The following is a 102,636-nucleotide window of genomic DNA, read 5'->3' on the forward strand; positions in this document are numbered from 1 at the left end:
GCGACAGATGGACACAGTGACACATGCATGTGCTAAAAGTGGGGCGGGCAGACAGGACGACACCTAGCTGCAGATCCGACGCCCTCGGAAGCCGGAGGGAGAGGACGAGCGTCGGATGTGTCCCTGTTTATTTGCGCGTTTCTCGTGATGTGTTGTGATTTGAGCAAGGATTTGATTTACAATCTTTAAGCTACTGAGCTTCGGATCAGCGTTTCTCTGTAACGTTAAATATTCAAGACAAAATAAGCAACAATCATAATAAGATGCATATCTTCTGCTTTTTTAAAAAGTCAGAGGAGCAGTTCAGCATTTAAGAAGGAAGGAACTGACCAATAACTGTGAATTTAAATGGACGACAGTTCACCTTTTACTCCCTCTGTCCAAAAATGGAGCCAAAATATCTCACTGAAGGGCGCGGCCATCTTGTGCTGATGATGTCATTCGGAGCCACAGTCTATGCAGCGGTGATTGACCAATCACAAGTCAGCCTCATCTGTCAATACATTTTTATGACATCAAATAACAATTTAATAACATGGAGGAGACAGGGTTAATGACGTGCACTACAACCAGCCACCAGGGGGCAATGGAGATGTTTTGGCTTCACTTTTGAGGAGCTGTCATGTCGTAATATCTTTATTTACAGTCTATAGTCAGGAAACACTCCAGGATATATACACGTCCCTGAGAAATGACAAATTAGTTGTTTTTGCACTTTTGGTTTTTGTTCGTATGAAACAGTCAGAATATTTTTATTAGCGAGCTTCAGAGGACGACTCATTGTTCCCGTCTGAGCGAGCAAAGTTTTTTTGGCAGCAGCTTCGTGAGCGGTATGAATCTTCTCATCTAATTCTCAGCGAGAAAATAAACTTTCCCGAATGTCAAACTTTTCCCTTTTTTAAAGCTCAGACACTTTTATTCTTCTGCTGTGGGACCGTGTGGGCGGCGCCACAACCCACCGACTGTGAACAAACTCCGATTCAACAACTGCCAAATCTTTCTGGTTGCACAGAAGAGCGGGACGCCACCTTCCTCCGGTGAAGTCTCAGATCAGATGAGAAATAACCACAACTCAGATTATACTGTTCATGTGTGGAACCCAAAGAGAAATTGGTTTTAATTGTGTTCAACACTCCAACGTTCAGTTATTGATCATTTTAGACTCAAGGTGAACTCTTCTCACAGATCTGGATATTAGAAATACTCTATCGATGCCCATGCTCCCGGAATGAGATGTTCAGCGTCACAGATTGGTTTTAATGTTCCGGCCGCTACACACTCTTTTCCATTTAGTTTGTTTTTTTTATCCCTTTTCGTGTATTTGTGTGTGGGCGTGACTTCAGCCTTTACCTGCAGTTCTCAGAAACTCGGCCTGAGACGAGACAGAGGCAGAGAAAGGGAGGGCGAGGAAAAGGCAAACGGAGGAGAAGGGGAGGAAGAGCGAGGGAAGGGGAGCGAGGGAAGGGGAGTGAGGGAAGGGGAGCGAGGGAAGGAGGGCGAGCCTCTAGAGGGGGTTTGAATTCCCTGCAATCACAAACAGAGATGGAACGAGGGAGCGACTGCTACTTACAATCACAGACTCCCCCACATTTCTCTCTCTGCCTGCTTCTGTTTTTCTTTTGTTTTTGCACTTATGCTTTTATGTGAAGTCAATCGATGTGTCTTTTCTTCTGGGGTTTTACTTTTTTTTAAAGTTTGAATATTGTTTGGTGGAAGTCTGAGGAACAGAGGGAGGAGCAATGAGCGTCTCTGTTTTTCTATTTAACTTTGTTTTGTACTTTTTTGTGTAACTTTATCCACTTGGCAGCTTGATAATTAATGTCTTTTTAAGGCGACGTGTGTGTGTGTGTGTGTGTGTGTGTGTGTGTGTGTGTGTGTGTGTGTGTGTGTGTGTGTGTGTGTGTAAGCTCATAAGCACTGTCTCAGCCTACTGCCACAGGAGACGTCCACTCCACCTCACAGATCTCTTACCTCCCTCGATGTCGTTGAAGGCGACTCCCGACCGCGGCGTCCGCCTTGTTTACGCTCTGTGATTCGTTTGTTGTTTTGATGACATCACCTTTTCCATGTGACCTTAACAGCATCACATAAATTCTTTTTTTTTTTTATTCATAAGTGATTTCAAGTGATTTTCACACATGGCAGACCCGTTCACAGATAACTACAAACACACACATTCAAAAACATAGGTGCACACTGCATAACACACACACACACACACACACACACACACACAGTACAGCCTCTGTGTTGTTGTGTTTAACTGTGGTGTGATTGTGGTGGTGTCAAACAGTCGGACACTGTAGCTGCTCTGTTTGTGGCCTCGCTGTTATGCGATGGCGATGAAGGCTCGCCATTGTGTGACCAAAAAACATTTTTGTCGTCGCCGGGCCATTCAGAACCGGTTTGGGCCAGAGCCCCGACCCGAGAGACAGAGAGAGAGAGAGAGAGAGAGAGAGAGAGAGAGACAGAGGAGAAAATTAAAATGCAGTTTTTGTCCTCATCTTTTGATTCGTGTTGTGTGTCTGTCACACGACAAACCTGAGCTGGTTTCATGCTTTTATTTTGTTTGTTTTTTTTCCTCCAAATCGACAAAGATGTCAAAACAAAAAAAATGTTAAAGAAAAGAAAAAGCTGATTCTTTTTCTTTTTCGGGGAGAAATTTGAGTTGCATGCTGAAAATCTGAAAGTTCTTCTGCCTGTAAAACTATGACTTGCACCTTATCGGGGGGGGGGGTGTGGTTTTGTTCTTTTGATTTTATGCGTAAATAAATCTATACGTGGGGGATATGTGATATTTCTGTTTGTTTTTTAATTGACGATGGAACTGTTTGCTTGTCAGACGACGCATGTATCTTAAACAGGGTTTACATTTATTTTGTTTTTCGTGCTTATTGACGCCGGGCTTCATCATATTTGTTTCAGGCACTGTTTGTTGCTGTGCGACCGCTTCATTAAGCAGCGTCAGGGACTGGAGAGTTTAAAAAAAAAAAAAAAAAAAGTAGACCATGACACTGAAAATGAAAAATTTGATTGATTCTAATAATAAAACTCAATAAAACACAACGGGCTAAAAAAGCTTCATTGACTCTCACATGTTTCTCTATAAAAACAGGTGGTTCAGACTGAAACCTTGTGAGATTTGACTCTGACAATCTGCTGCTGCTTAGTGAAGCGTGTTCGACAAACACACACACACACACACACACACACTGGCCAGTCAGACATCGACCACTAGGAGGCGTCCTGCTTATCCTCTCACATATCGCACATACCAAACAGCTCCTCCACCTAACGTCTGTCTAGTCCTTGAAAAAAGGACAAATGAGTAACAGACACAGGACGCCATGTTGCTCACAGACACACACAGACACACACACACTCACCAACAGATGACTGGCAGCACACACGGTGCTGCCACCCGGTCTCATGTCCCCGGGGCGGAGAGTGCTGTCTGCAGCCAATTAACCAGCAGGGCCGGTTGCCAGGTCCGTAGCCATCTAATCCCCTGCACCCTCCCACTGGGTTGCCAGATGTAAAGACCTCTCTACTTTTTATACACACTTTGTTGTGTTTTAAAACAAAAAGAAGAAAAGGTGGAGGAATGAAAGTACGTTAGAGGACTCGGGGGGTTTGGGGTCTATTTGATTCCTTTTTTGAAAGAGAGCGTGTTGCAGCACTTATTTAGTCGACCTCAGTGAGAGTTTGTGAGAAAGTGGTCCGTCGTTGTCGAGGCAAAGGCCCAACGCACACACACACACACACACACACACACACTGACACTCCTACCTGAGTAGCCACGTTCTGGTGTAGCCCGTAAAAAGGAAGCGTTTGTTTGTGAGAGCTGTCGGCGAAGGACAGAGGAAGGAAATCACACTTGTTCCTTTACTTATCGACTCAATGGCTTCATATGAGCGTAACACACGACTTGTTGTGACATCGAACATTAACACAACCTGTTTCCCCTGCCTCCCTCTGTCCCCGTGCACTGATAATGATTGTATACGGCCGCATAATTTTATTTTTTATGTCGTTGTTTAGGTTGTTTCCTGGGTTTGTTGATTATTTTGTGTTGGTGTCATTTTGAAATGGTTTTGTTGGGTCCTTGTTAAACAGTGTGAGAGAGTGTGTGAGTGTGCACTGTAGTGTGTGTGTGTGTGTGTGTGTGAGAGAGAGAGGAAGTGATGGGTTGTGTTGTTCAGTGGCTCAGCTCCCAATACACGTCAGCCCTTTGCTCGTGTTCATCATTGTGCCAGTGTGTTCAGGTGTTCCCTTACCTCCACATCTGTTCATCCAAATGAGAGAGAGAGAGAGAGAGCGGAGGAGGAGGAGGAGGAAGGCCTTTTCCCTCAGGGGAAAAAAAACACACTCATAAATGAGAAAAGATACTTTTGAAAAAAGGATATTTTTCTCCTGTTCGGTCACAGAGAAGAGTGTACATTTCTAAGTTAATTGAAAATGATGAATAAAAAAAACTTGTTCTCTATATGAATGGCTGTATGTTAACCAGGAACAAAAAGTAATGAGTTCTATGACAAAGACATATAATAAATTAATTTTAAAATTTTATCACCACTGTGTGTGTGTGTGTGTGTTTCTGTTTCAGCTGATGTGTGCAGATGTTACTCGATTGCGGTGATTTGCATCATCCATGCATCACCTCACTAGAGGGCAGCACTGCAGCGTTCATGATTGCAGCTCATTAGGACGCATCACTCGGCTTCACGTTGATCCAGATTGACGGCGTTCAGATGCTCCTGATGTACAGAGACGTGTTTTACACTGAATAATAAAATGCTCACTTACAAAACGCCAGCTTGAGTGTGAAACTCAAAGTTTGATTAAAAGCACGTGTTGTGTTTCAGCAGCTCTCTTTTAATCATAACCACGTTAACCTGTTAAGAGGAATGCTGGGTAAATGTGTGTTCGGCCTCCATTTAACCTTCAGGGGGTTTTTTTTAGTTCCCTGTTAACTTGACGTTCGCTGAAAAATCAACCACAATTCCTTTGTTGGAAAAAAGTGGTTGGACTCAAAGTGTGTCAGTAAATTTGAAGTCATTTTATAAAACCACATTGAAATTCACTCTGCTGCACGATGTAATGGGCTCTTTGTTCGTCCAGCCTCGACAGCCTCTTCACAATCAATCAAGCTGCACACTCGTAAATATCAGTCGCCTAAAATGAGCCAGATTCTTTTGTTGATTGTGATTATTCCCTGAGGGAAATCGTGCAGATCTCTGAAAGTGAAAGAAGATTCCTGTGTGGATCCATTAAATTTTAGTGTGGATGAGGATCAATAATCCGCTCAGTGGTTTTTGTGTAATCCTGCTGAAAATGAAACAAAGAAATGGACGTGGTGAAAACAACGTGTGGACGAAGTGACGACGACCTTGACAACAAGTCCACAAGTTAAATTATTAAAGCAGAACCTATTCAACTGTACTTAAAGTAATGATTTGACATTTTGGTGTTTTAGATTTGTTGATGAGAGTTGGACGATGTGCATCAATATCACATCTGTCTGTTAAACATTAAGCTCCTGAAGTTAGTTTGTTTTTTGCTTTGGAAAAAGACATGAAACTTCATGAGCCTTGAAAGTTTTTCTCACATTAAACCAAACCACAGCTTGTCAAGGATTCAAATTTATAAAACATCATCAAACTTCCCATCCAACATATTCCTTGATATTTTTCTGCAATTACCAGAACGACGTACATTTAATAAACTGGTGCAGCTGCCAGATGTTTTATAACCACTAAAGTGAACATGTTCAAATTGACCCGAGGAGACTGTTAAACTCCAGGAACACACGTGCACTATGACTGTGACTGTGCTGAAACCACGCAGAGTCACCAGAACGAACCTCGTTACAAGTAAAGTGTGAAACACTGAAACGCACTAACTTCAAATGGAGCCACACCGTCTTTCCACGACGCGTCTGATTCTCCACTTAAAGTCCGATTCAGGTGCCAGACGAGCCGCAGGCGACCAGGGTGTCGCAGCCCCGAGAGAATGTCATGCTCTTGTTTTTCTGAGTCTGAAGCTGAGACAATGAGTCAGAGACAAAAGCTCTTTAACTATCGGAGGACACGCCGAGGAAAGAGGCAAACAGCTGCGTGCACTGAAAATGAAATATACATGCAGCTGGAGAGGAGCATGAACATGCACGCCGGCAAAAGCAGATGTGAATATTAGAGCTGCAGGAAAAACCATGACAACTGTAATTCAGTGCAGGAGACTGGTTGTGTTCATGTCCCATTAGTGGAGAGCACTAAGAATAGTTCATATCCCAGCGACGCCTCAGCAGATGGTCACAAAATGTGCTGTGAATATTCACGACGGCCACAGGCTCGTTTTTAATCATTTTGTCGACCACGAAACAAAGATTTGTTCTTAAAAGACACTCGAGTCTGTACGAAGCCGAATCTCCAGGAATCTGCGGAGAAAAGGGCCGAACCCAGAATGTGTCCCCGACCACAGGCCGTAAATAAACATGGACAACACGGCAGCACTGAAAAAAAGTGAAGCCAAAGCGTCTCCATCACCAACCGGTCCCTGGCTGCGGTCGTGAACCCTGTCTCCTCCATGTTAGTGGAAGGGACAGGGACTAAATTGTCACTGATGTGTGTCCAAGTGTTAATTTCTCTGAGAAGTGCCTTCGGTCTCTGTAGGTTTCATGCAGCAGGTTGTTTACACATGATTACAGTTACTATGACAACGTAAATCACATGCTCGATTGAACGCGGGACAGATTAATGAAAATGAATTTACGCACAGGTGGAGAAATGAGACGAGGCACTTGTTGGATAAGTAAGCATTTGAAGAAACGCTCCCTGCATTTCATTTTTCACGTTTCACCTGCAGGTGAAGACCAGCGGACAGAAGGTGGACGACATCACCGCTCCTCTAAACTGAAGCCTTAAGCAGCTTGACCGCCACCTGGTGGCTGGCTGCGGTATAGATTACAAATCCTGCCTCTGTGTTAATGGATGGGACTTGGGCCAAAAAGTACACGTCAGATAAATATTTCTTAAAGATGGTTTCTGTACTTTCACTTTGCTCTTCTCACACTGATCTAACATTTCTGTTAAGTTTGGTTTCAATTATTTGATGCTATGAAAACAGGGTGAAACTTCATGATTGACAGCTGATGCCAACTCGTGATTGGTCGAGCATGTCTACCATATTTTAGCGCATATCTCAACACACTTCACTGTGCGTTTCTTCTTGAGTCCAGAGGCAACTTCTTCAGGTCCCACTGCTCCTCAGAAAATCACCGGGTTCCTTCAGACTCTGTAATTTTCAACCAAAAATAAATAAATAAGTGGAGGCCGGCAGCAGGTCACTGGGCAGTGTGGTGTGGCAGCTCTGACAGAGCAGCTCAGGATATGGAGCAGCCACTGGATTGTTTTAATTTCCAGAGGGACTTTCACTTGACAGATCATAAAATCGAAAACACAGCTGGATGATGTAAATAAAAACAGCAGCACCCTCCTGTGTTTTATATTTTTTTGTGTCAAACCACATCCTAATTTGTTGAAGCACAAATATCCTCCTCTGAGCCACACACTCTGCAGCACACACACACACACACACACACACACACACACATGTAGAGATGTTTCCATCGACCGGAAGAATCAGCTCACGCTCTCTCAGCTCCGCACCGACACCGTGCAGGGAGCAGATAAGAGCTCTGACTCGGGGCCAGTGTTCAGGCGTCGGCGTGTTGTTCTGCAGCCCAGAGAGAAGCATCAGGGATCAGAGGAGACGTCTCATCCGTCTCCTCGAGGATTCGTCCTGTCAGCTGCATTCTCTGGCTCAGAAAACCAAACGACTAAATCAGCCTCTGATGGGAAGGTAAGTCAAAGTGAAGGGGGGGTTGTTTTGTTTCTGGCGATACATCTGCCTGCGGAGACATCCTGCACAAGACCTTGGCCTTGTTTTTACTTTCCAGATATAATGACTGTGCAGTGTTGCTGAACAGACGCAGGTAAAATACTACGTCTTAATACTAATACTATATACTAATACTAAATACTAATATTCAGTGCTTCTCAGGAAAATGTTTACTGACGCTGTAAATTAAGTCATTTTCTCATCGGCTTCTACCAAAACTACTTTTATTACCGGTGGAGTCACCCTCTGCTGGTCAATTGAGAGAATACAGGTTCCAGGGGTGTTTTTATATCCGGGCTTTGTCTTTCTCATTGTTACCTTTCACGAATACTCAAAACTAATCAGGACAGATTGTTGTCATGTTGTGGATTTAATTCCTGAAGCCCCTCGTCGGTCAGGATGTTTTCGGGGCCGGTGCTGGTAGAAGCTGTTTGGATCCGACAGTCTGCACCGGTTTGGGATCTGGTTACGATTCGGCTCAGTGTCCAAGTTTGCTCAGGCTTTAAAAAATGTCTTCCAGCTCCAGTTTTTTTATTATTACCCCAAAGTGTAGCTTTTGTTTCAACAGCTTCTTCATTATCTCGCCTCTAAGACGTTCCTCTGGAGAAGAGAATAAACTAGAGTCTCATTAGAATCCAATAACTCCAGAGATCCCTGCCGGTCTTTATGTCAATAAAGTCCATAGTTAAGATGTGTATATAGTATAAAAGACTTAAACTATACATAGTTAAAATATATATACATATATATATATATATATATATGACTAGAAACAGGTTCCTCTTTAAAAGGCTCCGTTACTTTAAGAACATACTTTTTATAGTTTGGTTGAAGAGGAGGCGACACACACTAACTAACCCCAGGTGTGTCATTCATCTGATTGGTCCGTTCAGAGGGTGCTTTCATTTCTCACAACATGATTGGTTGAGGGGCGGGACTAACGGAGGAGAGGGAAAGTGTAAAGAACTTTCCTGATGTGTTCGAGTCCTGCTAACTGAGCTAACAGCTACTGCAGTTCACCGGACATGAAGATTTTCACTAAAATGATCTCATAGACTCATTTTGTAAAAACACGTGCCATGCGGCTGTGGAGCGCGTTTTGACTGTTTTACAGCTTTTAAGAAGCTAAACACAGTTAGCATCGCTGCTAGTGCGGTGCTACCGGTGCTATCATCTGGCTCCGAGGGACACCTCCAGATGTTCTTCTTCGTGGGGGACACAACTTTCTGCTGTCCAGTGTCTGAGACCACGTGGGGACAAAGTAAAGAGATGTGGGTGAGTCACACACACACACACACATTTATATTTACATTTAGATGACACAGATTCAGAACAACCACTCGACACGGTGTCTTAATATAAAGCATATCAGAAACTAAGAGATAATCAACGTCATCAACAGATAATCCTCGACTGACTGATACCAACAAATCTACTTGTCAGTTGTTGAGCGTGAGCAGATTTCTGTCCTCCACTGACCGGCCTTCTGGCCCCGAGACAATATTTCACCTCGCTTGCACGGACCTGAATCTGCTCGTCTTTGCTCGACCTTCACGGCGAGATGAAATAAAGCCAGCAGAGCGTGGAGCGGTGTCTGCCAGTGCCACGTACGTCCTCCCCCTCCATGAGGTTTGATTCCGCCTGCAGCAGCAGCAGCAGCAGCAGCAGCGCTCTCCTGAGGCCGTTACCCAATTATTAGGTGGTGAAGCTTTTACAGGGGAAACACAGAACAGTGAATGATGAAGGACAAACAGAGACACTTTAATATAAGAGTGAAAAAAGCAAAGAGAGGGAGTTGAAATGTGTCGTCCCTGTGATTGTTAAATTTCATCTACAGTAATTAAAATCCAAGTTGTAATTGTGGTTTAAATAGAAAAGTCAGAATTTTTGTGGCTGGAGGCATAATGTTTTCAGGTTGTCCGTCCGTCCCGTGAACACGAGATCTCAAGAATTCCTCAAGGGAATTTCTTTAAATTTGGCATCGGCTCTTATCCCCACTCTTTTCTTTTTCTTTAATCCTTTTTTTCGTCTGCTGCTGTCAGAAATGTCGTCAACATCAACACTGACTCACAGTCAGTCCTGCAGAGGCTCTCCTGCTGTGCTCTCACATCAGGGGGGCCAGCTGGAGAAAGTCGAGAACCCGCTGAGGGTCTCTGGAGCTCAGTGCGTGTCTGACGGCTGCTTGACTGATAAAAGAAGTCGCATCAAGGATAAACGATAACGTCACCTGCATCTGAGAACGAGCCTCTAATTATACGAGTCTCCACAAATCAGCTGGTGAATCAGACCATGCAAACGTGACTTCAGTTCTCCGACCGACCCAACGTTGTGTTTGATTTCCTTTAAGGACTCATGCACCTTTTTTTCGGTGCCTGCTGCGTCTTTTTCCGTCTTTGCTAACCTTGTGCACCGACACGCCAAGAAACAATCAGTGTCGACTACTGCAATGTGATGCCAACATAAATGACCTCAGTGTGTCTCCATTAGCTAACACACACACGCACACACACAGTCTGCAGCTGTAGAAATGCTGTTGCTTACATTGGAGGTTATATAAAAGCTTCATTGGCTCTCTCTCTCTCTCTCTCTCTCTGTCTCTCTCTCTCTCTCTGGTGCCGTCCCGTCGTCTCTGTTTATGCAGCAGTGCCAGGGTGCAGATCTGGAAACCGTAGATTTTAAACATTCATATCTTTGTGGATTCTCTGCTTTAAAGAAATGTTATTCTGTGAGTTGATGAAATTGTCAGGGATCAGTTTTTCTTTCACCATCTGTCAAGCACATTTTTTACATAACTTACGCTTTTCTTCTTTCCCTTAAACTTCCCTTCATCTGCTCCTACCTGTTTCCCTCCTCTCTGTGTCCTCCCCTCAGTGCTGTCTACCTCTGACGAGTGTGGTCAGAGGTCACGTGGACGTAATTAAGAGAGCGCTGCCTCAGAACTCAGCGCCGCTTCCTGTTTCTAATCTGCGAGAAAACAGGTTTCTGTTCAGTCGGCCCTCAGAACAACTGTCGGCCTCGAGGCTCGGCCTTCAAACTCCCCCCCAACCTAAATTAAACAACTTTTAAACTGTCTTCATAGTCTCGTAACATCCAGTTATCATTACCATCCCCCCGCCCCCGAATTTCCCCTCTGCATCAGTTACATAAGTGCAGAGCTGGAGTGCAGGAGGCCTCACAAAGCTGCGCTGATACTGTCTCTCTCTGCTGAGCTGTAAAGCTTGTGAACCCCCCCCCCGTCCGTTATTTTTTACAGACAAACCGTGTTAAGATGTTAGTTTTGGTTCTTTAACTTCTTCTGCTCTGTTTTCAACTTGCACCTCCTCCTGGCTCCTGTTAACCAGGTTTAGTCTCCAGGTTTCTCCTGTAGGTCTGTGAGTGTAAAGGGAGGTGGGCTTTAGTTTCGTGAGAACCACGTTCGAGAAGAAGACAAATGCACGACCCTTGAACTGTAGAGTAGAAAATGATCCGTCAGCGTCTACATCTGTATTTTTACTTCACGTATCTTTAAATGCTTCGTGTCAATAAGCTTTTATAGGTCAATAAAACAAAATAAAAGATAAAATTACTGAAATTGTATAAAATAAATTTGAAAAATTATGTTTTTTCAACATAGAGACTTTATCTTCCAGCGTTAAACAGTGTGTAACTGTCTGCTTGTTGGTTTTGTTTGTGTTTAACAGTGTGTAACTGTCTGCTTGTTGGTTTTGCTTGTGTTTAACAGTGTTTAACGCTCAGCGGGGATAATTACACGTGATTTTACACCACTTGATTGTTTATTGTTTATTTGGATGAAGTGAAACTGCCTCATCTGTCCACTGGTTTTCATCGTTCCTGTAAAAGTCAAATTAAATGAGCTGGTTGTTGCAACTGACTGTGAGGGTAAGTGTGTGCAGTTATTTTTAATGGGTAACAAAGTGAGCGTGAATACAGTTTGTGTAACGTGTATGAGCTGCAAACTTTCTGCGAGTGATTATTAATACGTTAAATTTTGATTTATTCATCACCCGGGTTTGGTCATAAAGCATTTTTACCTGTGAGGTTATGTCTTCACCTCTGGGTTGTGTGCAAGATTACACAAAAACAAGAAGACAGGTTTCCACAAAGGATGTGGTATGGGTCCGGAAAGGTACCATTAAAATGTGGTGACGCTTCCGAGCAGGGAGTGGATCCAGGAACGTTTTCCATGCTTTCAATTCTCAGGGAATAATTCATGGATCTTGATGAAACAGGGCACTGTTCTCTGCTGAGTGTGATTCTAGTTTTTAAATCAATGTTCAAATGACAAAACTAAGTCAGACTAACCTGAACTAGGCCAAACGAAAAGAATCATTTCATTTGACCTACTTGCGTATACATATTAAAGTGAACTAAATCAGCCAGTGCTCATTTTAACTAACATCTCGCCTACTGTGCATGTTGGAACAGCCTCCGCTAGCCTGAGCTGATGATCCAGGAAACTGTAGAAACTGGAGTTTCTCAGATCTCCACTCAGAGCTTAAAGTATTTATAACACTGCAGTCTGCTTTCCCTCCAGCACAAACTCCCCGAGGACAGTATTACAGCTAATGGGAGAGATATGGCCCAACAGATGGAGCTGGCTCTCTGCAGAGGCCCGTCCGCTGACTCCAAAAATTTGGGGATTTATTTTTCTCTGTTTGTATATTGCTGCCAGTTTTGAAGGTTAAATCACAAAAAAACATTTCCCGTCAGAGTGGCTCAATTGTGAGCCAACTCCTAAACTGTGTGGTGTGACAATAGTGACGCTTTAATGGCTCCTGGTTTCTTGAAAAATGATGAAAACCTTTTATTTCTGATAATCAAGTGTCTTTATGCTGTTGAGCGATGCAGAACAAAGACTCTGTGAAGCAGAAATACAAGCAAACACACAGTCCAGCCCCAGCAGCGTTAAGTGTTAGCACAGATATGAGCTATTATACAGCTATTTACATAAACTGCTCTGCAGTTCGACGTCTGTAACAATACATGACATCTCATCATTAAAACCCATAATGCATTCCTGCATCTGATAATAAAGCACCACAGTTTTTATTTTTTATCTTTGATATGTTCTGAAATGCTCACGTTTAAAGGGTCAGTTCAAGAAAAAGGCACAAATCGAAAATGTCGATGATTTTGTCGGAGATTCAGGATCAGCATAGTTGAGGATCTGACTGTAATTGTTTTGCCCTTGTTTGTGGGCGGAGAAAGAATCTGGTGTGTGGATCTGGACAAAAGGACGCATCCAGTTTTTTCTTTGTGCGGTTACATTTTTGAAAAGCGTAAGCTCGCCATTGCCTCCAATTACAGACAACAGAAATGTAGTGCTGCTTGTGTAAGCCACTTACATTAGATTCGACTTGGTGTCTCACCCAGATGATTTAACCGGCTCTCTTACCGATCACTTTAACCTCGGTTGTGCTTGGTTGCGCTAACGTTATTTGGTTGGTACCCAACCCTAATCAGTGGGTGGTGGTTGGTGGAGGATTCAGCACAAACTCACTCGACACTCACTTGATTGTGAGTTTAGAGGCATCGAGACCAACAGGACCCATCCCCATGTTAAAGATGAACAAATCACCGTCTGCTCATGGAACAGGAACATAATGACACCAAACCGGTTCTAGAGGTTTTCACTGTCAAGGACGACATAAGACGTAATAGAAATATCATAGGAAGAAATGAAAAGTCATTGAAACAACATTAATTGCAAATAAAATTGTCTTATATGTTTAAAATATGAATTTATAGGAATAATCATATTCCATCCAATTAGCTCATTTTAAAACCTCTGAGGCAAAGTTCTTAAAATCTCGTGCAGTGGCTGAATTCTTATGTCACATCAATTTAAACTATTTGCCTGGGCACACTGGATCAGGATAAGTGGGAGTTTTCTTGTTTATTCGGGGGGGGGGGGGGTGAACTGACCCTTTAAATTGTTCTTCTGAAAGGCACCAAGGAAACGTGTGCTGAATGTTTGAACAGCGGCCTGTGCAAATACATTTTAATCTCACTGCTCACATTAGCACAAATATACAAATGATTGCACAGATTTATGATTCCTGATAAGATAATTACAAGAACTTTTAAAAAGTCCCTGAAAGGAGCGAAGAGAAGTAGCATAGCACAGAAGAAGAAAATATGTTTAAAAAAAAAAAAAAGTATTTCTAGCACAAAGGAAGTTATTTAACATTCTTTCCTAATCGTGTGCTTCGTTACCTTTCTCTTTATTATTGCTCCTTTTGATTCTAATATGTTTTATGGGAAGTCCACTTTAAAGTTCTTTCCAGGCTGAGAGTGAAAATAGCACCAAACTTGTAAAGTCATATTTAGTTCTTCTGTCTTGGGAGAAAGTAGAATCCATGGCCAAAAAAAAACATCGAAATAATCCGACCCAGAGGTTATTGCCGATCCGCTCGTTATCTCCATGTTCTCACTGGATGCTCGGAGCCACCAGGTATCCGTTGAAGGTGATGTAAACATCCACGTCGTCGCTGTAGACGGCGTTCTCCCGCTCCCTCTTGTAGAGTCGTACCCACACCTCGTCGTTCAGCGCCAGGTCCAGCATCACGCTCTGACTCTGCATGATGGACCTCTCGCTGGGCTGCGCGTACAGGATCACCTGCTCCTTGTCGTTGTGCATCAGGTGGAGGTAGGTCTCCTTGAAGTTCCAGGTGTGGATGTTGATGTTGAAGAAGTAGATCCCTGGCACGTAGCAGTAGAACTTGCCCTTGAACATGTTGAAGTGCTCGTGCAGGTTGACGAACACCGTGTCGAACACCAGCGCCTGATAGTAGTCCACGCTGTGCAGGGACTTTCGACGTCCCACGGAGAAGGAGGAGTGAGGGATCTTGCAGGCGTCACCGGGGGAACCCGCCTGGCCTTTGCTGCCCTTAGGGCCCATGGGTCCTCGGTAACCGGGGGTGCCCTCCAGACCTGGTTTTCCAGGTGTACCTTTATCGCCTTTGTCTCCTTTGTCACCTGAGAAGAAAAGACGAAACACAGATGAGCGGTGCAGACAGAAACATCTGAGATTAATGCTTAATTTTTATTGATTATTTCCAAATAATGTCGTCGTTGCAAGATGGAAGTGTTAGTTTCTGTTAGTAGAAGAAGTGAAGACGCATCGTCTATGAAACCAGACACACGTCACCTGAAGAATTTGCTGGAAATGATTATTTGCTCGCTTCTTGTTTACAATATGTTTCCTTACAACAGCTCGACACTGTTTTTCTGTCTGGGTTTTAAATTCATATGACATGACAACATGCTCTGAAAAGGATTAATGAGCCAACATACACCCACTCAAGTGACGCTTCTTAAACTTCATCCTCATATCTCAATGAAGCAGCTGGAAATAAAAAATGCCTTGGAGCTATGAAAACATTCCCTCGACAATAAATTGAGAAACTTATTGGAATTGTTGGAGGTGACAATTTTATTTGAGGGATGACGTATTTCCAAGCATTCAGCGCTGAATAAATCTGTGTGAATCAACTATAAGCTTCAAAAATTCTAACATGGACCCAAAAGCAACTTATTTGTCAAATCTCTGTTGTTGTTTCTAGGTCGCAGTTTTGAATCCCGTTAGGCAGAACTTGAGTTAACCACAGGAGGAGGCCTGAGCGCTGCCCTCGCTCACCATTATCCACTCTTCCTGAAGACCAGAGGTAAAGATAGCTCGTCCCCCCGCCCCCCCCCGCCCCCCCACACATCCACAGTGATCTGTCTGCCTGTGACCAGCGTCCACACAGAAACCCAAGTAGACTCAGTATTTTCCACAAACAGCAGCTCAGCTGCCACCTCTGCTCTTACGTCCTTATATGGAGCTGATCCTTCATCCTGGAGTCAAACAACAACTGCACGCATGGCTGCTTGTTAACTCTGCAGGTCTCTGCCTTGTCCTGCTCACTCTTTGTGAAACTAAAACTCAAGTATCTGCTTTTAGAGAAGTTACGTCATGGTTCCTGCATTCACCCTCAACCTGGTCTCTGCCGCTTCTAACAGAGCCATGATGGAAAAGACTGGAGAGACAAAATCCCTGACATTTATCATGCATTCGTAGATATGATGCATATAATGTTGCCATTGGAGGGGATACGTGCATTTGTGCAAACAAGACACTGAAAAACTATAAAGTTGTCGCAAATATGGGAGTTATTGGTTAGTTTTAGAACTGTTCAAATGTTTCAAGCTGGACATTATCTGTAATAGATCCCTTATAATTAACATGAGTTAAACAAAGCCAGACTTCATGTCGCCCGATTTGTATCCGTCAACAAATAAATCGGTTTTCTATTAAATAAGTATCATGATTTCTCAACTGGTGGAGGCTGAGCTCACAGTGGACACATGCATCAACGAGTAAAAAATATCAACTGGGGCTTTAAACTCTTAAGAAATAAGAGGTTTTACAACAAACACATAGAATCAACTCAACTCAAGAAAAACTACATTGGAATGAAGAGTTTAAAGAATTGCACCAGCGCATAGATTCACAGTTCACAGAGTAAAACAAAGACTCTGGAGAGGCTGCAAACAGCAACTGACTGAAATTCAATACTCATTTTCTCACTACCCACTGAGAGTGAGCCGGCAGTCCACAACAGATGGGAACCATTGACTTATGAAGCAAACTGACATCTTACATTTGTCATTAAATATCATTTGAATGGCTAGAATGAGAAATTACGTAAAACTATAATGTGCCAAACAATATTTTAAGATGACATCTGAAGGTCCCGAACAGATCTTGTCAGTACAGGTGATTATGCGATTTGTATTTTAACTGAACTTAATCAAGGCTGAATATCTTAACTCGGTGTGAGAGGAAAGTAAATCCTTTAAATGTTGATGTACAGTTTAAAACGCATCGCTGCAGAATCGTCTGACCTTGACTGAAGCTTCTGGTTTCTTTTGAGCTGGGTGAGATCTTAGATGTGATCACTGTGGCTTTGTGGGAGCAGAACCAGATGCACACAGTAGTGCTCAGACACACACACACACACACACACACGCATGCAGGAACTCAGTAGCTGTTAATGTTTTCCAGTGAGTCATTGAAACACTCAGTTGAAAATGTAGTGAGGGTTTGTGTGTAACATTTGTGTTTAGCCAACTGTTTATCCTTAACTTCGTCTTTGTGCATAGTTGTGCGCCTGTGTGTGTGTTTGTATGTATGAATGCAAATCAGTGACACTGTGAACCATTTCATCATCCCATTTTGCAAGGAAGCACCAGATTTAATTTTCCGAAATAACAGCCCTTCCCTGTAAAAGCATTATGTAATTCCTACATTCATAAAGTCAAAGACATGATCCCCTCACCGGCTTCTCGCCAACAATCATGGATTATATTTAAATCATTTGGTTTTCAATAAAGTTGATAACAGAGTTTTGGAGTGTTTGTCTTTTCTTCAACTTTAACATCGTCCCAACAAACGATTTTTATTTCACAGTGGAAAGTAAGTAAAACCTGCAGACACGTCTGATTTGTTTCATCACAAGGTCCGTGAATTATTCTCTGAGATTTTAACAGAATGTTGAAAAACGCATCAGTTAATCTCAAAATGTAAAAGAAAGTGAGTGATCTGCACAAGTATATTTGGTTTCTTCCATCTCATGCCACATTAGTGACAGAGTTTAAACAAATTGGACATGATGTACAAATCGTCCAGCCCTAAGTTTCAGGGTGTTTCCTCAGTGGATGTAATAAAGGTGGAGTTAATCCTTCTTCAAGTTTATCAGGACTTTATATGCGTTGGTCCAATTTTTTTGTCCGACAGTGCAGTGAGTTTGTGGCCCAGTGGAAAGTATTTTGTCCAGGAAATTAAAATATCTTTTGTAGAAAACTTTCAACAAAGCCTTAATTAAGTGTGTGTGTGTACAGAAGGATATTTCTTTTGTATGTGGTTCAGCAGTTGGACCGGGTCGGGGGTTGCTGGTGGGTCAGAACACACTTGGCATGTTCAGTTACCAAAGAACCAGCAGATTAAACAACAGAGTGATGACTCATCAGATGGAAACTGGCTGCGACGTCTCTGAAAATTAAAAACATGTGTTCTCACAACTCTCCAACTCCGACTGTAGCTGTCAAAACTATTGTAAATGTAATCTCTTTTCACACTTATCGGCCTCTTTCTCTTTTCCCCGAGGTTTTAATCCAAACTTAATCCAAATAAATAATCACACAGACACGCACATCTTCACAGTCGGCAGTCCCAAAACTTATCGGAAAAATTATGACTTGAACAAATTCCAGTTTGATAAGAACTAGAACCATCTTTGGGGGAAAAAAAGATTTGGACATAAGTTTGGTACATGTCCTGTCTGCTCACATGGAGGAGGTGGGCTTTATAACCTGTGCTGCCTTTGTGGCGTCTGTAAAAAGCAGTGATCTCACAGAGGAGCAGACGCAATCAGCTGCTGAAGGTGATTCCTTTGTTAATTAGTACCTTTGAGGATGGTCATGTTGATGACTGTGCGGACCTCCGGCATCTGGTACTGGGCTGTGGCCGGCGACGGCTCGGGGTGGTCGCAGCACCGTCTGCAGAGTCTGGACGGAGGTCGAGAGGGGGAGGGGACACAGCAAACCAGGGGGAGGAGCAGAAGCAGCCTCATGCACAAAACTAACATGGTTGAAACAACCTGCGAGTGAGAGGAGAGAAAGGAAAGTGTAAAAACGCTTTTCAAACTGTTGGAAACCATCTTATAATACGTGATTCATTTGATCTATCTTTGTTTTTGTGGCTCGCATATCTCGAGAACCATTCATCTCATTGGCTTCACCTTTGGCAAGTGAAACATTAGGAGCTCGAGAAAGTGCAGAGTTGAATTTGGACCAATTCTGTTCAGTGTTAATAAACTTTGAAAAGATAAGTGACCGTCCGACAAGCTAGAGAAAGAAAAAGCCACGAAACCAAAACCAACATTTTTCTGTCGATTTTTTAAATTTGTGTTGTTGTATTTTATTACATTCCTGTGGAAAATTGGTCAAGTGTCAAGATGTTTCCATAATAAATATATTTGGTTTCGAGCGTTATCTCAACTCAAGAGTTTAAAACACTGACAGTAAATCTCAGGACAAAAATCCATCGTGAAAGTAGCAGAGATACAAGTTCCTGCAGCAGCAGCTGTCTCAGTGCAACAGAGTGCAGTGCAGCCAAGACATGTTAGCCAGCTATCGTCACATTCGTTCTTAATAAGCATAAGTACATCAGATTTATTATCTGGCAGCTGTTGAAAGGTTTCTAGCAAATGTGGGAAATCCTTCATTCCACAAGTCGGATTAAGAGAAAGCTCACATTCCAAAAAAGTAAATTACAACAAACAGACTGAAACACCTCAGAATGTAATACACTTCATCTGAGGGATTTCCCCTGAGTTTCCTCTCATTTTCAACTGAAGGTCAAAGCCAGACAGTTTACACTTGTGTGTCTCGTGGGATCCAGAGGTTTCGAATAGAGCGACATAAAAAATGTGTTTATGACCTTCCCCACTCACACACACACACACACACACACACACACACACACACACACACACCTGGAGTGAATTGGATATAAAAAACATCAGCAGTGTTTTGATACTCTCTGAATCTCTCTCACGGATATTTAACAGTCACACACTTTTCCAAGGACGATATGTGCTGCTGATGTTCCCGTTGAATGCCTCATCTACACACACACAAACACACACACACACACACACACTATCCCAGTGGGAAACAACTCATTGACATAATGATTTCCTTAGGAAGTTTATGAGAGCATGCACATCCTAACTCAAAAAACCAGGAAGAAAACCAGGCGATAACAAATGTCCGCTCACCAGTTGATGCTGTTTTGGGAGCTGGCTCTTCTCCAGATGTGGCTTCTCTACAGATGTCTGAAGAAGGGCCCCTGCCAGAAACTTTACTTTGGATGTAATTACAAGTTTTTGAGAGTGTCAACTGGTGTGGGGACATTTCTTGTCTTCTGATAATACTTTCTTTATCCTAACCTAACCTTAACCATCACCACATCCCTACCCTCAACCATTTGTTACCCGAATTCCAAAACCAAGACCTTGACCCTTAAAAAAAACAGCCTCTACCCATGAGAGACTCAATTTAGTCCCAGTAAGTTTCCTTTAGCCTCCACCAGAAAAAAAACAAAACACACCCACACTTGTGTTTCAGTTACTTAGGAGGACATAACACGGGCCTAGAATAATTTCCAGGAGACTTACTCTGACCTTAACCATAATCACTGTTTGCTTCATTTCTATAAACAGATTCTACATGTGAACCTGCAGAATCTTGTAAGATTCTTGTAAGACTAATGTCTCAAGTCTCACTTTGCCAGTCAGAAGGAACAGAAGGAGTCGTGGACCAAATTTCCACTGTTTACACTGGAAGCCCCAAAATACATTGGACATTGTCCCCAGAGGGTGATTTGTCATCAGGCGATAGCCAGGGTTTGTTATTAGCCAAATCTTGAACCACTGACCCCAAATATCAAGCCATCCTCAGTTGACTCTGTCTCCTCAGTTTGCCCATGACACAGACACACAAGCCCCAGTTTCTCTTGCCTCTCTGAATTTATTGTGCTCGTTATAAGAGTTTAAAAAGTGAGTATTACTAACAAAACAACACAAAAACACGACTTTGAGATCAACTTTTCTTGTCTTCCTCAGCTTCCTGTCATCAATCCCCACATTAAGCGTCTGACTTCCAATTCCACACGTGCTAACATAAATCATCTGAGAGACGATATGCAGTGAAGAGAAAACAAAAACAAAAGGCGGATAAGAAAGCTGAAGTTAAAAAATAAACAGCGGAGAGAAAGCTGGGAGAGATAACGGAGAGAGAGTCCCTGAAGCTTTTACAGTGATGGATGAACGTTAACACGATGTGAGATGATGGATGGAGTTTGACTCTGGGAAAATGAAACCGCTTCAGCTCTGCCTTCATGTTTCTCTCCAACTACGGATGATAGAACATTAGCATACCCAACTTCTTCACCGCCACAGTCAGAGGATACATTTCAACTCACCAATTTCTTTACTTGATCCTCATATCGCTGTTCATTTGCAATGACTACAACAACAGAATGTAGTTGCAGATAGTTCTTATCGCACTGTTTGTTCAAGTGTTTCTGATAAATGTGATGTTTAATAGTTATTTTAATTATTTGATGTTATAATAACTAAAGACAGCTAAGACTGACGATTGGTTGATCGCCACGGCACAGAATCTACAGCTCCACATGTCCGTGTACAAGCCGTGTTAATATCCAGGATATTTGAGCTTGATTTCTGGATAGTGGGAGGAAGTGGAGATGCGTCGTCCATCTTTACTGTCTGTGTTGTGACTACGTTAGCTGATAGACCCAGAATCTGATTTATTGTGACCTCCATAATAAAAACCGGAAGAAAAATGACGCCTCCCGAGATCAGTCATAAACAGAGACACGCTAAAGACATATTTAAAAACAACAGACAAGTTTAAAAAGAAGCTGATGATACGTTTATTATAATAACTTTCAAACATTCGATGACGAAAGCCTAACAAGGCTGGACTTAGAATAGAAAAGTGCTGATGTAATTGTGCTCCCATTAGATGCAAACATTAACAGAGTCAAAACAAAGTGATCACTACACACTGCTGAGCTCCGCTATCCTGCCCAAGTCTCAATGATATATATTTCATCCATTTGACACTGAGGATCGAGAACATTAGACAATAGAAATGGTTGTTTGACTCCAAAAGCCGTCCACAGCTGTAATATAATTTTCATTGGGTGTTTCAGCTTTGTCAGAAACTTAAATACATTATAAAGGGAAGGGACAGTTATACTATCTGGTGTTTCTTGCCAAAAGAACTCAAACATAAAACATCTGCTGATTCTCCACGTTATGAAACATTTGGCATGAAGCTTTTTTCCCTTATCAACTCCTAATGCAGCATGCTGACACGCGGATTTCTGTGACATCTGTCAAACATGCTTGGACACAGCGTGTTCGCTGCTTCAACACAAGGTGGATGTGCAACATAGGGCTCAGTTTGTTTGTTTCCCACACTGTCCCGCATGCACCAGGAGGAAAATAATGAAGTTGAATGTATATAGCACCTTTCAAAACACAGTTACACTTGGCTTGTGTTGTCAAAAGACCAAAGAAGTGCAGTGTCGTATTTGGACATGCAATAAGTTTAATATTAACAAACGTATCTTTATATCGCTAAAGTTGAGTCTTATTATATGTCCTTGGATAAACTGCAGCAGCGTTTGGTAACTAATTGCCACCAGATCATTTTTAAACTTGATCATTTTTATTTCCCCATATCAAACTGATCTCTGCCAACAACATTCATAGAACCACTTCCTCTTTAGCAATTTGTCTACAAAGTAAAAGCACAATGTTTGTTCTGTTGTTCTAATGCTTTATATGCAGCTACATTACAGAGCTTTTATTTTGAGAAGTTGTGAACTTGGGATTTGACGCAGGGTTCGTCACGGGTGGTCTCATGCACGGTGAGAGGATCTAAAACTGTATCTGGCAAAGATTTGGACCGTTGGGCATTGGTGGAGGTGTAGGTAGATTATCAGACTCATTGAAACATTGACTTTAAAATCTTCACTTCAGATAAACCAGGTAGGATGAACACAAAGTTTTCTAACTTCACTCTGCAACACTGACTGTTTCTAAAAGTCTCTGCACACACACAATACAAAGTGACAGTGTGTTGTTGAGGTGTTTGAGGACGACTCAATAATTCTGAAGTCGCAGCATATCATAGAAGCATCGTTCTCACAATTATAATATATACTCACAATATGGGAAGAAGAAATGAAACAGATCGTTAAGAGCATTTCATCGGGCTAATATCTCCAGATATCTCTGTCTGGATGTGGCTCACATCTGGAAAACTCTACATCTTCCCCTCCACACTTCTCAGGTGTATTGTAGCACAATATGTTCAATAGTACCAATGTTAACCAACTGCAGTGTAACTACTAACTGTTCATTTTACTGGAGGTTAAATTCATTTTCACCACATCAACCAACCCCCACAAACCTCAGCAACAAGCACAATCTGCAGCATGATCCTGATGACAACACACCGAGAATGAACTGAACACACGCGCACACACACACACGCACACACACACACACACACACACACACACACGTGCAACAGTCATAATGAAATCATTGAGGGAGCCACGTCTACAACAGAGCCAGAGCATCAGATTGGCACGCGCCTGCAGTCCGCATAAACAACGCGCGCACTACTGAAAACACACAACATGCACACACACAACACAACACACACGTACACAAACGATACGTGCACGAAACCCCAAGCACATGCACACACACACACACACAGCTGCTGCAGCTGCTGCTGAGTTGGCGACTTGTGAATAACTTCTTGAATCCTGCACGTCTGTGCACGCACGCAAACGCGCCGCCGGGTGTTTCCTCTTCTTCTTCTCCTTCTTCTTCTTCTCCTCCTCCCTCTCTTTCTATTCCCTTCTTTCCTCGGGGGGGTTTATTCTCATGCAGGCAGTGAGACAAGTTGTCGTAAAGTCGCTGTCACAGGGTCGCAGTGTGTGGAGACTTCTTACCTGCTGGAGTCTCTGCAGCGGAGGAAGAGGAGGACAGACTGAGGGTGTCAGACTCAGAGGAGGAACTAAACCTCTCTCTCTCTCTCTCTCTCTCTATCCCTCTCTTCCATACACTCACTCACTCCCTCCCTCTCTGTCTTTACACACACACACACACACACACCAAAAAGTTGGACTTTCTCCCCATACTCCCTCCATAATGTCCTTCATCTCCACACTCACTACCTGTCTTCTCCTCTTGTCTCTTTTCCTCCTCCATCCATCCATCCTTCCCCAAACTCCACATCCATCACTGCTCCTGCAGAGTCCAGACTAATGGGAGTTTTATTTCATCCTATCACAGACAGAAGTTTCCTCTCTCTGACCCTTTTCTTCTTCTTCTTCTTTAATCAGCCCCATATTTTTCACTTCTGCACATTATACGTCACCTCCCATAAACCCCCAGTAAAGTCCTTAAATCACACCGTGCTGCACGTCTTCCTTTATATCCGTCATCTGCATAAACCTGTCATCTTCTCCTCACTCCTCTCATCCTCTCTGGCTGTATAGAAACATCTTATTGCAGTGAGAAGAATGAAAAAGAAAAAAGACACATCTGCTTGTTAAAGTTAATGTTTTACACGCTCCACATAAATGTCTCATCTGTAAATACAGGGTAACATCACTCGGACTTGTGAATGCTCCTCAGCAGATGTTACTGCGGTGAATTCAGCAAACAGGGATCTGACGCAAGGGTGTCACGGGTGGTCTCGTGCACGGTGAGAGGATCTAAAAGTGTATCCGGCAAAGATTTGGACCGTTGGGCATTGGTAGAGGATTACGTTTTAACAGCAATGATAAGATAAGATAAGTCAGGACAAGATAACATAAGATAAGTAAGAATCAGATAAGGTAAAATGTTATCGAAGAGAATCAAAAAAAAAAGACCATAGAATAAATAAAAACTACAGAATATATACATAATATACAGCTTTCACAACCGAAGATGTTAGTACAGAAATATTCTTGAGTAAAGTGCAGTGGCACAGGATGATTGTACAAGTAGAAAACTGAAAGCACAGTACATTTTATATAGTACGACTCGTTGAAAGGTAATCTGGGAAATGTTCGGTTAAATAAACCACAGTAGAGAAGAATCGTCAGTAAAGTCAAATCCCCCAGGTAATACAGAACTTTAAAACATGAACTGAGGGGGGATTTCCCTTTGACAAGCAGACCTCTGTGATCTGGATCAAAGTCACTCGCTCCCTCAGCGGCCGGGCCCGGAGCCAGCTCGTGCTCATCACTCATTGGTTTAAACCCACGAGGAAGAGAGGCTGTGATGGTTGAAAGTGTCCGATGAAGATTATTTGTTCCCAGCTGCACTTTAGCTGCCTCGGTAAATTCCTGCAACATGTTTCAGTCCGGGGTCGTTAATAAATTACTGGAAACACAATCCAACAAATGGACTCAGGGATGATTTCATGAGTTGACCTGACCATGTTACTGTCGTCGTCTTATCTCTTTTCTTTGGTTAAACTCTCTGTATCTGCGAATATATTTTCAGCGATCTCTTTTTGCGCTGCTTTTAAATCCCTCCCTGTCCCCGGTCTCCGTTACCTTGGCTGCCCTCCTCTCACTCAGGGCTGCGTCCTGGTCGTGTTCTGTTTCCTGTCGGCTCGCTCTGCACGGCGAGGCAGCCGTACGCCACAGAAGTGAAATGACAAAGTGGAGCAAACACACAAAGAATAAAAATGAAGACTCTATGTGAGGTAAAGGAGCTTGTATTTCTGTGGTGAGGACAAAATGTTCTGACAGATTAGTCTGTGAGAAGCTGCCCCGAGGCCCCATAGACATCAAGACTCCTACAAGTTCTGTAAATTACCTCTGCACGGATGCAGGGACGCAGCAATCTAGCTGTTTTCAGACATGCACTGAACGCAAGATTTTCTCCTGAAATGCTCCAGAGGGGCTGCATGTGAGAAGGCAACTGCCTGAGTCAGTAGATTCGGATATAGATTTTTTCCTGCAAGCACCTTAGTAAGAAGTGCGGAGAAAGTACGACTGAGCCCAGAGAATTCACTGCAAGCGAGTAAATTTTAGAAATGTCATCAACGCGCCCACTTGCTCAACACTGCCCCAGAACTAATATGTCAGGATGAAACAGAGGAACCGTACACGCAGAAAAAGCCAACGAAGACTTTGAGTTGGGACGATGACGAGATTTGGGAGCTTTTGATGATAATGGTCGATGCCAGTGTTGATAAACAAAGCGACGCAATTTCAAACAACAGATGCAGATTAATTGGACTCCATGCACGGACCATGTGAACTTTTCTGAAACGGAGAATCTACTCCTGCGTTCTTGGCAGACTCATGTCTAGATCCTGTTTTTCAGACATTGTCCGGTTTCGTGTATGAAAATGTTTTATGACTGACCTATGCAACGAATATATTGACTTGTGACCTGTGTGTTGGTCTGTGAGTGCAGCAGAAATAGCAGCAGTTTGCATTCCTCTATTCCCTTAAATAAAATAAAAGCCCTGTCTTAACAGGATTTTGCTGTATTTGCTCATCATCAGTCACTAAATGCAAAACAGCAGCTGCAACCTCAGTAAAATTTTAAGTGTTCACCTTCATGGAGACATCGTTCTTCTGTTTGCTTTGCTCAGCACACAAGTTCAAGAGTTCAACACCTGATTTGTGCCAAACAGGAAGCTTGATTGCAGAAAGAAGTAAAACAAAAAAAACTAGATAAATCAAACACTTCATGTAAAGTGCAAAGTGAGGGCATGGAGTTTCTTTTAGATTTTAACAGTTTGTTTGAGTTTGTGGTTGCCTGAAGCTGAGATGTTCAGGGAGTGGCTCGTGTTTTTACCACAAAAGGTGACCAGGGAGACACAGTGTTCTTCTGAAATACACAGTTTCTGATTCAGTCACTCTCATGCTTGAGCTGCAGGACACTGAGCAGCTGCACTGGTGCAGAAAAAGACATTCATCAAAGTAGAATATGTTGTAACTGGAATCTTCAACTCAGCATGGAATGATAATCTCAATTTTCTGTTATTAAAGATGCATTAAATCAAATGTAGACATTTTGACATTTTTATATTTCTTATAGTGAAAAAAATAATTGAACCATGAGCTGTTTCTAAGTTCAGGGTGGCATTCTTCAGAGGCTTCATCTGAAGACGTCACAGCAGAGCGACCATTTCCAAAGGCTCCTTCATTATCTGGCCGACAAATGTGTCTTCTCATCCCTGAGAAACTAAGTCTCTGAGGCTGGACCCTCTCTGGCCCAACCTATCCCAGGATTCATTGCAGTTCAGTGACGAACCACTTTTCCGAAAAGGAAATGGGGCCAGCGAGCGACAAGACGTTCCAATACTTGAGAGTCACGTTTCAACTCAACCGAACGGCTAACAGTACACATGTTCAAAAACCAGGGGGTATTAAAACTTTCTCATTGTGCTCAACTTCAGCTCTGTTACTAGGCAACAGCAATAAGGCTGGGACGAACTGGTGAAGCTGCCATCTTGCACTTTTGGAGCAAGAGTCCTTGCAGCAGTGATTGTGGAGATTGTGAACACTTTTCACTGAATTCTGATATTAATTAGGAAGATTCACGTCAGGAACTTAGAAGTTTCTCTGTGAATTTTTAAAGATTTTTGCTTGTAAAGATTTAAGACTTTTTATTTCATGCTACGATTCCTCTGAGGAAGATTCAGAATGACAGGAGATGGGAACACATCAGAAAGAAGAGAACACAGTGTGGAGTGCATTTGTTAAAAGCAGCTCAGGGCTGTTCGTCAGGGGGAAGGCAGACAGGTATCACTCACTCCATCTTTGTCCTGATTCAACCAGGACGCCTGTGATCTTCAAAGCAGATCAGTACAGAACATATTCCAAACGCAAAACGACTGTTTGGCATGAACTGCACTTCAGTTTCCTTTAAGTCTGCAATCAGAGTTCCCTGCTTCCTGCGGCCTCCATATGTTCTAGGTTAATCCACTCTCTCTCCAAGGCTCCGTTTTCATTCCTCTTGGCTCCCAGTGTATGAATGCATGTCATCAACAGCAGGCCAAGCAGCACCAGAGTCCTGCAGGACTTGGCTGCAGATGTGAATTTCATGTCTTCGCTCATCTGATGTGGAGATTGTTGAACTCTTCAGTTCATGGAGAGAGGGGGAGGCTTTACAGAGAGAGGAGAAGTCTTCCGAATAGTATTCTGTAAAGTGAGGTTTTGAGGTTTTCCTTCCACATTTCATCAGTGTTGCATGAATGTAAAACTTTTGCAAAACTGCCAGTCTCTCTGTTGCACCGTGTCGTCTCTCAGCTCAGTGTGAAGAAGAGACACATGGTGGGAAGGCCAGGGAGTGTGTGTGTGTGTGTGTGTGTGTGTGTGTGTAATGAATACAAGTCAGAAGTACTTTCTGCAGTTTCTCTCTCTCTCACTTTGAAACGTCTGTCTTTAATATCTGTGTGTGAGAGTGTGTGCATGAGAGCAGTAAGCCAGTTAAAAGCTACCTCTGTGAACTTGAAAGCCAATTACTGAGGAGCAGTGCATGTGAAAGAGTTCTGTAGTTACAGGACAAACTTAAATACAAACACACACACATAGAAATACCTGTAGTTTTCTGTAAATCTCTCATGCAGCATCAGTACATGAAAATATAAAGTGTTGACTATGTTTGATTTGTGCAACCTGCACTTTCTCCTGATATAGCTACAGGACAAGAAACTTAAGAATTACCGCTAAATAATATCCCTTAAAATCACACCTTATTTACCTTTATCTAACATCTGTGGGTCCTATCTAGAGAGGAGCTAGTTTTAGACCAATGCAGTTGTAATTTTCGACCAACACTTCAAACTTATTTTCAATTAACTTCACACCATTAAAGAACAGATTGTAAATTTAGATTACACCTTGCCCAGAGCAAAAAAAGACCCACCTTTGTTTTGGGATGCTTGGGCCACCGTTGCTATTTGACGACTGAACCACATTAGGCTCACATCTATTTCATTTGAGCTACAAGAAGGTCAGGAGTTTTGCATCATTGCCTGAAGTGGCCCACATCTGTGTGTTAGGTCGGCAGGTGCACAAAGAAAGGAAGATGATTGGTTTGGTACTTGTTGTGTCAAGAATGCACCAATTAGGAGTTCGTATAACACTTTTGACCCATGTCTGGTGCAGTCACTTTTTGTTTTGGTGTTAAACCAGCAAACATGTATTTGGACACTTCCTGAATGCACTTGAGCCAAGTACTTTGGACCATGTGCTTAGTTTGTATGAATAGAAGCCTGTGTCTCTCCTTGTCTTTTGCATAAAAACTCTAATTTTGACTAGTTTCCATTGCATTTGGAGAAAAGGAAAATGTTTTGTTGCCCCCTTGCCTCCAATAACTCTCCATTTATGAGTCAGACACTCAAACCTTGGATCAACCCTCTGTGAACTGCTCGGCTGAAACTCCATCACACCGGGCCAGCTTTGGATTTTCATGGAATAAAGTTAGATTTTTCACTTAATTGTAATTCAATGAAAAAGCTCCCGGACACGACATGTTTGACTATTTATAACCCGTTGACTTGAATTATGACTGAAACTTTGAGAAGAAGCTGTGGTTGCAAAAAGAAACAGATTTTATTTATTTACTTTTATCTGACTTTTGCAGATTTTTAGCACCTTCTCGCTCAGTCTCTCTTTCTATTTTTCTTTTCCTTCATCTCTTTCTCGCTCTAATATCTTCCTCGCTCCCTCAATCCAATTTTCTCCTCTTCTGTCCGCCTGTCATCTCCTGCTCTCCTCCCCCCTGCTCCCTCACATCACTGGGGTCTTTTTCATGTCTGTCATGCTGTCTATTCAGCTGAAGCTTGACATGATGGAGTTTTCCATCATGTGGCTTAACGGGTCATTTGGGGTCTGTGTGATTCATCCCCATATCCTCCTCTCATATTGCTTATTCATCTTTTTAAGTATCTCTGAATCCTATTTCCTCTCGCTCACCCTCTGCCTCGTCTTTCTCTCTGCTTGATCCTCTCTCCTTTACTGTGCTGACATCTTCCTTTTTGTCTTTTTCAGAATCATTTTCTTTCCCCTCTAACGTTTTTTTTGTTGTTGCATGTTCTGCCTTATATTACTCAGCCTCCCACGGTGGTTCTCACCTATCCCCCAGTTCCAGTAAGGGAACGGTCAGTCAGCCTCAGCTGTTTAACGAAAGTGACATCATCAGTAAATGTCAATTGCAGATTTCGGATAAATTTGCAAGAATAGGTGGTTTCACAGCAGCTTTGATTAGAGAAGCATGTTCAAATATTAGAGAAGAAATGGTCTCGTGTTGCAGTGAGACCTCTGTCTGTTGGTCTAACACCTGATACACACATTGAATCCAACGCTGCTGCAGTCGATTGAAGGAACATCAGAGTCCATTAACAACTTACACTTCCCACGATTGAAGATGACAGAGAGACATTACAAACTATGAGTGACACTAAAAGATTTCTCGAAAAAGAAAAAGGTTTTAAAGCAAAATGGTGTATTGCATTAAATGAACAAAATCAATTCCTACCTGAGTTAATAGCAGAAGCCTTGTGTTAGGTAGAATGCAGGTATTCAGATTTACTCCTCTCTCTCTCCTTTATTTTCCTTTATTTTCTCTGCTGCCACATCCACTGCCGGTGATAAACCTGACCACCACATTCACACCAATGGTTCATTTAGAGTCTTCAGTTAAAGCTGCTTGTTTCTGGGCTGTGGGACAAATGTGGAGAACTGGGAGTAAAACAACACCTCCCTTGATTATCATGTTATTCAGAATCAAATGATTTCTGTGCAAAGTAAACCTTTTAAAAAATGCTTAAAATCCTCTGGTCGATTAAAAACACTTGACTTGTAAACTTCTCTTTCTAACTGATGCATATTAGCGTGTCTGGCTGGAAGTCTTTTTCCTTTTCCCCCTCCCCTAACTTCCTCTTTACAGTGTTAAACTGCATTCAGTGGCGATGAGCCGCAGCTCTTCAAAGCCTTGATTAAACACGAGTTTCAGAGGGAGTGAATGTGGGTCAGGCTAATCAGCGCTCCTCATGCGTTCGCTCACAAACTGAGAAATCTAATGAGGCGTCTCCATCTTTGTCTGTCTCCTATTATCTCTTTCTTCAGCCAGCATTTCTTTCTTCTGATCTCTCTTTTCTCTCTTCATCGAGTGGTATATGTTTACTTCAACGTTCTAAAACTACAATACTCGACAGTGCTTCTTTTTTTGATGAAACACCCCGTGGCTCCGAGTGTGATTTTCCATATGGTTATGTACTTCATTTTGTGTGTCGTGCTTTTCTCAGAACCAAACCCACACATGTACTTCAAAGCTCTCAAGCAAAGTATCCACTCCTTCTTGTCTGTTGTCATTTTTCTCTCTGCTTGCTTTCTTTTCCCTCTTATACATGAAAAGTATACATCCTTAAACTCCCCCATTATCCTCTTTCTTTTACAAGTGCACCAAAATAAATAGCATCATGGCATCGGGGGAACTGGTCCCCGTAAAGCTACGAGCATCACAGCTGGAAAACAAGAAACACATGATCCCTATTAACCTGAGTATAAATACACAAGTGGTTTCACATTACAGGGGGAAGGCCACCTCCTTCCCAGTCTTTATTTCAAGGCCGACAAACAAAGTTGTCCCATAACAAAGGATCCTCAGTTTGAGCCAAAAAAAACTCATCAGCAAACGATTCCCAAAATGATTCAGGGTGTTCTCGTGGCTTAAGGTTCAAGGTTTCATTTGACTTCCCTACATTCCTACGTGAAACGACGCAACCCCCTCAATGTGAAGGGGGTTCCTGCAGAGCAGTTCAAGGTCGTCTGGCAAAGAAAGTTTCAATCTTGTGCCAGCCGGACTTCGTGGATCATATTTAACGTCCCTGCATCTCTTAAGCAACAGACTCCCTCCAACGCAGCCTGTCTCTCTGGTGTATCTTGATGCTACATGAACCAGCTGATCCATTTTTAGTGTCGCTCATGTCCATGTTGTTGATGTAACGCACACTCGGGTTAGACGATATGCTCAAATCTTCAAGGACGTGTCTGATGACACTGTGGTATTGTTTGTGTGTGCCTGCGTGTGTCTGCGTGTCAGCACGAGAAAACCATGATGCACATTCACAAATCCACCTTTGGGCATTGTCACATTTAGAAGGCCTCATGGGAATTATAGTTATTCAATATCAACAAAATTATCTTTGTTAAATGGCAACTGGTTTTTCTACATACTTACTTTACTTTACAATGTTTAAGTAAATAAATAAAGGTCCTTGGATTTTCAGAAAGATTGAAATAAGAAACTTTCTGCCAAAACATCAACTGAGTTGCAGAAGGACATAAGCTCTGTGTTAACTTAGAAATTGTACATGGCCTCTAGAAAATATGTGCTTTAAAGAGTTGCCTTTTTCTTCATTCTTTTCTGTCTCTCTCACTTATTTCCTTCTGGACCTCTGCACACCCTCCTCCTCCTCTCCTCCCACATCCTCCCTCTCTCCCTGTGTAACCGCTTCTCTCAAGATACATCTCGACCGCAATGAAAACACACAGCCGTCAGCTGTTTAACCCATCACTGCAGAGACGGAGAGGGGGAGAGGCCCAGGGGAGCAGTGGAGCGACGGGGGAGGAAGCGAAAGGAGGAAAAACTAAGCAGAGTTTTTCTTTTAGCTTTTGAAAATGTACATGAATCAAAAAGTTTAGGCAGGAACACAAATGAGTCAAAGGCAGTGTGATTGAAGAACGATTTTAATTCAGTGGTCCGAATCATAACATGGAGGCTGCAGCAGCTACTGAATTAGAAATATCTTGAAAATAAATGTGTTTTGCTCTGATTTCACAACACAGAGCATTAGAAGATGATTTCATTGATTAAGATAAAATACATCTCATACTGTAGATAAGTTAAAAGTCATTAAAGCCCAGTGTTTATCTCCAATATTAAACAACAAGACTTTTCAAATATCAAGTATAAGAATAGAGGTTGGTGTAGTTCAGGCCATCAGAATTATTTTCTACTTGTGGCTGCAGAGGGCGCTGTTGCTCAGTTAAATTGATACAGTGTTGCTTTAAACGCCACATTTCAAAATAAAATACTGGCCGGGAGCTTCTCAAGTGAATTTGAGGACCACCGGGGGGGGGGGGGACCTAAATCAAACTATTTAAAATTTTCAAACAATTTTTTAAATGTCAAAATTGTGAACAAAGTGCATAAATAAATAATATTTAAGTGTCATCTCCCGACACCATCCCAGACACCTCATACACCCAAACACAGCACAACACAGCTGCTGGTTTCGGAGAACATTAACCTTAATCAGTCCAGAGAAAGTTAAATGCGCAGGCAGCTGTTTTTGTCCACCCCATCGCTCTGGCTCCACGGTTGGCAACGTCAGTTAATTGCTTTGTTTTTCCATAGCTGTTGTCCAGAGTGTTACGTCTTCACAAGTGTTGGATTGATCGCTGTGACGTTTGGCTCACACATTGTTCCCGGGGGAAATAGGTCCAAATGACTTTTGTTGACCTCCTGTCTTTTCTTCCCGGTCCACCCAGAGGTCTACATCCAGTCGTTGAAAACTCAAGTTCATAAAAGAAAACCTCGACCTCAGATGCACTGGATTGATATGGATGTAGCGTAATAACGTTGTTTCATTGATACGTCTTGTGTCGTTACTTGAAAAGTAATGTTCACTTTCCTCAAACTGTCCATCGCTGCTGCTCCTCTTTTCAGCCTCTGTCTCTAACACTTGTTTTTAGCTCCTCTCTCTTTAAGCCTCCTCCTAATAAATTAAAGTCTGCTCTGATTGGCCAGCTGGCCCACTCTGTTGCGATTGGTCAACCACTTCCAGCATGTTTAGGAAATATCGGTCTCCGCTTTCACTTTACCTGGCTTTGTTGGGGGGCATACCGTTGAGATTTCAACTACTAGTCTCTTTTTCATCCACAAACATGTACAACACATTTGATGAAAGCAAAACTGAAACAGCATCATATGTCTCATACTTTCTCTGACTATGGTGAGCAAACAGTCATTTCTTTGAAAACGACCACTAACAGCATCACAAAGCGCAAATTGCAAAAAGTAAAAAAAAATAGAGCTTTTGAAATGTAGGCCATAGACGAGTGAGAGTGAGAGTGAGAAAGGTAAATGTGACCGTCACCACTTCAGCAGCACTGGAAAAGGCGACGGCAGCCAAATAAATGATGCTTGTAAAGTGCATTTTACAGCAGTTCTCTGTTCAACACCACAAATCCAAAATACAGCAGCAGCCATACAACAACAGAGCTTTTCAACAGTGTTAGAGAGGAGCATGAGGCTGACAGCAAAACTGAACCAACTACTTTCCACTGGTAGTTTTAAGGGTTCAATACAAATCAAGGGAAATATTCGTACATATAAGTTCACACTTTTAGTCTAATATGACAAAAGCTCTTGTCTTCTCCCTCTTACTCTCTATTATGTCACCAGACTAACTACCATTCTTATTAATAGAAGCATATTGAATCTTTAATAATGGAAACTCAGTTGAGTTCTGTGATATATGATCAGTCTCAAGCAGCACAGCTGGCTGACATGTTATTCCCTGTAGCTGTGTATGCTCTCATTCAGTTCTACTCCACTTGACTGTTGCTGATATCGTTTGTCAGCCCCAGTAAGGTCCCCCTGAAGAGTATTGTTTGGGTTTTGTCTGATACTTGTGCTAAATCCATATTTTTAAAACAGTTCTGGAGCCTAAATGTTGCCAGAGCACCACGATTGCTTGGGGAAAGGGGAAGTTCAAAATAGAATTTAGGGACATCTAGTGGTGAAGTGTGATGTTGCAGCTGAGAACCTGTGGTAGCTTCAGATGTCATAAAAACTCAAACGGTTTAGTTTGTCCAGTCTGTGCTACTGTAAAAAAACATGGCAGCTTCCGTAGAGAGCACCAGCGCCTGATGTAAAATAAAGTATTTAAATATAAACTACAAACTTTTTTACTGAGCCAGTCATGAGCCTGATCATGCTATAGACCCTATTTTTTAGGGTAGTAAGTTACTTGATAATTAAAAACGATTTCCAAATAGTTTAGGAACGAATGCAACTCGTGCCACTTTGTCTCTTTGCTTGTGGCTTCACTTCAAGCGCATGTGTCTTTGAGTCTTTGAGTTATGAAGATAAATACGACACATCTGAGCCCACATGCATGGTGTGTACTCAGTTGTTCCCAAACTGTGAAGAATTGGTTTGTAAATCTCATTGCGCACGAGGACACTGCTTACACTGCAAGGCCAGTCTCCACGGTTCAGCGAGTGCAGTGAAGATGTTTTAATCTAGCAGCTCCGGGGAGAGCAAGTAAACTACTGGATGGAGATTAAATGGATTTCATGTTGCTGTGGACAGTTATTACCACACATACACACACACACACACACACACATACACACTCAGACATCCTTAAAGGCCATAGCTGCAGTGTTAATGCAAAGACGGAGCAGAATGTATTTTTACTGTTTGACACTGTTTATGAAGACGTGATGTCGGCCAAGTCAAGGTCAACGTATTCTCTGTTTCACCGAGCTTTTTCTTTATGTGTTGTATTATTTTATTGTCTATTTTTATTCATTCAAAACATTCACTAAAACAACAGATTAGCACTTAAGTGTGTTTGTGTAGTTTGAGCAGCTGTGAAGAGTGTGATACGCCTGTTCAGCAATGTGAAATATGTTCCAGTGAATGAGACCTAGTGGAGGCTTTGAGGTCAGAGAGGCTGTTTGGAACCGCTGAATACTTTAATTTCATCTCAGGGCGTTTCACTTGGCCTTAAACCTTGAATCATTTCTTTCTTATGAGTGGTTTTTGCTCTCGGTGCAGAGGTTCAGCCGTTGGCTGATGATTCATGCTGACACATTCAAACAATCATTTTGCACCGCTATGAAGTGGATGGATTGTTTTCAAATCAGCAGTTTGATATTAGACAAAAGGTCTCATTTTCTGAACTGCACCCACATCTGACAGCCAATTTCACACATAGAATGAACCAAGATGATGTGCTGAGCCCTGTTTGTCGAGAGCTCTGCGCAGGCGACTCCAGCAAAACATCTGGTTCCTTCTGTGTTTCATGTTTACATTGACAATGTTGGCCAGTTCATTCAAAATACGAAAGACAAATCTCGTCTAGGTTCTTCGTCAAGACTCGCTCTAACTACGTTGGAAGAAGATGTGAAAGGCTTGTTAAGAGAGATGAGACAGTCTGGTCTGCAGAAGGTTTTCTAATTGTCTCACTCACTTGTATTGTTGTTTACTTTTGAGCCACCCAGATAGCAATCTGTTATTGGTCCCCAGTTCGCACTGATTGCTGGGACTGGTTGACCCATGAAGGATCCACCCCTTGGATCCCTCGAGCTGTCAAAATGGGACGACCTGGTCGTGAAGCTGTGACATCAGTGTTAAAATGCAGTCTCCAAGGGACGCAGCCCCGGAATTTAGACACAGCAAAGGTGTTTGAGAGCTTTTTTGTCATTTTCATTTAATATGGCTGGCTTCAGGTTACGTCACAGACTGTTGTTGTCTCATAAAAGGTCGTAGCTCCAGTTTCATCGAACATTATTCACAAAATCCTCCTCCTCACCTTTAAAAGCCTCCATGACCTAACCACACAGCACCTGTCTGACCTCTTCCACCCCTGTACCACATCCCAGAATCAATGGTGCTCTGACACATCTGCTCTCCATCCATCAGCATTGACCTGAGAACCTATGTAGTGTGGCAGCCCGGACCCTCTAACCCAAACCCCAAATCATCTGCACAGTATCAAGCATGTGACAAAGAGAGGAGCTTTGACACCAGACCGAAGCTGCAACCAGCCACCAGATGACTGACCAGAGAAAAACAGAGCATCTGCAGCCAAGAGAAGTCATCATCTTTTTATTTTCCCCCCATTCATCAACCTTCAGCTTCACCTGGCAACCACTCCTCTGTCTAGTTCTGCCAGTTGAAAATGGAAGAGAAGCAGATTCTGGTCATTCAAAGGTTCCAGGGTTTCCTCAGCTTTTATTTTACTTCCCAGTCATAAGAAGAAGGTTGTATTCTGTACCTCGGCTATGGCTAATTCCCTATCTCACAATCCAAAACTCCTGGATCCACCCCTTTAATCAAACCCGGTCCAAAAGTTCTTTTTCGGCCTGTGTCCCACCCATCCACTGAATTTCAGCAAAACTAGTTCTGCAGTTTTTGAGTAATCTTACTGACAAACAGACAAACAGCAATGAAACATAACTTTTATTGGTGGAGGTAAAAATATGAAAAACAACAGATGGAGATTTGAATTCCTTTTTAAAGAATTTATCCTTAGTTTAGCTCATTGTGGCTCGATGTATGAGCTACTAGACTCTAACTTTAGATATTCATGTGAACAAAACAATGAAATACTGTGACATTCAAAGCAAAAGTCCCTCCAGCGTATGAGTTTTGTTGTTATTTGATTTTAACTTGTTTCACTCACGCAAACAAACAGTGTTTGGGGAAATATGGCTCTGGAAAGGCTCTACCTTTCTAAAAATAGATCTCCATGTGGATGATGATGTTCCAGTGTAGCATGTTTGTTCATGAATGTAAATAAGATTTGAGTAAAGATGGCACATACTGTATTACTGTGTTGTGCTGGAAATAGGTCTGCTCCGTCTTTTGTTTTACAGGCAAAGCCAAACAAAGGAGCAGTAAAATGGCCGATGTCCATCATTTAATCAATGTCCCACACCGCCGGCCTCTTCCCTCTGGCTCTTCTTTGATAATCACTCTTCTACTTTGGACCACACTCATGTTCCTGATAAATATACTGACTGATGTCTCGGCTGATTTGTTCGTTATATGGATGAGCTGCCAAATCGTCTGAAAGCGTAGCTGATTAGCTGTCTGAAGAATAACAGATTGAAGGGCCTGCAGACGTAATTCAATCAACGTCCGCAGACATCTTCTGTCTGCTGCTCTCCTCGTGATGCAGGAAAACAAACACAGTTTCCTTTTACCTCCCAGAGAAATGATTGTGATCTCACACAGTTGATAGAGACACATCATTTTTTTAAAAAGCATCTTATTTTTAGTGGTTTGAGAAACATGAGAAGTTTTCATTGCGACGGAGAATATTCAGGATGTGTGTGTGATATGTTTTTCTCTAAAAGAAGCATCAACAATAGACGATGAGCCATAGATGAAAGCAATGTTCGCTCATCTCAGGGGACTGGGTTAGGGTCAGCGTTCACAAACATCCGAGTAGGGCAGTACTGTACCACTGTGGATTTCTGACATATAATTGAAGAAAAGTGTCAACCCAGTGGCCTAATGGATAAGGCATCAGCCTCCGGAGCTGGGGATTGTGGGTTCAAGTCCCACCTGGGTTGATAGGGAGAGCCCTCAAGCTTTGAGATTCATGTACTGATAGTTGATGCTGGTTTCTGGAGGAGGTGTCTGAATTTTAAGTCCTTCACTGAGCACCGTGGATCTGATTCTGAGAGAGACATATACTGTGATTACCATGCATGCCTTCACGTCAATAAGGTAATTCCTGGAATAAACCACGTTACATGCGATTAATGCAAATAAACACAGATCATCCGAGCAGTATTCACCCGTCCCCCGGAGGAGAGGAGGCCGATTGGCGAGTACAGTTGCCTCGTTGTACATGTTGTGGAAACTCCAGGGGAAGCTGAAGAGAGGTGTGTAGTAGTACTGGCTGAAGTAAGTACAACTACTGAGGTTTGTGTTGTGGAAACACTGGAGAAGCCAGCACTGTCTTTTTTTTTTTACAATAAAGACACACGACTGATTCCAGCTGCTCGATGATGCCGGGGTTCATCAGTAAACAAGTAGTATGATGTAATGTTGACATGAGTTATAATGAGACGATGCTCTGTAACATAAACAGGAATAATAATCGAATATTCTACGAGCTCGTGTAAACATCATAATCAGTGTAAAATTTCTTCCGGAATCAGGTCAAAAGTCAGAATATTGCTGTTCATACAGTCACTTTCTTTCCCAACTGAAAACTGAAGGTCATTTCAAACACTGAACAATTACTGTGGAGACAACTGGGATGACGGATGGTCTCCGTGGCCCCCAGGGGCCAGTTTGAGCAGTGATGATACGCTTCACAGGGCACGAGTGTCGTTATGGTTTACAGCTTAATAAAATAGTAATTACACTGAAAATAATGGGAACTTCCAAATATTGACACATCTCCAGGGGACTGGGCTCATTTCCAGAGAGGAGAGGGGAGGACAGGAGATGGATGGATGGATAGATAGATGGATGGATGGATGGATGGATGGATGGATAGATAGATAGATAGATAGATAAATAGATTGATACAGTTCTAAAATGAACATTATTTACATCATCACTTGATGACTCTAACACTTGCCTGAGCTCTCAAATCATCTGACAGTTCATCCTCATGTATAATGTTTTATTTTGCACTGGGGTCCTGATGATAATGATCCTCAGTGACTCAGGGGGGGCTGATGACCTTCCTGATCCAGTCAGTGAGTCTGGTGATACGAGTGTAGACGCCATAGTAGCCTGGACGCCCGCAGCCCACGCCCCAGCTCACCACTCCGGCCAGGAACCAGCGACCTGACGGCCCCTCACAAACCAAGGGACCACCGGAGTCCCCCTGACAAGAGACACGAGGGTCAGGAAGTGAGATTTGAATGGCTCTATATTCAATAATGACCATAATACTAAAAGCTGAGCCATTAAATCAGTTGGTGCATGGATGCCTGGCTTTAAATATAATTTATGGGCGATCAATAAAAAAAAAAAAAACAATCTGCACATTATCTCCAGATCATTGAAATTAGTCAACAGACTGAGAACATCATAAATTCCTTAAATTAATTCTAAATAACACAGGCAATTATTCAACCCATGAGATTTAAGATTTTAAGATTTTTAATTTAATCAGTTTGTTCTGCCGTCTTGCATATCTAGATAAAGAGGGACACTAAACACATCCAGAGTGGATCTTTCTATCGACATATCATTTTCAATGTTTTTTACGTCAAATTTAAAATATTATAGGAACCTTACTGAATGTTAAGAAGCTGTTTGTAGTTCACAATTAAATACTTTGATTTCAGCCTGCATTCAGCTTGTAGGACACTTGGGGGCAGCACAGCAACCTTTAAACAACACTTTGACAGAGTGGGATCACACTGTGGAGGTGACTGTGCTGACAAACTGCTGCCGTTTCACACCCCCAGCAGATGAAGAGCAACGTTAGCATGTGGAGGTGTGTTTCTGTCCACTCGACAAATATAGATTCACTCTGTTCAGCTCTATTCTCCTGCTCAGCTGTCTGCATACTCAAGTCTGTCAGGACCAAAGTTGGGTTGTGTTTGGCCAAAAATCTGGAAATTATATTTGGGTTTGATCACATTGGCGGAGCTATTTACTTGATTTTTTTATATTGCATGTGCCTGTAATCAGAGAAAACATCAGGTTTGGGTTGAGCTCGGCTAATTTTCTCTCTGGCTCATTCGGCTTCAGACAGAAAATGATGGACTCGTAGTTTTAAAGCTTTTACAATGCAGCTGAGGGGAACGATGAGACTTAACCGGAGCAACAATGACGTAAAATAAAGGAGAAAACCTTAAGATGCTGAATAAACTTCTCTGTGAACTGCTTAGTGTCAGATTTTATTTCACATAGTAATTTAATCCATCGTTGTGTGAGTTCCTACCTGACAGGCATCTTTCTCTCCACCACTATAACCAGCACAAAGCATTCTGGGAGTGAGCAGGTTGCCGTAGGAGCGAACACAGGCTTCCTCACTCACCAGACGAACATCCACCTTCTGAAGCACATTACTGGCTTTGCCTGGAGGAGGTCAAGGGTCGAAAGGTCAGTGAGTAAAGATTTTTCCTCTTTTTAGTAAAGACAATTCATAAACTATATTTTCTAGATGAAGCCGGAAGTCTTCATCTCATCTTCTCCCTCAAGTTACCGAGCTGACACTGCTCTGACAGTGAAATATGTCCGACTGCAGTGACCCCTCAACTTTAATAGAACTCATTAAATGCACTAATGTTTGACCAATTCTCAGTAAACGTTAAGCGTCACCTTCACAGTGCTACTGACTTCACAGTCAGATAAGAACTTCCTGTGAAAACAATTCGTTATATTGCTTAACACAGAAAGTCAGTAGAAAAGTTTCATGTTCATCCTGTAACAGGAATAAAACGACTTTATAGAAAAACAAAAAATACTGTGTTTGGACACGATTCCTCATAAATTCAACCTACAGGTCAAGTGCACCAAATAAAAGTCCACTTTAAGCTCGTTAATGTTTATAAAGCTGCATAGTTATTTCAAAAGTGTCTTTTTACAAGGTTCAGTCTTAAAACTATTCATATACGTTCCTTCACCTTCTGTCCTCTGGAAAACATTTTTAAAGATTAAAGGTTTGCAGTCCTTGCAAGAAATGTTTACTGAATTTATTATGGTGATCATGAAAATATAATTTATCAGGATGTAATCATTAGCTTTTGGACAACTTCAAGCAAAACCTCTTTCCAGAAGAAAACACATCACTTAATCTTTAAACTGCAGCTCTGCTTTTCAGCCTCCGTCTGAAACACTTGGTTTTAGCTCCTGTCCCGATAAAGTCCAGTCTGCTCTGATTGGTCAACTGCTCCTATGGTAACAACTAGGCGTGTATTATGCAAATATGACTCGTGATTGGTTAAGCATGATCACTTCGGACATCACGCACAGACTCTGGCTCCGAATGTGAGAGATGTGAGTGTTTGCATCTGGGATATTTTAGCTGTGGTTCTGGATAGTGAAGATGAAGTTGTCCATCTTTATATGTACTAACCGCAACTATTAGCTGTTTTAATACTAAAATCCACCGTCTACCAACACTTCACCCTCACATTCCCTTCTCACCCCCCTCGCTGAGAGCCCCCCAGCCGGTGACCCAGCAGAGCAGGCCCGGCTCCAGCTGGTGGGTCGGTGGGGGCAGGCAGACGGGTCGGGCCGGTCCAGCCTGCAGAGGGGAGGCGGGTCGGTCCAGCTTCAGGAGGGCTAGGTCGTAGTCGTTGGACTTGTTGTTGTAGTATTGGTGGCGATGGATCTCCTGAACTCGCGCCACCTCCTCTGTGGGGCTGCTGGGACTGAGGAGGTGTTTACCCAGGTAGACTGTCCACATGGAGGCGGAGTAGAGCCTTAAGGAGGAGGAGGAGGAGGAGGAGGAGAAAATCTCTTGTCATGTGTTACAGGAGCTTTATCTTACACTACTTCTTTCCCTATCGATTCAAATAAAATATCTCAAAATTCAGTATCTCAATAATTTTACTTCCTTTATGTCTTTGGAAACTTATTTTATTTTACAAACACAAGTCTCCTCACCCGCTGAAGTTTTAAGATTCAGAAAATGCAAATTAATAATCACAGCTTTTAATCACAGGACAAATAACAAGCAGTTTTTAATTCTCTACAGGATGTAGCAGCTATAAGTTCGGAAGGTTCTGGCTGTTCGAAGACACAAGTGTATATAAATACAGAAATAAGCAGGTTTTGAGTCAGACCGGCTGATACAGTTAAAGCCTGGACAGCACAGACACAAACAAAAGCACGGAAAATAAAGGGATTTCAAAGAAAACAGAGAAATAATAATAATAATGAAGAGAATTAGTGCCTCAGGTTGTGTTTGTTCATGAAGCACTTTACAGCACCTCCGTAATCAGACCACTTCCTCCTCTCTCTCTTCCTGTACATACCGGTCGTCATAGAAACAGTGGGCTGCGGACACCACCCACTGGCTGGAGATAAGAGCCCCCCCACAGATGTGGGTACCCTTCACCTGAAGGCTGGCCTGCCAGGGCCACTCCCCCTCTGAGGCGTTGGTGCCCCCGACAATACGACTGGACACCTGCCTCAGGCCGCAGTCTGAACACACACACACACACACACACACACACACACATTTAGCATGTACTTGCTGTCTTTATTTGCAAAGTGCGTGCGTGTGTGTGTTTCCTGACCACACTGTTTTTCATCCGAGGCGTCCGGGCAGTCAACAACAGAGTCGCACTCTGGGTTTGGTTTATTCAGACACGTTCCATCAGCGCACACATAGGTCATAACTGTGCACCGTACACCTGGACACACACACACACGGATACATTTATATTTAATGTTTTGTTGCCGTTGTCACTGATTTTGTTTGTCAGAAAATGCACCGTAGGATTTTACGTGTTACACAGTTCATGTTTATTGCTTCATCGTTTGGTTTGTTAATATATTTTGGTGTGAAATGTTTATCATGGGTGTTAAACCATCAGACAGTGTGGTTAGTGTGTGCGGCTGCTGCAGCTGTAGCACATATTCTGTGTGTGTCCCTGTGTCACATTACCCATGACCACCAGTAAATATTCTACACAACAGAATGTAAAGAAGCATTTATTACGTGTGTGTGTGTTACCATTAGTACAATTCATCTCATCTGTGGCTTCTGGGCAGTCTGGCTGCTGGTCACACACCTTGGTGTAGTCCACACATCGACTGTCATCCTCTGGACACTGGTACTGAGCCACACACACTGACACACACACACACACACACACACAATATGAGAATATATGCAATTTAAATACAATTGACCAAAGCAAACAATGCACTTTTAATAGTATTTTGTGGCTACTTCATGACCCAGCTGTATCAATACTTAAAGAACAGAACTAATAATTGCATTGTAGTTTAATGAGCAGCCAAATACCACATGTTTTTATGCTGTGAGGAACTATCTGACATCACAGTGGAGAAAAACATTTAAGGGGAAAAAACAGCCCCATCAAATCAGATTAGCATCACTCTGACTTTAAGCCAGCTTGCTTTCATACGCAGCGGCACATCGACGAAGCTCATGTTTCAAATGTTTCTGCCGTCAGCTCGTTCTGTTATATAAAACTGGCTCATCTGTCACAAGAGGCTTGTGGTTTATTTGAATACCCAATGCTGTTGTTTCCCAGTGTGTCCCATCCAATCTGAAAATTGTGTTATAATATCAGTGTTCATTTGGCTGTAAATTGCTCAATCATGTAAATGCTTTGGACTTTACTCTCAGCTTTGAGCTCCAACTCATCTGTTGTTGTCCTTCCTGTGTCTCAATCTCCTGTTAAAAGGGAAAATACATTGTGTGTAAATGAGCATTAAAGAAATACCACAGTTCCTCTCATCAAGTCCACTGGGACAGTCCTTGATTCCATCACAGGCAGGAACACACAGGCCATTAACGGTGCACAGAAACTGGCCTGGGCAAGCTACACAACACACACAGACACGCAATTAAATGATATTAACACAAGTGAAGCAAAGTCGAATCGTCTCTCTCTCATCTAAATGTCTTGTCTGTGTCTCTCCAGCTTACGATCTGACAGGTTGAAGACGCTGTAGTGCAGCTGAAGGCCCGGCCCTGTGAGCGACACCTGGGACGTCATGACGACAGTTACCACCGTGGACAGCAGGTGGAGTCGTTCGCTGTATGGCTGCAGAATCCTGGTACCGCACAGTCTGAGCACAACACATTTACATGTTTAATTCCATTTATTCTTTGTGTTTTTAATTAAGGGCCTTCTTGCACTGGTGTTCTGATGAGTAGTCTTCTGTTTCTGTGTGTTTATGACTGTGAAGCAGCTGTTAATGACACCATCTGAAAGGTCTGCACATCATGACCTATATGGAAACATGTTTCCCGTCACACCTCAAACCACAGACAGATGTATAAATACATTTCTTTGGTATTTTGTCTTTTTATTGCTGCCTCCAGTTTGACATAAAAAAAAACTATTTTAGCTTAGTTTGTAGTTTACAGACCTTTTGAGTCATTCTCATTGTGGTACTCCAAATTTACAGTCTATTTTTTTATTTTAAGTACTCAGTTCATAGTGTAAAACCCCCATAGATGAAGTTTTCCAATAATTGGACACACTGGACCAATCGAAGACTTTGGACAGTTCCCACACACCAGCAGGACTCACCATGTCTGAGCTCACCTGCGGTTCTGGACGATCCACTGTCCCTGGGTACAGGCTTGATTGTTGCCAGCTCTGTCCAACTTGTAGCCCTCGAACTCCAGAGTCAGGCCCATCCATAAACTTGGCATCTAAAGTAAATTAAAAAATACAATTAAGAACAAACACACACAAAGTAAAAGTCATGCATCATTGCAACAATCATTAAATCAAGGAGAAAAAGGATGAGGGTCTGTCTTACCATAAAGACCCAGGTGCAGTTGGTGTCTGGAGGGTAGTAGCTTGGGAAAAAGGGGGTCCTCAGTGTCCCCTGGATGCCTGATACTGCCCTCAGCTCTATAGTGGAGTTACACTCTAGGAGAGAAATACTTTAATTCACAATTTAAAGTTCATCTTGACTTCTATGGCATCCAGGCCTGATACAACCTGATCAGGTCAACAGAGGTAAATGTGTTTGGCGAGGCAGAGATCTAATCTGTAACGTCTTAGCCGACAATCTCTGGGTAACCATTCTAGTGGGACTATTTTCGGACTAGTTAAGGTGTGGTGGTTTAGGTGGTCTTACCTTGGCGGTCCCAGGCCTGTGCAGACAAAGAGAAGGAGTCTTTGTTGTTGTAAAGTCCCTGTTTCCAAACCACCGTCATCCACTCACCTGAAGACAGGACGTGGACCGCACGCTCTTGTCGACTGCAGCCATCGACACTGAGAGGATAAATAATACAGTGAACTATCATCGTCACACAGAGGGTCACTATTGAACTGATGTGTCACAGCAGGTCATTACATCCGTGAAAGATACTCACGATGTGATGAGGCGAGTGTCGGTGGGGGTGAGGGAATCGAACACCACCAGACGGTCCTGGCACTGTGGCAGCAGTAACTCCATGTGGAGCTCCAGCTGGGAGCCAGGGGCCGCCTGGAGGTGCCACAGGCAGGTGGAACGCTGTGTGTCGGGGCCACTGAGAACCACAGGTCCTCTGGACAACAGCTTCTGGTGGTGGTAACAGTCTCAGGGAAAGCATATCGAGGATAATGAGTAAATTGCGTGTTTAAACTATGGATTTTAGCGCAGCTGGCAAAATACTTATACAACTATAAAACCTAATATTTCGTGGGGCCAGTAACAATCATAAGCCTGTGTAAGGAACTGAACTAAAAGGTATTGCGTCATAGATGCTTCTGAAATTAAGGACTTTATTTATTTATTAGGAAACTCAATTTTCCAAAAGCGAGCAATGGGCCCCAAAGAGGTAAAATGAACTGATATAAACACAGGCAATGAAAACACAATCTCCTAAACTAGCTAACTAACTAAAGGGAGGATACACTGGGTGATCAGCCCACTTTCACACAGGGGGATAGTGAAATATTAACAAAAGAAAATGAATAGGGCATTTGGTCTATAACTTGAAATACATTTCAATTAAAATCAAAGCAAACATAACTAATTATTGAAGTTAGGCCTTAAAATTTTGTTTTAAATAACTGCTGTGTGTTGTGGCAGGCACAATTAGGTACATCCTTATTGGCACTTCCTGTATTTAAATCCACTGTTTTCTGGGTTACACCATTTGCCATTTGAGACCAGCAGTGGAACATTTGCGTCAGAAGTGTCAAAGCATGTGGGTGTCACTGTGGCTGCAGGTGTGGCTGTCACAGGATTCTAACCATTGTGGTTTGTCTCAGTGTTTCTGGCTGGCTGACTACAACAACAATCTAGCATTAGCCTACCTCCAAGGCCAAGAGTTAGCATAGCATTGGGTAAGTATGTGTAACTATGATGTCCCAAACATTGTGTCGGAGCCAAGATGCTAACATCACATGACTCCAGCTATCTCCAGCATGCTGACATTTAGAAACTTTAATTAAATCTCATTGTGATAAAGTCACACATATGAAACATCCTTTAAAAACCTTTTTAAAGATTGTATGGCAATGGCATCTAATGTCTAATGTTGGTTTGTTCTGTTTTTTTTACTTCTCCATTTAATTTTTATCAATAATCTGATATTACATGGGGGGAAAAGTTTTTGTTTTTTAATTTATATTTTGAGCTGCATGCTGATTACAGGTCAATCACAACAGATCATTTAATAGAAAGAAAAGGTAGAAAATGAAGCGTGATACCAAAGGAAGCCTATAAAAGTTCTGTAATCTTTAGGTTCTGTTGGGAGAAGACAAAAGAAATTGATGCCAAAATGATGATTGTTAATTTCCTAACATGCACTGTCCCTCTCCCATCCATTTCTCTCACCACTGACAGACAGTGAAGGAAGGTGGAGGAGGTATCCGTCGACACTGACCATCTGTCCCTCCCCCGACCCTCCATTCTCCCTCAGGCCGTTCGCCAGACTCGCAGTGACCTCCCTCAGCGTGACCCTCCCAACATGGCTGCTCGGCACTGACATCACTATCCCGACGTGAGCCACAACACTCCCATTACTGCAACAAATAAAGCAGAAACCAACACCGACGCCCGTTAGCATTGATCTGGAAGTTCAAGCGTGTCGCACATGTGGGCAGACACAAATTTAATTTCCTGTAGGTGAGCCTGATGATCTGTTTTAGTTTAGGAAACTTAATGATTGTGACTAGTGAGGCTGATGCCAATACTACTATTGGGGAGTTGACCAATTTCCAATAACACATTTCAATGGATTCTTCCCTGACCAATGTCGCATCCTTCCGAGGTTAGTGTTAATCTGTCCAGTAGTTTTTTGCGTTATCCTATAAACTAACAAACAAACCAAATAGAAATAAAACATCTTCAGCATGAGTAATGAATGTCCACGTACGCAAAGGTGAAGACAGTGGTGTAGTTGAAGTATTGAGAAAGACTTGAACCTTTCATTATCTTCGCCACCTGAAAGACAAAAAAAAAAAACCCACCATCAACCTCTCAAATTTATATCTGTCTTACCTCAGTATGCTTCAAAGTAGTAGAAAAACAGTCAAGCATCACAGGAACTGGAAGTCCCTGCTCACCATGGTCTTTACTCCCGCGGCCTCTTCCTTGAACACAGAGCTGTTGTGTGAGGACAAATCAGCAGAGAAGTTCCTATTGAGGATGATCATGGAGGCTGCGTACTGCTGCTGGACACGAGGCTCCAAAATCCAAACCTTGTACTCTGTTGCAGAGAAACGTGAGTATATCACTGCTATTCATGCGGTCACGTCTCAAGCATGAATTAAAAATAGATAAATAATGAAAAGAAAAGACAAGAAAGAAGTTCTCACCCAGGAGGTACCAGGCCAGTATGGCTCCTCCGACAATGAGGATTATGAAGAGCTTGATGGCAAAGGCCATGAGACACTTGGATCGCGTCTTCCTGACGGGTGGAGCCACAGCTTGCGCACCAGCTTCAACCTGAAGACAGAAGAGACACAAATTCTGAAAGTCCAACGTGAAATCCAATCGCAAGTGTTTTGTTTCATGCAGTTTCTGAGTGGGGGCACATCAGGGCATAGACGGCACCAGTGGATGGTTTACCAGTGGGTTAAATCTAGACACTGGGTTGACAGGCTCTACAGGTTTTTCTCCCAGGGTTATATTTATCTTCATTGAAGACCCAGAAAAGTCCCCACCTGCTGAATCATAAAAGACATTCTGAAATAGTTTAAATCATGGAAAACACCTCCGCAGAAGAACACGTGACAAGGACGGGTTATGTTCTCTTCCCTGTAGCTAACACGTTTTAGCTTTAAACTCACTCTACGTAGAACACCTTTGGTTTTGGTTCATTTGTCATTCAGTCTATGGTTCAGAGAATTCTGCCTGTCTATAATTAATATACAGCAAAAACACATCCAGCTCACTCACACTGAATTCTGCAGAATGCTGAGTTTGCTCTAACGACTCATAACGTTCACCACACAGTTATCTTAATGTACAGAGTGATAAAGCTCGTAATGCAGATGCATCAGCATCACTCACCCCATCCTTCACAGAAACAGTTGTGACCTCCAGGTTAAATGGAAACGACTTCACAGAGCCGTGCCTGAACGCCATTGCATCACTCCGCATCTCACGGTCCACGCAGGTCTGAGTCTCCAAGTTGACAACTGTTATTCAGCATCTCGCGTTAGCATAGACTTCGCTCTGACAGAGAACGAGGCCATCGGTCCGAAAGTGTTTTTAAAAAATAATAATAATTTCCCATGTGTCTCCCGTGGTTATGATGAGGAGCAAAGCACCACCGTGAATGTTGTAGAGCAGATCTGAGGCAGGTAGGCAGCAGGTGCACTGATGTCACTAACCATCACCTAGCAACAGTCAACTCCCCTGCACAGGTAAGTCTGATGGGACTGATGTTTTAATACCCAACCCGTTTCCCAGAGTTCATTTCACTCTCCATGCAAACAAGAAATCCAGACGGGGCCACATAGTGAGTCTGCTGCACCGAGAGAAACCTCTGAGGCTGAGAGTCTCTGCAGTGAATACACTGACTTCAAGGCCTCAGTCCAGCCGTATATTTAATTAACCATGTTTTCTATAACCACCCATAACATAATACATTTTAGTTAGAAATAATATATGAGGGGTGTGTGTGTCTCTGAATGTATTGGCAATCTGACTCATGATAAATAAATGTAATTGAGGCTTGATGAAACCCATAAACTTTATTATAAATATTTATAAAAAAATACCAAAAATAGAAACATTTTACATTCAAAAAAACATATTTTCAGCATATTGGCAAAAACAGAACAGACATGTTCATGACAGACATCGATATTTTTATCAACCAATCGATGAATCACTCAGTCTCTTATTAAATCATAAAAAACCATTTTCATATAACGGATGCAAATTTGTACAAATAACCAAATGCACATTTTTCACAAGATTATAAAGAACAAACTTTTGGAATAAAATGGTAATTACAGTCATCCCTTCACTGAAAGACATCGCTCACTTCATAAATCTATGATATGATGTCACGTTACTGATTTCACACCTGCAAAAAACACTTGTGCAGCTGCCCCCCCCCCCCCCCCCCCCCCCCCCCCCCCCCCCCCGCCCGAATGCTCCTTTTGTGTTATGAATGCGTCGGACTGGAAAATGTCCTGCGACGTTCTTCATCTGCAAATGTCCGAACCGCTGAGCACTTGCGTGAGCTAGTCAGCCGTCACCATGCATCACGCCAGCTTGATATTTCATGTAATGGGTGAAAAGTTTTCTGTATATAGTCAACACGGCTCTTGTCTCGCTGGCATATATCCGTCACCGGAGGGTTCCAACCCTCCTGCTCTAAGACTTGGACTTGGAGGTCGAAGAGCTGATCTCAAACCAGAGAACTTCGGCAGCTGCTGCGGTGAAGTAAGCCCGGAATGCTGCAAAGCACTGGAAGCGAGAGGAGGAGGAAACAGGAAGTGTGTGGATTCGCTGGAAATGTCGACGTCTTCCAGGCTCTCCTCGTGACTCACCCGCTCCTCACCCCCACTGCTAACCCCTGAATCCAGGCTAGGGAGCTCCGGGCTCTCAGGCTGAAGCATCTGGACTGGCTTATAATCGGAACAAATCTGAATTGACCCTTTGCCAAAAACACTTCCACTGCCTCCAAACAGTTTCTGAAAGTCGATTTGTCCATTCCCTCCGTCTTTCTCCTCCTCCAGGTTCTTCGGCCCTTTGTCTTGGCTCTCATTCGCACTGATGTTATCTGCCTCCATTCTCTCCTCACTCACCTCTTCATCACTGCCCACCCCTGAATCTAGAGTGTGGAGCCTGATGCATTGGACCTGCAGCTTCTCAACCTTCTCATAGTCAGAAACGACTGGCACTGGCTCACTGTTGCTGCCTTTGGAAAGCAACTGTAGGATCTCCAGTTCTTTCATTCTTTCTTCCTCTCTATCCTGTTCTGTATGTTTGCCTTCACCCAGACTGTGACCACGAGGTGCATCACCGGCACAGGGCTCCAGATTCGCCGTGGTGGGCAGGGAGCAAGTTGGAGGAAAGAGGTGGGAGTAACTGGGGTTCAAAAAACTGGAGCTGCTTTCATTACTCCTCTTCTCCAGCAGAGGGGCCTCTTTGCTGCACAGTGTGACAGCGTCCACAGTGGAGACCACTTCTACAGAGGCGATATCCTCCAGTTTCGTGGAGAGAAAGAACTCGTTTGTGAAGTGAGGGCTCAACCAATTCTGGAAGAGAGAAAGTGAGAGGAGGCATCAAAAAGATTAAAAATAAAGAATAAGTCAAATTTTCTTGACTAAGGTTGTACACCTGCAACAATCACATGTAAAAAGACAAATAGTCTTCATGGTGTTTTTGTCTTCTTCCTGTTCTTGTTTCTGCAATTTGTGGTAAAGGTCACATGTTTTGCCTCATGATCATTTTTTTTCTGTCTGGTTTCACATCCCACGTAAGTTTTACATCCGTCAGTTTGGTTCTCTGCCTTCTCTAATATCTGTTGAGTTTTTCCATCTATAGAAGGTCAGCAGTACAAAACGTTTATCCAATCGAAAGATCAGATTATAATGTGGAAGTCTTTCAGCTGACTGATTTGGTTCCTGCTTTGCAAACATAGAGACAAACTTTGGTTCAGATTCTCCATTTTTCCAGCAGTTATCCGAAAAAAACCACCGAAGGATAACGGCAGACAGAGCTGTTACTGACTCGCCGAAGAAAAATGTTCGATCTCGAGTGTGATACGTTCCCACCAAAACTTCCAACATTGGACTTACATGTGTAAGTCGGAAGCAACTCCATATATTTCCTCCGTTTAATAAGCTTTTTGTTCTGATCAATAAGCTTATGTTGCTTAATTATGTTTCACACAAGACTTGAATGTGTATCTTTATTAGAATATTCTGCGACAAACTAAAACAACTGCTGAACACTAAGATGAAGAGGATTTCATAAGCTCACCTGGAAATCTGGATCTTTAAGGAAGGATTTTCCCGGGTCCGGACCTCTGATCTTCCTGTAAACCCTAAAATACAGAAAGACATAGTAGCTGTCAGAAAACACAGAACTGAATGTTCGTATAGGACGAAAACCTGGGACAGATTTTTTCTTTGTGTGGTTGTGTCTGCTCACCAAGTGGCTTTTTCGTTCCTAAAGAGCATGACGGCCAGAGTCAAGGCCAGCGCTGCGCCGACGATGATCATCAACAGTATGCCTCCACTTAAACCTGACAAACACAGCAACCCTCATTAGTTGTGTACATACAAAAACACAATAAGCTTATTTTACATGTGATGTTAGAGAATCGACACAACTGGTTTCCTTCCCTGGAATTCATGACATGAAACAAATCTCCAAATGCATAATTTAACTCCTGAACTTGGCTTCAGGTGGAGGAACATTCACTTCACTTTATTTGATTTATACTTGGCAACATCTACCTGATTGTAGTGGTGATGGTTGTCTTGCGATTCCTACAGGTGACGACCATGATGCAGTGCGGCTCCAGTCACTCCACGTCGACTCGGCCCAGTTCGAGGCTTCAGGCTGCACTCGAACACGTGCCTCGTACCTCTCTTCCAGTACGAGCAAATCTGTGTCCAGCTGTACCTCACATACCTGCTTACAGATCTTTCCTTTTGTCTGCACAGCGGGATCCTGACAAAGATAAAAAAACAAACGTGGACGTTCAACAGGCTGAGAATCACGTCTCACTGATGTCTTCTACAGACCATGTGTGAGTAGTACGGTGGCCCCCAAGGGTCAACAGACAGCAACAATTCACAAAACACATTTCACAAGACGCAACATTTTGCATGATGCAACAATACTTCAGAAAACACAGCATGTCGTTTTGTTTTGAGCCCCAGGTCGGCTGTAATAAATCATCTAAGATTCACTCTCAAGAGCTCCCAACACTGTATTAAATCCAACACAATGTATACACACACTCCATGACTGATCCCATCTTTTCCACTGCAGCTCTGTTTTGAAAGATGCTATCCTTTCATGCGTCAGTTTGGAAAGCAAGGTGACGGTGGTGACGTTGACACTCGGTTGATCTGGAGGATTCAGCTTTACTGTGGGATCACACAAACAGTTAGTTGTTGGTCACCATGGTTCGCTCACAAGGTAAGTCACAAACACTCATGCATCATACTCACTGTGGCAGGCTGGCTTATAGGAAATTAACAAAATATCCTTTGCAGAGTCACAACTCAGGTTTATGGACAGTTTGTGGAAGGACTGGAACTGAGAAAACATTTAACAAAAGATTATGAATACAAAATGGAAAAAGATAAGATGAAAATCAAGATGTAAATGAATCAGAGCAGCTGAATAAAAGCTTTAAAGGAGACATGTTCATATTGTAGTTTGAGTCATGACACAAAAGGTTGACATGCTCTAATTTAGAAAACACATCTCTTTCCTTCCTTATGTTCTGATCTCACTTTCCATGACTTTGTTTTGTGTCATAAAAAAACTAGCCGTTAGGAGTGGACTGAACTCAATAAAATAAAATAAATCAGCCACAACTACCTCCTCTTGCACCTCTCTTTGCACTATTTTGAACGTCCTGTAAAAATGTTTATTTTATTGTTATATTTTATTTATTTTTCTACTAAATGCACCTTTCCTTGGTAGCTGCTGTAATTTCGCCACGCTTCACTGTGTGATGACATTAAAGGCATTCTATTATACAAAGTACTGACTGGACTAGGAGCACTAGGCTTTGTAACTTTGCTGAACTTTTACAAACATACCTCTGAAACACACTAGAGGTGTATAAATGTAAACATGTTGTGTCACTGCATGTTAGACAGGTTTAAAGCTAAAATGTTCCTCATATTTGCACAGATATTTAATTGATTTTTCTAAACCGGTATTTTAAACTTACAATATATGGTTGTTCAAAGTCCAGGGAGCAATTCCTCAGTGCTGGTCTGGAGACATGAGCCGCATCCAGGACACAGGAAGCGCTGTAGGGATACATGCTGAAAATCAAAATACTCAATTCATTTCACTGCACTCATTGCATGTCTGGAGTAGTTTTTCTCTTTATGATTGATTCTTACCTCTTCTTTATCTTTTTGGCGTGCAGTGTGCACCTAGCATTTGTGTGCTCGGACTTATAAGTACTGTTCCACACACAAGTGATGGTTTTATCGTAGTCAGTGTAGCAGTTGAGTGCTGTGGAGAAATAATGAAATGCCAAGTGTGTCGTGTGAGAGGGAAAATCAATTATTCCAGACAAAATAACAACATAAATCCATCACAAATCACTAACTTGTGTCAGGGTTGTTGGGACAATCAGCCGTCATGACGCTGCAGACTTGAAGCGCAGCCAGAAGAAACAGCAGAGTAGTTTTCTTATTTCTCTCCATTTGTCGTGTCATCAATCATCAGTGGGTTTTTTTTTGGGAGATTTGAAACTCCTGGGATTGTTGTTTCCTGAGACTGCTTCGGGCTGTCACTCACTTGTTCCTTCTTCTCATTCTGTGCAGAGGACACAGATGCAAGTGACAAGTGAGAGAGGGATGACATGTTATATATTATACCTGATGTTTTTGTGAAACCTTTCTGCACACCCTCAAATAACCCTGACCACAAATTTGGTAAGCAGTATTTTTGACACCCACAGAAATAGAAATGTTTCACATCTGCCCTCAGTCTTGTTCCTTTGTCTGACAAACACCTGTTAGACTGGTAAGTCAAACTTCAACTGTCAGGATCCACAGATTTGATTTTATCCTTGTGTTTGATTTAATTCATTTCCAGCTTCTCCCTATAACTGGGATCCAAGGTCCTGTACAACAGCACTTAGATCCCCTATGATCTATATTCTAAAAATAGATTTCAAAATTATTTCAAGTATTGAAAAGCTTCAGTACTTTGTTTCACCTCTCATCACATCTGGCACCTCTCTCTGCAAGGTGACATTATTTTTAATTCTTCACACGTGGGAAGTTTGTTCATCTTGTCGGATGTGAAAGCAGGAAACTAATCTAAGCTCCACGTCTTCTATCATTTATACTGAAAGACTTTACTGTCTTACCTGTTGATGAACATGTTCAGGGGCTGCTTCAAAGTGCTGGTTCCATTCCATGTGACTGTAAGACAACGTCAGACAGAAGTTTTTTTTCTCCTCGAGGAGGATGTGACACACATTGAAAGAAAAGGTAGGTGTAGGTAGGTCACTCCTATGAAATCAATAATCAAGACGTCTATCCGTCTGTGAACATTGTTTTTGCGGTGAAGTATGTTCACATTTCAGAGCAGTGACTTATGAATAAAGATGTATTTTAATTACTTGTCATACATATTCTATATTTGTAAGAATAGTTTTCTATAAAATCAAACTCCCCCCCCCTTTTCATGCACAGGGGAAGCAACAAGTTTTTACTGCGGTCCCTTATTGTGGTTTAACGAGGGATAAAGGTCAACGTTTTTTTCTGAGAACCCAAATGTTTCTGATAAATCCACTTCCTGTTCTTAAAACAACATGAACCAGGCTATAGATTAATTAATCTAATCACTGAGGATATGACATATACCTGAAGTAAACATTTCCATTTGTGGGTGTCAGTTATCAGGAAGATCATCAGTTTAAGTTCTCGTTTTTTTTTAAAAAGACTGAACTAAATAGATCCTCTGAAAAACACAATATATCTCTATCTCTCTCTTCCATCTTTCTCTCTCTCTTCTCTCCATTTCACAGATACAAGCAAATAGAAATGAAACCACACAAACTACACGCACAAAAAGCACTCACACACAGAAACCACTTCCTAACCCTCTCTATTCCCAGAACGCTACCGATTGTTTCTAGAAAAAAAAAAAAACAACTCTCCATCGTCTACAGTGTTTTCCCCCTGCTTCCTGTTCTTGATGATACTGGTGCAAAGGTTTCTTAAGTCACAGCCTCTAATGGACCGTATATGTAAAAGATAGACGACATGACAGCCCCCTGGTGGTTGGCTGCAGTATGCACTAAGTCCCACCTCCTCCATGTTGTTGTCGAGACATGGACCAAACTAAAAAGTGAAATAGATTTATTATTTTCGGTATGGCACTGATGTTTGTTCATCTTTGGTTTTGTTTTCGTTTTTTCCTGCTATCAAAACGAGGGTGAGATGTCACGATCCTCTCCTGAGACTGAGCCACGATCGGTCAAACGCGTGTATCAACAGGACCTCGATACCACAGCTTCGTCCCCCAATCACTACTACACGGACTCCGGCTTCACATACACAACATGGCAGCGCTCGTATCTGGGATACGGTCTACGTATGTCTCATTTAGCATTTAGAAGTCTAATGTCACACCGACTGCTGAGGGTGCAGTGATATAAACATGGATTCCTCCTGCCGAAATATATTAAACAGATATACTGATTTCTAGGAAACACGGACGAACTACTACGTCTAATCTAATCTGTCCTCATCACATGAACCAACCACACTTGATTCTATCATTCGGTAAAATGTAATGATCACTTCTGCCAAAGCATCACTTCCTGCCACAGACTCATTCATTTATTCATTTCAGTTCTGTCACACTTACACACACAGTGATCTAGAAGTGGTTTCCACGTCGATGGACTCAGGTTGTACTGAAAAAGTTAGTTTCTTCTCTGAAGATCTGAGATGATTTAAGATGACTTACAGGAAAACTTTTAAAAAAAGCGTGGTTTGTGTGGTTTCTCTGAAGATGGTGTGAAAATACTATCTAGGTGACATGTTATCCACCTTTCAATAGATATGAAACAAAAGCATGGAAACTCCGTTTTGGCTGTGATACTTTCTGTTCTCCTTTATTGTCATGTTTCTTTACGTTCATCACTCAAGTCACAGCTAATAGAAATACTAACACAGTTAACCGTTGCCTCTCCAAGATGTCAACGTGTCACAATCACATGTTCTGGGAAGTAACAGAAGTGTGTGCTCTCCCAAATTAGATCTTAAATTCCCAAGAAAACCCCCTCAAAGAAAACCCCACGGAACTGTCAACCTGTTCATATAGGAGTTATGATTTTGTCTGTTAGTTGGCAGGATCACGCAAAAAACTACTGAACTCATTTCCATGAAATTTTGAGCAGGGCTGGGGCCTGATCCAAGGAAGAACCCATTCTATGTTGGAGCGGATTTGGATCCAATTTTTTATACAAATCAAATTATTGTTTATAAATTATTCTTGATAAACTGGATTTAAATGCGGCTTTAAGCGTTGTAGGATTCTTCCGGCTGAGAGACGTACTGTAAGGCGGACATATACATCTACATCATAGGCTGACGTTAAAAGACTACAACCTGACCGTAAAATTACCGCAAAGAAAATCTAAATCATCTCAAGTGAATGTTTTCAAGTATTTCTTTACGTCCTGATTCAAAATTCACAAACACTTCTCAACAAGATCAAATTCAACAGAATGCTTGTGGATGCAGTTTTCTGGTGCTTTAATGCCCTCATGTGGATACTGCTTGAATTCATCATGAACAGTGTTCTATTGAGAATCAGACATTTATTTACATCGTAATGTAATGTAATCACATTTGTAATTACAAATCAGATTCTCAATTTTATTTTCTTACAGATGATTTAAGAAGCTAATAATTTACGACTGTTTTGATGAGGAAATTACTCTGCCTCTGGACCTCATGTTCTCAGCGAGATAAGAGAAATAATTTCTTTGGCGGCTTGACACACTCACCAGTCATGACCAGGATAAGACTGCTGCTCCCTCTGGCTGGAAGGGCCGAGATAAAGAATCAGGTGGCGTCCTCTTGAGGGAAGTGTTTCGGTGAAAATTGCCTTTGCTCAGTGACTGTGTCTTTATTAAATGCAAAAAGAGGAAGGCTGATTTGTTTTGTCACTTCCTGAATTTCCAAGCAGCTTCTGATTCTAACTGGTCAAAGCAACGTGCATTGCTTTGTTTATATTAGCTATGATTCTCATTTTCCCTCTCACGTGGGTGTAACCAGGTTTCATGAGAAAATGATTCAGTTCAGAATCTGGAAAACATATATTTAACATCTTTTCAATTGTCAAGGCAACCAAAGAGAATCATAATCACATTACAATACCAGTCATATTAAAAAAAAACAAAATCCCCCAAAATTCCCAAAGAAAACACAATATTGGAAAATAGTGTCTTATAATTGTTGACAATCAAATCTGTATCTGAGATGTGATCAATGACCTAAAGTGTCAGAGGAATCAAACCTTGAGTCTCAACATATATATATATTTATATATCGACTTGTGATTTCAAAGAACTAGACACAAGCATTGAAGCTGTAAACAAATCTTTTCAAAACTAAAAAGGTTCAGTGTTCACAAATGACTGTTCAGCTGAATCATCTGCTGCGTGTTTGGGGGGAAATGTTCTATTTGTGATCATCTGCTTTTCAATACTTTATTGTTTTGTTGAAGAAATAGTTTCACATTTTGGGAATTCAAGCAGAGACTGTTGATACCAACACTTCAGTCATCTGTGAGCTAAATGTCAAACTATTTAAATATCTGTGAGTAAACGGAGGAGAAAATACCACCTTTCTTTTTCATACACTTGAAAGTCTGAACAAAGCTTCGTGTGTTTGTTCTATTGTTAATCCAAAGAGTCACTTTGATCTGGACTGAGACCACCTCTTTTGGTCGGACTGAATTTGGGTCCAGTGGTCCGAGACATAAAGGTCCGGACCAAACAAGGCAGGTGTGAAATCGCCCTCGGACGTGTAGGTGGGTGGAATTCAGCATCTTTGGACAGACCGAGGCTAACTGTCTTTGTGCTAAGCTAAACTAACAAGCTGCTGGTTGTAGCTTCATACAGTATTTAGAACACAGGCTTGAGAGAGGTATCAATATTTTCATTTAACCTAGTATTTCCCATAATGTAAAACTATTCCTTTAAAAGATTTCCCCAACAGCAATCTAAGAACGTCCTCCTTCTTCTCCTGCAGGTCAGTCCCAGTCTGGTCCAGTGTCCAACCACACAAACACACAGCCTGTGCTCCTCAGCCGATCACAAATGCTTCCCTCGTCCTTCAGATATGACGTGCTCGGGAACAGCGCGGGTGTACCACTCCGACCACCCGCCGTCGTACACCGACACCTCCGCGTTCCCACACGCGTGGGCCGCAAACGCCACATGACATGCAGTCACACCTGAGCCGCATAAGATGCAGAGAGGGCGACTGAGGTCAACTCCTGCGCGGGTAAACACAGTCTGGAGTTGCTCCTTGGGCAGGAAGTGGCCCGACGAGGACAGGAAGGAGTTGAAGGGCACGCAGATAGAGCCCGGGATGTGGCCAGGTTCCGTGTCTGTCAATCAAAGACAAAGAGAGAAGAGTTAAGAGATGTGTGGAAGTTTTTAAAAAAGATTTTGTCCACTTTACTCGTGTGCTCTCATCATAGCATGTATTTAAAGATGGACGACATGAACGCTCTCCAAAGGTGAAGCCATAAAATATTGATTTCCCTGATGGGACATGGGTTAAACTATACTTATTTTAGTAGCTCTTATCACACCTCATTCATTCACCTCGCTACCGTGACATCGTCATGTGACGTCGAAGGATGGTGTCATATCCTCCACATTTCATATAATTTGTGTATGACATGGATAAATGGTCATTTCATTGTTCTACGGCAGAAATTTCTGTGAAGAGAGTCACAAACTATTACCTCACGACGATGACGATGATGTAATTGTGAGTCATTCTTTGGAAACCTAAAACCAAAATGCCGTAAGCAGTGGTTATACGCTGCGAAATGACGGCTTCAACGTGACACAGCAGAATGGCAGGAGTAGCTGTAGTGTTAGGTCCCGGCCAGCAGGGTGGGAACTGATGTCATGTTGTATTGTCTGAAAACAGCTGCATTCAGTGTCTGAGGTCAAAGTTCGCTGCTGATACTGATTTCACATGTGGAGTTTCACCTGTAGACGGGCCCGGAACTAACACATCAAAGCTTTTCACTGCACTGGGGATTATTGTGTGTGTATCTATAATGTGAGTGGCATAACATATACGTGTGTGTGTGTGTGTGTGTGTGTGTGTGTGTGTGTGTGTGAGCGAGAGAAGTCGAAAAGTTAAAGATAAGGCACGTACTGCTGGTGTCTTATCACTGCACACAGACTGTTATCAACTATGCAGAGATCAGCTCATTCCCTGCTACTGTCCTCCTGTGAGCCTGGACTGTTTCTATACCAATACTCTGACCCTGTGTGCGAGTGTGTGTGTGTGTGTGTGTGTGTGTGTGTGTGTGTGTGTGTTACATGTAGTATATGGGTCAGCGACTGCAGATCAGTAGATAAACTGCTGGGTTATGAAAGCACGTTCTGTTTGCTCACTGTGTATTTGTGTTGTTGAGTGGTTCAGCCTGAGTATTTGTTCTGAATAAACTCTGCACAATGGCCACTCACGAGGAAGTAGTTGCTCATTATAGCGGCTCTTGTTCATGGCGACGCCCACTGTCTGTATGTCAAGTTTCGGAGGATTGTCCCGTGGAATTTTTGAGAAAAGTTGGTGACTTTCTCATTATGGCACTCGTAATTTGCTCTTATTAAATATAATTTTATTTTAAATCATTTAGAAGTGACACAGATATTTCTCCTCACCCTTGTTCATGGTGAGCAAACTTGACATGCAGACACCGGGGTTCGTCACCGATCATCTGACACAAGGCTTACGTTACCAATTCTGAAAACCAGTCGTTGATTTCTCAGGTTTAGCGCCGAAGAAAATAAATTATCGTTTTTTAACCAACTTTTCTGACAGAGAAGTTGCTGTTTCCCTCAAATAAAAAGGACAAACTTTGTGATTTATTAATCATTAAAACTGAACTGCAGTGGTTTAACAAACGGTAATGTATTAACAGACTGCTGTAGTTTCCCTCTGCTTCACTGTACAGTGATATCCTATCTGCTCCTATACTCCTACTTATCTGATCAATGAATGGATGAACAGTGTCTTCATCAGTGAGCATGTGTAACTTGATCAATGCAATCGATAGGGATGGATTCAATCATGTCTGGTTCGTGTAACTTGGGGCAGAAAACATTTGGAATCAGAATCAGAAATACTTTTATTGATCCCAGGGGGAAATTGTGTTTGTTACAATTGCTCCAAGTAAAAGGTAGAAAATAGCATATAAGATAAAAAATAAAATATATGTATATAATATATACAATATTGTGCGTACTGTACATTGAATGGCCATTCAGATACACAACAATACATATCCATCTGCACAAAATATTCAATGTACAGTACGCACAGGCAGGATTGACTTCCTGCGGTGCTCTGTGGTGCATTTTTGTGATCTCAGTCTCGTGCTCCTGTGTTTGACCAGCATGTCCTGGAGAGGGCGGGAGACATTGTCCAGGATGGCGTGTAACTTGTACGGCATCCTCCTGTCTGACACCGCCGTCAGAGAGTCCAGCTGTGTAGAGGGTGAAGAGGAAGGGAGCAAGGACAGTTCCCTGTGGGGCCCCGGTGGCACTGACCACTCTGATCGGTAGTTCACGATCCAGGCCACGACAGGTGCATCGACCTGCATCGCTGGAGAAGTAAAAAAAAAACATGACTCTCACAGTGTTAGCCGGCTTGTCCAGGTGGGCGTAGACCCGATTCAGCAGGTAGATGATGGCGTCCTCGACTCCTAGCTGGAGTTGGTAGGTGAACTGGAGGGGATCCAAGTGTGTCCTGACCATGGGCCTGAGCTGCTCCAGGGCGAGTCTCTCCAGGGTGTTCATGATGTGGGACGTCAGTCACCGGTCTGTAGTCCTTGGAGTCACTGGGATGCGGCATCTTGGATGAGGCAGGATGTCTTCCACAGCACAGGGACACTTCCGGTACTCCCTTTGGCTCTGGGCTAGCGCTGTTAGCTCGTCCATCTTGTTCCCCTGTGATCTCACGTTGCCCATGATGAGAGAGGGGAGACACGGCTTATATCTCCCTTCTCAACAAATCCCTGTCGTTAAGCGGACCTGGCTCTCTTCCTCCTCCTCACCAATCCAAGGAACATGTTTGTATAAACTATTATCACACAATACGGTAAATACCCTGAACATGTAGGGCCCCACACCAAGGGCCTCATTTGCAAAATAGTTAAATTTAAAGCTTCAGTGTGTAGAATTTAGTGACGTGACGTTGCATCTGAATACCTCTCACCTCAACCTCCCCTTTCCAAAATGAAGATTTCCTAAAAAGTCAAAAGGTATTTAGTTTGTCCAGTCTGGGCTACTGTAAAAAAAAAAACATGGCAGCCTCCGTAGAGAGGCTCCTGATGTAAATATGAAGTATTTAAATATAAAGGGCCCATTGTAAGGTAAAGGAAACACAAAAAATACAATTTAGATGAAATACACTAGTGAGAACTTCACTAGGATTATTTTATATTCAATATCCTTCCACCTGAATCTTACACACTGAACCTTTAAGATTGAGCATTAAAAATTCTATCAATGCTTGTTGCCTACTTTAAGTTTTTATTTGCAAAGCACTTTGTAACGGCTGTTTTGAAAGGTCCTATATAAATAAAGTTATTATTATTATTAAAATGTCCACTGCAGAGACGAGTCAGAAAGCTGGTTCTGACCTTGTTAGTTCAACTTTTTATGATTGAAGTTATTCGATCAATGGATTTTTGCAGGATGCAGCACCTGATAAAGTAAATGAAGTTATTTCTTACTGTGATATGTTTGATTATATATCTGTTAATTAAGTGTAGAGTGTTTAGATTGAACAGAACCATCATTGGAGACTCTCTGACAGACCACTTACTGTCTCTGGGTTCAGGGTCCAGTCCTCTGAACCTGCCCTCGGGCCTGGCATCCACCACCTGGAACTTCTTGGTGTCCAGGTTGTCCAGCATGTCTTCGTAGGTCTTGACCCAGGTGCGGTTCAGAGAGGCCTTGAACTCGCTCGGTGCTGGTCTCTGGTACTTGTCACTGACGGGTCGACCGTCCAGCTCCCAGTTCCTGAGGCCGCCGTTGAGAAGCGACACCGCGCGGTGCCCGAACACCCGGAACATCCACCACACGCGGGGCGCAGAGAACGCGCCGAACTCGCTGGCGTCGTACACCACGACGTGCGTGTCGTTCTCTATCCCCAGGTTTCCCACGTAGTCTGCGAACGACTTCTCCGGCGGCAGCATGTGGTCCAGAGGAGAAGTTTTATCGCAGCACTGGTCGATGTCAAAGAAAGCTGCGCCCGCTATGTGCCTCCGCTTGAACTCGCTCCGGGCGCTGCGCCGCAGCTTCGGCAAATACCAGGACGCGTCCAAGATGCGCATTTTCCCCTTTGCAGCCACAGCCTCCGCCAGCCACTTACTGGTGACCAGTGCCTGACGAGCCATGTTGATAGAGCAGAGAGGAAGACGGGTCTCACAGTTTATACAGTCTGTGCAGCAGAGCCTGGGCCAAAGGTTAGAGAGAGAGAGAGAGAGAGAGAGAGAGAGAGAGAGAGAGAGAGAGAGAGAGAGAGAGAGAGAACAAGGGTGTAAATGGTGGAGAGAGAGTGGAAGATAGAGAGAGAGATATAAGGAGAGCAAGTGCCTTAATGGTGGGGAGAGTGAGGGGGGTAGAGAGAGATAGGTAGAGCAATGGTGTAAATGGTGGAGAGAGAGGGTGAGACATAGAGAGAGAGAGAGATAAGGAGAGCAAGTGCGTTAATGGTGGGGAGAGAGAGAGGGGGGTAGAGAGATATAGGGAGAGCAATGGTGGAAATGGTGGAGAAACTTTTAATAGAACTTTTATTTTGATCATTTCATGATTTTTCCATCTTTCCAATAATCACATTTTGACCCATCTGTGTAAAAGTGATGTAGAAATAAAAAGAAATATACATTCGTTCATAAAGTAAGAAAAGATTGAAATAATGATCGTAAACAAGATATTTAATAACTACGTTGAATATGAAATGATGAACAACTTTTATTTCAAAGATATAACAAAGAAACTCTCAGCCATGCATGAGATTACACAGGAAATGAATAAGGGTTATCTTTGACCTGTAGAAGGAGTTTTTATACATCGAGTGTCAAAGGGTTCAAGTGGTTGTATTGAATTTTATGTGTTTATAAACAAAACAACCAACAGAAAAAATTAAGAACAGAATTTCAAACTCACCTTAAAGTTGAACATCTGAGAGAAGTCAGTGAAAGAAGTAGAAAATCCTGATCTGACAGTTTCTGCTTCTTCAGTTAAATGATTAAAACTTAGCTCTTTTTTCCAAAGGCTGCTGAGAGCTGATAGGAACAGGGATCCATTTATTTTTTTTTTGTCATCACTTTACAGTTACCATCCAAAAGTGACTTCCCAATTTACTTCCTCATTTCTAAAAAAATAATCTTTATTGCATCACAGTGAAATAAAGCCTTATGTAAAATACAAGAGCCCCCTTGCTCAACAACTCTTGTTCAATCCTCATTGAGTTTAAACTCCTCAGTAGTGACATCAGGCTGTCGGCCTCGTCACAGAATATTTACTTCATGTTACTTCAATGTAAAAACTTGACCCTTAGTGATTCAGACTGTAGAAACTTTTCTATAACGGTGTGTCTGTAAACACAAGGGATTACTATATAAAGTAGTAAGAAAAGAAAAAGTCTGAATGATACAATAAAGAGTCAACTAACAAACAAGACACTAACAATTCAGGGATAAAACAACAATCAAACTAATCAGTTCAGATTATTCTGCGTCTCAGATTCAGACAAATTACATTTAGGTCAAAAGTAAATATTATCACATTGAAATATACTTTAAAACATTTATTCTGAGAAGCTGTAATTTTTTTAAAATACGACTTTTTCACTGAGCATTAGAATAAAACAGAACCGGAAATGTGTCCGTCGCCGTGAAACCGTCCGCCGTCGTGCAGCAGCGATCGCGGTCCCGTGTTGTGGACCAGTGGTTCCGCTGTGCTGCAGCCCGGGTGGAAACATGAGCGCCGTGTGTTCGCGTGAACATTTAACTTCGCGTCGATCATGAGTGGGACATTGACAAGTTTCTCCGAGGACATGGACCGACAGATCGTTCAGGTCGGTGGACCGGGGACCGAGCTCGAGCAACGCGACACCGTGTTCTAACCGGTGGCGCTGGTAACTGTTAGCTAATGCTGTCAATGCTAGTCCCCGGACTTTAACTTCAATCTGTTGAGGTTCGAACGTGACACACACGTTGTCCTGCTCACGAACACAAAGAGAAGTCATGTGTGTGTGTGTGTGCGTGTGTGCAAGCGGACAACTTTTTATCCCCCGGTCCAAGAAGCTTCCTCCTTCGAACATCGTTATGTTTAACGTGCTAATACTCAAAGTGTTTGGCTGCAGCTCACGTGTGTCACCTTAGATTCCTCCGTCTCATCACTGCTTCTTGGCTCAGTCGATTTTTTTTTTTTTCGTGGATAAAATGGCTGAAAGTAGAAAAAAAGTGCACATTAGAATGAACAGAGGCGTCTTCAGGGGGTTTAGTGTTGAACCCTGTGTTTGACTGCTCTCATGTCTGAAAACAGAGAGAAATGAGAATGTCACATCTAATAGTTATACTTTAATCGAGTTCCACGATTTAAACTGTGCTGCCACACGGGTTTTAGTGTTCTGGGAGCATGGCATTTACTTACACCTAATGGGAAATACACAGATTCACCGGTTGCTTTATGTCAAACATCTGTTATGATATATTCTTTATAACATCTCCAGTGTCATGATACGTTCAGTTCTGTTTGAGCTAATTCGCTTGTTTTTTTATATATATACTTGACAATCAACCTGACATTGATGCAAACAGCAGACCGGCTCGCTGGTTCAAAACATTCCCATAGTACAGTAGGGAAAGCCCAGATGTCTTTGGGATGGATGTGTAATTCATTTTATTATTTACATGAGGCCTTTTGCTATGTCTAAAAAGGCCTGAGATTTAATAGGTTACACCATTTTTTAACGTCATACTCACATAAATATACTATATATATATAATATATATTACATTTTCATATCGCTGAAGTATATGAGAGGAAGATAGACAGCATCTCGCCCCATCTCCGAGTTTCTCTTTCCCTCCTCCTCTCCCAGATCTCTCAGATACTCAACCTGCCGTGCCTTGGTCTCGGCTGAGGGGTAAAGGCGATATTCAGTTCAATATTTACAATGAAGTGTTTCCCTCCCGTAGATGTATGAATGGTAAATTGAAGACCCACGTGTTTTCTCAGGCTTTCGAGCATCTACAGCTTGTTTTCATTCACTTCTTAGCCTCTTATTCCTCCTTTATTTTTTTAAATTCTTGTACTTGATTTTTTGATTTGTTTAATTTGTGTTTTTGTTGACTTGACTAGAATTTGCAGTCTGATTGACAGCGTCTGTCTCTTTGCCAGATCTCAATAACAAAATACAAAGAATTCGTAATTGGCCTGTTGCATTTTTTTTGCCATAGAGGTAATTTCTTTCACTGTTTTCAGGCGGTGTGCGATGAGGACACCATGTCTTCTACGTCAGTGGGTATGTCAGACCTGTCCGACGAGATCCTGCTGTGCATCCTCCGCCATGTGACCGTGTGCGACCTGCTGCTGAACGTGGCAAACGTCTGCCACAAGTTACAGATGCTGTGTCACGATAAGACCCTGCTCACACACGTCAGCCTGTCCGAGGAGTACCTGGTAAAGCTACAGAACAAAGCTCTTGATTATTCTGTGCTCTGATCAGGATCTCTACCACAAATTATATGTGAAAGTTCATGTGTATGTGTGGAAGGTTTTGTATGTTCATAACAACCATACTTACATTTCAAACATCTCGTTGTTGCTTCTCCTTCAGGCTGATGATCATTTGGTTCGGCAAATACTGAAGCAGCTAGCCAATCACGCTCAGTCTCTGAGCCTGAACGGTTGCTACTGGCTGTCCGGCTCTACCTTGGATCAACTTGCCCGCTGCAGGGCGGTGACGCACCTCGATGTCACTGGCTGTCGCCTCACTTCCGTTCGTCTGTCCCGCCTCCTTTCCTCCCTCTCCTCGCTCAGATCGCTCGCTTTCGATGTGACAGCGGGCTTCAACTCCGCTCAGCTCAGCTCAGAGGCCGTTGGTTCGCTGAGCCGCCTGTCGGAGCTCAGGCAGACACTGTTAACTCCGAGTTATGGCGTGGTGCCGTGCTGCGCCCAACTCCGCAAGTAAGGATTCCGTCAGATTCCTGAGATTTCAAACAGGGAACACACATATTTACTTTAATCAGTTTTTAATGTAATTGTATTAATTAATATTAATATTCAGCCAGAAAACTTTTAAAATATGAAGGATTCTTAACAGAGTTTGGTGGATTTGTTACAGTGGCAACCTAATTACCTCTTAATCATTCGGACACAGAGCCCACGTGTGGCTGCAGAGGGCGCCGTTGCTAAGTAGAAATGACACAGTGTTGCTTTAACGAGGGCACCAGATGAAAAGTCGAAGCATCACCAGAACCTGTCTGTGTATTTTAGGCTGATGCTGCAGTTTGACATCTCAGATGTGACCAGAGAGGGCGTCGGTGTGTGCTGTCAGTTAATGGTGGGTCAGAGCAGTGTGCCACATTACCAGCAGCTGGAGGAGTTCACTGCACGTTTGGCTCCAGGAGAGGTCAGTCGGTTCCCATACGTACAACGTAATGTGTTGTGTACCTGTAATATACACTGCTGTAACTTTGTATTAATGTCCACAGGTGAACCAGACCTTGCTCCTTCTCTACCTGGCAGTGTTCAGCGTTCACGTTCCAAAGCGCCTCAGAGTTTTCCTCGTCTCGATTCCTGGCCCAAACCCGGCTCACTGGCCCGCTGCTCCCTCACTGGCCCAGAGTTTGGGTCAACGAGGGGACCTGGAAGCCCTGCAGCTCCCTCGCTCCTGGCTTGACTCCCTGTCTCTAAAGAGAGCTTTGGAAGGAAACAGTCCGAAGCACCTCAGCTTCAGCCGCTGCCCGTCTTTGTGGCCACAGGTGTTCCAATCGCTGCTGGAGGGAGGAGTCAGAGACGCTAAGCAGCTCACCAGCCTGAACCTCAGCGGGATCAATCAGGTCCTTTACTCGGAGTGCAGGAATGTTGAAGATCACCTGGTCCCTGGGACAATGAGCCGGTTGGCGGTTGGCTGTTCGAACATTAAACACCTGAACCTGATGCACACACACTACCATCATGAACACTCACCTGGGCCCGGTGGAGAAACACACCTGTGTGGCAGCTTGGCCAAATTCAGACACCTGCGCTCTCTCACTCTGCCGGCCTGTGCTCTGTCAGACGGCTTGAACTCACATCACATCTCTACAAATAACACGTCTCCCTCTCCGTTGTTCCTGGGGCTGAAGAAAGTTCCTCGCGTGGGGATCCAGAACTACAAAGCTGAGTGTGAGTCGTCTCTGTCGGGGGACAGCACCTCCGGGCTCGCTCAGCTCTTTGCCGGCTGCCCTTTTTTAGAGACCTTCGAGCTCATCGGCCCAGGTTTTGTCTCTACGCTGCCTCGGCTCGAGCCCTGCTCTCGTGCCAGCGTCGAGCCTCGTGGAATGTGTGCGTGGGCTCGAGGAGTCGGCGATGCACATTTAGCTGCCCTCGAAGCTTTGCCTCGATTACGTCGTCTGACTCTTGCTGGGCTTCCTGGGGTCTTGAGGGGGACGGGGTTGGTCCAGCTGGCCGGGCAGTGCAAAGAACTGCAGGTTTTATCACTCGCCAACATGGGATCATTAAAAACCATGAACTACACCCCAGCCTTGCTGGACGCACTTAAACAGTGCACACAGCTGCAGGAACTCAGGTGAGCAGACGTCTTTGTCATTTGCTGCAATAATAAACACCATCAGATTTATTTAACTCTATTATTAATTCATCGTATAGATTGTTGTTGTGTTTTTGTCATGAAACGTTTTTTGTGATGAATTGCGTGTTTGTGTTCCTCAGGTTAGAGCAGCCGTACCTGAACGCCAACGCATCGTTCTTTGAGGCCCTGTCCTCCTGCTCGCGCCTGCGACGTCTCTGCCTTATCTCGCGCAGCGGCACCTTCGACCCGTCGGCCACAGAAACCTTCATGGAGCGATGCTGTCACGTCGTCATGTGTCATATGTTCATGGGCGGCACCCTGGTGTCTTGTCGCACGCTGCAGAAGGCTCTGCTGGACAGGTCAGTGACTGTGTGTGTGTGTGTGTGTGCACACAAATCGAACGTCTGTCGTTTGATTGTGAGATGAAACTATAACGTGGCCTCGTCGTGTTTTCTCTTTAGATTTTCAGCAGAGCGCTCAGCACTGAGTGTCGTCATCTATCCTCTACAACATGAAGACCTGCCTGCAGTCATCAGAGACATCCCACTAACGCTGCTGGATCGAATAACCCTGTTTCAGAGCCACGTGGCCCAACCACCGCATTTATCTCCTCTGTGACATCAGCAGAAAGCTTCACTGTGATTGGTGCTCAACAGCTGAAGGTGCTCAGACTCAGATTGTTTCTTGTTTTGTTTTTTTTGGTAGGAAGATAAATGAACAAATGAAAGTGAGTGATTCTCATCTGTACTGTTATCAATGCTTGTTTACATTAACTCAGTGATGATGGTTTTTAAAGGGAAACTGACCAGTCAGGGTCGGCTTCATATCGATGCTCTGCAGCTGGGAGGGATTTTCAGTCTCTCGATCCACGACTCTTCACACTCGATGCCACAAGGGCCTCAACTCTGGCTTCTCAGTTAAAAATCATCTCTGCTATTTTGAAGGCAAGTGTCAAAAATATAACTCAAGTGATGTAATTGTTCTGAAACTTTAATGTTGTAATAAACCTCCATGTTAACGGATCTTTCTAATTGTGGTCTGTGTACGATCATGAGGTCTGTGCTCAGGTGCAGTCTGAGTCTTGTTCTTCTGTTATTCCTGCAGGACACTGAAACTCAGACGTCCTGCACTGATTTCAAGTGTGATTTATTTATTTCATATTTACAGCCTGTTAACACATTTTAAGTTTTTTGTTTTGCATCTAAACATCTTTATAAAACAGATATACATGTATATGTACTTTTTAAACAAAGTGCCCAGTGACATTTTCATTAGTTAATATCTGATAAATCCTGAATCCGTAATAATTCTATTAAATTGAGTTTTCACTATAGCACATACAGAGTTCTCAAATAAAATACATAATAAAAATTAAAAATGAAACCTGCTGAAATCCACATCCCAATCCCCACCACAGTACAGTATCATCAGAGGACCATGAGAGAGACCACACACTTGTTTGCTGGACCTTCACTCCAGGTCACACAGCCGGGCGCTGTCTGCGACCCACAGCCCGGGGTAGAGTGGCTCAGTGAACGTGGTCTCGACTCTGTGCATCAGCTGCAGCGTCGTGTCACAGACGCAGTAGAAGGTCAGAGTACCTGCTTTATAATCCAGGTACACACCGACTGTGGAGGACTGAGACTCCGGCACGGAGGTCTCCTCATTGTTGTGTCTGAAACACTCATAATTCCTGTTTAAGTCTAAACTCCAGGACTTGTCGTTGCAGCCAAACGCGCACGCATCATAATAATCTGATCTGCCAAGGCCTCTGTACGCCACTGCAACCTCAACAGAGCCTTTAAACTCCACCTCCCAGTAACAGCGTCCTGACAGGCCCTCTGCGCACAGCACCTGAAAGAGGTGAGAGAACCTGTCTGGGTGTTCAGGATACGGCTGGACAAGTTCTGTGAGCTCTGCCTTTCTGTTGCTCTCAGACAGACGCAGCTCTCTGAACGCTGTGTTCGGGTCCAGGGTGAGGGGACAGTAATCTGGAGGAAGAAGTACGGGTCACATGATGTGTCCTTCATCTATTCACATCATACGTGACAGTATTTAACCTCAGGAGTGATCTCACTTGACTCACATTGTAATAAGTCCGCTCTGGTCTGAAGTTCGTCTGTTCATTTGACAATAGAAACACAATTTAACACGTGAAGTGTGGATTCAGATTTTAAAAATAGAGCTTTAAGTGACTATTTAAAAACTGCATCATCACTGAGGAAAACACATTTACAGAAAAGAGACATCAAATATTGTTTGATTTAAAGAATAATTGTTTTTGATTACAGCTTTAACAAAACATTATAATGACATTAATAACATGTTTTTATGGAACGTGTGTGTGTGTACCAGGATGAGGCGTGTCATTGGAGGGTGGAACTTGTCGGTCATGTTCAGGGTCCTGCAGCAATCATATATTTTTTAGTTGATATGTATAAGTGCTGATCTTATTCGTTCCCTTTTAATCACTTCAGTAAATATCTCCACAAGCATGTATTGTAAATTCAAAGTCAAATTGTTTACTTGGACTTTGGAGCCCTCTGCTGAGACAACAACCTCACAACCTCACAACCCCACCTCTTTAGGAAAGCTTTGTATTAAACCAGTTCACCGTTGATATCGTATTATGTCCTGTCTGTTTCATTTGACTATAAATCATTATTGATGCCTCCGTCCTGTCATATTCAAACATGTTTCAACTTTGTTAAGTACTTTGCAACTTTGTTTGTAAAGAGATGTGTAAAAAAGTTTATAACTATTATTATAAGGAAGAAAAATCAGTTATTATCATTATAATTATTATAATTATAAATGATTTCAAGGCTAAAAGTAGAAAGAAGAACCTGTACCAGTGGTGGTGATGGGTCTCCAGCTCTGTCCTCCATCACTGTAGTGTGTATCCGTGGTGTGGGTGTGGACTCTGGTTATTTAAACCATACACTCTATATAAATGTATAAATATATAAATATATAAATGTATAAAAATATAATTAACTGTTTATAATAAACCGTCTTCACCTCACGTCGCCCCAGGAAGCGACTGAAAGTGTAACAACAGTTTGAACCGGCAGGGGGCGGTGGCGTACACACAGAGGGCAGACCAGCTCAGGCATGATAATCAATCACCGACGGAATAGATCGAACATCTTGTTTTAACCTGGGCCTAACCGGGACAAATGACGTCATGTAAACACTTAATATATCCCAGTAATTAACATAAACATTTAAATTAAAAGAAAACCCTTCTTTAATCGCTCCATGTGTTAAAAAAAACACTGGTTTATGAGTGTGGTCCGCAATCTGCTACTCGGGTCTGAGTCCGTGTCACGGAGTCAGCATGGCGGACGTCGTGTGTGAAGTCGCCGCTAACTAGCGTCACTAGTCTCTTTAACCGCGTCGATCGATTAACCGGTTAACTGGTTGTCTCGTTAACGACCGTCCGACATGCTGACGGCCGTCGCCTGTTCGTGTGTGCGGGGCGGGAGGAGGATGTCCGCCCCGGTGGCTCAGCTGTCGCTCCTCTCTGCGAAGAGCTCCCCGAGGTGTGTGACTCCAACCCGGGTACGAGACTTGTCACAGCACCGGTCCCCCGGGCTCCTCACCCCGGCTCCCTGGCTCCTGCCCTCGCTCCGGTGTGTGTCCCGGTCGCAGCCCAGCCCCGGTGGCCCCCCGGCCCCAGAAGATGGAGAGAACTTCGGCTCCCTTTCCGCCGATATCTCCTCCCGGAGGTCGTTCAGGAAGAGCGGCCCGGACACCCAGGAGCTGCGGCACCCAGAGCAAGAGTCCCGGGATGATGATGATGAGGAGGAGGAGGAGGATGTGAGGAGGCCCCGGAGGAGAAACACACCACACTGGTACTTCTTACAGTGCAAGAGGCTGATTAAAGAGAAGAAGGTGAGTGTGTGTGTGTGAGTGTGTGTGTGTGAGTGTGTGTGTGTGTGTGTGTGTGTGTGTGTGTGTGTGTGTGTGTGTGTGTGTGTGTGTGTGTGTGTGTGAGTGAGTGAGTGTGTGTGTGTGTGTTTCACCATGTGTGTCTCCTCTCAGCTGCAGGAGGCTCTGGACCTGTTCAGCAGAGACATGCTGCAGGTGGAGAAGCTGCAGCCGGAGGAGTCCAACTACACCGTCCTGATCGGAGGCTGTGGTCGAGCCGGACAACTGAAACAGGCCTTCAGACTCTACAATGACGTCAGTTTCACCTGTGCTTCAAATACAACACAGTATAACCAGTGATCTAAAACACAACGACGGAAATCACAGTTGTACTTTTCTTGAGACTGATCAACAAACACTGACGTCCCCCCCGATCATGAAACAATCTGTGTGTTTGTGTGTTGTCCAGATGAAGAAGCGAGGTCTGGAGGCCGTAGATGCGACCTACACCGCACTGTTCAACGCCTGCGCCCAGTCGCCTTCAAAACAAGCCGGTCTGCAGCAAGCGCTGAAGCTGGAGCAGGAGCTCCGCCGCAAGAACTACCCCCTCAGCACCATCACGTACCACGCCCTGCTCAAGACACACGCCTTCACCAACCACCTGCAGGCCTGCATTCACACGCTCAGGGTGGGAGATTTGTGTCGTACAGACAGCAACCAGTGCAGTGGATTGTGGGATATTTCTTGTGTCATACATGAATTTGTGTGTGTTTGTAGGAGATGCTGCAGAACGGACATGTTGTAACTCCGGAGACATTTCACTACCTGCTGATGGGCTGCCTGAAGGACAAAGAAACAGGATTCAGACTGGCTTTACAGGTACACGCACGTTTACCAGACGAACCCAATGAGTCCAGGATTTTCTAGGGAACAAGATGATAATGTTAAACTCAAATTTAATAACTTTTTATAAGTGAATAAGTGATTTTTCCTCCCTAATGCTTTCAAATTGTTTGTATCATCTGAACATAAGATTATAATCAAAAGATATTTGATAGACAAGCAAATTATTAATAAACCCTGTATTGTTTACATTTGAGAAACAAGGACCGGTTCAAGTTTTTGCTTAAAAATAAATAACGTAATTTTTTAAATGATTGTTGATTAACTTCCTTTAGCGAAACGATTCGATTAATCAACTAAGCTCGAAGCATAACCCTCTGAGTTATTTAATCCTGTAAAACTTTTACTATTTGATTACATTTCAATATCAGTGACCGCACGGTGCAGCTGTCACTTACCTTTATTTTAGTTTTGAAATGAAATCACAATCTCATACTCGTTTGGATATCTGGACTGTAGCAGGACTAGAAAACTTGAGCTCTTTTTTCGCTGCTCTGATGTTTCAGGATGAACTAAGATTCTTTTTATCAAAAAGGATTTGGGACATTTTGCTTGAACATGTTAACAGTGTTTTAAAAAGTTAAACATCTTACTGTGGATGTAGTCTGACTATTTTTTGTTTGTTTCAGGTTTGGCGCCAGATGTTGAAGTCAGGGATTCGTCCAGACTCTAAGAATTATACCCTACTCTTAAGAACTGCAAGGGACTGTGGGATTGGTGATCCTGCCCTGGCCTCCAGCGTTCTGCTCAGTCGTGAGTGGGAGAGTCTGAAAGAGACGCCACAAGTGTCAAATGTCAAGTCAGGGTCCAGACGTAAGGACACAATAGACATTGAGCTTCTGGAGAGGCAGCTGTTTATCGAACCTGGTTCACACAGACACGGTGACGAGTCCGTCAGCAGAGGAGAATCCAACCAGCTGATACCAGTCAGTCAAAGAGAAAGCCCCCCCCTCTCTGTTGACTCGGTGAATTCCTCACCCCCTAATCTGCTGGACCTTTTTGAGGGGAGGAAGTGTGCGGTGGTCTCCCTCGGCGCTGTAGATGGAGCATATGATCGGCTCGCCCTGATCGGAGGAGCTGAAGGTTTTCTGGAAAAGATGGCAGCTAACGGACTCAGTCCTGACCTCAGGACTCTGACGCTGCTGGGGGATACGATGGAGCCAGGCTACCAGTCTCTGCAGATGCTGCTGAGGGCCGCCAAGAAGCATCACGTGAAGCTCGACGTAGCGTTCTTTAACTCTGTGATTCGCAGGGCGACCAGAGCTGGTGACCTGGAGGCGGCACAGGTGAACAGACTAACACACTACGTTGGTCTGTAGCTGTGACACTCGCTGTGTGAACAGAAGCTTGAAATTTGTGGATGTCTTCTTTTTGTAATTTGGACAAAGAGCTGCTGTCAGTGTGTCCTCGGGTTTTCTTATTCATGCTTTTCTCCTTCCAGGGCGTGTTGAGTGTGATGCGGCAGCGTCACGTGAGCGTGGACGTGCAGACATTTGGAAGCCTCGCATTAGGCTGCGAGCGACAGAAAGACGCTCTGCAGCTGCTAAAGGACATGGAGGTGAAGAATGACACTTCCTCATCGTCAGAGTAGACATTGCTGTGTAATGTTTGCAGCATCTGATGAACCATTAGATACGACAGTCATAGTATTCACGCAAACTTTCCGTCATCACGTCTGTCTCTTGTGTTTTTCTGAAGGGGGCGGGGCTCAGGCCGAACGTGCATGTGTTCTCAGCTTTGATTGGCAGAGCAACGCGGAGACTGGATTACGTCTACCTTAAAATGATCCTTAAAACTATGAGCGAGATGGAGGTGTGGCCGAACGAGGTCATCATCAAGCAGCTTGAGTTTGCCGCACAGTATCCTCCCAACTACAACCAGGTGAGCACATGCACAGTGCACGACGCAACAGGAGTTCCACCCAGGCATCCATCTCTCTCCAACTTTTTGTTCTTCTCTCATTCCCAGTACAAGTCCAGAAACAACTACCTGGTCCAGATCGATGGGTTTCGTGGTTTCTACCAGGAGTGGCTGAAGGTCACGCCTGCTCTGGATGTGAAGGATGAACAGGCAGAACTTCACATTGAAACAGAAGCTGCAGAGCTGGAAACAGAAGCTGCAGATGGACTGACATCATCTCAGAGGAACCAGAGAGCAGCAGCTCGGAGATATTATTCCCGTAAGGACAAGACTGCCCTGTAACAACACTCTTGAAAAATATCTTTCTTCATTCTCTTCTTGGAAAACTGCTGAATGGACTGTATGTTATTTCATTTCACACAAGAAAATCTATGATATTGTTATTTATATTGCAATAAAATAATATTTCAGATTTCAACACAGCTTCATGTTTAATGTTTTCTAGATCGTTTTCTTTTAACACTTTGCTTTTAAGGTAATAGCTTCAAAAATGAAAGACTTAATAACTAAAGGTAATGAGGCAGATGTTGAGGGTTTTTTTCAGTTCCAGTTTGGTTCTTGAAAGGAAACATTTAAACATTTCAGCAGGTTATATGCCGTTAAAGTGACATTTATCCCGAACTGGAAACTCTTAGAACTCTTCACATTTCTTCAGTTTAAATTCTGATTTTATTTATTTATTGGAAAGTTGTGACATTAAATGACAACACTGAAATTACTTTATTGCAAGTTAAGATCAGCTTTAAATGATTTCTCATCAAATAAATGGAAAAATTGGTGGACTGCGGTTTGGACAGCGTGGGCTAGAAGACAATAAGATCACACCTGTCAACAGAATCAGATCAGAATCAGAAAAGCAAAAAAGTAAGTTTACACTACATGGAATTTGTTTTGTTGTTGTTGGTGCATGTCGGACATCTCTAAATATAAGAAGATAAGAAAATCAAGTATTAAAATCTAACAATATAAATATAGAAGTATATACACAGTATGTTTTTTTTTGAAGGTAAAAGGGAGCAGTACAGCTGAGTAAGTATTTAAGACAATAAAATTATAGAGATGAAACAAGTTTTAAAAATTGATTATGGGTCAGGAAGTTTTTAACTTTAACTTGTAATCATTTGGAAAGGGATAGTTCACATGAATTAATATGAAGACAGTGATTCATAAAATGTACCAGAGTAATTTTCAGACAAATATATATATAGTATAGTATATATAGTTTCATTAGTTTGATTATATGATATCATATTATTCTATATTATGTTGCCTTCGTATTTACCTCAAGTTCCAGTCCGGTCCTGTTGAGGGCAGCAAACACAGCTGGCGAGTTGCTAATAAAGACGAAGAAGAAGAAATCGTGCGACTTCCGGTGCTATCAGATTTGAGAAACCCGGCGCGAAACATTTATTTTGGTGACGCGACAGTAAACAAAGGTAAGAACACCGATAAACAACAACAACAACAACAACAACACAAACACGTGAATACACTTTGAATCAAACTCTGGAACAAGACGCGGCTGAGGAAACCGACACTCTGGGGTTTTAACTCTGAGCTCGCTGCCCTGGTGGAAGCTAACAGCTAGCTTCCTGAAAGTAACTTAAAGTTCAACGTGTTTTAGTTTCAGTGGCAAAGCGACGTGAAGGTTTTTGAAGAACTTAAGATTAAATAAACAAACGTCTCATTTTAAGTCCGGACATTTATGATGACTGTAATAATCCCAGCATCTATAATAATCAGTCATCAACAGCAAGTGTTTTAAAAGTGTTGTGTTTGTTTACATGTTGTTTTGCTCAGTGAGGAAGTCTCATTTGATAAATGTGCTGAGATTTGTGTCGATTAAACTTCAACCTTTACTTGCTTGAAATAATAATTTAACATTAAGAGTCCAGCCCACACACATGGTTTCATCTATGAACATTTACAGATGAACCCACTATAGATGGAGGAACGTATGTTTCGATTATTTCTTTATTATCACAGCTCATCTCATCGACTCGTGTTTACTGCTGAGGACTCGATGACGTACAGGAATGACCATGAATCATTTTAGAGGAGCAACAGTTTCCTCAGCTCAGCACTTTACACACTTCAGTGTCACGCAGACGTGGAGCAGACGACTGCAGCAGTAACAAACAAGATCCCAGGGCTGGACGATATATGGACAGAAGTTAGATCAAAATAAAAAGATTCAAATCAGTCAGTATCGATGAATATCACGAGAAATGCCGCACTATTGTTTCTTGTAAGTTTAGAGACTGATTTTGCTCCTGAGTGACGGTTTTAAACTCTTCTTTATCAGCAGAGACACAATTAAGATTGAAAACTTACTTAGTTATTATTCAAGTACAATAACTTTAGAACAAGTTTTCTTTTCCTTGTTTTCTCCCAGACATTTCTGATGTGTACAACGGGGGACAATGGAGAAATAATCATTCTCAGTGATGATGATGAAGAACCTGACCGATCGTGCAGTGACGCCTCAGTTCTCATAGTGGAGGTGGAGGATATCAAGAAGAATGGTATCAACATTATTCACCTGTATTATGTGTGAAGATTGGAGGTTATAAATGCTCATCAGCGGCTCCTCTTCCTCCTCCTCCCTCTGTGTTTCAGATGTTGTGCTATCTCAAAGTGCTCTGGATGAAGACCTGGTCATCACATTCTCCCGCCGTGCTGAGGTGCTGCCTCACGCACGCTACGACTGTCCCATTCATCCTTTCACGTGAGTAAACACACTTGGGGAAATTCTGCCATCCCCCAATGTAAGATAATAACCCTGCTTCTCTTCTGTCCTGCTCAGGGCTACAGATTGTGAGGTGGCTTCTCCTGTGGCCAGTAACCAGCTCTTATGTGACCAGTGCTTCTGCTACATCTGTGACAAGCTGGCGTCAGTGGTATGTGGATGATGCAGTGTGTAAAGATGCTTGATCTGTTGCAGGAGGGACTGAATACAGCCCAACTGACTCAGTTTAAATATTCAGTGTGAGCAAGACGGTTTTTAAAAACTTTACAGACAACAGACACATTGGGACTTGACCGTCTTCCTTAAACGTACACTTAAACTAAACGTGGAGAATGAGCTACGTGCACTAACACATGTGTGTGTGTGTGTGTGTGTGTGTGTGTGTGTGTGTGTGTGTGTGTGTGTGTGTGTGAAATACAAAACAGCCGCAAACCTACAGAGGAAATGTGAAAATAGTTTTTGGATACGTTTGTCACAAGATTGCCGTGTTGTGTGTGTTGTCTAGTGTGTAATGTGGTGTCAGAGCGGCCTGTGTCACTGCAACAGCCACAAAAGGAGCGACTTCTGGAGCAACCAGCGGAGCAGCTCACTGCTGGGAGGACTGAAGCCTTTCAACCTCACTCTGTCTGAAATAGATGCTCACCTCCGTCTTGCAGGTACTCGCTCACTTACAGAGACAGGTGTTCACATCCGGGGCGACCTGAACCGCTTGTTATTGTTTTTAATTGCACGTCATTTCACTGCCATCGGATCTGTCTTCTGTTTTTTTTTAGAGACAATGCTTCAGAGCTTCAGGCAAGAGCTCTATGTTCAGTTGTCAATCTTCCTGAAAGGAAAGGTGTTTCAAGGAGGTTTGAACCTTCCAAACCAGCTGGACATCATCTATGAGTGAGTTACGCAGCAGATGTGTTTATAATATCCACGAGAAAAAACAGCCATCCACCCTCAGATGAGCTTACTCTGTTTCTATGTAAGAGATGTGTGAGTTTTTATTATAAAATTCCTGATATAAATATGAAAACAGTCTGTCTACTGTCTGCAGGAAAGTTGAAACCCTGCTGCAGGAGTGATTGTTAGTGTGGTCAGATAATGATGTTGGACGACGTGGCCTGAGCTCAAGTTCGTCTCAAAGGTGTTGGATGGGAATGAGGTCAATTCCCTCGGAAGAAAATGGCCGCTGTGGGAATATAGTGAAAAGGAAACTCATACTAGACATCAAAGGCTCTACAGGGAACATTTTAATTGGACCTCAGATCAAAAGAACACAAAAGTGTGAACGAAGGATTGTCCACATAGTTTTGACCTTATGTTTGTTTCAATCTGGATCCGGAACCTCGTCACCCGAACACTAACTTTATTAACCAACACGGAACGTGATGGAGGTGCAGTTTAAACATTGATGTTTCTTTTTCCGCAGTTACACGCACGTGTACGAGTTTGTGTCATCGTTCCTCAACCAAGCAGACAAACAGAACGGCAGAGCTGCTGCCATCATGGGACTGGGAGCCGCAGAACAATTTATTAAACATTTTCAATCCTCAGGGTACACACACACACACACACACACACACACTCATGTATATGCAGAAAGAAGCCCTTTCTGTTCTAGATTCATGTTTTACCTAAATTTGAATTTTGTGTGCACTCATTTGTTTGTGATTAATCTGATTCTCTCCAGAGGTTACATCCTGCACCCGTTCATGGCCAATGTCAACCAGGCTAAAGTGGTGCTATTGCAGAGGTAACGACACGCCCACACACAGAAACCTTTCCTGTGTTGTATCTGTAATTAATTCACACGTAGACTGTTCATAAAGATTATGTCTCCACCTGGAGCCACCAGGGGGCAATCCAGAGGAGTTGGCTTCACTTTCAGAGAGCTGTCGTACCTTTGCTCTTTATAATCAGTCGATGAATTCACCTGGATATTTACCTGCTCCCTCTGTTTGTGCGCTTGTGTGTTTTCAGGGTTGTAGCGTCGGTGCAGAGACAGATCGTGATGGATGATTTTACTTCAGATTTCATCCACAAACTGCAGGTTTTTTACACAGACAGAGTTTTACCAGCTGAGCTGAAAAGCATGAAGAACAGGTGTGTGTCCAGATCTCACAGTGAGACAAACAGTGTGTGTTTAATTTTTCCCCAAGGTTAAATATTGAAGCCTCTTTTTATTGTAACTTGTGTGTGTGTGTGTTCATGCTGCAGTCTGAGTATTCGTCCCTGGGATGACATCCTGCTTGTGACGGTGCTGAAGGGACAGAATGTGTCTGGTGTCCGCAAAGACAAAGGCAAGAAGGACGTCCTGTTTGAACAGATTCATATAGTTCAACTGAGAACAGAGCTGCTGCAGCGACAGCACAGGTACTCCCCCATACCACACACACACACACACACACACTTGGCCTTTAAAACCAAACTTGTCTGTGTTGTGTGTCTGTAGGTACAGAGAGTTGTTTCGCTACCTACGAGTTGTCCAGACTGATGATGTCAAACTGTGAGTGTTAAAAACCAATGACCCAAAATACTTAACTTGCTTTCTCCTTTTTTTTTTTTTTTTGTTGTGGAGTGAATTAAAAGTATAAAGTTTTTTAAATATGACACGTACAAAAAACCCAAATATATTAAGTTTACTACAGATTTGTTTTCAGACAATCAGTTACCCGAGCAATCAACTAGTCCTTTATTTATTGATTTGTTTGTTTTTAAAGAGAGATTATCTTCCAGCCTCTTAAATCTCAATGTTTTCAGTTTCTACTCTTAAAATAAAATAAAGACAAAATAAAGTATTTTAGAGCAAGACAAAGGACTCTGGGACATTTTGATGGACGTTTTCTCTATTTATTGACATTTATTACCAAATTATAATCCAGATTTATTTTGAAAGTAAAATGTATAATGTTCGATCTCTTAGTTTTTAGCTTTTGGAACAATCATATCAATCATTTTCAATAATAAAAATGAACAATCAGCGTTGGCTCTGGGAAATTATAATAATTTATTTCCTGGCATGATTATTCAAGTCATGAAAATACACAACTAAGTAAAAGATAATCAAAATAAAAAAAGATGTTTGGAATGTGAAATATTTAAATTCTTACCATCTTTTGATTTTTATATTTAAACACGATCGGTAACGTCACGTTGTCTCCGACAGCTTCCAGCCGCTTCAGGACCTCATACCTTACTTCATGTGCCTGGAGGGAGAATTCATGTTGGCCTGCGGGGCTTTGGTGCCGCTGCTGAATGCCCCCGCCTCGCGCCTCACACCGCTCCTCTTCCTCTTTTATCTCCGCATCTTTGAAACGGCGATGGCACCAAAGCTGGTGGTTAGTCAGATGACAGAGCTCTGCCATTCTGATGCCACATGGGAGCCAATTGGAGGTCAGACAGAGCTGTATGACATCACATCATTCTTTTTAACTAAAACAACTGAGGATATTTGTTTTAGGGCGGAAAGTAAAACTCCCCCCTGTCTCTTTAGATGCTGTTCCACTGAAGCGTGCTGAGCTGGTGAAGTTTGCTCTCCGGTTTCAGAGTTGCTGCTCTGCCGTCTACGCTGACGTAAGTCGACAACATTCATCACGGTTCAGTTTTCAGCTTTTTTTTTTTTTTTTTACAAAAATCCCATCGTCCTTGATGCAAACCTCAGTTTTCACAGTAAAACAGCAGAACATCAACTTTTTATTGCTTAAAATGAGTTTTGTTTTCAGCGTCAGTAGTAATACGCAAATACAACAGAGCGGATGATCATGACACTCGGGGAAAAGATGCAAGGAAGAACCAATTTTTTATATAAATCTTTATATTTTTCTATAATTTTGAGTGTGGATCCAGTTTGTTATCGTTATCACAGAGGAAAACAGTCAGGAACGTCTCGGGAAATTAAATCTATTGAGTGATTCGGTGCAGCTCGATTAAATTTGTGTTGTGCGCTCCACTCAGCACTGCTCTAGTTTGTTGTTGTTTTAAAAAGTGAAAGAACGTTTCCTGGATCCAGTCATTCGTCCGGATACGCACAGAAATGGAATGTGTTTTCGTTTCGTGAAAATCTACTGAGTTTGTTTTTTTTCCTGAAAATTCGTCTTTATGTTGACATTTGACATCATTTGCCCCACGTGTGGGAACGCTGCCACTGCATTTAAATTAAGTGTTCCTCCTTTTTCTCAATCCGTGACCTTTTGTCTGATGCTTTTTTTTCCCTGATTCAGTCGGAGTGTTGGACCCGTTTACTCACGCTGGTCAACGTACCCTCCTGTGGGTCACTCACCGCTCTTCCAGCCCCTAACCCACAGTTTCTGCAAGTATGCATTTCTAGCTCTTTTACAAACGTATTTAAAACAACAAAAAAGAAAAGAAAATTCCTTTTCTATTTATTTATACTGGTGGTTTTTGGTCTCACTCACAATTCTTCTCTCCTCCATGTCCGGACTTCAGGAAGCAAAGGCCGTTGTGAATTCGATTCTGTTCAAGCCGCAGGGGTCAAATATACAGATCCCACGTTTCTTTCAGGAGGTGAGTCTGTGCGTTTGTGAGTGAGTGTGTGTGTGTGTGTGTACAAGTGGTAATTAACCGTTAGTAAATGTGTGCTTTTGTTTTTACAGGTTTACCCAGATCAGGCCTTGTTGCTGTTGGTTACAGGAGCTTTAGGTTTGAGAATCCTCAGTGCTGCTCTGACTCCGGCTCTCCCTGTCCTCAACACATTCAAGGTGTTTTACTTTTCTCTCTGCAGTGTCTCATCCTGTTTGTGGACATTACATCTCATTCATCACATTTTCATTAAAGGAAACAAATGGTATCACAGGATCTATCACTTATCGCACTGTGCTTTTTCCGCATCATCACCTCCTCAGCGGAGGTGAAACAGTTTTCCGACATGGATGAATTCTCTCAAAGTGAAACTGTGTTCGTCTGGATGAGTCATGAAGCTGAACCGAGAATCTACATGTTTGATGGTTTTTAACGATATTGTTTCTGTCTCTCAGGAGAACGTGTGGGCCCTCTGGTGGCTGTGGGACACTTTGTCCTCCAACGCAGAACGTCTCAACTCCTTCTTACAGGAGGTCACGCAGGAGGTGGAAAACACAACGGGTATGTGAGCGACATGAGCAATATCGGCGTCCACTCGTTAATGTTGCTCTACAGCGCCACTGATGGTGGAAAATCTCTCCCTGCACTCGGGCAAGCGGGGTAAAGTTTTCACCTGTTTCACAGAAACATATTTCCTCCGGACTTGGTGGGAAGATTATCTCCAGATAACAAATATCAGAACAAAACTATGGTATTTTCCAAAAATATCTCTGCAAATATTAGAGACTGAAAGCTTATGTAGTTTGAAAATGAATTCACGGTGGCATGATGTCATCGTGACATCACTATAAACGCAGGGAAATGACATCATGTAAAGTTTTAATGCAGTAGCTTTTGCAATCAATAACTTCAGAGACACGATCCGCAGCTTATTGTGCGTCGTCATGTGGCGTGAACGGCGTCATGGTGACGTCATCACGACGTGTCATTAATCTGTATTTAAAAAGTTACCCTTGGGTATGTAAACAGAGCGCGCACACACACACACACAGACACACACACACACACACTCCGCCCCTCCTGATGAAAACAGCTGCTTAACAAACCATCTCTCTGTTTCTGTTTCTGACAGATGGGGATAGTTCATTACTGTTTCTCCGCTCTGTCACACCCACTCTGTCTTCTTCAGCAGAGAACTGGGATCAGTGAGTCTTATTCATTTTGAGCCACAAAGTTCCAGCTGTAGAGTTTTGATTCTCTCCTTTTCAAAGTGGATTTTAAAAAGGCGTTAAGAGGCTCTGGATCTGATCTGTCGCCCCTTGTGTTTTTTTTTCTCCATGTCCTCTCCTTGTGTGGTGGTGATCAGCACCTACTGTAAGTTGTTAGTCACATGGGGTGATCCTTCACTGTGGATCGGACCTGCCGGAGGTTTCGATCTTTAACTCTTGTCTCTGTGTTTCCGTCCTGCAGGCAGCCCAGCAGTGGTTAATCTCTTCTCCTCCCAAGTGAAGGCCCAGTCGCAGTGTTAGCGGTAAGTCCCAGCTCTCAGCAGCTGCTCGTTCCTTCACCGGTGGATAATGTTTGTTTTCAATCCGACTATAAATCAAGTTCAGCTTTCACTCAGTGTTTGTCAAAGAAAACACATCACAAGCCTTTTTTTTTAAATCTGCTGACTCATCACCATCCTCATTAACTGATCCTTTTAAGCCTCCGCCAGTGACACCCGGTGGCTGGAGGTATTATATATTATGGGTTGTCCGTCCGTAAATTCAATTTCACTCTTTATCTACTCACCACCCTGCCGACGGAGGGGCGGGTGAAGTGTTCGAGTCCACAAAACACTTCTGGAGTTTCAGGAGTAAACCTGAAGTCAATGGTGACCAAGACTTCAGACACAACAGAAAGTTCATTTTTCAGATGATAGACTCAGTGTTTTTGGATTCTTGTTCAGACAAAACATTAAGAAGTTTGTAAAGTTTGTACGGTCACACTGTGAGAAAGACAACGAGAACTGATCTGACAGCAGTTGCGCTCAGTAAACGGCGTTTGGTCGCTTCAGGCCGTTATTTGATCTGAATAATTGGTTCGGTGTTCAGATACAATCAATCATGTTTAATTACTGCATCAGAAACATCAACTTCTTCAAATCATTTTTAATAAATACCTTAAATTAGTCAGTTAATCATCCAGCACTAGTGTTGATTAAGGGTTTAAAACTGGTGTGTGAGTAGATGTTTCTTAATATATTTCACATTAATACATTTCTCCATTTGCACCTAAGGAAAAAAAAAAAAAAAAAAATTACAAAATTGTTTGTGGAAATAATAAAAATATCAGAAACTTGAAACAGCGGAAAAGTTAAAAATATTTTCTTTGTCTTTGCAGATTGTCCTGATTGCACATCGACACGCTCAACATCTTGAATCGCCACGGTTACTGCAACGTCTCCACCACAGAGTCGAGCACTGAGAGACTTCAACCTCACGCAGAAGTCAGAAGGATCATTTACACTAAATGCTGCTTTATTCTTTCATGATCTTTTTTCACGGTCTGATCTGAACAGGAAAAAAGTTTAATCCGGCTCTGTGAGATTTTCTTTTCTTTTAATTAAATGATTGTTTACTTTCTGGAAACACTTTTAGATATTCACTATTTTTATTGAGACATTTATGTAACTGTAAATAAAAAAAAGAATAACAGCTTTATGAATCGATTGAGTGGAAGAGAAGAAGAATTACGTCTCGGTCGCTCTTGGTTATTGTTTAACATTTTGAATTCCCGTGTGAAGAATGTGAAATTTTCAGGGAACGTAAACGCACGTTAAAATCAGCTCCGGCTTGTGACGTGAAATAAACAGAAAAGTACAGTGATTCACAAAAAACACGTTGTCGTACTTTCTAGAGTTTGAAGGACAAGTGGTGGAAGTTTTTAGTTTTTTTCCAGCATTAAAAATATGTGTAGAAATATAAATAATCTGGGAATTAACTAAAGCTGTCAAATAAAAGTGTTTCCCTGTACGTGGTGGAGAAAACGGAACAAATCAGAGTTTAAAAGTAAAATTCACCAAAGTGCACATTGATTGACAACAAATATTTCACAAACAACAGATCGTTGAATCTGGATTTTGAATTTTGTTATTAGAGTAATTTATACTGTACGAATACTTTTTGTCTGAATATTTCTTCCACCGCTGCTAATTATTGAAACTAAAACGATTTCACGAAGTGCTTCACAAGAAAAATAATAAAATCCATGGCTACATTTTAAAAACGTCTTCACCAACAGGTCGAGTTGAACCATAAACTATTTAAAGATGGACGACTGGAAAGTGAGTCGTCCATCTTTAAAATCAGAATCGAGCTCGAAGCTTCAGCTCGACTGTTTTAATACTAAACGTAAAACTGAATCAGCCTCCGTGTGATTCTGCGTTCAGACTGTTGCTGGTTTAAAATTGCACACACGTGGCTCAATTGTCTAAAATCACAGAGTTCACACGTTAAACCTACATTTTAAAAACACACTTCAATAAAAAGAAAAACCTTTAAGTACTTGACACGTCGAGCATGTTAAAGGTTTTTGGTGCCCGAGAGACACTAGTGCACTAATGTACAGTAAACAGATACATGACGGAGCAGGAATCATGTAACCACACCAACATACAAACATCATGTGATTGTTTTGTCGTCACATGTTCACAGTGTCAGATGATGTGAAACCTTCAGCATCAGATAAAATTACACAGAATTCAGTGCATTCGTTTTGTGTTCTTCCGGTGTCTCGTGGACTTCATGTTGTGTACGTGTTTCTGTGAAGCTGCACCGAGCTGTAAGAGAACCTTAAAACCGGCGGTCCGCGTCCTGCGTGGCGCTGTTTGATGAGCTCGGACAGGAAGTTCATCACTCTCGCGTCATGTTCGCTGCCGCAGAATCCTGGTGCGGGGGGGTAATCTTTTCCGTCGGTGCCGCTGGGACGTCGTGAGGCAGGACGAAACGTGAACAGCAGAGCCTGGTTGACCAGCGCGGTCAGGCAGCTCTCCAGGTGCAGCAGGTAGGTGGCGCCTCGGCTGATGGCGCTGTGAGGATCGGCCATCCTGCTGATGAGGGAGCCAGAGTATGACGGACAGCGCAGCGTCCTCTGGTCCAGGTCCAGCAGAGCCAGGTAACGACTGTAGCGGCTCAGAGAGTGAATGATGCTGGACGAGGAGCTGGAGGGAGATCTGGTCCAGAGGAGAAGAAGAACAGTTTTAGAGGCTGTTTGTGTATTAAAACATACATTTAAACCCGAAAACTATTTCTATCCTCTCCTTCAGCATCTTCAAACTCCTGACTGAATGTTTTGCTTTCTGTCATTTCAAACAAATCCTTTACATCTGAAGATCTTAATTCACCGCGACTGCTTTCTTGAGATTTCAATCATGTGTCACATCATGTTAGTCATAACAGGCTGATTTAATCATCTTGATAATTTGATTATTTTTATTTCACCAGAATCAACTGAGACAGAAGATCATAAAAAACCGGCACACGTGAACAATAATTAAAATAACTTCCCTGCAGATAAACCAGATAGGATGAACACAGTTATCTAAAATACACACGATGTAAAAATAGATAATAAACACAATGTCAGTAGGAGCAGGGAGAATCATGTGACGAAACACTGATGGGTCTTGAAACAATGACGCTCAGAATGTTTAGAAGAGCGAATAATTGATGAGTCATCGTTCAGCTGACAAAGCGTCTTATTGAGGAGCTGAGGTCGTTATGAACGTGTCGGAGAAGAGGACGAGTGTGACTTCAGACTAACTGCTGCATTTCCACTGATGATAATTAAGAGTTTGTTTCCTGTAAAACCGATAAATAAATCCGGGCGAGGACATACGAGGGAGATGTTCTCGCTCGCTCGGCCGTTTGGTGTGTTGTGGTACCTGTGTATCCCGATCAGCCTCCAGGTGAGCAGGTCAGTCAGTTGAAGCGGCGACGTCAGACACGGCGTCACAGCGTTCCTATCGGGAGCCGGCAGGAAGAGGCTCAGAGCGTCCACCAGCTTCCTCACCAGACTCTCGTCTCCTCCGATGACAACCAGCGGCCGGCCACTCAAGAGGCAAAACACGGCATGATGGGAGAAGGAGTTCTGCTTGACGAACCTGAGGGCCCTCAGACCGGCCTTCCTTCTCCTCCTGTCTGAACGGGCGTTGGTGTGGATGTTCTGAGTGGGGGAGGGGGGCTCCGAGGAGCCTGTGAAGCTGGTGCAGTCAGACGCTTCGTCGATGCTCAGCTGCCTGAAAGGAGCGCGGGGCGGCGACCAGCGTTCAGCCTCCGCCAGGGCGACGGGGGGGGCGAAGTTCACACGGAGGTCCGGCACCAGCTGGACCATCTGACGGACTTTGGACAGGTTTGGCATCAGCTCCACTGCTTCTTTGACTGTGAAGTAAAAACTGTTTTGTTATTTCATTTTAACACTGGAGCTGCCACACTATCATGGAGGCCTCCTCCTCCTCCTCCTCCTCCTCCTCGTGGGAGGTTTACTGGGAACCTCCGACCCAGAGGAGACCCCGGGGACGAGCCAGAACTCGACTCTTTCCTCCATTTTGTCCGTCCCCTCACTTTGGAGATATTACATGTTCATTAAAACGGCTCCGCCCAAGTTAAATGTTTTGTCGTAGTAACGCACAAGGGAACCAAGCGACCCAGGGAGATTATGGGAACTCCCATGATCCTACGCTGCTTCACAACCTCACCAAACTGGGTCTTTTGTTATTGTTTTGATTGGGAGACCCCTAGAGGCTGAAGTGACGTATTGCACATTGGAAAACCGGCATCAGTGTCGGAAAATTTCAAGTTCTCGACTAAAAAGATCTGTGTAGTTGGAATACGTCATCATTTTAACCCCATTGATAAATACTGTAACAGACGTTTTCATTACCTTTCAGTATTTTAGACGTTTTCTTAGGACGCTCGTCTTCGTGCTCTTGATTCTTCTTCAAACACTCGACTGGTTCCTCTTTGATCTCGACGCCATCGCGAACAGTCACTTCCTTTAGAGGCTCTTCTCTGTCATCATCACCGTCGTCCCTCTGAGCGAACTGATCGTCTTCATGTTGGCGTCCTTCGCTGGTCACGTTCAGGATCTTCTCCTCTCTGAAGTCGCTGTGAGGTTTACACTCCGTCAGCGTCTCCTCGTCGTCGTCACAGCCGTTGCTCAGAGGCTGCTGCTGCTCCGCCTCTTCCTCCGTGATGGCGGTGAGGTCGTCGGGAAAGATGGAGTCGGTGGTGCTCAGGACCTCGATGCTGTCCTCGCTGTTGGCTCGTCTGGCGTACGCTCGCACGCGTCTGGCACCTGTGTCCACCGACGCTCGTTTGAGGGGGGGGTCCATCAGCAGGACCGGTGTTTCTGATGAGGAGAGAAAACTGTCAGCTGGTTCTGATGTAAACAAGCGGCTGGATTCATCCTCAGATTCATTTCTATATTAAATTTGATCATTTAGAGTCAAAACAGAACGATTTACAAAACACATGACGAAAAACAACAAAGTCACATTTTAGAAACTGAAGCATTCTTTACTGTTAAATAAAAGTTTATAAACATTTGGACGTGGGTCCAGAGAAAAAGGGGTAAATTGAGAATTTTTGTATAATTTTATTTAACATTTTCTGCAGTTTCCCAAAGAATCACTCACGGAGCTTGGTTTTATAAAATCAAGCATTAATGGGGAACTGATATTTATACGTTTGTGCAACTTGAACCAGCAGATTTAAATGTGAAGAAGAGGAACATTGGGCCTTAGTCAAAACATGCGACTCTAGTTTCCTGTTTTATTTGATATCAAATGAATCACATTTCTGTACTTGCACTTTTTGTTATTACTGATATACGAGCGTGTGCAGAGTCTGGATTGAATCGGCGGGGACTGATGCTCTAGTCACTGACTTCCTAATTGCTTCTCAAATCCAAAAATATTAATTATAAATCATCGTAAAACTTGAGAAGCCGATGTTTGTTTCGTTGGTTTTCCGTTTGTTCGATAAAGAATTCAAGAAGCTAACTGTTGATCTTAATCAGCGGTCGTACCTCTGCTGTCACACCCATCGACGTCATGCTGCGTCCGATAGGATTTCTCAGTGCCGAGCACTTCAATGCTGTCGCTGCTGCTCACGCTTCCTGTCATCTCCATGACAACGCTGGGGTCAGAGGTCACCGTCCCTCCTGCCTCCAGTTTGATGGGGATCTCCTCCACACAGGAGCAGAAAGACTCCAGGCTCATTGGCTCAGAGCTGGTCGTCCTGACGACGCTCTGACTCGCCCTCTGCAGCTCAGAGACCTCCTTCTCCTCCTCCTCTTCGTTCTCGGTGCTCCAGTAATCGAACAAGAAGTTGGTGAGCGTGAGCCTCCTGGACAAGGAGCGCGACACCCGAACAGTTCGCAGGACGCTCCTGTCGCCTCGGAGGCGGAGCTCCGTGTCCTCCAGCTGCTCCTTCATCAAGGAGAGGAAGTAGTCGTTGCAGAGCTCCTGCAGGGGCTTCAGGCTGTGCTCGGACCTGCGGGGGGAGGGCGTGGGGGGGCTCTGCTCAGTGGGCAGCAGAGCTGTGGGATCAGCGAGGGAGTCGGCGGGGTCGTAGGGCAGGAAGTCAGGCTGTTTGAGCTTCCTGTTTGGGTAGGATGTGACCTGGCGCAGGAGGTCTCTGTGGTTTAAGATTGAACGCTCCACAGATTCGAGATCACCGGCTTGTCCTCCGTCTTCTGTGAGGCCGTTTACAGTCGACAGATGTTTTGTCTCCTGAAGCAGAGTCAGCCTCCTGTACCTGAAGCAGAGACTTTCATTTAGTCGACGCTCTTAAAGTTGACATATTCACCGACCCCTGAACATTTGCAATAAATAATATCAGCTGTGTAAAGTGGGTTCTGATCTTACTCGAGCTCTTGCAGTTTTCTCTGCAGCTCCATGGAGAACGCCTGCCTGTTCCCCGTCTTGAGGCTGTCAGACGCCCGAGAGAAGCACGTGGACAGTTCGGTGAAGTTCTCCATCAGCTTGGCCTGGTCCGAGCACACGTAGGCCATGCAGAAGGGACGCACCATGCCCCGAGCCTCCAGGTCGTACAGGGTCAGGTGGTGAACGTACGCGAAGGCGTCCTCGGCCGAATCTCCCAGGATCACCTTTGAGTCCTCGCTGAAGTTGAGGCGGGGGCCGGGGGAGGCGTGGGAGGCGTGGACGGGGCCGGACGCCTGGTAGTCCACGGACATGATGCGGACGGAGAAGTGGTTGAGGTCAAAGGAGCCGATGACTCTGGGGTCGTCCGGTATCGTCAGCACCGGCTTTGGACCCACCTGAAAACACAGAAGAGGTTTGAATGATAAATAATATAAATATTTATCTTTAATCCTTTATTTAACTCTTAACTTCTTTCTAAAAGCTTCTTATGTTGCTTTTACAATTTGTCATAGTTATATATTCATCATATTATTTATCTAATTAGTAATATCACATATATATATATATATAAAGTATAAAGTACTTTGAGTCCCTCGCTGTTCATTCTTTATAAATTCATTAATTCAACCTGTTTTTCAACAGAGCTCCTTTTTAGCTGAGCCGATTAAAGAAAACACTCGTTCCAAGACGTCAGGAAAACAAAGGAAGTCCAATGTGTCGAATAACAAACTCGAGGGGAAAAAGGAAAAACCTTCATGAATAAACAGAAAACAAGAACAGCTGGTAAAACAAGGTGAGAGTAAAAACCTGAATTGCCCTGAGGATGAAAACAAGCTGAGCTTTAGATTGTTCTCGACGTTGTTTCCAGGTCTGAATCTGAAAGTGAGAAACTTTGACCAACAGCTTCAACAAACTTTTACTCTCAATTCTCCAAGTACAACTTACTGAGAATACTTTAGAGTAGGTCGTTTTTTTGCATAGCTGTACTGATATGTTTAAATACTCACACACTCAAAATGATGTCTGTATTTATGTAGTTCAGTTGTATTAATACTTCGAGATGGTTATATGCATGTATTCATGTATTTCAATCAATCAAATTGTATTTTCACAAATCACAACTTGTCTCATAGATCTTAACGAGGTGTGACATCTACCAAATATAGAATATAGAAGAAAAACAATGTGTACTTCAATTTCCATGTGACTTTATTACACAAGTTCAATATAAAGGGTCTATTTAACCAAATCACTGTCAAAGTTATTAGATTTATTCACATTTAATCCATCTGACCCTTTACATGTGTGTAATAAAACAACATGGGGATGTAGAATGTCATTGAAATACATCGTTGAGGATGTTTTTGTGAGTATAAGTACTTGTCCCTCTCACCTCCTCGGAGAACTCCGCCACCAGGATGAAGTCTCTGTGGAAGTGAGCGGAGCAGCTCCAGGGGTGTGAGGGAGGCAGCAGCGGGACAGAGAGCTCCTCAGGCGGACCCGCAGCCCCATGGTCCTCCTCCGCTTCCCCGAAGCCCTCGGAGCTGGTGAACGCCAGCAGGTCCGGTGACCCGATCATCTTTCACACAGGCAGGAGAAGGAGAAGGAGGAGGAGGAGAAGGAGGAGAAGGTGTAGGAGGAGGAGGAGAAGGAAGAGGAGGAGGAGGAGGGTCGACCCATGGAGGATCTTAGCCGAGAAACAGGAGGGGTGGCTCGGGGAGCTCGGGCTGCACGCCCCGGTGTCCCCCGGCCTCCAGCGGACCGGACCGGACACAAGAACCCGGGAGTTGGAAACTTGTTTCGCGGGTTGACTTCACGGATCCTGGATCTGCCACGTGTTATAAAATAAAAATAAAATAAATTTTAAAAAAAACTTTCCCGTAAACAAGCGTCGTGTTCTGGGAGAAACTTCGCGGAGAAGTGAGCTCCTCCTGCGGGCAGCGGTCACTCGGTCACACGGTGTCTGCGGGTTTCTCTTCCTCTTCCTCCATGATTCAGCTTCCACATGAATCCGGCCTCGGGTTTTATTGTTGGACCGGAGTGAGGTGAACCCGCTTCACCCGGATTCAGCCATGTGACACGCACCGGGGCCGGTAAACACCCGCCCGGGCTGAGCAGCTGCGGGCGGCGCCTCACCACGAAACAAGCTGGACCTCATGCAGACTTCCCTTCGGGACTTTCAAAGTAAAACCTTTTTTGATTCTTGGAATACTTATGGAATATCTGCTCTAAATACTCTGATTGCAGTTTATTAGGTACACATTATTACTAATAATACAACTGAAGGCTGGGTATTAACACGACATCTGAGTCGGGTGCATTGTGTAAACACAGTGACGAGGATTACGACATAATAAAAAAATGTTTTGAGGCAAATTTTGCTTCTTCTTTTAAATGTTTTCTTAAAGGGTGGCGTGGAAACGGACGCAAAGAGCAGGAAGCTGGATCACACAGGGTCGGTGTTGTTCCTGAAAGTCATCACATGTCAGCGGCCCAGCTGATGGTAGAAATGATCAGCTGGCTCGATTACGCAACTGAAAGTCACAGAAGTTGAAACACTTTCTCGTGAATGAAAAATGAGCATGACTCCCCTCGGACAGTGTCACCGGGTGTTAAACACAAACACTGATAAACAGGAGCAACTGAGTGAGAATCTAAACAAATGGTTTTGTGTTTATTTTCAGTTTCAATCACAGAAAATCTCTCTTACACCCACAAAGAAGAAATCACAAACGCCCCCCACATTCATTCTGTATTTAAAAGCAACGGCATAAAATCATAAGGCAACTTTAATCATAAGTTAAAGGGTTAGTTCACCCAAATGTTATTGGCAGACTGGACATTAAACTAACCAAAAATGCTGCACACTTCAACCTCAAGTATGAAAATATACACGTTCAGTTAAAGAAGCCCAACTCTGAATGGTTAAATAAGTGCAGCGACACCTGGTGGAATTCAGCAGTTCATTATTTCTCTGCATAGTTATAATATATTAAAGGAGATTTAGGCAAAAGGAAGCAGAGCGAGCGCTATGAATGAAAGGAGGAGTTAAGCGAGAATCTGTCCTCCTCCGCTGCTGTTAATGGATATACTGAGCTGTATGTGGCCATGTTGACCATCTCTTACTCCCTCAAAGCATCATTACCTCCGCCAGGCATTGGTTTGTTGGTTTGTCAGGAAGATTAATAAATTAAAAAATAAAAAAAAAACTACAGAATAATTTCCGTGAAACTTGGAAGGATCGGACAAATCCAAAGAAAGGACCCAGGAAATGTTGGCATGGGTCCAGACAACTTGTTTAATGCTGAACGGAAAAACCTTAAAGGCTCAGTGTGTGGAATTTAGTGACATCCAGTGGTGAAGTCATGTAGCGAGGTGTAAATGTAAATATAAAGTATTTTAATATAAAGGCTCATTCTAGGGGTGAAGAAAACAATTAATACAAGTTAGATTGAAACACACTTGTGAAAACATCACCGGGATTATTTCATATTCAGTTTCAGCCAATAGATCCCTTTCACCTGAATCCTACACAAAGAACCTTTAAATAAAACAATGAATGAATGTGTGCGGCTGGATTCAATCTAAAGTGACCGTTAAGGCCTCGGCGGAGGTATCGGTTTACTGAGATCCATTCCAGTAACATTTGATAAACACTTCCACAGCTCCTTCCCTTGCAGAGTCTCGTTTCCTTTATCACTTTCACACCTTGCTTCTCGTTCTGGGTCAGTCCATGGTACCTGCCATTTCCTTATTGCAACTGTTCCCTCTTACCTTCCATTAACATCAGATGGAGAAGCTAAAACGAGCGGAGATCGCAAGTGCGAATAAAATGTCCTTGCCTTGAACCGAACGTCAAGGACGATGAAAGATGAACTGCTGACCTCTGCGCGTCAGAGCTTGAGAGGTGAAGTGTTGTGTGTGCAGTGACGAGTCATATGAGCAGTATTTCAGGCTCTGACACGGCGCAGTAGAGCATGAAGCCCATCTGGTCCACCTGGTCCTCTGACAAGCCGCCCAGCAGATTGACAGCTGGTTTGAAGTAGCTGTGTAACGCCCCTTGCTCGAGGTAGCCGATCAGCTCTGTGATGCACTGCTGGAATCTAACATCCAGGCTGTTCTCCGTCCAGTCGCTTTCACTGTCACTGAGGTGCAGGATGAGGTTGGCCAGCGGGGCAGCTTTGAGCGGTCGCAGGGCGGGGTTCAGTCTGCACACCGCCTTCAGGATTTTAAGCGTGTGTCTGCGGCGTCCGTCGTCAGCGGCGTCAAGTTGTGCCAGACGCTGAGTTTCCCACGGGTAGAGCGACAGGTGCCAGGCGTTGACCCAGGGAGAGGTGAGCTCAGGCTGGGCAGTCAGAACAACGTCCTCCTGCCTCAGCAGAGGCAACATGGAGACGACCAAGGGTGGATCACTGGTCTCTTGTCCCTCCTCATTGCGAAGCCTAATGGATTAAAGCAGAAAGATTTCTTTGAAAGGAAAAATCACAAACATGGATTTTCTACTTGTAAGCCTCTGTAACTGTGACAAGTTGTCTTTCATCACACTGCACTGCCTTATTTTCTCACCATGAAAAAGAAAAACAAAGAATTAGTTTCAACATCCTGTATATTCAGCTTATTCAAAGAATTTGGCTTTAAACATTTGTCCATTAGAGACAATGTGAAGGTTGTTACTCGTCATCAACTACAGATTTCTTACAGATCTATACTTTGCCTCTTTCATTGGTGCTGATGACTCTTAAAGCATTAACATTAAACACAGATCAATACACAAGAGGACACACTCACCGAATCTCCAGCCTCAGGTCTGGTCCTCCCGGGACTGGTCTGATGAGACAGTCCATCACGCTGCTGATCGACGGCCAGTTGATAGTTTCCAGAACGGCTTTACCAAACATGTTCACAACAGCTTCTGCAGACAGGTAACCGCCCACCAGGCACCTACAAGACATGGGGAGTGAAAGTTTTTAGAGAAATTATTTATTTTCCCGCGGATGTTTCGGTTTCATGCCAGCATAGCGACATGTGCTCGTTTAGGCTGATTGACAACACGGTCGGTGACGGACAGCAGGTCATCTGTCACGACACCGATTCCTGTAACCTTGGTCCGGGTGAGAGATGAGCCGATACTTCCATTGATCATTTAAAACTAAATCAGCGCGCAGCAAAGTCTGATGAAATCTCTGTTGTTTCATCACTGTCATTTTTAAAAAAAAATATCGATTTGATTCTATGTTAATGTAAAAGTATTGATCACCTGTCCCAGTAGCTCCGTCCTCTGGGGAAATATTCTAGATTAACCCGGCGGACCATCCAGTGCAGCGGGTGTGTGAGCAGAGTTTCCTCTCCTGGGATGAGCCGCCACAGAGAAGCTTCCAGCTGCAGCGGCACCAGCAGACACGCATGGTCTGCAGTGACCACCTAAACACACACACACACACACACAAATACACTCAGCTCGTATTCGTTTCACAACTCGCACAAGAAAATCACAAAGCTGCAAAGGTGCAAAGCTTAAAATTACATCAGTCAGAAAAGCAGCACATTTGTGAGCCTGTTCACGTTTGTACCTGCAGGTCGTCCAGCAGAGAACCTCCGAGATTCATTTCTCCCAACGGCATGTCGGGGTGACGGCTGTGCAGGAAGCCCTGGATCTCAGTGCAGATGTCCAGGGCCAGAGACTGAGCTCTGTGGACCTCATGTGGAGTGAGTGCTGCCCTCGCGTGGTAGTACTGCTGCAGACGCTCCTGCACACAGTTAATCACTGATTCAGACGACGACAGGTCTTGACAGAACAAATCAGTCACTGTTCAAACACCAGAATTGCTGCATTTTAACGTGGAGACCGGGACAATCCTGATCTTTACGTTAACGCTAAAGGTTTTCGCCAAGAAAAATCTAATTTCCTGCTTCGTTTCAACTGTTCTTCACTATGCGGTTAGTTCCAGAGATGCCAAACAGGAAACTATGATGTGCAACAGTTCATAAAAAATAATTTGCTTCGGTTTTACTCAAAGGCAAATCACATTGTTTCAATTATCCTCTTATGTCCAGTTATGCTTTCGCAGCCGCTCTACCACCATTTACTGAGCAAATGAACTCATGTTGCCATTTTAGAACGACCCAGTGCAGCTCTAACTTGTGTGGATGTTCTGCACACGAACACAAAGCTGTTTCATGGTTGTCTGACTTCTTCCATATAGTCAGTGCACACGCTCACATTGTATTTTGATGATTCAGGGCTCTAGGGACTCAGTGTAGCCTAAGCAGTGAATAACAATGCACATCCCCTAAGCACTGCGCTTTAAAAAACATGTTACACATGCATAAATGAATGAGCCAACACTGAGCTGGGCTGTTACAGCAGCTGTTAGGACTGAATGCATAATATGTCTCTTCAGGAGCTCGGAGCTGAAATGTCAGAGTACCTGCAGAGTGAGGACACACAGCTGGAGCCTCTTGGACTTTGACTCAGGTTTGGACTCCTCCAGAGACAACATCTGAGGCTGCTGGTTCAGGTCATCTGAGTTGGAGAAAGGTTAAAGCAGCTGTCAAGTAATATCAGAGGGCTCACAATGAAGATGAGAATAATAAAATGTGAAGCTCTCTTTATTTGTGATACCTTTCTGCTGTTCGCTGGCTGCCTTGGCAACGTGTTTCATCACCACGCCCTCGATGCCCTTCGTGATGAGCTTGGGTGAAGCCGAGACCAAGCTCAGCTCCTCCCAGCTCTCGGCCATCTTCTGCTCCACCTTCTCGTCATCGGCCGCGCGGCCTGCGCGCTCTATCAGCTGAACACAAACACTCATCGTCACAATCAGGGCAGTCATGCACGACAGCGCGGTGATAATGCACTGCACTAATATAGAGAACAGCACACACACACAGATAACTTCAGCCTCATGGAACTTCAGTCTGACTTCTTCACATTTTTAACTGCTGAGAATATTCTTAAGTGTATTTTCTATGTAAAATAAAGTTTATAATGTTCTGTACACAACAGTTAGATACGATCGATTACTTGGCTGTTTTCATTGGTTGTCTGTCAAGAATTATTGATTCATCAGCTGACACTGATGTCACGAGACACAAAGGTTGAGCTTCACATTGATTTTACTACAATACTCTGACCAGAATGGACTTTTTTTTTTTTTTGATTCAGTAATAAAATTAGAAGTTTTCATTTGACAAATATGAAAACAAAACCTAAACTCTGAAAGGTCAAATATTGTACAGATGTACAGAACGGTATAGACATGGACAACACGTCTCCAGTTGCCTCCACTGTCCAGATATGAAGCACAAATATCCTGGATACCCACACTGCCATGTTGCACACGGTCACAGCACCAACCTCGACCAATCATGAGTCAGTCTCAGCTGTCAATTATGATGTTTAATCTCGTTTTTCTAGCGTCAAATAAATAATTAAAACCAAACTTATCCGATAAATTAAGACTTGAACAAATATCAGCGCGATTAAAAACTACATCAAACCCTTCTTGACAAAAATACATTTGATTGGTGTTTATGACATGTACTGCAGCCAGCCACCAGGGGGCAATCGAGAGACTTTGGCTTCACTTATGAGCCGTATCTTTTCATATAGTCAGAGGTGAAGAGCTGCTGTGTCAGAGGCAGAGGGGGATGTATGTCTCATTATTATAGTGAAGGTCTATTGAAGACAAAACATAAATATATATTTACACTATATAATATTGATTGATTATATAAAATAACAATAAAGAAAAACAACTTTCTTCTGAGTCGTAATGATTCATGTCTCGTCCAAAATACAGATGATTTTTCTTTTCATCATATACCCAAGACGTAAGAATATGAATAACCCAGACGTGCGCCTAACAACCTCAAACACTCTCACCCGTTTCACCGCCAGTGTAGCGATTCCCAGCATGGCAGCTCCACCAACTCCCAGAACCAGTCGAGCATTGGACAGCAGGAAGTCGATCACCATGGCAATGCCATCCTCTCCTCGCCTCCGACTACCCTGGAAGTTCATTGCTTCCTTTCTTTGCGGTTACCCTTGGGAAGAGAGAATGCATAAACTGAGGGGAGCAGAAACTAGACGAGACACGACAGTCAGGTAGAGGTGAATTAAAGTCTACCTGCTGCATTCTGTATCTCTAATATCACGGCCTGCATCTGCTTTTCTGCACTAATGTTATGAGGGCAGAATAAACCATGAGACGATTTTAAATATTCAATATTAAATACAGTTTTTCGCAGCAGCATAATATTAACAGATGCACAGACAGGTGACAAATTCAAGGACAAATCTGGATAAATGAGTCAAGATAATGTGACAAATGCAAATTCCTTTATACGAGGGATCACTGAGCAGTTTGACAAAAGTGGAAAAAATAATGTAATGCTTCATTTTCACCAACTCTAAACTCAACTGAATGTCTATGAGGAGATTATTAGATTAAATAGATAAATACATTTGACTTGAACTTGATGGTGAGAACTCTACACACGGTGCATCTGGGGTCATATTATAAAATCTTGTTTTTGAAAACATGACGCTCACAGAATAATTAGACATGCATTCCTCTGATAAAAAAAAGGGCCAGTGGAATGTTTCTCTTGGCAGCGTGTTGCAGAAGTTCAAGTTGAAAATGTGGTTCGTTTTTTCCTCCAAGCAGATACGCTGACGGCACAACAGGGTAAACCCACAGGTGTGATTAACGGCATTACCGATGGTCATGGCTTCTGTTTCCGGTGTTTCTCGCTCAGCCACATGGAACACAGCCATCGTTAAGGTTATTAATTAAAGTTTGGAGTTTGTGTCTGGGCGAAATCAAAATGTCTGTGTTTGCAAAGGTCTATAGTTAGAACAGACACCTGTCTGAGCAGATGGCCGGCGATAAGGCAATATGTCTCTGCAACGTTGTTCAAAACTTTAGGGGGAAACACAAATTGAAAACAGTGAACTCCTGGAGCAGACCCAGGCAGAATTAAAGGAGTACGTGTGATATATGCTGGTTTTTTTATTTTGCACTAAACTGAACATGTGTTTGAAGCTCATAACATTTAGCTCCTGGGACCTGAGACCCAGGAATAACCACTTCAACAGTATGCATGTCCTCTCTCCTCGTCACAGCACCAGGGTCCCGAGAATGGAGACGGACTATTTATAGACTCAATACATGCCTGAGTCACACAGGCCGGCTCGAATTTATGACAACCTTCCTCATCGGGTTATAACACAACTAACGTCTGCAGCACGTAGAGTACTGAGGCGGCACGGTCACCACCAGAGCAGAGTTTACTTCTCTGTTTAATGTTAGTTACAAGGACTGCCCAATGAAACTAAATCAATCCTCACCCCACAATGATTCATAGATCAATAATAACACATTGATTTATCTCAGATTTGTAAAAGTCTTTAGCTGTTTGTCAAGTGTTTGTCATTATCTGCCCATAAAGAGTTTCAAAAATATATCATGTTACATTGACTGATTTTCATCTTCATATTTATTTATTAACCAACCTGATTATCTACATTACAATCTGTGGGAGAGTAAAGTGTAGGTGTAGTGATTATGTAAGTGAGGGACAGGGCGAAGGACACTAGTCCTGTTGACATATGTTACCATACAACGGTTGAGCTGATTGTAGATAATGGAGCAAATGACAAAACACGATGACCAATAATTTGTTTGTTGTTAAAAGTCTCTGCAATGGTGATGTAACGTGTTTAATTGTACAATGCTCACTTAAAACACAACAAGCTGAAGGAAATGTGTAGTATTCCTTTTACGTGCATCAAGATTTCCTCATCAAGCATCAATCGATAATGATAATGATAATCCATCACCATAAAAGTAACGTTACTATTTCTTTTGTTTTTAAAGACTCCTGAGTGAAGGTTGTGGTTTTTAACTCTTCTTTGTTATAATCTTCTGCACGGCGTCTGCACAACACATGAGCATTATATCGATATATGTGGGTCCACAAAATACTTCTGCAGCTTTCGGGGGTAAACAGCGTTTCAGCCAAATCCTAAACTTTTGAAGTAACCGGTGACCACTTGTTCAAACGTAACAAAACTACAGAAAGACAACATAGCGTGTATCCGTACTGCTCCTGTGGTGTCATCCAAGTGTCGACAAGCCCCGACATTCAGATTTGAATGTCCTGGTTGCTGCTGCAGTTCTCCTCAGCGAGAGCTGCTTCAGACTTGAATGTCAGGGCTTCTGGACCCCAGGGTGACACCACAGGAGCAGAATGGAGGCAGGTTGTGTTGTCTTTCTGTTTGATTTACTTCTAAAGTTTGGGAGTTGGCTTCAACACTGTTCAACCCCTGAAAGTCCAGAAGTGTTCTGTGGACTCACACACGTCACCCACTCCTCCACCTGCACAGGTGAACCATCCCTGCAGTCAAAGAACATATATATTTATATAATGTCATATTAAACCATTAAAAACATGTCCTCCTCCTCCTCCTCACTGTGTTTCTCAGCTTCACAGGTTCATCTGAACGTTCAGCTGCTGTCTCTTCTCCTTGTGATGCTGACGCCTGCTCCGGTGTTTCCACACAGGCCGGTGACGCCACAGTTTAAAAGCCCTGACACGTGCACATTCACGTCAAACACAGAAATCTAATCTGTGCGGGTTTTAAAAATGCTGCGAACACGAAGAGCAGACGAGCAGCTGCCACTTCCTGTTAGCATCCAGCGCAGCGCGTTAGTGGAGCTAGCTCGTTAGCCGACGGGCTGTTGTTAAAAATACTCACCACTCAGCGAGGAGAGGACAGAACCCGCCCGGATCCAGAACATCAGTTTGTTAAAACGCGTTCTTCAATAAGTTCTCATCCATAAAGACGCAACGCGTCCGTCGCTCATCGGTTTAAAAATAACTCAGGTAGCCATCAACTGCTCTTCTTCTTCCTCCTCTTTGTATTAAGTGGCTGGCACTCAACGTTAAAGTGCAGTAGCGCCCCTAGCGGCCACCCCGGGAACTGCTGCTATAATGTTTTTATTCCATTGTTCAAAGTTTCCTGGAAACAATCTCGAACTCTAGTCGTGATTGCAGAGATTTTAATTCTCATCGTTATTATTTGTATTGTTCATTTCAAGATGGATTCCTGATTCCATTTAAACACCAGAGAATATTTACAACTCAGTCGCGTATTAATGGAAATGTTATTCCTCATTTACGCTGAGTTGTGTGTTTGTTCCACCGACCTCCTCTTCTCTGACTATAAATCCAGTGAGCTAGGCAAATAACTGGAAACGCACCAACTGATCACTTATGTCAACACTAAATTAAATGGTTTCTTTCCAGGAAACATTTCAGGAGATTAGTAGGAAATAAACTGAACCCTTGTAAAATAAAGCATTGCCAATAACCCCAATACAAGAAGCAGGACTTTTGCTGCTTTTAATCAATACATTTTTCTTCCTACATATTCAGCACCCGATATGTTGTAATAGTCTCTTATAGCTAAAGCCAAAATTCTTAAGGTTTTTTATTTTATTTTATTCCCTTTTAACTCCAGACTCAAACTAAATGATGTCGTAAAACTTAAAAAGAAGTAGTTATATCCCTCTTTCCCTTATATTTGTTTACATTTTGACCAGTGTTTATCGTAAAAAATATTACATTTAACTTAATGAATTAAATTTTCAAACTCTCATGTCTGATTGTGCAAAATGAAAATATTTAAAAAGAAGACAAAAAGTACAAACCCTTTATACATTTGATTGCAAAGATCTCAACACACAGAAAAAGAACAGGTAATAATATGACCCCACATGGATGGAACATTCTGCACCTGATATTCATTATATCAACAAACAGTTAAACTTCCATGTGGGTGAAAATCCGACGCTGCTCAGTTAACTGCTGTCAAAGACGAAACATTCAGACTCCGTGAGTCTCAATGAAGTTAAATTTCAACTGTTGGCGAACATGAAAACTGAGCTGTGAACAGATTCTGTTTATTTGTTGTATATTGTTAAGAGATGAAGGGAACCCAGTACAAGACAGAAACCCTCCCACATGCCAGGGACAATAAAGTATAAACTGTGGTTGTTGCCAATATGTGCACGATTTGTGTTCAGCTGGAATTCTTAGATGAGTCTTAACTTCATTTCTGGATAGAGTGAGGAAGTATGTCGTCCATCTTTATATACAGTCTATGGTCGTGAGTATATAGCCACTGCATCATTATCACTATGTGAATTCATCATGTGAAGCCACTGTTTTGTCAGCAATCAATGATGTTCAGAATATTAACGGCTCCATCAATGATGTGAGTAAATGTTAATCCTGTCAACTACCACAGGTCTGTGTAGTTTCAATGCCTCATCATTTAACAGTCAGATTGTTTTTTTTTAGGAAAACTGTGCTTTAATGATGATAAATTAACTATTTTCAGCTTTATTTTGATCATTTTTGTCACCACTGAAACTCATTAAACCACTTTAAGTGCTGCCACTGCCCACAAAGCTTACTTTCATAACTATAGCGGCGCTTCACAAACCATGGACGCCAGCCATCCTA

General features: G+C 42.9%; 10 protein-coding genes, 1 long non-coding RNA gene and 1 other non-coding gene across 22 annotated transcripts; 5 read left to right on the plus strand and 7 right to left on the minus strand.

Moving 5' to 3' along the window:
• Positions 1-12,678: 12,678 nt before the first annotated feature.
• c1qtnf6b (C1q and TNF related 6b) lies at positions 12,679-23,655 on the minus strand. Of its 2 annotated transcripts, none has more exons than XM_020102658.2 (3): positions 23,507-23,655; positions 18,350-18,542; positions 12,679-14,877 (listed from the first exon to the last, which is right to left on the minus strand). In XM_020102658.2, exons 2-3 carry the CDS (start codon positions 18,528-18,530, stop codon positions 14,330-14,332), a joined length of 729 nt encoding a protein of 242 aa, XP_019958217.2. In that variant the 5' UTR covers positions 18,531-18,542; positions 23,507-23,655; the 3' UTR covers positions 12,679-14,329. The 2 variants fall into 2 exon arrangements, with proteins under 2 accessions (XP_019958217.2, XP_069385423.1); XM_069529322.1 differs by lacking the exon at positions 23,507-23,655 and adding an exon at positions 23,338-23,429.
• A 13,106-nt stretch (positions 23,656-36,761) lies between these two features.
• On the minus strand, positions 36,762-47,968 carry LOC109639254 (transmembrane serine protease 6). The gene is made up of 16 exons (XM_069529325.1): positions 47,768-47,968; positions 47,516-47,658; positions 47,326-47,393; positions 46,785-46,972; positions 45,334-45,538; positions 45,096-45,232; positions 44,772-44,884; positions 44,552-44,661; positions 43,927-44,069; positions 43,721-43,819; positions 42,982-43,098; positions 42,542-42,658; positions 42,278-42,446; positions 41,445-41,722; positions 40,237-40,373; positions 36,762-39,168 (listed from the first exon to the last, which is right to left on the minus strand). Exons 1-16 carry the CDS (start codon positions 47,835-47,837, stop codon positions 39,004-39,006), a joined length of 2,259 nt encoding a protein of 752 aa, XP_069385426.1. The 5' UTR covers positions 47,838-47,968; the 3' UTR covers positions 36,762-39,003.
• trnar-ccg (transfer RNA arginine (anticodon CCG)) lies at positions 37,822-37,894 on the plus strand. The gene has a single exon. It is a non-coding gene; the product is annotated as a tRNA-Arg (tRNA).
• A 1,167-nt stretch (positions 47,969-49,135) lies between the features above and the next one.
• On the minus strand, positions 49,136-58,195 carry LOC109639276 (uncharacterized). Of its 4 annotated transcripts, none has more exons than XM_020102656.2 (11): positions 57,145-58,195; positions 54,490-54,544; positions 53,722-53,930; positions 53,510-53,624; positions 53,332-53,428; positions 52,598-52,685; positions 52,383-52,513; positions 51,875-52,091; positions 51,567-51,660; positions 51,396-51,459; positions 49,136-50,668 (listed from the first exon to the last, which is right to left on the minus strand). In XM_020102656.2, the coding sequence occupies exons 3-11, from the start codon at positions 53,828-53,830 to the stop codon at positions 49,721-49,723; spliced, it is 1,863 nt and encodes a 620-aa protein (XP_019958215.2). In that variant the 5' UTR covers positions 53,831-53,930; positions 54,490-54,544; positions 57,145-58,195; the 3' UTR covers positions 49,136-49,720. The 4 variants fall into 4 exon arrangements, with proteins under 4 accessions (XP_019958215.2, XP_019958216.2, XP_069385434.1 ...); XM_020102657.2 differs by having other exon boundaries at positions 53,332-53,413; positions 57,145-57,971; XM_069529333.1 differs by lacking the exon at positions 54,490-54,544 and having other exon boundaries at positions 53,332-53,413; positions 57,145-57,283.
• Positions 57,438-63,781, minus strand: LOC109623935 (3-mercaptopyruvate sulfurtransferase-like). Of its 2 annotated transcripts, XM_069529335.1 has the most exons (3): positions 63,565-63,781; positions 62,219-62,850; positions 57,438-58,754 (listed from the first exon to the last, which is right to left on the minus strand). In XM_069529335.1, the coding sequence occupies exons 2-3, from the start codon at positions 62,790-62,792 to the stop codon at positions 58,456-58,458; spliced, it is 873 nt and encodes a 290-aa protein (XP_069385436.1). In that variant the 5' UTR covers positions 62,793-62,850; positions 63,565-63,781; the 3' UTR covers positions 57,438-58,455. The 2 variants fall into 2 exon arrangements, with proteins under 2 accessions (XP_069385436.1, XP_069385435.1); XM_069529334.1 differs by lacking the exon at positions 63,565-63,781 and having other exon boundaries at positions 62,219-63,154.
• Positions 63,782-64,290: 509 nt separating this feature from the next.
• Positions 64,291-69,225, plus strand: fbxl18 (F-box and leucine-rich repeat protein 18). Of its 3 annotated transcripts, none has more exons than XM_069529326.1 (8): positions 64,291-64,477; positions 65,890-66,087; positions 66,245-66,594; positions 66,904-67,039; positions 67,122-68,200; positions 68,344-68,562; positions 68,665-68,865; positions 69,000-69,225. In XM_069529326.1, the coding sequence occupies exons 1-7, from the start codon at positions 64,424-64,426 to the stop codon at positions 68,819-68,821; spliced, it is 2,193 nt and encodes a 730-aa protein (XP_069385427.1). In that variant the 5' UTR covers positions 64,291-64,423; the 3' UTR covers positions 68,822-68,865; positions 69,000-69,225. The 3 variants fall into 3 exon arrangements, with proteins under 3 accessions (XP_069385427.1, XP_069385429.1, XP_069385428.1); XM_069529327.1 differs by lacking the exon at positions 64,291-64,477 and adding an exon at positions 64,514-64,537; XM_069529328.1 differs by having other exon boundaries at positions 64,347-64,537; positions 68,665-69,225.
• A 111-nt stretch (positions 69,226-69,336) lies between these two features.
• Positions 69,337-71,285, minus strand: LOC109642174 (stonustoxin subunit beta-like). Its single transcript, XM_020106850.2, has 4 exons — positions 71,056-71,285; positions 70,556-70,607; positions 70,290-70,322; positions 69,337-70,194 (listed from the first exon to the last, which is right to left on the minus strand). Exons 1-4 carry the CDS (start codon positions 71,089-71,091, stop codon positions 69,674-69,676), a joined length of 642 nt encoding a protein of 213 aa, XP_019962409.2. The 5' UTR covers positions 71,092-71,285; the 3' UTR covers positions 69,337-69,673.
• A 230-nt stretch (positions 71,286-71,515) lies between these two features.
• ptcd1 (pentatricopeptide repeat domain 1) lies at positions 71,516-75,317 on the plus strand. The gene is made up of 8 exons (XM_020106862.2): positions 71,516-72,100; positions 72,251-72,391; positions 72,546-72,764; positions 72,854-72,955; positions 73,609-74,265; positions 74,421-74,537; positions 74,678-74,860; positions 74,948-75,317. Exons 1-8 carry the CDS (start codon positions 71,651-71,653, stop codon positions 75,179-75,181), a joined length of 2,103 nt encoding a protein of 700 aa, XP_019962421.2. The 5' UTR covers positions 71,516-71,650; the 3' UTR covers positions 75,182-75,317.
• An 878-nt stretch (positions 75,318-76,195) lies between these two features.
• LOC109642172 (uncharacterized) lies at positions 76,196-85,056 on the plus strand. 4 transcript variants are annotated; one of them, XR_011243700.1, is made up of 20 exons: positions 76,196-76,335; positions 77,295-77,424; positions 77,519-77,627; positions 77,706-77,799; positions 78,154-78,304; positions 78,422-78,536; positions 79,066-79,191; positions 79,327-79,389; positions 79,617-79,739; positions 79,854-80,009; positions 80,089-80,142; positions 80,803-81,029; positions 81,130-81,209; positions 81,857-81,949; positions 82,083-82,160; positions 82,250-82,354; positions 82,631-82,736; positions 83,308-83,549; positions 83,646-83,706; positions 84,561-85,056. XR_011243700.1 is itself a non-coding variant. In XM_069529329.1 (20 exons), the coding sequence occupies exons 2-19, from the start codon at positions 77,304-77,306 to the stop codon at positions 83,662-83,664; spliced, it is 1,893 nt and encodes a 630-aa protein (XP_069385430.1). In that variant the 5' UTR covers positions 76,196-76,335; positions 77,295-77,303; the 3' UTR covers positions 83,665-83,706; positions 84,561-85,056. The 4 variants fall into 4 exon arrangements, 3 of the variants coding, with proteins under 3 accessions (XP_069385430.1, XP_069385432.1, XP_069385431.1); XM_069529329.1 differs by having other exon boundaries at positions 83,308-83,380; XM_069529330.1 differs by lacking the exon at positions 76,196-76,335 and adding an exon at positions 76,357-76,497 and having other exon boundaries at positions 83,308-83,380.
• On the minus strand, positions 84,314-92,557 carry smcr8b (Smith-Magenis syndrome chromosome region, candidate 8b). The gene is made up of 6 exons (XM_069529323.1): positions 91,499-92,557; positions 90,088-90,500; positions 89,247-89,977; positions 88,101-88,568; positions 87,103-87,598; positions 84,314-86,391 (listed from the first exon to the last, which is right to left on the minus strand). Exons 1-6 carry the CDS (start codon positions 91,682-91,684, stop codon positions 85,962-85,964), a joined length of 2,724 nt encoding a protein of 907 aa, XP_069385424.1. The 5' UTR covers positions 91,685-92,557; the 3' UTR covers positions 84,314-85,961.
• LOC138411062 (uncharacterized) lies at positions 91,789-93,295 on the plus strand. The gene is made up of 2 exons (XR_011243701.1): positions 91,789-92,289; positions 92,514-93,295. It is a non-coding gene; the product is annotated as an uncharacterized lncRNA (long non-coding RNA).
• Positions 92,753-101,060, minus strand: mief2 (mitochondrial elongation factor 2). Its single transcript, XM_020106229.2, has 8 exons — positions 100,865-101,060; positions 97,988-98,148; positions 96,728-96,896; positions 96,534-96,628; positions 95,676-95,852; positions 95,363-95,526; positions 94,894-95,046; positions 92,753-94,547 (listed from the first exon to the last, which is right to left on the minus strand). Exons 2-8 carry the CDS (start codon positions 98,123-98,125, stop codon positions 94,040-94,042), a joined length of 1,404 nt encoding a protein of 467 aa, XP_019961788.2. The 5' UTR covers positions 98,126-98,148; positions 100,865-101,060; the 3' UTR covers positions 92,753-94,039.
• Positions 101,061-102,636: the final 1,576 nt, after the last annotated feature.

The sequence above is a fragment of the Paralichthys olivaceus genome, chromosome 8 (assembly GCF_024713975.1).
Source record: "Paralichthys olivaceus isolate ysfri-2021 chromosome 8, ASM2471397v2, whole genome shotgun sequence".
Taxonomy (NCBI): domain Eukaryota; kingdom Metazoa; phylum Chordata; class Actinopteri; order Pleuronectiformes; family Paralichthyidae; genus Paralichthys; species Paralichthys olivaceus.

Coding starts and splice junctions, on each gene's coding strand:
- fbxl18 (XM_069529326.1), top strand. CDS start 64,424: ATGAGTGGGACATTGACAAGTTTCTCCGAGGACATGGACCGACAGATC. Junction 66,088..66,244: donor GCCTGTCCGAGGAGTACCTG/GTAAAGCTACAG, acceptor CTTCTCCTTCAG/GCTGATGATCATTTGGTTCG. Junction 68,201..68,343: donor ACACAGCTGCAGGAACTCAG/GTGAGCAGACGT, acceptor TGTGTTCCTCAG/GTTAGAGCAGCCGTACCTGA.
- c1qtnf6b (XM_020102658.2), bottom strand. CDS start 18,530: ATGTTAGTTTTGTGCATGAGGCTGCTTCTGCTCCTCCCCCTGGTTTGC. Junction 14,878..18,349: donor CAACATGACCATCCTCAAAG/GTACTAATTAAC, acceptor TTTTCTTCTCAG/GTGACAAAGGAGACAAAGGC.
- LOC109642172 (XM_069529329.1), top strand. CDS start 77,304: ATGTGTACAACGGGGGACAATGGAGAAATAATCATTCTCAGTGATGAT. Junction 78,305..78,421: donor TGCTCACCTCCGTCTTGCAG/GTACTCGCTCAC, acceptor GTTTTTTTTTAG/AGACAATGCTTCAGAGCTTC. Junction 81,950..82,082: donor CTAACCCACAGTTTCTGCAA/GTATGCATTTCT, acceptor TCCGGACTTCAG/GAAGCAAAGGCCGTTGTGAA.
- smcr8b (XM_069529323.1), bottom strand. CDS start 91,684: ATGATCGGGTCACCGGACCTGCTGGCGTTCACCAGCTCCGAGGGCTTC. Junction 90,501..91,498: donor TGGCGGAGTTCTCCGAGGAG/GTGAGAGGGACA, acceptor CTGTGTTTTCAG/GTGGGTCCAAAGCCGGTGCT. Junction 88,569..89,246: donor CGATGGGTGTGACAGCAGAG/GTACGACCGCTG, acceptor TCTCCTCATCAG/AAACACCGGTCCTGCTGATG.
- mief2 (XM_020106229.2), bottom strand. CDS start 98,125: ATGAACTTCCAGGGTAGTCGGAGGCGAGGAGAGGATGGCATTGCCATG. Junction 96,897..97,987: donor CTACACTGGCGGTGAAACGG/GTGAGAGTGTTT, acceptor GTTTGTGTTCAG/CTGATAGAGCGCGCAGGCCG. Junction 95,853..96,533: donor TGTGTGTCCTCACTCTGCAG/GTACTCTGACAT, acceptor AACTGTGTGCAG/GAGCGTCTGCAGCAGTACTA.
- LOC109642174 (XM_020106850.2), bottom strand. CDS start 71,091: ATGGAGGACAGAGCTGGAGACCCATCACCACCACTG. Junction 70,323..70,555: donor CAATGACACGCCTCATCCTG/GTACACACACAC, acceptor TCAAATGAACAG/ACGAACTTCAGACCAGAGCG. Junction 70,195..70,289: donor CAGAGCGGACTTATTACAAT/GTGAGTCAAGTG, acceptor TTCTTCCTCCAG/ATTACTGTCCCCTCACCCTG.
- LOC109639254 (XM_069529325.1), bottom strand. CDS start 47,837: ATGGCCTTTGCCATCAAGCTCTTCATAATCCTCATTGTCGGAGGAGCC. Junction 47,659..47,767: donor ACTGGCCTGGTACCTCCTGG/GTGAGAACTTCT, acceptor TCTCTGCAACAG/AGTACAAGGTTTGGATTTTG. Junction 45,233..45,333: donor GACACTCGCCTCATCACATC/GTGAGTATCTTT, acceptor TTATCCTCTCAG/TGTCGATGGCTGCAGTCGAC.
- ptcd1 (XM_020106862.2), top strand. CDS start 71,651: ATGCTGACGGCCGTCGCCTGTTCGTGTGTGCGGGGCGGGAGGAGGATG. Junction 72,392..72,545: donor CCTTCAGACTCTACAATGAC/GTCAGTTTCACC, acceptor TGTGTTGTCCAG/ATGAAGAAGCGAGGTCTGGA. Junction 74,266..74,420: donor GTGACCTGGAGGCGGCACAG/GTGAACAGACTA, acceptor TTCTCCTTCCAG/GGCGTGTTGAGTGTGATGCG.
- LOC109639276 (XM_020102656.2), bottom strand. CDS start 53,830: ATGACACGACAAATGGAGAGAAATAAGAAAACTACTCTGCTGTTTCTT. Junction 53,625..53,721: donor TCCCAACAACCCTGACACAA/GTTAGTGATTTG, acceptor ATTTCTCCACAG/CACTCAACTGCTACACTGAC. Junction 52,514..52,597: donor CTATAAGCCAGCCTGCCACA/GTGAGTATGATG, acceptor GTGATCCCACAG/TAAAGCTGAATCCTCCAGAT.
- LOC109623935 (XM_069529335.1), bottom strand. CDS start 62,792: ATGGCTCGTCAGGCACTGGTCACCAGTAAGTGGCTGGCGGAGGCTGTG. Junction 58,755..62,218: donor GGACCCTGAACCCAGAGACA/GTAAGTGGTCTG, acceptor TTTGATTGACAG/ACACGGAACCTGGCCACATC.